General features: G+C 48.1%; 1 protein-coding gene across 5 annotated transcripts; it reads left to right on the top strand.

Moving 5' to 3' along the window:
• The first annotated feature begins 32712 nt into the window (after positions 1–32712).
• Positions 32713–120618, top strand: TMCC1 (transmembrane and coiled-coil domain family 1). Of its 5 annotated transcripts, XM_074151462.1 has the most exons (7): positions 32713–32804; positions 36422–36668; positions 50166–50222; positions 53352–53596; positions 109254–110188; positions 116719–116854; positions 119349–120618. In XM_074151462.1, exons 4-7 carry the CDS (start codon positions 53393–53395, stop codon positions 119661–119663), a joined length of 1590 nt encoding a protein of 529 aa, XP_074007563.1. In that variant the 5' UTR covers positions 32713–32804; positions 36422–36668; positions 50166–50222; positions 53352–53392; the 3' UTR covers positions 119664–120618. The 5 variants fall into 5 exon arrangements, with proteins under 5 accessions (XP_074007563.1, XP_074007558.1, XP_074007560.1 ...); XM_074151457.1 differs by lacking the exons at positions 32713–32804; positions 36422–36668; positions 50166–50222 and adding exons at positions 55575–55583; positions 105066–105119 and having other exon boundaries at positions 53051–53551; XM_074151459.1 differs by lacking the exons at positions 32713–32804; positions 36422–36668; positions 50166–50222 and adding an exon at positions 61410–61412 and having other exon boundaries at positions 53051–53596.
• The last annotated feature ends 16366 nt before the right edge of the window (positions 120619–136984 follow it).

Here is a 136984-nt window from a genome sequence, read left to right on the forward strand (position 1 = left end):
TTCACTTCCAGCAGGGAGTTAGTCATTGGACAAAGCAAATTTACAGCTCGGTTTACTTTGCCAAAATACTGGTTTTAAGCTGGGGTGAGTTTCATGATGGAGCAAGAAGAGACTCAGGGAAGTTTGATTTGGTATGATAGAAATGGTGGACATCCAGCTTCCTTTTAAGAAGTAAGTCTGATTCACAGTGTCAGGTAACTTGCAAAGTCAGTTGGAGGTTTGTAGATAAGAGATCACTGCTTCCCATAGCAATTAAAGGAGTAACATACTAATTTGTTTCCTCTATGCTGTTCCTTTACACTTGCTGCTAGCACATCCTAGTTATGATAGAGAAGCCAATGAGGGTGTGAAAGGGAGCAAATTTGCGTGAGAGAGGAGAGTTGATAAGAGATTGAGTGTTTGGCACAAATTTCAGACAGACAGGACAGCTGAGCGGCTCCTGGGATGTACGTAAAGACACCCAGTGGTCAGAGACCTCGGTGGGAGCACAAATAAGATGGAGCAAAAGCAGAATGAAAAGTTCCAGAACTGGCCCTTGTGGCTGACTGTAGAACATCTTCCTCTTGAAAGTCAGACATTTCTATAGCAGCTTTTAAAATGAAATAATTTTATTTCTTTTTGTTCTTTTCAGATGCTGTAAAAGACAGCTGTCCGTTTGTATAAATGGTTCAGTAGTGACCTCAAGCGTTGCTTTAAGGATGCAGTGCAAATGTGATTTACCTTCCAGTTGTCTGTGTTGGCCTGATAAAGGGACACGGGGCCAGTGGCAGGACCACACCAGCGAGGCAGCTGCATTTGAGCCTTCCCGCGCACGGCCTCCAAGAGCAGTTATTAATGGAGGTGCAGCGTGGAACCAGATGTAGAGAGGGACTTTGAACAGGGATCCGGTGTCACTAACAAGGTCAGTTTCAGGTAACAGGCGTATCAGCTGATGTGATTGAAATAGGTAACAGTTAGTTCCAGTATTGCTCCCTTCCTCTCTGTTGTTGTGCGTGCCTGTGACTATGCATATATATTACGTGTGTGGTTTTTACTAATGAACTGTTCCTGACTTTTTTCTAGTGGGTTTATTGTTCTTATTAGTAGGTCTTAAGACCTACTATTGTCTTAGTAGGTACACAGTTATTTGATCTGCTCATTTTGTGAGGGCTTAAATTTACTCACCATGTGTTATTCTTCTTGCGGTAAGATTAGTCGTTTTTTCTTTAGGTTACAGGTTTGTAAGAGTCCTGTAGCACAGCAGCAGTGAAGATCAGAATCCCATTATGGTAAGCACTATATAGAAGTAAAACTGAAACTGCCCATCCCAAGAGAGTTAGAATGAAGTGTAGGTGTATATACATACACCTACATATACCTACACCTACCATACATATGTGCATACACCTGTAGGTGTATGAAATGACTGAGCAAGTGAGAAGATGGAGTAATCATGTCAGTTGTGTTAGGTGTAAATGTGACATTTCAAGAGTTTTGGTAGCTATAGATCATCACCAAGCTAATCAGGGCTAGGTTACAGTTGGTTTGTAAGCTTTGCTGCAGTGTTTCAAAAGGACTTGGAAGAAGACTAATTTTATCCTGGCAAGGATTTCTTCCCCCTTGTAAGGACAGGCTTATACGAAAGCATTACCAGCAGGATGAAGACAACTGGTGTTTTTGCTCTGCGATTCCAGCATGGACTATTTATGGGAAGGTCTCAGCAAATATTAGTGATGCGGTTTACAGTTTCTGGTACTGTCCATTAGTGCCACTGTGTCTGCAAAGCATGTGGCAAAGATAATAGTTATAGGCTTTTTATTGCTATCTCTTGCACCCATCACTAATGGCACCAGTGAAACTAAAAGCTGTTACTTAAAATCCGAGCCTTCACTGAATTAGAGGTATGTATTAGTGGCTAGAAATCAACTAGGAAACACTACAGCTTGTACTTGGTTAACCGCAGAAGCCACCAGAGATCTGATACAGTGCTGAGATGTGCACATTGCGTAGGACACAACAGGTCAGCAAGTCCCTTCTTTGGGGGGTTGGGTGAATTATCTGTTAATATGAGGGAAGTTCATAGAGACTCAGCTTAGAACTGTTCCCTTGCCCATCATTCATACTCATTTAGATGAAGCTTGATGCACAACAGAGAGATCTGGGGGGAGGAAGAAGATCCCCACAACCAGTTGTTCAAGTAAGGTGATTTTCATATTGTCCTACTAGCTACATAATGACAAAGACCTTTGTGTAATTTGCATCTTTATAACTTTCATAGTCATTGTAATAACAATAGACTTCTCCACTGATGCTTAATGGGTTTGTTTACAAGAGAACATCATGAAGTGAGAATCAGTGGGTATTCAGCTGCCATTTATGGGCAGAGATCACAATTAAAGCTGTTCTACAGGCCAGATATTGGACATCACGCTTTATGGGACAATAAAGGCCTGTGCATGACCGGTGAGGGACATGCTGAGACCAGGAGTACTGTTTGTTTTTACTTGTGGCTTCCTCTTCACCTCTGCCCAGCTCGCACCCTCGGTGCATCCCATGGGAAGTGAGTCAACGAACATGTAGCACTAGAGTTGAAGTTCCTTGAGTCATTGATACCTGCTTCTGCTGAGGAGACTGAGTCACAAGGTCTACGTGCTTCAGACTCTTCTGTCACTCCCTTCACCTGGGCCTTTTAGGTTGAGCTGAATATGAACAAAGATACATTTAAAAGATACATTTACATTTAGGGAATGGTTTGCAGATGCAAACTGCAGCAGCTGGTGTATTTTTACAAGCACCAAGCTGGGAGGCCACATGGTCATTTTGTCAGAATGGAGTCTGGGAACTGGGAGAGCTGTGTTCTATTTCTGTCTCTCCTGTTGAATTGCTCTCTGATCTGAGTGGTGCATTAAGGCAGAAATCCAGAAGTAGTTAAAATCAGAGTCAGACTTTTCATAGATGGTAACCGGAATTAGGTAGACTCCTAATTACCTGAGTTTTGTGTTCCCTGTCTGCAAATAAGCGATAGTGATAACATTACAGTGACTTCTGATGTTTGTGATGTGCTTTGAAAGTCTCAGATGGTGACAAGAGAAGTCAAAAGCATTGTTAATAGTTGGGGTGGTTTTTTTTAGGAAGGAAGTAGAATTCATCGAGCCCAGTGGGCCTGGTGTGCAAATTTAAGTCAAGAAAATGATAAGTTGAAAAATTGTGTTTGATTGGAGCTTCACTCCAGTGAAGCTTTGGTGTGACTGTTTGTGGTATGGACACTTTTCTTGGCCCTTAAACAATGATGTAACATCCTGTTCAATGAGCAATTTCACAGGATTCTTTCTACAAACCACTGATGACTTTTGAATAGGCAGTTTTCTTCTTCACATTCTTTCTTTCCTTGTCTATAGCTGCTATCAGATTTTAAGTGTTCTATGTTGGCTCCTAAATGGTATGATGGAATTCTAGAATGCACTCCTGGAATGGATGGCTGGTGACAGTCTTTGTATCCTCGAATGCAGAAATAACTGTAATGCATCAGTGATTTTCAACTTGTGGTATGAGACAATGCAGGGTTTGGAATGACTTCAAAGGGATGAGTGAAAGGTCATTAATAAAAGCAACCCTTTTGTTAAATTTGCTCTGTGATGACCTATAGGTCATGTAGAAATTGCTTGTAGATCTAGAAACTATAAAAAAGTAAAGCATCTAGAAAAAGTAAAAAAATATTCTTAAAGTCCTTCTTAGACCTGCATTACCATGACTCTGATTCAGAGGCCCACATGGAAGATGCAGATTTAAAACTTTCATAACATCACATTTTTGTAGTTATTATTCAAAAATGCAACCCAACATTTTGACATTTGAAATGACTCATCAAGAACAAGAATCTGGTAGACTTTTTTTGAAATACTTTCTGGAAGATCTCAGCGATAATCTGTGATTATTTCTGAGTCTCCGCTGCTCACGTTGAGTAAGTGAAGCTCAACTCTTCTTGCATGGAGAAATTGCGGAAATGCCAAGGATTGCCTGATGAACAGGTAGTGCCATTGATCACTAGCTGTACTCTGTAAACACTGTACCTTTGTCATTTCAATAACAAATGTTTCTAAGCCCACACCAGAGTAAATCTTATTGACCTTTTACAACTACTTGTGCTTTTATTGAAAAACAGTAGCTCCATCTTCATTAGAATCACTTTCAGTTCTGTAGGGGCCAGTTGTATCAGCACATACTTGCTTAGGCAGAAAAAGGTATGCAGCAGTTTTCTTTACTTGAAGGTACAAAACGCTGGTCAGTACAGCCTGTAACGGGGAACTGAAAAATGCTGCTAAATTGATTTTGAAGTTAAAGATAGTTCAGCTGGAACTGGGTTATATGAAGTGTTTCTCATCTCTAGCTTCTGTCAGTGGTGGTTCAGCTGCTCTTTAACATGGTGCTGTGAAGAGAATCTGGACACTTCGATCCAGCACACTGCCCTGGCCTTACTTGCGTGTGCCTTTGTCCCTCTCTGATGGACAGGGGTGACTCTGACCCAGGCGAGGATGAGACGTTCAGAGAATTCTGCAGAATAAAGAGTTCTGTACATCCCTCACCATTTCTGCTTATGAGCACATCGCCCCAGGTCCAGGCTCTGCCAGGTTTCCCGACAGTAAAAGGTTGTCTAAAGCTTCTGGGTAAAGACTGGCATAGGACCTTGTGTACATGTAAGACCAGAGGTCATCTTGCAGAGAGCTGCTTAAAGGCATTTCTCTCCCCTCTCTAGTGTGAGATGGGTGCCTAGCTTAGAAAAAAAATATGTGTGCAGCAGTCCCAGGAAAAAGTGAAATTCTCCACTTACTTAAACTGCGAAACCCCCAGTGTTGATGACAGACAATGTGGATTTTGCCTTCCAGAAGCAAAACTTAACAACCATCTTACTGGGGGCTAAAAGCTGTCAACTGCTTTTACCCCAGAGAGCAGACTGTAACTTGGTCTTACACAGGGAGTTTCATAGAGCACATATGTAAAAGGATGTCAGATCAAGAGAGAGAGTCTTGCAGTTGGCCCTTTCTGAGCCCTTGGACATGGCAGACTGCTTGGAACTCACGTTATCTCCTCCCAGCCAGACCCAGCACAGCAGCAGAACCAGACGAGCTCTGAGCTGCTGGTGAAGCTGGCTCTGAGTTAGAAACTCCTTTTCCTGCCTTAGATAAAGAAGCCAGTTTTGCCAGTCAAACCAGGTGCAATGTGCTTATCCTATAGTGACCTCAGATTGCAAGGTTATGAAGTCCTCTTACCCCCTGCTAGCTGTAGACCACTTAATTGTAAGCTCAGTGATGTATAGTATTAGGGAGTTTGGGGACCTTATGAGGTAAAACAGTATCTGATTACACAATAAATCATGGCTTATTTGGACTTCTGTTTCAGAATCCTGATTACACGCTGTTATTATTTGGACCTTCCTAGTATAATAATTTATCAGTCTGCAGGGCTGCAACAGTTTTGTTACCACTAAATTCTGGTGTTCAGAGTTCTCAACTGCCTGGCAAATTGATAACATAAAAAGTTAAAAACAAATTATTGACCATGAATTGACAGTTATGCGATGAAATCTTCAAAGGTTTATCTTTCCCGTTTAGACACAACTGAAGTGGCCAGGTTTGCTGGAGTAGTCATTGTCTTGGGCCCTCTTGTCTTTTGAAAATCCGACGACGTACGTGACAGTGGCAGCTCCAGGTATGTCTGACAGCGGTCGCCTCTTTCTGGCTGTGGGAGTGGAGGCAGAGCCCCGCTACAACACGTGAATCAACTGCAGCCCTAACGTAGTACAGGTCTAGAATAAGTCTGTGATTTTAGCAGAATTGAGGTGCTGTCTCCTGGAAACCCAACTGAAGAGATGAAGTTAAATGAGCGATGCCGTATCATCTTATTTGGTATCACTAGAGGTTGCTAAAGGTCTCTGGTTATTTAATGTTTTTCGGCTTCAGAAAACATCTTAATGTCCTTGATCACATCCATGCTTCAAAGGCACTGAGATAAACAAATGACTCATGAAGTGACTGCCTATTATTTTGCTGCGATATGGGGGGAAAAAAATCAAATTAAGTTGATGTCTAGTTTCAAAATAAAAAAAAGGTTCTTTATAGTGGTGCTAAAAAAATAACAGTTTTGTGAAGTTTAGAAGACTCTGAAATAAGTTTCCACACAAAGAAATCTCATTTAAGCATGTTCAGTGGGTGCTACAGCAGTTGGTAAAACCTCTATTTTAAATTAGCACCAGCAATGTTTGATAGCCCAGCAGAACCAAGTTTCTCCCTGTCAAAACTTCATTGATTTCAGGTTCAAGACTGAACCAGGGTTGGGGTAGAGGCAATAATTTTAATGGAGTTGTATTGTGGATGATTTTTTTAAAAAATTAAAATAAAAATTAAATACCACAAGGCTAGAAGTCTAGGGGTTTTGAGGGTTTTTTTGCTTATGAATAGGAAATAGTCTGTTGATTGTTTCTGGTCCAGTCTGGAGTAAATTTTCTGTCTGGTAGACCACAGTATCTCGTCTCCTCTGTTCAGTGGCATTTCTTTCCGGGATTGGGTCTGTGGCGGCTGTGGCAGCTGACAGAGCTAGCGAGGGACTTCTCAGGGACTGAACTTGCCTGTGCTGCTGTGCTGCTCAGAGCTCACTGAAGCAAATGGGACCTGTATTCATTACATCATCTTTAGCTGGTATAAATCAGTATTGTCCTTGTATTATTAAATTTTCAGCAGCCAGATGTTGCTGTAAATTTTCCATCCAGATGTGCTTTTCATTCCTGGGGAGCTGTTTCGTTTTATGAATTTTTTTTCAAATCTCCTTTAAGCAACACAAGCCATAGGTTGTAACAGGGCTGAATTGCCATTGACCCGAATATTTCAGCTGCTCCTGTGGGTCTGGTATCATTTAATATCAGAAAGAGCAGTAAAATAACATGAGATTGTGAGAACTGCAATAAAAGAGAAGTTGAGCAATTACCTTTGGGGCTGTATTAGAAATGAAATGCATGATCCCAAATAAACATCGCAAGATACAGCTGTGCTCTTTTGAGTGCCATCAAAGCTCCTCCCAGCCATGACTCCCCCCTTTCTCTGCCTTTCTCTTATCTCCTCCTGCTTCCCTTTTTCCTCCTCCTGCATTCCAGCTCTGAAGTCAAACTCTGGCTGAAAAGACAACACTAGTCAGCCATGTGGCAATAAGATACCACAGTGCTCAGATTCTAATTTCAATTTTCTGTTAGAGCTCTAGAGCATTTCTTTGTTCAGGGAAAGATGAACATAGTAAGAAGTGTTTTGCTTTGAGGAATCAGATTAAATAAAACTAAACTTTTGATTGAAGTTTCAGGAAGATTGAAATCTAGAGTGATGAAAATTTAGCCATTTCAGCTCAGAAAACCCCAGGAAATCCTTCAGCGTTCACTGTAGGACCTGACCGTACTGACATTGCAGGGAAATTATCAGTTTCTGGTCCATAGCTGTGCTTCTTAGCCTTCAGTCACTCAAGACACTCCTTTGGGTATCTCAGAAGTGTTCAAATGGGGACAAAAAGTGCAAGAAAAGCTTGAAAATGCAGAAATATGAAGAGTCTTTCTTTGATGCACAGAGTTGCTGGCAGAAGCTGCGTAGCACATGTACTAAGTTAGCTGCATTTTTTTCCTTCAGAAGTAAATACTGGGAGTAACCAGCGCTAGAAGTTAGGCTGGGTGTCTTTTAGCAGTGTTTCGTGGGCTGATCCTTCTCCTTGTCACACTCACTCTAGAGCACCAGGAGAGGCACTGGTGTAAAACAGTGCAGTAGGCAAACCAGACCCTTGGGGCACACGGAGCCCATTGAGCAGCCCTTTGTCAGGACTTCCTCAGGCAGTGCGAGTTCTGCCCAGTCTGAGGCCAGGATCAGACCCGTAAGTCAGTTGAAACAAATTACACTGGTTAATGATGATGCTGTTTGTCCAGCGTCAGCCAGCAGCGTCCCTTTGTCTCTATTACTCTATTGCAGCAAAATAGGAGTAACATCTTTTATTCGTATAGTTCACTTCCAACTCAAGCTAGAGGGTTTATTTCCTGCCTGTGGAATACAGCAGTTGCTTATCTGAAATCTGATAGAACTACAAAATATTAACTTCTAATATCCTGTGAGCATTTGTATGAAGTGAGTAATTGCTACAAGTCATTAATCAGCCTGGAAAGAGTCCTTGTGCTAGTTGTTTTTGCTTTCCCCATTGCCATAATCAGTTTCCTCCTCATTGCTTGATAATTTGGGTTCTCTGGAGTTTCAGCAGCAACAATCTCAGACAGATGTAAGTAGGAAACTCAGCTGTTGCAAACAAACCTGTACCTGCTAGGATTTACTACTTTTTACTACTGCTATTTACTACTTTACAAGCAATGACACAACAGCCTAGCTTCCAGTCTCTCTGGATGCTCCTAAAGCACACGCGATTCTATGACTCTATGAACACATAAAGACGTCCCTGGCGTCGCCCTCTTTGCTGTCTGCACCAGCTGAGAGTAATTCTCTTCCCTTCCAGCTGCTCTGACCATCGCAGGCCCAGCGACTGCCTGCTTGAGCTCCAGCCAGCTGGAAAAGACCACGTGGGTTCTGGTTTTACTCCTTGATGACTTTCTCAAAAAACAAAACCATGTAAAGATTATTCTCGCAAATTATTCACCTTACAAGAAAAGCCTGGTTCTAATTCAGTCAAAACAGGAGCATGCAGAATGGCCATCAGGTCACATTTATCAGGCAAGACCATTAACAGGCATTAAAAACTAATTATTAAGTTCATCCAAATAGTAATAATTAAATTTGAATCAAACTGTGAGCAATTAATAAAACGTAAAATAATTAAAATGGCTGTTAAATGTGAATTTAACCACACATTTAAAAGATGTTTCTCAGGTTGCTGCTAAAAGGACATTCAACCACGCTACATTCTTAATGAGCGTGTGCAATGTTACAGGGTTCTCGTTACCCGGCTCAGGGATTTAGCAATCCTCGGGGTTAAACCGTAATGCAGCTCCTGTCTGGCAGAAGAGTCAAACTGCGTGTCCGTTCACATGGGCTCAACCTGAGACTTGTAAATGTGTATTTAATATTTAATCACTCAGCGTTTAGCACAACATACCACTTAAAGTCCTCCCAATTTAAATATATTTAGCACAGTTTTGGGAATACTAAAACACTTTGCAATGATTTACAGTTCATAATTTCAAAATCTCAAAATACTTCCCAAACGTGTAACCATACATGGAAGTTAAGGATTAATACTTGGCTCACAAGGGATAGGCCATTAGAATTTCACAGGGATGTGATTGTAGGGTAAGGGTTAGACTCTCAGTACCAAGGTACTGACCTACATGTGACATTTTCCACAGAGCAAAGAGTAGTGGCACAGTCACATACAGCCGGAGCTGTTTCACCATCGTACGTGTTCTAGCACTCCAGTTGTAACAGTAGTGTGAAAAGCATGGCCTGTCTGGAACCTGTCTAGAACAGAGCAATTTTTCAGTGTCACCTTTATAATTCTGGTAAAAGTCATTTGAATGAGCCACATTCTGTCACCTTGTCTTGTCTGAAAGCATGGTCCTGTTACCAAAGGAGGAATCTGTCAGAAACATTGCGATCTCCTTGAAATTTCAACTATATGCTGGGATATGGAGACTCCAAATTGTAATATGATAACAGAATCACAGGCTGGTTGAGGTTGGAAGGAACCTCTGGAAGTCATCTGGTCCAACCCCCTACTCAGGGATGGCCACCTAAAACCAGCTGCCCAGGACTGCGTCCAGGCAACTTTTGAATATCTCCAAGGATGGAGACTCCACAACCTCCCTGGGCACCCTGTGCCAGTTCAGTCACCCCCAGAGTGGAAAAAGTGTTTCCTGGTGTTTGAGGGAACCTCTTGTGTTCCAGTTTGTGCCCATTGCCTCTGGTCCTGTCACTGGGCACCACTGAGAGGAGCCTGTCTCCATCTTCTTTGTACCCCCACTTCAGGTGTTTGTACACATGGATAAGATCCCCCCTGAGCCTTCTCTTCTCCAGGCTGGACAGCCCCAGCTCTCTCAGCCTTTTCTCAGATGTGAGGTGCTCCAGTCCCTTCATCATCTCCACGGCCCTTCGTTGGACCCCCTCCAGTATGTCCATGTCTCTCCTCTCCTGGGGAGACGAGGCTGGACACAGCACTCCAGCTGTGACCTCAGCAGTGGCGAGTAGAGGGGAAGGATCCCCTCCTTCGACTCGCTGGCCACGCTTTACCCAGTGCAGCCCAGGAGATCGTGAGCCTTCATTGTGGCAAGGGGACCTTGGGGCTCATGTTCAGCTTGGTGTCCACCAGGACCCACAGATCATTTTCTGCCAAGCTGAAGAGATACTCCTGTATGTGTAGTAAATCTCTTTGCAGTGCTATGAAATCAGAAAGTCTTTTTGTGCATCACAGTAAACTCCTTAGTTTCCTATTAAGAGAAAAGCATATGCCTGTTAAGTGGAGTGCACTGCTTGCTGTGCAGTGAATCCCTCGCTCCTAACACAAATTGACTCAGTATGTGGTTGAGTTAATTTTAATTCCTGTTTCATACGCAGCTGACTGCAGTCCATGTGCATCTTCAACTCTGTGCTCTCCACGGCTGTTAGAAAGGAGTCTGTGTGCAGCAACAGGCAAAGGATGGAGCAAGAAGCCCACAAAGGTTCAATCAAATAATTGCACATCATCAAATCTGGATATGGAGCTATTTCTCTGAATTGTATATCAGTCTACACATTGAATTTCCATCGTAATTGTCATTGCTCAGGGGACCTTTTTTTCAACACAACAATGTTAATGACAAAGTGCACCAGGCAACTTCTTTGGAAGCACAGCTGGGAACTAACAACCAGTGCTGTTTGGCCTGTAAAACAGACCAGGAGGATATTTAGCCTGCTGACTTGGGATTCAGGGTGTCTTTTGTGGAACCAGAAAACTGACAAGACATGGCATGTGGATGATCAACATAAATCAGAAAAACACGCTAATTTCTACCCCAAGAACGTAGAGGCATGAGAACAGTTCAAAACCCATGAGCCAAGGTCCTGGGCCTGATTTACACGCACAATCTGAGCTTTGGTTCCACCGGTGTACTGTGCATAGAATTACAGTTAATGGGATTTGTCCTGGCTCACCAATATGCCATGAAAGCAAAGCTTTTGAAGTGCATGAGGTTTAGTTAAGAATGAAAACATGTACTAGGAGTGTGTTACCATCAGTCTGTACCCATTCTGTACTTACTCTCACCAGATTTTCTCGGTGTAGAATGCTATTCCTGCTGTAAGCCCAGCTGCCCAGTGTCTGTACCGCACACGGTGGTTGGAAGGTGTGGAGGCAGCGATACACACCATGCGGGCACAGGCCTCTCCCGGCCCTGCAGAGGGAACACATTTCACCGTTGGCTAGTACAGGCTCAAGGAGGACATGGGTGGAGAGCGAAGGGTTATATCCAGCCAGAGAATCAGCAGATGTCCTGGGCTGCATCGATGAGGGAGTGCTGAGCAAAGCCATGAGAATGGAGCCCTGGGGTTATCAGCACTGTAGGACACCAGTACTGTTAGTATTTGTGTGAGTCCAAATATGACTTGGACTTTACCCAGAAAGGATTTACATTTCTCTGTTCTAATGCCAGGTTTTATAAGGCAGCTACTTAAGTGTACACGTGCAAATATGTGTCTCCGATTTCCCCAGGAAACTGATGTCAATGTGCTTCTACTTAACATGTAAATTGGTTAATTGTGTGTGAGATTATGTGCAAATATTACTTGTGCAAGCAATAGAGACAATCGTAAAAGGTGTTTCTTACTGTAATTTTAGGCTAACATCTCATTTTAGTATAATTAGACTATATTTCCAATAACGTGTAGGATTGGCTGAGGATCTGGCTAGTTGGAGTTCCCCATATTTATGGCAGAAGTGTGTTTCTTCTCACTTTTACCATTTTAAACTGCAGTGTTATGAGCTTATTCATAATTTCATTCAGAACTACCTTTCATTTTATTTAATTTAAATAGAGCACAAGCTTTTAAGATGCCTCTAAGAAAAAACCATTTTTTTCTTTGTAACATAGAGCATCTTCATTGACATCCTGACCTTTTCTGCCTGTTCTCTGAAGAATCTCGATTCACATAAAACATGAAAGCAAAAACCAGAGGAAAGCTGCTTTCTTATTATTTCACACATAGGCTGATTTCCAGGCAGTCGTTCCCAGATGCATAATGACTGTTCCATCAGCACACTGTGAGAATCAGAATCATTTATTTGGAGAAGGAGAGCATGTAGCCTAAGTACAAGAAGTGCTATATAAAACCAAATTTTATTGTGCTTTATAAACACTCCTGAATATTCATGACTTTTTAAAAATGGAAAAATAAAAGCTGAGGGCATAAAATTTGAGCTGAAGTGTGGTGAAGAAATCAAGTAGTAGAAGTCCCTCTACTGCAATGGACTAAATTGGACTGAAATTATTTTATTACTCTGACAACAGCTAAATCATCAAAATGTAGTGATGTTTGTTTCCTCAACATCAGTCATTATGACCAGAAGCTGCAGAACAATCTTTTGTTTTGAAAAAAACAAAATAATTTCAAGGTACAGCAACCACTCCTGGCAACAGCTGTGACTTGATTTATAGCAGGCACTGATTTCTGAGTTATTACGTGTGTAAATATTAATAGAATTAATAGAATAGAATTAATAGAATAAATAGAATTAATATTTACTCACAACCCGTCAAACAGGAAAGAGTGGGATGGGGGAGCTGGGACCAGCTGCCTCTTGCAGAAGTAAAATCTTGCTTCTGTCTTCTTCTGAGCTCTTGCTTTAGGGCTCAGGCTTGTATCTTTAGGGTTGTGTGATTGTAGTGACAAGTGACAAGAATCATCTAGGCATGCTAGGGAACATATATGTAGTAAAGAGGTTGGTTCAGTTGTGGACAGCTGTGAGTTACAGCTGATAATATTGAATTTACATAGGGACATCTTGAAATGTGCTCACAAGAGCTTAAGCATTGGGAAAAACCCCAAGGGAATTGTGAACTGAAGAAATGCATTACTTTGGGACAGAGAAATCCTTGAAGCAATGCTGATGTGAGTAGCTGACTTTGGAATCATCATCTGTTCTACACGGGAAGTTGAAGGCAATGGGCCAAGGAGAGCCCCTCGTGCCAGATGCCTGTTGATGTGTGTGACTCAAGGGTAAATGTCCTTTTAACCTATAATTACCTCTATTTCTGTAGACCAACTTCATAGTTGCAGTGGTATTTAGAGGAATGACCAGGAGTAGGCTTCTGTGTGGACAACTTGTCTACAGACTGTACACCAGCCTTCGGCCAGGGACATCAGCGTCGCTGTGTGAAAGCATCAGCCCTGCTCCTGAGTTTCCTGTCTCAGGGAACACGAGCAGCATAGGAACTGTGTCTATACAAATATTGGTTATGAATGGAAAACAACTCTTAACTCTTCTGTCCTGTTCTATTGGGTAGCACACTATGACCATCCTAATGTTCTCTCCTTTGAGGACCTAATTACTTGTGTATAACATATTCATTTGAGAACTTAATTTGCTTTCAGATCCCAGTGATGGGAGCAACATTTCTGAAGGCACCTTCCAGAGAGACTTGTTTCAACCTTCCCAAGATGTTGGCATAATTATGGTTTTTTGCCCATAAAAATGAAAGGGGCAGCTCATCTATGCAGCTATGGTGAAATGTCCATACGTGAGGGCATTTTCTGGGGTGATTCTTCTCCAGGGTCCCTGTAGATGCTTCTAACTGAGCAAAGTGACTGGGCCTGAACTTCTTCATCTCAATTCAGTAGCAATCCTCCTGGTTCTGAGGAGTGTGACAGTTTAGGCTTGACTTGTTCAAACTCTTATTTTTTATTCCCGTAATGTTGACAGAAGCCCTGTAGCCTGTCTAGCAACAGGGACAGAGCACAAATAACAGTTTCTGCTTTTAAAGAGACTCACACATGCAACTAAAGAAAAACAATCAATGACCATTTAGATGTTTCTGACTGAACAACATGTCTTTAAATTAAGTCTCGCTACTCTCCATACAAGACTTGAAAATAAGAACACTCTGACTTCCTAATTTATCCATTAAACAGCAGCAGAAGTTCTCTTGCATTGTTTGGCCAGGTGACAGGCCTGATACTTCCACCAGGGTTCTTTCTCAGGGAAACATTTCTCCTTAGGGTATCTGTCACAGTAAAGAAACTACCTTTAGGGGAGCCTAAGGACTGAGGAGGAAACTAAAATACTCAATTAGTGACCCTGTAATTGAGCAGCAGCTGATGATAATTCTCAGATTATTATCTTGGTTCAAGGAACTCATTAGTTTTACAACTAATTGCTGGTGCAAGGGACAGAGCACAGTCGTACAGCTGGAGGCACAGAGAGGGTAGAATTGGGGCTGCCTGGTTTTAGATCAGCGTCAGCTGGGTGACTGTTAATCATAATCAGATCTAATTGCAAGTAATCACTGAAAAAGACAGTCTCATTCCTCTTTCTTCCTATCCATACCATATCCATACCATATTCTTGCTCGCATAAGTTGTAGGGACTGCTCAGACCCACCTGACGTAATTCAGCGTATCGGTAAGATGGATCAAGAAGGGTGAGAACTTCTTGGCACAGGGGTGGACATTCCCAGGACAAAGACCGAAACGTTTACTCTGCCTTCATCCTGATGTAATGAAACCTGCTTCTTGGTGCAAGTAATTTTAGGATTGCAACAAGTTGTGTTGTTGATCTTTGCTTATTTTATCAAGGGCAGGGGCTACTGTTATCTGGTTATTTAGAAAAGGAAGATCCCAAACATTTCTTTAATTACCACTTGCCAGAGAGAATTCCGGGGCCTCTAGGGCTGCTCTGTGACATTGTTCTTCACAGGATGCTTCCAGGTAGAATTGGAACACAACTCAATTATGTTTAACTATGACAAGGTAGTGAAGTGTGTAGTAAATATTATTGTTTCATTAGCAGCTCTGTGTTTAATTTAGATATGGTTTCTGCACAAATAAGAAAATGCTGCAGTCTTTACTGATAGCAGTACCCCATGTAATAATTACGGTTTGTGCCTGAATTCAGACATTCAGTGTGGGCCCACCCTGCAAAGTGCCAATCCCTGAGGTAGGGAGGGGAAGACAAATGAAAGGGATGTTTTGGGAGCATGCCCCAGAAGGTCTTTAGGTGTTTGGGGCAGAAGGAATTATCTTTTCTGAGTCTCTCTTTGGCGTGGGTGATGGCACCTGCAGGCAGTTTGCAGCTGGATTCTGCCTGCTCTCTCTTCCTCCTCATCCACAGACGATGTGGTGACCAAGCAAGGCCAGTGGCTGCTGAGCCAGAACTCCATGTGGGAAGGAGACAGTTACCTTCCAAACTGCAATGCCTTTGCTTTTTCTGTCCTTAGATAGCTCTGGGAGCTGCCTCTTCTGAGCCGATAAACTCCCTCTTGAAGCTGTTGTATCAGACATCTGAGAACACACCGGTTACCCAAGTGCTGGCTTTTTAGCAATCATTCTTTATCAGAACAAAAATCTGAAGTCTTTTCATGCACTGCTCTTTCTGCTTTGATAACAACACCCCGTTTGCCGTTGTAGGGTGGCTCAAACGAAGAATTTCTGAGAGCACAAAGATTTTTGCATACAGTTTTTATCTTGCAGAAACTAGGCAAAAGCAGCAGCCTAAATCAGGGTAGATCACAATAAAGAGAAAGTATTTGTGATAGGTCACTGCTGCATCCCAACTACTTCAATGCTGACAACTCCAAAGAACTATTCACGTTGCTTTTGGGGATGTTTCTGGCTTCTTGGAGCCTGGTACAACATGAGGAGTGATCTTCACAATAGTTTTTGATTGACCTGGTTGACTTTTAGCCTTCCCTAACATTGACATAGCTCCCTGGAAGTCACCAGCCAGCTACAGGAGGACACATGGTGTGGCTTCTTGTGGCTTGGAAATGATGACCCAGACTGACTGACAGCGTTGTCGTGTGCCACGCTGTTATTTATGTGCAGTAGCCACGCTCCTGTGCGTGGTACCTACATGTAAAATTGTCACTCAGAAAATGTTAGCCATAGCACTTTATACAAGCTTAATTTCCCTCCCGGAGGTAGCTGTGATCGTTGTTTGTATCTAATTTATGTCCCAGTTTACCAGCTTGTTCTTCTCTCAGTCATGGTTCTTGCACACGGAAAGGAAAATGTCAGCTTTGCAGTAACTTCGTTATGTGAAATCCACCACTAAGCAATAAAACAGTACTTTCCGCTTTCTTCTCCAGTGGGTCAAATGCCTGCTTCTTTTAGCTTTTAATTAAAAGTTCCCTTATTAATCAAGCTGTTAATGTGTACTGGTGTTGATAATTGCTGAGCAGAGGATGGTGAGCATAGGAATTCACTTGTGGGTAGGGAGATTACAAAACAATTTGTAGGGATGCCGCTGGCAATCTCAGCACCTCGGAACACACCGCTTGTCATACAGTGCTGTCTTAGACCAGTGGTCCATCAAATCCAATCCCTTGCCTCCAGCCTCGCACAAGGTTTGCTGGTGTACTTTATTTACTCTGTTCAAAAACATTAACGCTCTTCAAAGAAAGGTTGCACAAGAGAGAAACGAGAACAGCCATAGTGGAAATATGTGAGAACATATATTTCCTTCCTGCTTACATGGAATTCTGTAGTCAGCGGACTTCGTAAAAACTCCCCTTCATCCCAATGCCCATCCTCCTGCCCTTTGGCTTCCCTTGAGCATCTGTTGAAACAGATGTCTCTTGGACCATATCCAGCCAGATAAGCAGACTGTGCTCCCAAAGATTGAGCGTATTGCAGAGGTGAACATGCCGTGAATATCCTGGGAGTAGGCTTCTCTCTCCCAGTTTTATCCTATAAGTGATGGTAGTCATCGTGTTGTAATACAGGGAGAGAAGTGACTTCTCAATGGGAAGGAAGATGTAAGTTGGGCTTTATATATCAAAGTCTTACTCCTATAATACTTGGCATACTCACACAATGAAACAGGAAATGGTGGAACTATATGCTGTCCACTTACACAGTGTGGCTTGCATTTTTAGCAGGGCTTCATCCAATCTTTTTCTGCTTGGGTGTCTCATTACAGCTCTGGTTCTGACCTGAAATAAATCATATGCACTAGTATTAAGAATTAAAAGCCTTAAAAAAAAATCTCTTGGACCTGATACTCATTTGAGCCACAAAAGGGGAGCTGCCAAGTTGCTCTCATAAATATCAAAAAGTTAAATCTGGTATGGAAATAAGAGCCGGAGTGATTAAGAATTGATTTGCAAAGCAAGGATTACAAACTTGTTTGTTTTCTCACACCTGCTCTCCACTTCAGCAGCACAATAAAGCAAGGCATATCTGATGCACCTTTCCCCTAATTGGATAATGCACTCAAGGGAATATGATCAACTGAGGCTTTTAAGATCACACCACCATTTGCCCAATTATACCTAATGACAACACATTGTTCTTGCAAAATGCGTCTTTATTCCTTGGTAAGTTACATTTCCTTTCAGCCTTTTACCTATTGATCCAGCCACACCTCATGTAGAACAAACTTATTTGTTGGCAAGTTCTTGTTTATGAGACCAGAAAAATCTTTTATGTCATCTTCTCAATGTCTGAACAAGTCATTGAGAAAAAAAAGCTTGTTGTATGGAGCATGATAAATTTTAGCTGTCTTTGTAAAACGAAGCCATAAACAGAATGTCTGTATGGTTTCGGCTATACAGATAATTCATGTTCTGTGCTCACTATTTCTTCGTGTGCTTGCAGCTTTGATTTCATAAAGCATCTTCAACTATGTGAAGGAGGTGCCTGCATTACGTAGCACGTTTAGAGTAAATGATAGTTTTAATCTTGGACTCCAAGTAGGTATATATTCACTTCATGACAGAAAATGAGATGTTTGTTGAGCAAAGCTGCAGCACTGTGAAGCTTGAGGCATGTTTACTTCACTTCTTTTGTGGGGCTGGAAGGGCTTTAAGGAAGCTGGTGAAATGATGTATCCCTAATTAAAACATTTTTGTGTCTGTCTTCTCTGAGCATTCATGACTACAAGCACAGGCTGATGAGTAAGGGCAGGGTTGGATTCTGATTGCTCTCACAAATTGTCTCCCTAGTTATTTTTATTATTTGTAAGTTGCAACAGAAGAAATACTTTTTTACAAATGCAGAACCATTTTATAACTTCATTGTTCATGCTAGCGCACTACTGTCATTCCACACTTTCTAGCGGGGTTAACCTCAGCCCACTGCTCTGGTCTCCAGACCCTTGCCTAAATGAAAAAAATGCATCCTCGCCTTTTCCAAAAGTAATCCTGATTTTTGCCCAATCTTTGCTGCAATGTAGTTGTGTTGCCAATGGAATAGTTTCATTATTGGCCAGCACAGTACTTCTGTTTTCAGTAGTTGCCCCCATACCCTGCTATGGAATACGAGCATGCCTGTGTCACCCACAAGTTGCCCCTCCTGTCCCTTTTCCCAGCTCTCCCTATGGGATAGCTGGAGCTGGTTCTGTTGGCTTGAGTGATTTTATTAGCTGTCTTCTTCAATTAAATGAACTTCAAGACTGAGCAACACATCCAGCCAGTAGGTCTTTTGGTCAAGTAAGTTGTATCTCAGAGCCAGTACTGGTATAATTGAGATCAGCATCTGGCCTAGTGGGACTTCAGGCTGCTCAGCGAGCTCTGGTGGGACCTGTGTTTGGAGGAGTGAGTAGCTGTTTGGACTGTGCCATGCATGGATTAATTCCTAGCTACTTCACCTCAGGCAGCCCAGCAACACATCACTTTATCAGGCTTGCAGTGTAGGCTGGCATGTGCAAATGTCTCACAAGCCTTGCTCAGGATCCTGTAGGAGCTCATTGACAGAGTGGATTAATGTCAAACAGCAATCCCCTTCAGTCAAAATCCCTCTTTGCTACTTATATACTGAGCTGACAGAAAGAAACAATTAAATTGAAGAAGAGTTATTTTATTTAATGACACTTCATCTCCTCCAGCACAAAGAGAAATTGTAGATTTTATTGCTGCTTTTGGCTTGTAGCTGTGTTTGCACTTTCTCTCTTATTATTACATACGTGGATCTAGAACAAAAGGCCTGATGAACCTAAATTTCTCAGGGTGTGGCCATTAAATAGGTAATCATACACTACCCAGTTTAGTCTTTAAAATTTGCAGTCTCATCATTATTGTTGTCCTTCCTTCCAGAATTACTCCTGAAGTGCTCCCTGTACACTGTTCTTGTAAGAATATTCAATTCTGTTCTCACAAAGGTTGTTACCAGTTCGCTGAGCTGGGGGAGTATGCGCGGGTTTTGTACTTCCCTTGTGAAGCCTGAAAGCACCGAGTCTCTGAGAAAGACGGTGGAGTACACTGTGCTCACCTACTCGAATCCATTTTGTCTCCTCCACAGACTTCATTTTCTGTATGCATCCTCAGGAAGATGGCAAACCTGGCAAGTTTTACTTACATTGAAAAACGGAAACATGTTTTTTCTCTCGCAGTGTGTGAGAACTGGGAGTTTAGCACTCATTGTCACAAAGAGAGAAACTCATTATGGCACCAAATCATTCCTCCCAAGCCATCTGTCTGAGTATTGATCCCTTCTTCCTGAGTAAGTAAACCCTGTGGTTGATCATAATTATTCTGGGACATCTCATTCCAGTGACTGGATCGATAACGTCTTCCAGGGCCTCCTGCTGTGTGTTCTGTCGTGCCTCGGCACCTCGGCATCACCTGCTGCTCATCAGGAGCCCAGAGAAATCATTTGCCGTGGTGGTAAGAATGCTGTCAGCCACTTCACACTCATTTAGGTCTCAGCCGGGAAACAACATGAAGCCTTGGATGTACAGCATTTGCAATGAATGTCAGTATTAACTTCACGCTGCCCCGCACGTCGAGGCTGGCAGATTTCCCCTTGCTGTCACGTCAGGTCAGGCATATTGCCTACACGGTGCTCGTCAGGAAGCTGCCTTTGAGCAGGGACAGGGATAAATATCCAAGCTCCCCTTTTCACCCAGAGGCTCAGAGTAAACCTGTCGGGGAGCAGGGAGGCCAGGGGCGCCGGTGCAGACCCAGGAGTGTCTCCCCATCTGCCTCCCTGCTCCTGACCCTCTCCTGTGCTGCCAGCCCCGTGGCTCCCTTTTGGCCTGCTCATTTTCGTCTGGCTCTTCGTTCTTACAGCTGTTATTTATGCTTTTTTTCTCATCTTTTCTTTGATTATTGGCCTGACTCTAATGTCTTCCCTCACTGTATATTTCTTCAATTGTTTGTGATTCATGTTGTACTCCTGAGTGTCAGGGCCCCACAGGCACTAACAGGCCTCGTTGGCCCGAACAGCCTGACCTGGGCCCTCCGCCCAGCCCCTGCCGATGGCCGGCCGTGCTGGTCAGCTCGGGGGAGCCTGTGTTCCATCAGCCGTGGACCTCCCTCACCCAGACCCCGGCCTGACCAGCTTCGCAGCCGGCCATTCCCCGTGGCCCTGCCAGCAACCCTGGCCCTGGCCCTGGCCCTGGCTCGCAGTCCTGGCCTGGACTTGGACCTGCCTCATCGCTAAAAACAACTGTAATTATATTTCCTTACATCTATTTGATAGTTACACTACAAATCTAGGTTAAGACATCCTTCTTATAAATTCAACCATAGAACATAAAGCCAAGTGGGATTTTTGTGATCCCTTCTTCTTAATTCCTGCATAAAATAGGCCACCTTCATCTTTGATCCAAGTTCTGCAAATGTTGTTACAATACCATGCCTGTTACAAGCTGATGGTTCTTGCATCTAATGTGTAACGCAGGGTATACCTGGCCATTGTGTACCTGTGATAAGGGTATGACAGCTTAGAGAGCTGTTAAAACTCAGGATTTTCCCTGAGGTATCAGGGCAGGTATCAAAATCGCATTCCAGTCACCCCGACAGGCTACTCTCTTGCTGTCACATTTCCGATTACTATGTTCATCTTCCAGTTTTCTTGCTGTGCCCAAAAGGATCATATGAAAAGGAATTTAGGTCTAAGCAGAAAGTGGATTGAGATTCAAAGAGGAAATGCCAAATAACGTACCATTTCTAATTTGCATAACGCAAATATTTGAAAAGTGGGGGAAATACTAAATTAGCAGGAAGTTTACTGGAGGAGTGCAAGATAATGTCAGACTGCAAACAGTGACAATGAACAGTAACTTAGAGAGGCTGGGAGTAGCATATTGATAAGTAAGGATCACCTGGGTAATTAAAGGCAACTTAATTACTTAGTTTTTAAAATCTTATGCCTCCTAGTGTTTCAGGCAGTGTCTTCATGTTTTGACTGCCTTGATGGGATACTCGGATCTCATATTTTTAGAATAGAAAAACCTACTCATAACAGTAAAGTTATGTGACTTGATTTCCCACTTCATCTAACTTGTGCTTTTTCTGAGCCATGTGTAAGCAATTCAGAGGCTGCGGCTCATCTGCCACGGGCAAATAATGAACAGAACACGCAAGGATGTAGCTGCCTTGCATCGGTGTCATTGAGCATCAGCTCAATGACAGGAGAACTTAAAATCAGGCCGTGCACACCAGCAAAGCTTAAAGGGGATGGGAGTTGGTGTAACATAACTGTTCTTACTGACCCGTTTGTGTTGATGTGCGCAGATAGTTTCCACTGAATGCTTTCCATTTAGATTTGATCTTGTTGGGCCCCCTTCAAGTGACAGGGTGTGAGGAGTGGAGAGCTACCCTGGTCCCGGGGGAGAGTGTAGAGCTCTGAGCACGGGCAGGGAAGCGGGTTACCCAGAGAGGCTACAGAGCCATGTGCTGTGCTGGCTGTCCGGTGAGGATGTGCGTTTTCTATAGTTTGTTCCTCTCTCACTGAGAGACCCATGAGGTGTACGTGCTGCAGGACAAACAGACACATGCAGGCTTCCAGCACAGACTGCCCGACCCTGCGCCTTCGCTGCCCAACTCGCTTCACCGTCCTTTGCCCGGCACAAGAGAGCTGGCCCCACAGGGCTTCCTGGCAGGGATGCAGACTTTGCCGCTGAGTTTGATGCGCTTGAACCCGGCTTGCACCCAAGAGCTGCAGCGGGAACGGGAGTCTGATGCAGGGCCTGCATGACAGACGTCTGTGCGGCTCTGCTCCTGCAGGATGTGAGGAAAACTCACCTCTGCCTGGCTTTGCAGCACCAACAGAGACCTCTGGAGCTCTAGCAGTGTACCTTACTGTATTCTGGTTTATGGCAGTTTTTGAAAGAAACTTAAACAAAACTACAAGAAGTTCTCTTAGCTGTATTACAAATGAGTAGTCTTCACATGCTAGCGAAGTACTTGTAATGAACACAGAGCAAAAATGTTAAGGTATACTTTAAAAAAATAGCAAGTGGATTTGTATTACATGACTTACCGGCGAGTCAAGAATTGAGCTTGACTCGATACATTGTTCCCACCCTCTGTTCTTACTATGTTACTTTGCTGCAAGCTTAATTCTACACTGGTTAATGAACTGGAGTGTGTCAAAGGTAATTTTAGGTTAACGCACTGGGATTGAACTGCATATTGCATAGCCTTTGTGCAGCGGTCTGAATAGAAGCCTGTTAAGTGCTCTAAAACTTGGTGCATCCCTAAATGCTGTAAACTGAGCGAGGTTGAAAGTGGGGTGGGCAGCTTTTAAAAAGAGGATTCTGAGCACTTCTTTATTTAGCCTAGAAATGGAACCGTCACGGCCCTTTTTATGCTGTTGGAACAACCAATGGCGTTTCTCTAAAGCCTTTATATGAGGATCTTGACTTTTACTAAAGCAAATTTTGTTATTGCTACTTGGAAACACAGAAAACGGAGTTACAGCAGGGTACCGTGACCTCATTCCTATCTGTAGAATGTAATTTTAGTTCTGGATTAAAATATCCCAAATTCAGCTGTTTCCATCCAGATCGGAACTCTATAACCTGCATTCATCACAAAGTCCGGCATCAGCTGCTCACCTCAGAGCATTTTTCAGTTGACTGATGCTCCACACTTCAGGGCACACGCTGTGCATGGTGCCGTTCTCAGGCCAGTCTCATTCCCGTGTTCTCTCTCATACACACGCTTAAAATGGAAGACAGGAAAAGAAAAAAAAAGGCAGAAAACAAAGACTTCCTGCATTCTTGCATTTCTTTTTTCCCCAGTCCGATTTGTGCTTCTAGGCAGACTGTGAACATTCAGCTCACACAGTACAGCCAAAGCAGAGCCTACACCCAGCAGTCTCTTGAAAATGGAGAGAATATGCTCTATACAAGTCTGTACTTCACAGTCTGTTCCCTGAACCAGCTCATGTGGCCTGAATAACTCAAAGGCCTGCAGTTTCCACATTTCAGCTGTATCCCAGGGGTAGCTGCATTTTAGTGGATAAACAGTTATTAGGTATTTCAGCTGAAGTTTGCAAAGAACTTTGTGAGGGAAAAAATGTGCAGAAGTGTTATTTGTAAATTAATAATAGTCAGGTTTGTTTATTGATTTTTAACTGACCTGAATCTCTCTGTGTTTCCTGAACCCATCTTAGTACTAAACTGCTTTGAATAAACCCCCGTTTTTACTAATCCACCCTTGTCTATGTCTGTGATTCAGCGTTACAAGCTTGGCTCCTTACAGGGCCCGTGAAGTGTGAGGCAGCACTGCCTTACTTTGAGGGAGCTGGGGTTGTTCAGCCTGGAGAAAAGGAGGCTCCGGGGAGACCTCATAGCGGCCTTCCAGTACCTGAGGGGGGCTACAGGAAGGCTGGGGAGGGTCTGTTTACAAAGGCCTGCAGTGACAGGACGAGGGGCAATGGTTTTAAGCTGGAGAAGGGGAGATTTAGATTGGATATTAGGAAAAAATTCTTTACCATGAGGGTGGTGGAACACTGGAACAGGTTGCCCAGGGAGGTGGTTGAGGCCCCTTCCCTTGAGATATTCAAGGTGAAGCTCGACGAGGCCCTGGGCAACCTGGTCTAGTTGGGGGTGTCCCTGCTGACTGCGGGGAGGTCGGACTAGATGACCTTTGGAGGTCCCTTCCGGCCTGGACCAATCTATGAATCTATGAATCTATAATCTATGAAATGCCTGCCCGCTCCTTTCCCTGCGAGAGGGGCACCAGTGGTTACGCAGCCCGAGCCCGAGGCCGTGGTTCGTTCCAGCCAAAGGCCTGGCCCGGGTGAAGCCGTGCGGTGGCCCCGGGGACCTGCTGCCCTCTGCCACGGGCGGCCCCGGGGCGCCACAGCCCGAGCGGGGTGGCTGCAGCAGCACTGGGGACCTGCCCCCGCAGCCGGACTGTGCTCAGGGAGCTGGGCTCTGCCCCGGGCGGGCTGGGGGTCGGTACACAGGTGAGAGCCATACCCCCCCCAGGCGCCTGCCCGGTTCCCAGGCTACGCGGGATGCAGCACGGGGTATACATCTGCGCTCCGGGGCAGTTTCCTGGCACAGCCTGCACTTGCGCAGTGAAGTAAAGCATCCCCTGGGCGCGGGGAGCAGCTCCACCGGCTGTACAGGTGTGACCAGCTCATCGTGGATGTGACTCGCTGGGGCTGAAATATCAAAGGGGCCCTCAGGTTTGTTACGTATTTTAGGAGCACTCACAGAACTTGTTCTGCCTGAATGCCAGCGGTGTGCAGGCCAGGCCAACCTCACAGGGTTTGTGTGTTGCTCCAAGGCTTTCTCACGTGTAGCATCACACCCGAGGACCACACGCTCGCTGGTGGTGCCTCTGCAGCGCTGGTACCATGGGCTGCTCAGCCGGCGGCTGCTGCGTGGTGGTACCTGCGATCCAGCTGCCTGCTCCCGCAGGGCCAGGAGGGCAAGGGAGCTGGTGGCCTGCAGGGCCCAGCGGGGCGGTGGGGAGCTGTGCCCCATGCCCACCTCGCCCCCCAGCCCGGGGGGAAGAGCCGTGGGCCCTCCTGTGCGCAGGACCCCGGGAGGGCCAGAGGGCCGGAGCTGGGCTGGTGGGAGGTAGGCTCCTCTCAGCCCGGTTGCAGTGAGATGACGGGAACAGGCGGTGGCACTGCTGGGTAAAGAAAGTAGATTTCACACGTTCAGTTTGTTATGCTCACCCTCTTCTTACAGCAACGAAGGGAAAAAATACCCAGGGTTTCATTCTGGTTCCCCGAAGACCGTTGGGAATCAGTGGCAATCCATTCATGAAATAAGGAAACGTACAGACGTACCCAGGCAGGTGCCGTTCCCATCAGCTGTGGGGCCCAGGCACGGTCCCTGCTGGGAGCCATGACGCTGAGCATTGTGCTGGACTGAGCCTCAAACTCCCCATATCTGGAAATCTGGGAAACATTCCTCCCCTACCTTCGCAGGTGTAATGCAGTTCCGTTAATAGTGGATGCATCAGCACGGGAAGTGCTGTATTCTAAGTATTCTACAGTGACTTTGTAGAGTTTAGACCTGACTGGATGAAAAAACTTTGAAAAATGAGGTAATCCTGAAACAGGGTAAGAAATGTGTGAACTCCTGAACTGGAAAATGTGGTACTGGCAAATTTGGATCTCTCAGACTGGTTACATTGCTCTGTGCTGGAAAAGATGGCCATGCAGTAGCCGTGTTATTTGCAGGTCGGCTGTCCTTGCCATGTGGGTATCCATGGCAATGGAGAGGCTGCAGGACAGAAGATGGTCACTGTGCACATTGTTCATGGTCCTGGTCATTAGCTGAGAAAGTGCTGTTACATTTAGCAGCTTCCTTACTATGTGCAGAGATTGTGATTGGATACTGACGGGAAAAAGTATAGCACAGGCATTAATTATGCTCAGTTGCTTTTTTTTCAAACTGAAGAGAGCACACAGCAGCCAAACTGGGCATTCCCACCTAAGCAGGCTCCTTTATCTTCTGCCACTGGCTTGCAGGTACAAGGAATTCACAAAGGAGGAGTCCAGGAAGACAGACCTGCCGAGGTGCCAGCACTGCCTCCCGAGCGTGCCAGTCCACACACTGCCATTGCTCCAGAGACTGAAAAACAAGGTGGTGAGTCTTAAAACTAGACAGAGGTTAACAGGCAAAAACCACTCTTGCCCTTTCCTGCGCAGTGCTGGAAGCACGGAGCAGTCTTTCTCTTAGTGCCAGCAGCAGAGCCTTCATCCCAGACAGGAAGTCAGGAAGAGATACAGTCCAGCCCTGCACTGGTCTTTTGGTACCAGGACTGTTACAGGGAAACATTCCCTGAAAGTATGCAAGAGCAATACATTCCTCCATGTATTAGAGGACAGAGAATGTTACTCAATTTCATTGCTTTTTATGATGGGGTATTAATTCCTTCCGAGCATCCCTTCCTTGTTATTGGCCCAATTCCTGGGCTTTCCTCACCTGTTTTCCCACAGAAACAATGCTACCTGCACGCTCCAGAGCTGTTACCCTCTACCAAATGTGTTTTGCTGTTCTCTTTCCTTCCCCATCCCTCGAAAAGCGCCAGCCCTGTTACACACTGCTCCAGCTCTGCTTGTGGGAAGGTGCTGTGGGACATTGGCCGGCCATCCTTGCCTTTGCTAGTCCCTATTTCGTTGGTGTCAATATCTGTGGGAGTCTTGCCTTTACTTTCCTTAGCTACTGAATCTGGAGATGGCCCCAGACAAGGCCTTTTCGGGCAACAAAAGGGCTTTTTTAAATTGATGAGTAGAGCTTGAGGTTTTGCCATTCCAGCATCAGAACTTAGTAATCCTTGTGGTTTCATTTGCAACAGCTACACTGTTTGCTTGATGAGCCTCAGACAGAGAGTGGATCTGTATTTTTAATCATTGATATTAGTGATTTTAATTTCAGTGTAGGAACTTTAGTGTAGGTCCTAATGGCTCACAGGAGGCAGGGCACTTTGAAAATCAAAGTGCATTACTTTTCATCATATTGTTACATTACACTATTATCTAGAGAATGAGGTGAGCCATTCAGGAAACCATTTGTAAAGCTCCTGCCCTGACAATGTTGAGCAGCGCTTAACCAGAGTTAAGGAAAGAGGGTAAGCATGCACATACTCAGAGAAAGATTCCTTTCTCTCCTCCCCTCCCTCATTCCTAGTGATCTGGAAAAGAATGTGATAATGCAGAAATGAACTGTCCTCCTCATTCTGTGGGGACACGAGTGGTTTGAGCCTGATAGTCCATTGGTTTATTGTTGTAATTCCTTTGAAGCCAGAGAAACACACCAGCAGAGAAAGTATCCCAGTAACTCATTGCTCTGTTGGCATCCTCATGAGGAAGGACACAGAATAACTTTCTTGAAAAATTCTGAAATACTCAGCTGGTTGTTTGCTGTCCTCTCTGCTTCTTTGGTGAAAGGCAAATGGATGATACTGTGCACGTTTCTGAGCCACAGGCATCAGTGTTTGTGAAAGACAAACTTTCTTTCAGCTCAATGTCACAGGTTTTAATACAGCATCTCTCTCTACAGAGGGGATGGATCATACCTGTCTGGCTCAAGAGCAAGATATGAGGCTGACTTGTTTGGAAATGCCACATGGAAAAGGCTAAATTTTTATTACTATTTGCATTAATTACTTTTCTTTTATTAACTTCCTTGGCTGGATTGAAGCACTTACAAGAGACAGAGCACTTTGCAAATGGAAGTACTTTATTTTTCATCATATTATTGTATTGCACCATTATCTAGAGAGTAAAGTGCACCCTTCAGGTTATAACAAGCTGTAATTTCATTGAAGGCTCCCTAGGATTTCTGGACCACAAGAGCAAAGCTGCAGCAATTTAGTCACAAGAGCCAGAAAATGAAATTACAACCCCTTTAATACCCAACTGGGGATATGCTTTTGCTCTGATACACCCCAGGTTGGATCGAGTGTTTCTGATATGCTGAAACTGTCCTTTTAAGGACATTTCAAGCTATAGTCTTTACTAGAAAGACTGACCTTCAGGAACCCCAGGTCCCAGAGACCAGGGGGAAAGCCTGGACCAAGGGAGATGTACCCTTGGTGGAAGAGGATCAGGTCAGGGAGTACTTGAGCAAACTGGACCATAAGTCCATGGGCCCTGATAGCAAGCACCCAGGAGTGCTGAGGGAGCTGGCAGATGTCATTGGCCACTCTCAATAACCTTTGATTGATCATGGTGACTGGGAGCAGTGCCCAAAAGCTGGAGGAAAGCAAATGTCACTCCTATCTTCAAGAATTCCTATTTTTCAAGAAGGGCGAGGAGGAGGGCCCAGGCAATGACAGACTGGTCAGTCTTACCTCAGTCCCTGGCAATGTGATGGAGCAGCTAATCCTGGAAACCATTTTCAGACACAATAAGGACAAGAAAATCATCAGGAGTAGTCAGCATGACTTCATCAAGGAGAAGTCATGTTTGACTGCCTTGATAAACTTATACGATGAAATGACTGGCCTGGTAGACAAGGGGAGAGCAGTGGATAGTGTCTACCTGGACTTCAGAAGGGCCTTTGACACCATCTCCTCTAAGATCCTCGTAGACACACTGTAGATGTATGGGCTGGGTAAGCAGTCAGTGATGTGGATTGAAAACTGAGTGAATGGCCGAGCCCAGAAGGTGGTGATCAGCACCAAGATGTCTAGTTGGAGGCCAGTAACTCGCAGTGTATCTGCGGGGTCCTTCTGACCAGCGACTACAGGAACTGTATGGGAAGAGAACTGCTGGCGCCCGGCCCAGGAGCACACCCTGCCAGAGGAAAGATGCTGGGAGCTGGGGTGCCCCCATGCAAGGCGTGGGCAACTGGAGGGCAGCTGTCCCCCAGCTCCCATTGCCCATGGGGCATGGGGCACCAGGATCTTCTCTGGGCCTTGGTCCAGCTTGTCTGGGAGCCACTTGTGGCTGCAGGGACAGATAGCAGCAGACTAAATGGGGCACACTGAGCTCACCCACACTGCAGGGGGATGTGGTCTCAGCTTTGAAATGCTGGGGTCCACCACTCTATGAATCTGGGAGTTAAACTTGAAAACTTGTCCAACTCTGAAGCCAGAAGGTTCACTTCAAGGTGAACAGAAGGTTCACAAGCAGGCCCGTGCTCAGCCTACGTTGAACAGCCTGGCATCCAAACCCTGTAAGGTAACACCTTGCAAAACACTGGACATCGTGATCCATTAAAAAAATCCTTTTTTCTCCTCTCTTTGCCCAGTATCATTCTGAACCCTATCCCCAGCTGTTGGTACATGGCAAAGTAATAATTCCCTCATTGTGAAAGCACTGCAAAACTGAACTGCATCACGTGTATTGGGAGATGTCTGTAATTTAGCCATGTCTTCTGACGCTGTGGAGAAGGAATGAAATTGCCATGTGAATGTAAAGGGAATCAGAGTTTGGGAAGACATCAGTCACAAAACAAACTCATGGTTTGCTGTAAGGCCTCCCTGAGAGCTGATGATAATTTAAAAGCTACATTTATTCCAGGTCAGATCAGTAAAGATTTTTCACAATTCTAACCAGAACTGCCCTCATGAGCTTGTGTTTCTCTCCATAACAAACTCCCAGGGTAGCTCATGTCCTTTATTCACCATTTCTGGCAGTATGGCTGATGCCTGCTGGTGCTTCTGAAATGGTAACCCAGCAGTCAGGCAGGGTTAGTTTCTATAGTGACTGGAGATTAAAGAACTAAACTTTAATCTGAATGTAATTTATCACTCCGTTACATTCAATTCACCTGGTTATTTCACATCTGTCCTCAGTCTGCTACTTGGTTTCCTTCCAGCAACTCCCAATTGAAAGAGCAAAAATTATACAAGACCAGGACCAATAAACCCCCCAACATCTGGAGGTACAATGGTTCACATCTGTAAGGCTGGGGACTCTCCTCTTACTGAAGGCTGGGCTGACAAACCAAGGGTGGCACCATAAGAACTGACTACGGCAGTGTAAGTAAGTGGTGCTTTGAGGAAGGCATAGAAAGGTAGATCTCATCAGTCCACAAGCCGGTGGTGTTTTTTATTCCCTTGCAGGAATCAAAATCAATTGATAGAAGCACAAAGAGACCCTCCCCAGTTTCAGCCCCACACAAGCTCTTTGCTCTGGCGTTTCAGCCCAACTTTCATCCTCCTGTGTTGGATCTAGACCCACGGCCTGTCCCAGGACTTTCCTGTGCAAATGAGCATTAAGAGCTGTGCTTATGCCACCTGCTCAGGAAAATAACTGCTGTGCTTTTTGTGCATTCCCTTTGCCCTGGCACAAGCCACTGTGTTGAACAGAGACCAGCCAGGACCAAAATGTTTTCTCCTGTGTGAGAAGTGAACCGATCTTAAGTTGGCACATTGATCACCTGAAGCTCTCAAGCTCTGTCACAGTGACATCTCAGAGAAGTGTCCAGAGCAGAAGGCTCTGCAGTAAGTGTTGGCTCCTGTCCACAGGTACAGGTAGGTCTGAAGATGTGGATGGTGCGTGCACAGGAACATGGTGCTGCCTGGCTGTCAAAGATACTGAGCCCCTTTGGCTTCAGTTGTCCTGAAAAAACAGAGAAAATGCTACAAAGCTATGAGATAAAAGCCATGCTCTGAATACCTGTTTGTAGATTTGCAGTGTTCTCCTCTTTGAATTAGTGAATACAAAATATTTTTTTAAAATTAATTACAGAGTACAAGATCAAATATGTAGAAATATATTGCAGAAAGTCCTATTAGAAAGTATGTAGAGAAGGAATATAATTAATAAACCAAAACATCAATACCCAGTACCTGCAGAGAGGGGTAACTGTACTCTAATTACTTCCTTGGCTACCTGGTTCATCACCTCTGTGTGTTGTCTAAAGCCACAGATTTCCTGGGAACTTTTGAATCTGACATCTTAATCATGTTGTAATTACTAGACTCCTGTGTTTAAAGCCAAATGTAATGTTGACTGGAGATCTAACACTAACAATTTGTTACTTGGATATTTGTTCTTAATAAATAAAAATGAATTAATAAATATTTTGAATATAAATGCCACCATGTATGCTATTTGTTTACGTTGTCAGCCAGTGAAATTCAGCCGGTCTTGCTGCTTTTGGTCAGTCCCGCTCTCTGTTCTCAGGTGCTGACACGAGATCCCAGCACTTGGTTATTCCGCTTTGAAAAGGGGGAGAGGTGAAAAATTGTTTAAAGAGAAATTTTAAAAGATCTCATACTAGTTCTGCAAGATATTTTTTAGGAGAAGGGGGAAGGAACAGAGTTCCCGTCAGCTTTAAATAAACTGTCCTTGTTTCCTCCAAGTCCTGCAGACCACACAACGCCCGGCCGGACCTGAGGTGACCAACTGTTTGTGCAGAGGCAGCAGCTTATTTGAGCACTGAAGCGTTGGAGAAGGGAGGGGGTAAGGAGGGAGAGGCCCCCGGGAGAGGACACATCGTCACACTCCTCGCTCCTCAGCCGAGCTCTGTGTCAGCGGTGAATATTCGCTTTAGTAGGCAAAGATCCACCAGCTCTTATTTCCTGCCTTTAGGTTCTCCCGGCGTGTCAGGGCCCGTGTCTCTCTCGCGCGCCCCGTGACTGTGACTCCAAGGGGCAGCGCTCGGGTTCCGCGTTCAGGGCTGCCATCCCTGCACACCCAGCGCGTGCGGCCGGGCTCCGCTCCGGGGGACACCAGAGCCTGACCAGGGGGAGGGACGGGGGAAACAGAAAAGAGCTGGGGCTGGTGGGGGAGGGATTTGAGTGGGAAGGATATTGGCTGGTGTTCATTAATTCTTGAGCTTTACATGTAAAAACCATAAGAAGTAATGAGCACTGGTTTGAAATGTCGGGTTGTATAAATTCCAACTTTTTTGGTGGCAAAATACATTAATTGCTTCAGACAAATACAGATCAAGGTGAATTTTTCCATCGAATCAGCTTCCAGAAAGGGTGCAGCCTTCTACAGGCAGCCAAGCAGAGCCCCGCTGGGTACGGCTGCTGTGCCGGGGAAGGGAGACGGTCAGGCCAGCTCCCAGATCCCGGTCTTTGGTGCCGTCTCAGAGCACTTCATCAAACTCACCATTAGATGAAAACAATGGTGCAAAACCAGCAGCAGCTGATCAAGGAGCCCTTCTGAAATACGAACAATACAGCCTGACTGTTCTAGAAGGTTCCGTACGGTCACGGTAACCCCCAGCATCGTTCCATCTGGCAGAAGAGGTCACCAACCAGCCTGCAGCCCGGTCCCGGCCACGGCTCCCTCCCGCAGCCTGCTGTCACACGGGGACCTCGGGGCCTCACCACGCAGCCCCTGCCACCGCTCGGCCAGGGCTAAGGGAGCGATGGAGGCCCGGACCGGGGCAGCGGGAGTGACGGCCACCGAGCGGGCTCAGCCGCGGCGGGGCCGTTCCGCTGAGGCCTCCGTCGGGACAGGGCTGGGAGCGCCGGGCCGGGGGCTCGGGACGAGCTGCGCCTGTGGGAGACGCGACGGGAGAGCGAACAGGGCTGCGCTGGGGGCCGCCACCGGGCCGGCGCTCAGCAGGTACGAGCCACAGAGCTGCGACCGGCGGGCGGGCACCACGCCCGGCCCTGCGGCCTCCGGTCGGCGGGAGCTCCCCGGGCCTCCCCGCCGCGCCCCGTTCGTTGCGGGGCCTCCGGCTGCTGCCGAGGACACAGGAGCCATCGCCGTCTTTCCCGGGGAAGGGCTCGGCGAAGGGGCCGCAGACGGGGCGGGCCGCTGCTACCGGCCGCCTCCTCCCGGCCCGCACGTGACCGCCCGGGGGGGGGCGTGGCCTGTAGGCCCGGGGAGCGGCTGTGCTCTCTCGCCGCGCCCCGCCCCCGCCCGCTGACGTCACCGCTGCGTGCCCCGCCCCTCGAGGTTGCGCGCTGACGTCGCGCGCGGCGGGGGCGAGCGGTGTGGCGGCGCGCGCGGGGATGGAGCTGCCGCCGGCGGCGCAGTCGGGGCGACCCCGCTCGGCCGGTGAGTGACCGCGGGCCGGGCCGGGGGGACCCCGTGGGCCAGGTCGGATCGGGGCCGGGGCTCAGGGGACCCCACCTGGGCCGGGCCGGGCCGGGCCGGGCCGGACCGGGGTCAGGGGGACCTGCCAGGCCGGGCCGGGTCTGAGGAACCCCGCGAGCCGGGGCCGAGGGGAACCCCCCGGGGCGGGCGCGGCGGTCCCGGCTGCACCTATCGCGGGCGGCCTCCCCCGCTTCAAGACCTGTTGTTTGGCTGCGCTTTCGCGCCCCACCCCCGCCCCGTTTTCCTGTGCCCGGTTCGGAGCCCCCGGGCCCCGACGGGCCGGAATGGGCTGACCGGGGCGGCTGGGCCGCGGGGCCCGGGAGCAGGTGGCCCCGGCGGGGGTGGCCGCGGCCCGGCGTCGGGCGGACCCGGCGGCAGGCGCAGGGCCCTGGCGGGCCCCAGCCCTCGGCTGCCACGGGGCCCGGTATTTTCGTGCAGAAACGTCTGGGAAGGCGCTGCCGGTGCGTGGGCTCTTTGTTGTGGAGGAGTCGGCTGTGCCCGACCTCACTGATTTTTAAGATTGCTAAAGTTTGGGTGTGTTCTTCACCTGTTCCTCCCTACTTCAGCTGTCTTTTACGAGATAATTAAGATGCTGATTACTTCGTTGTGCTGACATGCAAGTGAGCTCAAATTTTGCTGTTCTAAAAGCTGGTTTTCAGAGACAGGCCTTTAGAGAACTTCAGAGATGGAGCAGTGGCTTCTGAGCTTTACAGGGCCCCAAAGTCATGAGGCTTCAAACTGAAACTGTTTGTCAGCTTAACCTGTGTGTAACCACTGCTGTCATCGGTGACACCAGGAACCCCTGCGGTGCGTGGCCAACAACGCAGGTGCTGTGGGTTGAGGCATCACTTTCACTGCAGGATTCGATCAGTGAGGAAACTGGAGGAGGCTTCTTGGTGGGCAGAAGGTGTAAAGGCATGAACTGAGGGTATAAAGATCTGAGTGGAAGTGTAGAGGAGGAGGGGAGTAGCGTAACTACCACTGCGTCAGCAACGGAGTCCATCAGCCACAAACCTTAAAATAAAATGTTTCTGCATCGGGGAAGCCCTTCGTAACACGCATCTGGGCTACAGGCGTGGCTGTTGAAGTAGTAAAGCCCTGAACCTGAGCAGGAGGGTCCTCCTGAGCCCGTGGTGCTGTCCTTGCTGTGCACTGCCCGTCCTGTCCTAAGCTAAGCCAAGGTGTTGTGATGGCTTCGCGTTTCCTCAACAGGACAATGCTCCCCTCTCAGGGTAGATTCTTTGTCCATCTGGAAAAACCCGGTGGTGAGGAACCAGCCGGGAGGACGGTTCCTCTCATGGTGCTGGGGACAGTGGGGCCCCCCGGCTTGCGGGACTTGCATGGCTCAGTGACCTCCACAGCCTCGCAGGGTTCCTGTGCCAGACGGACAGTTCATTGGAGGTTTGTATCCGCTGTGTCCAGTTCAGCTGCCTGATAAACCCACGCAGCCCATCTGGAAGCCATTCAAAATATGGGAGCAAACTGAAGATGGGGGAAGATCTACTTTGTAGATTTTGCATTAGAAATAAATTGGGACTTCAGGTTTTCATGCCATTTAAAAAAAAAAAAAAAGATTTTTGCCATTAAAAAGTTCCGCCCCCAGCACCACTATGTACCATATAGAAATTGCTGGGTTTTGTTTTTTAAGCAGGTCTCTGGCATGGTTTGGGCTCTCTCACATCTTATTTAATCATAGCATTTAATAATTTAAAGCTGCATCTAATTCAGGTACAAAATTGACTAATTTTTTATTTTTCAGTGTGTTTAAAGAGGTACTTTCTTTAGGAAATGGTTCTATCTAGCAGGTCAGCCCCTGTTCTGGGCTGGGGAATGGTTTGGTGCCCGTCTGTAAGCTGCCGGTGTTTGCATGGAGCGAGCTGCTGCGGCTCATGCGGGAGTTAGGTGGACCTTGTGTTAGTATCTCGTCCCGTCTTCTGCGAACTGTTTTTGAACCATTCAAAAATAACTGGCGTGATAATATCTTGGGCTGGGTTTCTAGGAATTTTTGCTTAGAGGTCTGGGGGAGGAGTCTTCTCTCTCTACTTGCTTTCCACTTGCCTCAGCCGCAGCTGAGGCTTAGGGAGCTGGAACCACTGAGTTTAAGCTGTTGCACAGGTGAGCTGGCTGAGTGGCTTCCCCTTGATGTACCTGAAGTCTCCTCCTCACCCCTAAAGTAGTGGTGCTCCCTTATGTCTTGTCCTCTAAGACTTTGTGAGAGCAGCTTACTGCAGTGTGCTTGGGTACTGCTTGGCAAGACTTAGAGAAGATGGTACCCTCTTGATGAGGATGTGAGTTCCTTTAGAAGTAATAGGGGACTCAGGTTAACTCTCTAGGGCCGGTGGGAGGGTGGTATTTCAGTATTAACATGAGACTTGTTAAAGTGGTTTGTGGGCAACCAGCTGTAGGTGGCCCTGCCTGAGCAGGGGGCTGGACCGATGACTTCCAGAGGTCCCTGCCAGCCTCAACCACCCTGTGATTCTGTGAACTTGGCACAATGTTTAATAGTGGATAAACCGGCATCTTTGGAAAAAGTGAAGATATGTGAATGAAATGTGAAAGTGACAGGCTAGACATGATCTGTCAGCACTGCTAGAAATTGAGTAGTCTGCTAGGATTTAAATACTTAAAATTAAAATTCTTTAAACTGCTAAACGGTCGAGATGCTGGATGTCATCACAGCACGGTGAGCTGATTCTTTAAGCTTGAATATAAGCTCCAAATTCCTAAAATTGTTGCTCTGGCCAAGCACGTTAGAATGGTCACAGAAGGAAAAGGAAAGAAGGAGGAAACGAGTGATTGTGTGGAGTTAAATGTCTTTTTCACAAGATGAAGTCTCTTCATGCTTTCAGAAGCATTTTATGATAATGTAAAAATAGATGACCTTTTTTATTTGTAAAGAAGAATCCTATTGTTTTACCAAAAATACAAAAAACTTAATAAATAACAAAAACAATAACATTGTGCAGCTTTGATTTGGAACCTAAATCTGACTTGCTGTGTGAAATACAAACACAGAATAGAAGGTTTCTGCCCTGAACAGTTTACATTTTATTAACTTAAATCCAAATTAGATAAGTTAAGAAGTACACCAACACTCCTAAATGTTTATGCCATGCAGGAAGTCCCCTGGGATGTACTTGCATCCGTCCTGTGTTGGACTTCCATCACTCTGTGCTGGTCCTCGTTTTGGCCAGCAGCTTAGTTCTTTATTCTGGCACTGGTCACACAAGCGTTCCTATGTGAAAATCTGCAGTGAACATCCAGGCATCTCACAAGCTGTTTGTCTGAAACAAGGCACCCTGCAGTGTGGTGTTGTGTTGAATGCTTTGTTATGATCAAACATTATCTGAATGCTTAGAGGATTTTCCTCCTTGAGGTAACGTATTGGGGTAACGTACTCAGAATACAAGGTAACTTCAGAGGCTGCTGCTAATTTTTAAATACTTCAAAGCTAGCAGAAACCCAGTATTTCAAGTAAGAGTTACTTCTTTTTTCTGACGAAGACTGAATCTGTGGTGCTGTTTTGTTGCTTATCAGATGTTAATGGTGTTTCTTACTATGGTTGTTAATTTTGGCAGGTCTTTCTCCTCTACAAAGAAGCTTTGTTGCCAAGATTGACTCTGACAATGACCTACACTACTGACTGCAGATGCCTGCAAATGTAGAAGCCAATAAATCGTATCTCCTTCCCTCCCCTGACCTTCCCGTTTCACGTGGAATTTGTACTTCTAAGTATTTTTAATATTAGACCTCTGTTGAAGACATTTGGATTACAACTGTGAGCATACCTATGCAAAGAGACGAGCTAGCCTGAGCAATTTGGAGGTACGTATGCCCACTACGACTTACAACAAATGGGAAGAAAAAGCCATCTTACTGCAGGGCGAAGAGAACTCAAGGCATACATTTTCTAGATTCAGATTGATCTGCACCATTATTCATGGTTTTAGCAATGGAGTGTACATATGCACAGTGAGACTGTAGGAGCACCAGAGTATCCAGCTGGCATTGTATGGAGAGTGAGCTTGTTTGAACCTGCTGTAGGAATATTCAAAAGACTCCTTTTAGAAGAGCAAGTTGCTTGTGCTGTATGACCTGAGCCTTCTCCTCTCACCCTTTCAGTTCTTAAATGCCCCCAAGGTCTGTAGAGGTTTTCTTCTTCCAAGCATGTGACAGACGTGAAGTAGTCACTGAGGTGCACCTGGGAGGTGGTGGTGGTTAGATACAGTGTTCGGATACCTGCCTTGGCTTGGAAAGCATCTTCAATAAGGCTAGAAAAGAAGCAGGTCCGCTTGTCGTCCTATGCACGGGTCACAGCCACCCACCAGGGTTGGGTGGGCTTTGCTTTGTGCCTTTGCAGCTTTGTCCCACCCAGGTAACAGAAGATGCAGAACCTCAGCTGTTTCAGCAGTGCAGAAGTTCACCGACAGCCGTGTTTTACCTTAAGGCTTTTTATCTTGTACTTCCATATTGAATTCTAAACCTGGAATGAGGAAGTCGGCTAACTTCCTCTGTGTGGGCTTAGGAGAGGCCAGTGTGCGCTGATATCATCTGTTGACTCTCCTTTCGTAAACTGCTTGGATGTGGTTATCTTTTCTGTGGTGTAGGTGTTCATGCTGGCGCACCAGGGCAGTGGCAGTCTTATCAATTAATTGTGGGGTACAGCAAAAGGTAGCCAAACCCATCTCTGTCTTCCAGAAGAGACTAATTATTCATTAGTCTTATTTTTTTTAAAGGAAAATTAATGTGAAAATTAACGGGCTGTGTCTGTGATGCTGGTGCAAACACTAACTGGCAGGGGAGTGCTGTGCTGGGAAAGGATCCCTGCCTGCACTCCAGTTGTTCCTCCCGTCACCCCGCTACGAGCAGAGCTGGGATCGGGGAGGGGGGACAGCTCGGGAATTGTCCCTCTTACCAGTGGGCAGAACTTGGCGCAGCAAACGTTAGACAGGTTCCTCAGTCCAACCTAGCCATTGCTGTTTGGCGGTGGTACTATACTAAAATAGCATTGAGCAGAACAGTATGTTTGTTTCCTGTGAGCTGCTTTCATGAAAACCGGAGAAACGCACCAGAGCCTCAGGGGTGAAATGGTTTGCTGAGCTGCCCATCACGATCTTGGTGCGCATTTTAGGGAGTGTACCAGGGACGTGGACTCTGTGACCCAACTAGGTGCCTTTTTTTCAGTTGTATATAAATAAGTTACGGCCTCTGTAATTCCATCAATTAAAACTGGTGCACATTTCCCCAAAAAACTGCCGTTTGTGAAAATTGAACAATTCCTGCAGTAGCTCCAGAAACCTGTAAGAATTCGCAGGTTCTGTGTCCCTGACTGTATATCCCCGAGCAAGGTATTAAGCTTTATTTCTTTACCTGTAAGATGAGATTGACCTGTGTAAAACATTCTGTTTCATGAAAAGCATCATTTCAGTGTTGTCTGCGATAACTTCAGTTTCATTATTCAAACTCACATGACTAAAAGTGAATACTAATGTGCAGAGTGGCAAAGAATTTGAGTATAAGAGTAAGTTTTCTTTTGATGTGAAGAGATGGGCTGAAAGGTGAAATTGTGTACACTGGAGAATGTTGCCCTAAAACTGCCCTACAAGCTGTCTAAAAAGTTTCAAAGAATGTTAAAAGGCACTGGGTGTTGAGACGGATGGGAGTGCCCTTGATTCAACATGTGTGATGGGTTATGATAAGAAGTTTGCAGGTGCCTCCTTACCGTTCCTCCAGAGAGAAATTTGGCAGATTTCAGTATTTTTCAGTTTGGTGTGAGCTGGTTGGTCTCCCTTAACGAATTCCTTAGTGGCCTGTCCTTGTGCTGAAGTTATTGGCTGTTATTTTCCTGGAAGATGGTTGCCACGGTGATTATCCTGTTAGGATATAAATGTGTTTTTCATGATCTCCAGGTATACTAGTTTGGAGCAAAAAGGCCGTAGCCTTTTCTGGGATGGACACAAGTACTGTACCTATAGAGGCTCAGTGCTTGTAAATCACTGCCTATTGCAGAGCTCTGGGTGAGCATCTTATGCTTTAGTAAGATGAGATATCACTGGTCTGTGAGGAGTGTGTCACTGTGAGTCTGAGCCTGAATAATGGTTAAAATTAGAGGAAGGAAAATGAGCGGCTTTTGGTCAGGATCTGTTGTGATGGAACTTACCTGGTTCTGGCCAGCAATGGTTGACTGACTAATGAAGGGAGAGCGTTGATGATGGAAGACAGTCCCTTTGGGGTGTGTGGCACTGCAGTCCTTTGCCACGTCAGCTTTCTGCTGGGATGCCCTCTAGCTCCTTCAGCGTTCCCGTGGGAGCCGGGGTGCTGTTGGTGTTCAGCTCCGGAAAGGCAGGATGTGAGCTGTGGTCCCAGTGGAACCTCACGGTGCTACGGTGTGGGAGCTGCAGCTTGATGCCAAACCCTGTGCTCCCCTCCTCTGGTGCTCCCCCAGAAGCAGGGCTCCATGGTGGGGTTTGCCTCTGTCATTGCTAGGGGAAAGTGCGGGCTGATGTGGCTCAGTGGCCGTTAATTAACATCCCGTTCTTTGCTGGGGAAGAACATGAGCTGGGTATGTGAGCCTTTTCCTAATGGGAAGAGGTTGGTGAGTTCACATCGAGTACCTGAGAGGTTTGGCTGCTCAGTCTGGAGTGTCCTCAGGGAGCGAGGGCTTGTTGCTGGTGGTGGGGATGGAAGACTGGAGCAGCTCCTGCTTCTGCACTGCAGAGCACTTGCCATCCCTGCTGGTCACGCTTTTGCTGGGAATGTTGGTTTTCAGATGGTTTGTTGTGCTGAAAGTGTAAGTTTTGGTTCTGGTTTACCAAAGTCCTTAAAATGCTTCCAGTGCAATTTCAGTTTCTGTGAGAAGAAAAAAATTCAATGTGGTTTTTGGTTTAGTGTTGGTCTAACTCCTTGGTGAGTGTCTCAAGTTTTCACCTCTCAAAAGAGTCTGCTCTGGTTGAGACAGTTTAAGAAAACAGCATTTATTTATTTTTTAAAGCAAAATTAGTGTGTCACATGACATTCACAGAGTCACTTGAAGACATCCAGTGGATTTTAGCATCAGCTTGGATTTAACCCTGCTGCCTGAAAGATGCCTTTTTTTGTGCAAGGTTGTTAAGGAAGTGCTAGAATAGCATGGGTTTTCTGTTCTGTGGTCATGTTATATGAGACTTTGAAAGATAAGCATGTGTTTCAAAAAGAAAAGAACTGTCGCTGTCTCTAACCTTGCTCGGTCGCTTTGAGGATGGCAGTTTAGATTGAGGACATCTGTCACCTGAGCCCCCCCTGTGTAGGCCCCTGGCAAGTATATAGAGCGGCCACCCTGTGTGCGTGCTGGGGGCCCAGCTGGCTGGAAAGAGCTCTGCAGAAAGCGAGTGCTGGTGGACCCCCAAGTTCAACAGTGGTTCTGTAAGGGGCCGTTAACATGGGTCTTGCTTGGTTTTGGCTCTGGTTACAAGCCTGCATCTCCTCAGGGGCAGGAAACCTTCAGCCTTGTTTCAAACAAATCTGCTCCCTTTTTGTGCTGCTTTGGGTAAAGATTTTGTGGATTTTTTTTTTTTCATGTGGACTCAGCCATGAATGTGGGAGGAAACATTCTGATTTTGGCTGAGGCTTTAAATGTATGACTACTTCATTCCCATTGGCAAGCCAGTCGTCAAGCCCAATTTCTTTATACCAAAATCACCGAGTTAACTACTGTCTTTGTGCAGTTGGATGTGGAGGTGGATATTGAAGAGCTGGCACATTTGTGTGTGTGGCTGCTTAGCTGTGCTGTTTGTGCAATTTGCGTGTGTTCTCTCTAAAAAGGCATAATTAGATCTATTAGAAGAAAAGGACTGTAGATGGGCATCAGTATTTTTATTGCATAAGTCTAAAAAGTGTAGGCCTTTACTTCTTTTAAAAGCCTTCTCAAGACCAGTTAGCCAAAGTTGAATGTGTCTGACCTTGCAGTGAAATATTCATTATGTCCCTGCCACGAAAGGTGATTAAAAGTAAGTGTGGAAGAGTGATCATACTTCTGGTATATCAAAATTTGTGCTGAAAAGCTCCCACAGTGGTGCACAAGCAGGGCAGTAACCCCAGCGTGCTTGGGACGGACGTGTGGGTGTTGGATGAGCACAGGGGGATGTCACCGCTCCCGCGTGGCAGCAGCTCATGGACGGCCAGCGCTGGGCTGGTTTCCAGTGCCCGCTGTGGGGCTGAGCCGGGTCCCTTCCTCGGCTGGAGAAGCAGCCAGGCAACGTGTCCATGTACCCCAGGGCAGGTACTCTGACTGCTGGGGCTGCGCTTGGAGGCACCAGGGCTAGCTGGCCACTGCTCCTGCCTGGTAGGTACATAGGTGCTCAGTTACAGTGTTCCTTGTCTCAAGCTGTGCTCGAGCTACCTGACACTTGGAGAAGTGGCTGTAATGAGTCAAGTTAAAGCACATTATACCTGTATCCTGTTGCCCTTGGCAGCTGGTAGCTCAAGGCCCGCTGAGTGCAGGTAAGGAGGTAGTCCACACTGGTGAGTCCTCTCAGCCTCTCTTAGGTGTTGGCTGAGGGACTCCAAGCAGCGTTTGATGGGCAGACTGAACATTGTCTTTGTAGCACTGCAGGGAGGGACTTGCTAGTGCTTAATTAGGAAAAAAAAGAGCCATTTAAACAACCAGCCCCAGATTAAGACCATTACTGTTATACCAATATAGTTTTTAAGAGTTACATTTAATTAAAAGCTCCCTGGACTAGCTCACTTGAAGAAAGATCAGGAAGGACAATTTTCTTCTGAAGAGCAGGGATGAAACTGTCATATCATAAATATGAAAGACAATTTGGAAGTGGTAGAGCAATGTAAGCCATCAGTTTGTGAGTGAGTCCTGTTAACCTCTGGTCAGAATTTGTCTGTCTTGCCTGTTTTGTGTCACATTTAAGCAATTCTAATGCAATGAGCTGCCAGGTTTTGCAGCCTGCAAGCAGGTTTTTCCAATGACAGTGGTCTTCAGCCAGTAGAGCTTTTCAGGCGTCCTTCTCAACAGCATGGAGGGAACCGTCTGTAGAGTGGTTAAGGTACACTGCTTAGAGCAGATCTGGGTGACAGCATGGGGATGAGCATCGGTGTTTTGGATTAGCAGACTTTTCCCCATTTTTGGATCAAATGTAATTTGAGCTAGTCATTGTCAACTGTTTAAGTCAAACTTCTGCTTTGTAACTCATTTGATGCTAAATATCAGTGGAAGGCTTTCATGTACCTAATACCAAGAGCACCGGAGTCGATGGGAAAAGCATTGTGATTTTGCTGCACTGAATGAAAACTTCCTTTGATCTGTCTTTTAGTCTCAGTAAGTTGAGCCAACGCTTCTGAAAGATCAGAGAATTAATACTGGTTTTGAGTCATCAGGGGGAGTATTTTACCACTCTGTGCCAGGTTAGTTCTACTTTCTTCTTTCACAAGTCATTGTAAATATGATACTTTCCAGAATTCAGGGCTAAAAGCACATGTTAAAATCGTATGTAGTGTGGGTTGGTGGTAGGTGATATCTTTCTTTACAAGCCTGTTAATTTAACTTGCTTTAACCCTCTTACAATTCCAAGCCTGGAATAAACCTTTCTTCTGGAGCTAGAGGTGCTAAATCTTGCCAGCTTCTGTGCTGGCATTGTCACAGATGAATCTGCTGGGAGCTAAAATGAGAGGCCATCTCTTTTTTTTTTTTTTTTTTTTTTTTTATGGCTAGCATGCTTAAAAGTCTCTCTGAAATACCTGCAGTGTAACCTTTTGTCTTCCCTTGGAAGTGGAACGAAAATACCTGTATTTCCACTTTGTGGTTCACTTGCTCCTGACATTTGAGTCAGCTTTGACACACTGGAAGCGGCAGCATCTCCTGGCAGACGGCAGTGAGGGTGAGAGCAGCTTTGATATCTTCCTCCCCGCCCCTTCATCTCCTGAAAAGGTCCTGCCAAAATGTTTGGCATGGCCTAGTAATGTTGCATTTTTCCAGAGGCTGGAGAGTCTAATGCAAATGTTAATAATAGCAAAGGTGGAGAGTAGGAGTGCAGCTGACCACAGAAACCCTTGAGATGCTTCAAGGAATTAAACCTGTTCCACTGAAAGGTTTCTTTTAAAGAGGGGGAAGCAAAAAGAAACTGTATTACTCCTTTTCACCTGTGCAGGTGTAGAATTAATTTGATGTTTGAAGGTAGACTTTTATTGCTGTAGCGCTGCTCTGAGCAGGCTCGGCATAGGCTCCTGCCTGTGAAGGAGATGCCTCCAGAGCTGGTCTTAATCATGTTAATGAGGCAGTTGCATCTGCTGCGGTGAAATTGGACATACATGTTGGCAGAACATGCAGAAGTATTTTGCTTTGATTTTCCTGTGATGTTTATAGCATATACTAAGACCTGAATGATTATGTATTGGTACCTCTGCATGGTTCTTAATTTTGGAGAAGTCTTGATCTTTATTTTGTCGCTTTGATTCAGACAACAGTGTAAACTCTGAGTTACTGGGATGTTCGAAGAGGGATGGCAGAGATTTCAAGGGCAATTGCTTGTACTGCAAAACAGTAGAGACATTTCTGAAAACCAGTCACTCAGCTTTAAGCTGTTGCAGTTTCCTAATAAACAAGGAAAATTACCTAATCTTTGATATTTACATCTGTGGTCCTTATACTATGACCTTCCGCCTTTGCAGAAGAACTACTGGTTTTCATATTCACAGCAATCAGTGAGCAGTACTTCTAGGACAGCAATAATTTAGAGGTTGCCCATGGGTGGTAATGAAGATGCTTGATTCTCATGTGGGTGTATTCAGGAAGACGTTTCTTAAAAAGTAATTGGAAGGAGAAAGGGCTGAACAAAGAGATAAGGTCACAGCTCAGGGAAAAAAGGAAAGTTTATGTCCTTTGGAAAAAAGGACAAGCTACTTGGGAAGATTACCAAGGTGTAGTAAAGTTATGCAGGGAAAAGATTAGAAAGGCCAAAGCTCAGCTAGAACTTAACCTGGCCCTGGATGTTAAAAACAATAAAAAGAATTTCTATAAATATATTAATAGCAAGAGGAGGACTCGGGAGAACCTCCACTCTCTCCTGGATATGGGAGGTAACATAGTGACAAAGGATGAGGAGAAGGCTGAGGTACTGAATGCCTTCTTTGCCTCGGTCTTTAGCAGTGGAGTAGGGTGTCCCCCGAGGACCCAGACCCCTGAGCTAGCAGTTAGGGGCGGGGAGCAGGATGAAGCCCCCGTAATTCTAAGGGAGATGGTGAAGGACTTGTTCCAGAACCTCGTCATAAACAAGTCTATGGGCCCAGATGGGATTCACCCGAGGGTTCTGAGGGAGCTGGCAGAAGTGCTTGCAGAGCCACTTTCCATCATCTACCAACAGTCGTGGCAAACTGGGGGGGTCCCAGCCGACTGGCGCCTAGCAAATGGGACGCCCATCCACAAGAAGGGTCGGAAGGATGATCCAGGGAACTACAGGCCTGTCAGTCTGACCTCGGTGCCTGGGAAGGTGATGGAACAGGTCATCCTGAGTGCCATTATGCAACACATGAAGGATGCCCAGGTGATCAGGCCCAGCCAGCACGGGTTCATGAGGGGCAGGTCCTGCTTGACAAACCTGATCTCCTTCTATGACAAAGTGACTCGCTTGGTGGATGAAGGAAAGGCTGTGGATGTTATTTACCTAGACTTTAGCAAGGCCTTTGATACGGTGTCCCACAGTATTCTCCTGGAGAAACTGGATGCTTATGGCTTAGATGGGTATATTCTCCGCTGGGTTAAAAACTGGCTGGAGGGCCGGGCCCAGAGAGTGGTGATGAACGGAGTGAAGTCCAGTTGGCGTCCAGTCACGAGTGGTGTCCCACAGGGCTCGGTACTGGGACCGGTTCTCTTCAACATCTTTATCAATGATCTGGACGAGGGGATCGAATGCACCCTCAGCAAATTTGCAGATGACACCAAGTTGGGTGGGAGTGTTGATCTGCTGGAGGGTAGAGAGGCTTTGCAGAGGGATCTGGACAGGCTGGCTGGATGGGCTGAGACCAACGGGATGAGGTTCAATAAGGCCAAGTGCCGGGTCCTGCACTTGGGTCACAACAATCCCAGGCAGCGCTACAGGCTTGGGGCAGAGTGGCTGGAGAGCTGCCTGGCAGAAAAGGACCTGGGGGTGTTGGTCGACTGTCGGCTGAACATGAGCCAGCAGTGTGCCCAGGTGGCCAAAAAGGCCAACAGCATCCTGGCCTGTATCAAGAACAGTGTGGTGAGTAGGACCCGAGAGGTGATCGTCCCCCTGTACTTGGCACTGGTGAGACCCCACCTCGAGTACTGTGTCCAGTTTTGGGCCCCCTACCACAGGAAAGACATTGAGGTGCTGGAGCAGGTCCAGAGAAGGGCAACGAAGCTGGTGAGGGGTCTGGAGCACAAGTCTTACGAAGAGAGGCTGAGGGAGCTGGGGTTGTTCAGTCTGGGGAAGAGGAGACTGAGGGGAGACCTTATCGCTCTCTACAACTACCTGAAAGGAGGCTGTAGAGAGGCGGGGGTCGGTCTCTTCTCCCAAGTTACAGATGATCGGACAAGGGGTAATGGCCTCAAGTTACGCCAGGGGAAGTTCAGGTGAGATATTAGGAAATATTTCTTTACTGAAAGGGTTATCAGGCGTTGGAATGGGCTGCCCAGGGAGGTGGTTGAGGCACCATCCCTGGAGGTATTCAAGAGAGGAGTTGACATGGTGCTCGGGGATATGGATTAGTGTTGGGTGGTGTGGTGGTGTGTGTGTGGGTTGTGTGTGGTGTGTGTTTTTTTTTTTTTTTTGTTGGACTAGATGATCTTAAAGGGTCCCTTCCAACCTAGGTGATTCTGTGATTCTGTTGCTTGTTAAGAGAGTGTTTGGTATCTGTTTATCTGTGACTTGACTGCAATTTTGTCTTATCTACAGGATTAATATTTGAGCTTTCAGGAAGAAAAACTGTGTGCATTAGTTTTGCTGGTCAGCAGTATTAAATATAAAGCTGTAGGAAGGAACTGTTTCAACAGGATGTGGATCTGAGAAGAGGCTGATGTTGAAAAATCACCTTCTGGTATGTCTGTGAACATGCCACCCTGGCAGAGTACGAGCATGTGAACCATTAATGGATGCAGGGTTGGAAATAGTGAATACGTTTTGGTGTGCCAGAGCATAAAATCTTTGGCTGATGAACCCTCTGAAATGGCCATTGTTATTGTGCATGGGGAAGGCACGGGAAAAGGTGGCCCTCCCTCCTTCCCTCCCCACTTGTGCTCCAGGGAAGATGAGGACAACTCTTAATGCCTTTGAGTGACCTCAGGGTTCTGCTCCCACCCCCTTTTCCTCGTCCCGAACAAGCGAGTGGATGGACTGTGTAGGTCTGGTTTAGGCTCTTGAGGATTCTAGGAGGGGGGTTGTACATTCATGTTTTGTAGGGGCTCAGACATAGTGCCATTTTTGTCCCTGATTATCTTAAAAATCTTGTTAAGTTGCTCCTTGGTGAAGTGTAATTCATACATAAACACATTGCCAGCCTCTCTGTTACTTTATTAACAGTGTGCTGGACCAAGTTTTGGTGTTCTTTGGTGACACAAGTGACCTGTGGTGTATTGTTTAAATTGTGGGACTACGAAATGAAGAATCAATTTATAGTGCGTGTGTCAGTTGACTTAAGTAATCCTTTTACCAGAAGAATAGTGTTGGCTACCTTTATAAAACTAAGCAGCTGGCACTCTAAGCATGAGTTATTCCTAACTGCTATCTCTGCACGTTGCCTTCAAAGGAATCTAAGTGTTTTGCTCCATTATAAAGCTTTTGTTAAAGTACCTTCCCTGCTATTACCCTCAATGTTCTTCCCCTTCTTCAGCCCGCTGGAGGTTCATGTTTTGCATGTGGGCAGGCATTAGGCATGGGGGCTGACTTGCTCAAGACCTGGTAACGCGACCGAGGAGGCTGGTTTCGCCCAGGATGTCCGGTCTCTCAGCTGGTGCTTGAGCCACCACACTGGGGTCCTGCTGCATCGGCAGAACCAGAGGGGGAGTGAGGAGAGCAGAGATGGCACCGTTCAGCTGACTCCTCCTTGACTTCTGGGTAATGCTGGGAATAGGTTGAGGGGTTAGGGAAATCATTAGGCAGAAATCAGTAAAGCCTATTACCCTACTACATTGGGTTTGCCCTGTAATGCTGTCCTTGGCTTAAAAAATAGGCTGTAGGTCTCTTACTTTGCCCAGTGTCCCTTGTTCCTATTAAAGTGGCAGTTTCTCTCCATCCAGTGTGGCCTTTCTTGCTGAACTGAATGGTGCGGATTCCGTCTCCAGAGCACTGTGGATGAATTCAGTGAACTCCTTGGGCATGCCCCCTGCCACTCCTTGGTCTTTCATCAGAAGTAGATGGCTTTGGGCTTCCCTTTCTCTAAAATCTTAGGTGCAGAACCTCAACAGAAGTTTGACTCACTTCACATGTACTTGAAGCGGTTTTTTCCCCCTCATTTCTCAGCTGTGCTATTTAATATGCTGAGTCTCTCTGGTTTTGTCTTTCAGTTTGCTCTTTCAGCCATACTCCATTTCTGCTTTGCATAATGTACTGTCAGTGTCAGGATTGTGGCCGGGTGGGGGGGCTTTATATTTACCTGTATCTTGTCCCTAGTTTTTCTTTTGGACTTCAGTAGAATTCTAGGTGAATTCTTGGGTGGATTTTGGAGTAGGAAGAGGAAGAATTCCGTCTTGAAAACTACAGGTATCCTTTCCATTAAAAATAGTATTGCTTTCTGGTCTTTGTTAAGTTTTTTTCCCTGTATTCTACCGTCTTACCAATGTTGTTTGCATTTAATTATTTCTTGTACGTCTTTTTCTTCCATTCGTGTGCTAGTTCTCCACTCTGGCTTTTTAAAAATTGCTCTGTTAAATTACAATAAGTAAATACACCTGTTTCTCCAGGTATTGGGTGGTCATGCCAAAGCTGTTCTTTTGGATCAAATTATTTACTTTATTACTGTTGTCTTCCTCTTTGAATGTGTTCCAAACCGCAGTCCCCTTGAATTTTACACCCATTCCGGTTTCTCATGAGTTCCTCTTTCTGACGGGATTAGCTGTGAACACCCGGAGCTTTCTCTCCTTATTTGCTCTGCTGCTTGTTGCTGCTGAACAATGATGCTTTTAAAGTATCTTAATCCTCCTGTGGATATGAATCACATGCTAGGGTTCCCAGTTCCCATAGTGTGTGGTTTTCCAGTGTGTGGCTATTGCCTCTCTGGTCTTTCTTGCTAAACTGTTTGCCTTGAAACATAATCCATTTTGGGATAAATTTCTGCAAATTATTTGGGATTTCTCAAACCAACTTGGACTGTTTCTTAATAAAAATCATTCTTTCCCTAAAGCAACTGGAAAAAAAGCAACAAAAAAAAATTCTTTTGCCAAATAGGAGATGCTTCCCATTCTTCCTATCTGAGACCCCTGCTAACTGTGGTTTGCACCTCCATGGTGAGCTATAAAATTGACCTATTTATGGAATAAAAAAAGATGAGGGTTCCTTAGGTAATCGTACTTCAGCGTTAATGTTAAGGGTTTGAGATATATAAATACAGCATAAATAATAGGTATTTGAAATATTCTCAAAAAAAGTCACAATCTTTTCTGTTTTCTTTCATTAAAGTAATTTTTCTTCCCTATTTCTACAGTTCTGTGCTGTTCGTAACAACTACTCCAGTTGCAGATAAGTCAGCTCTGAGCTGGGTTTCAGTGGTAACTTCAGAGTTCATTTATTTACATGGAGCTTCTGACAGAAAATGGGAGATGTGATTTGTGTGTCAGTGAAGGCTGTGATTCGCTAGGGAGAAAATACGAGTAGTTTTCATGGCCTCGCATCTCCCAGCCTGTCTGTGGACACTGGGAAGTGGGTTCTGCAGTGTAAAGGCTGGGAATTGGCTTGAGACAAAAGCATCCCTTGACCTACAGGGTCCTGTCGTGCTGTAAGGCATATCTATGGAGACCTCCCTGGCAGAAGCTCTTACAGTTCTTATAAATAAAAAGAGCAAAAAGATGGGTAGATTGGCTACGAAGTTGTTAGCAGTGCCTCATATGTTCACAATGCTTCATGGATTGTGCCTAGTTCTCCACTCATACTATTGTAGAAATGCAGTTTCTTCTATGTAAAGATCTTCTTCAAAAATACGTTCATTCATTTTTTCTAAGTTCTTCATGTTTGCTTTCATCTCTTTCTTCATATTCTAGCATCCCACTTCAGTGATTCTGATTAATGTTTTCTTTATTTCTGCTGTCTGCTTGGAGGTGGGAATCTGGTGTGTAATAAAACAGTGAAAATGCCCCCGTTGTGCAGTCTTATAGTATTTTCTGGGTGCTAATGTCTTCTGAAGCTTTTACCCCTGTTTGCAAGAACTAGTTGAGTAACTAATCACCTTTGGAAAATCTGGGTGATTTAGTTGTGTTTCAGAGCGGTATGTGAGTGACTAGAGAGATGTGGTCACAGGGTCTGCTTACAGCTGTCCTCTTGTCCTCTGTGGTGTTCTGCTAGCCGGCCTCTGGCCTTAGCTTGCCCTTGTGGCCGACACACTGAGCATCATCAAAGTGCCCTTGAACTACTCTGTCCCCTGCTTTGGGCAAGGAGAGGGAAGCCAGGATGGTGTCCTTGGGCGCCGAGTGCTTTGCCGAGTTTGGACCTACAGCTTGGAATCCCTCTTGCGCGTTGTGTGTGAAGGCTGTGGCTGGGCCCATGGCCACGTCCTCACGTGGACACGTTGGGCCAGTGGGTGGTCTGGTGTGAGGGGAGGGCACAGGGCAGGGGCTATGGCTGTGGAGGACGGGCTGGTGCTGTTGGCAGCCTGGTGAGGTGGCCATTTGCATGGCAGCGGTTTGGCCAAGGGGACGGGGTCCCCGGGGAATGAGCTGGAAGGTGCTCATGTTTCAGGGTGCTCGAGTTCCTGCCTGCTGTTGGGTGAGCTCCAGATAACCGAGAGCAAGCGGTTTGACCTGTGCCCAGGATGTCTGAATGACTAAAGAGGAGGAAATAAAATCTGTGTGCACCAGTCTGACCTTGCAGGCTGCAACCCTGAACCCTGCCTGGGCTTCCAGCGCAGACTGGTGGCCATAAGCCCCAAGAGAAAAAGTTCCTTCACAAGAACTTCTTGATTAACTTTGTCAGCTTCTGCTTTAACTTCAGTTATATTTGTATCACTTCAGTTATTTGAAACAGTTTAAAATAGCCCAGCTTCCAAAGGCACTTACATTTAAATGAAAAATAAAATAAAAATAATTACAAGCTGGAACCATGCTTACTGTTGTTTGTGTACATCTTCCCATTTCCAAGAATTGCATCTCATACCCGATTTCTTTTGCAGTTTTGTTCAGTGGAGGGACTGCTGTATGTCAGCCATGCTAAAGGGCAAGTGATGGAGGCAAGTACTAGTTTATATATATTCATAGTTATCTAATACTGTTTTTGCCAGTTTCTCCTTTTGAACTGTTTTGTTTCCCAGTGCTGCTGTGAAACAATTGCACAAATTAAGGACTATATTAGCATGCTCTGGGATGTAATAATTTTAAAACATCTGCTCGGTGTGACTGTATATGGAATTGTTAATTTTGTCCCTGATGTGCTGTATTCTCGTATGAATAAGAAATGTGTGGTTTTGAACTTCATGCTATAAAGTACTCTATTTTCTCCCTCAAACAGAGTATAAAGGTTGTTAAAGAATGTAAAGGTTGTTATAAGCGGGAAGAAAACAAGCACAAAACTTGAATCCTAATCCAAATAAACGTGCCGATTAATTCTGCCGATTCACGGTGCTTCACATTTATGAGGTGGTTTTTTTTTTTTTCCCCAAAAGTAGATACTAGGACAAATGGTAGTTTTAAGGGTCTTCACACCAGGTACGCAGTTTGAAAAGCCCTTTCAAGCTCACAACAGACTCGCCGTATGGAAATATGACTAGGCAGATGAGCACACTCCCCATAGGAGTCTCTTAAAGATAAGGTCCTAAAGATAAGAGTCAGTGACCAGCCAGTGATAAGAGTCAGAAACCAGCCACAGAATATTTGGGGTAGGAGTGACTCGTCTGTGAGCTAACTTAGACTGATTTGTTTCAGGTTGGTTTGTAAATTGACCTAGGGCTAATTTAAGCAGGTTAACGGTTTCCAGCAGAGAATGCTGGGAGCTCTAGTTAGACTGAAGGGGTGTTTATCAGCATCAGCCATGTGGCCAGTGGTAATTTGGACAGAAAGTGTGCAGGAGATCAAAAATATACTGGTTAGGGAGTATATTGGGCGTCTTTGCTATGAACTACTGTTCCTCAGTGAGTACTGACTGAGGAATGAATACTGAGGGAATTAGCTAAAATGAAAAAGGCAGTTATGGGTCAACTGTCAGGTTTGTATTTTATACGCCAAATAATTTTGGGACTCTTGCTTTTTAGCCAGGGAGGTTTGTTCACTGAACCATTTGGAAAATCTAGTTTTGCCTTTTTTCCCCCGAAACTTAAATTGAGTGGAGACCTGCAGTTCAACTTTCTGGAAAACCTGTTACACGAGAAAAAAAGAAATACTAAGAAAGAGTGAGCTCAGAAGTCAAAGCATAATATTAGTCATTCACTAAAGGTTGGTTGCACAATTTTTTGATTCCACCACACAATTTCTACATGAATATGGATAAATATATTATTCTGGGATGTAGTTTATTACTTTGCATTGAATGTGTTATTGATTAAACTGGCCAATATATTTGGCTTATAAGATGTTCATAGTACTGAGATAAAATCCTGTATGATTCCAATATTTTGCTTTCTGTAAGTACTGAATTTCATCTTGCCTCCAGCTGATAGCAACGACATTTGAGGGGGGGAAAAAAAAAAAGTGTGAGGCAGCTCTTCTGATATTTTTGGATGCCAATTTGGAAAGCGTTTTGGAATATCTGTTTAACCCATTGTGTCAGGTTTCAGATGCACAAAATTGAGAGCACTCTAATTGTAACCTCCATGCATTATGTTTCTGCAGCTGTTTTAAGATAAAAATGATTGCTCTCAAATCCCAAACATATGTTGCACTTCAAATAAAATGGGTTCTTTTTTAAAGTGCAGGCTGCTTTCTGCCAAGATTGAGGTAGACCTCTCTGATCTGGTTTCTGTATAGAAGCCTAATCAAAGCTTTCTCCTGCAAGAAAACAATGCTCAGCTTCCGAGCGTGTGATCTCATGGCGCTGATGTGAAGCTGTCACATAGCGTGTCCGTCTGTCCTTCCCCCGCTGTAGTTCTGCAGGAGCTGTACAGAGCCCATATGTAGGTAGAGCCGCTGTCCTGCCACGCTGCTTGGTGAGCCTCAGCTCTCCCAGAGACGCTGCCTGTCCCTCTGCCACCCACACACGCTGCTGCTCCCGCTTAGATCGGTTGCTTAGTCTACCTTTAAAAAGGCATTTTTGTTTTCCCTGAGAGCTTTGGACAGACTATGCCAATTGAAACCATTGCACTTGCCTGTTCTTGCTTGGAGACAGATTTTCACATCTAGTTTCCAGTGCCATCAGTGGATGTTGGCAGTAATAAGCCATTTCTTACTATTTGGAAATGCATAACTGATTTGGAAATGCTCTGTTTTCTTGCATATATTAAATACTGTGAAGTTAGGCTTTCTGCAGGAAAATCAGGTAGGCAGAGCAGACCTTACTTTTGAAGTACAAATTACCAGGTCCTTGTCGAGGGACAGAATTAATTCTGCCACAGACACTAACATGCTCCTCAAGTTTAACCTCATGTGCCGTTACATACTGTTACGGGCTTGTTCATAATAAACAAAACCCCACTGGTTTCTCCTTGCTTCTCCCCCTTTTGAACAGCTTTTTTACCTTTCTTGCTTTCCTTTCTGCTGGGCTTCTTCCCCCAGGCGATGACTGACTTGTCTCCTACCAGCTTTGGCTTCTGCGTACAGCCTAGGTGCAACTAATGCCTCATGGAGGGATGCTTGGACAACCGATACCTTTTGTTTTGTTAATGGCATGTTTTGCGCGTTGGATTTTTTAACCCACTACTTTCTGCATGGATGTATAATAATGACTCTTTTGTTTAACATTAGATAAGCATGAGATCACCGTGGCACAGCTGCATGTGTAGTCACTCTTGAAGCAATTGCACACCTAATTGGCTGACAATCTTGGCATTTTTAAAACAAACACAAGCCTTTTAAAGAAAGGGGACGCATTTATGTATGAATAGTCACATAAACCTGTTGGGTGTCATCAATGGAGCCCTCTGGCACTGAACAGTTGTGTGATGACCCTGATCCTGGAGGCAAGTCCCAAGATCAAGAGACCAAAAAACAACATGAATCAGAGCAGAAATTGTCCAAAATAACCCATAATGCTTTGGAGAATATTAATGTGATTGGTCAAGGCTTGAAGCACCTTTTCCAGCATCAGCGCAGGAGGTCGTCAGTCTCTCCGCACGATGTGCAGCAAGCTCAGGCTGATCTGGAGCCTGATGTGGATCTGGAAAGCCAAAGCGTCTGTGCTGAAATTGATGGTGTCTCCACCCACCCCACAGCTCTGAACCGGGTGCTCCAGCAGATCAGAGTGCCACCTAAGATGAAGAGAGGGACCAGCCTGCACAGCAGGCGGGGCAAGGCGGACGCCCCAAAGGGGAGCCCGCAGATCAGCAGGAGGTCTGCCCAGGACATTCAATCAGGCCGGCCTAGATCCTCATCGACTACGGATGCGCCCACAAACTTGTCCGTGATGGAGATTGCTTCTTCTATCTACGTAGGTGGAGAGGAGGCCACGGCAGCAGCAGTAAGTTACTCAGATTTATCTTTGGTCTTTATCATCTCCTTGTACGTTTTCTTAAGCCTTTTGAATCTTGTTTTTAAAAGCAAGTTTCTTACAGCAAACGCTAATGCTACTGTGTTCAAAAGCTGCTTCGGTGGTGAAGCAAAGACCTTAAAAGATGCAAGCATTAGTCATTTTCTCACATGGCAGGTGGCTTATTTTATATGTATTTGATGAGCGAAATGAGAGCTGCCTTTGAAACACGTTGGGTTGGTTGGATGGCACACCACCATCAAACACAGGGCCAGAGTAGTCCTCCTTAGCAGCTGTTATCTGGTTCCTGCAACAAAGCCTTGTGTTTACGTACATGGGTTTTTTCTTCCCCTCTAGCTTTATCGTGTATTTTATGAAAGTGAGAGTGAGTGGTGCTGTTGAAAGGCTCTGGGAATGCTGGCTCTAGCCTGTGACTGAACTGCCGTGCCAGGCTGAGTGAATCTGATTCAGATCAGCCGGGCTCCTCTGCTGATTCGGGGTCACTGCTGTCTCCTCTGGTTTGTCTGCCTGCGTGGAGAAAGCATTCACTGAAAGGACGGTCTCTGTTCTGTGGCATGTTCTTGCAAATCTGTGCATATCGGCTTATAGATGATATCAAGAAATAGTGTTTCTCTTACCATCTCTTCTTTCCCAGATCAATACAGTTGAAGCACTCATTTTTTTGAAAAACTAGGTTTCTGATTTAATTTTAGCCATAACCTGTATTTTCCTAAAAATCTTTGCAGGCTTGTTCATTGGAGGGCAAACCCTTTGATAAAGATAGGAATAATTGTGAAACTGATTTCTGGTTCGTATGCTCTTAATTAAAGAGGGTCTGACCATGACTCGTGGACCAAGAGAAACAATCCTGCTAGTGATTGATGCTGTTGAGATAGTGTGGCCCTGAAGCTTCCGTAGATCTTTTGCTGTGAAAATTTGTTCTCACATACTGCAGTTTCTTTGGTGTTGGCTAGATGATGATGGATTGGGGCTGAATAAGATCTCAGTCATCTGGGGGTTGCTTCACCTTTCCTCTGCCGCAGGATTGTTCCCTTGTTGTATGTTGTCTTCCTCTCCTTGAAGCCTACTTTGAAATGCTCCAAGTGAAAAGTGTTTCAGAACGTTCGGCCATATAATATGCTTTCAGTGTATTTCCCTGATAGTCATCTGGAAATTAGCATATCTTGCATTTATAGATGGTAATTACAAAGTATTAGCATAAATTACAGTATCTTTATAAGGCAATGGGTGAAGTCTCCTCTTGGGAGAAGCATTGGAGGAGTCTTCCTGAAGCTGTATCTGAGGTTTTTGTTTCTTACCAACAGTTAAGAGAAGAGAAGTGGTAGTAAAGTAGTTGGGAAAAGCGTACGCTCCCCTGGGATGGGTTAACTTTGCAACTGAGCCGTGCCAGTTCAGGTTTATCTGCTTACTGGCTCTCTTTGCATTGTCAGTGAACTCGTTGATCTTTGTTTCGGGAGAATTTAGGGGAAAGTTGGCAGTTTTCCGGGTTTGTGCCCAAATCCAGCAAGTTAAGTTTAGCAAGTAAAGTCTGGTTCGTTGGTTTAAAACTGTGGTTCTTTTACTTTGTGTATGAACAGCGAGATTGAACAGGCCTGAGAAATTAGGTAAGTAATATGGCAGTGTGGCAAAAGACCTGGAGTGAGCTGTCCTTTCTCCTTTCTGTCACCTGGTCTGACAAAATATTACCACCTTTGCCTAGACCCGTGGTCTCCAAAGTGGGGCGTGCACAACACAGTCCCTTGGAGTGTGGGAAGAAAGTATTTTTTGTACCATTAATAAGTAAAATAATTATTGAAATTATGTCTTTTTATCTTTCTTTGCCATTTTAATTTCAATCTTTGTGTATGTTTTATAATGTACCTAATATATTAGTTCAGTTGTACATGTATATAATTTATAAATGGATGTACATGTGTTGACAGTCCATGCTCAAGTTTTTTACCAGTAGGTGTGTGCAGTCAAAGCTTGGAAATCACTGGCCTGGATGAATTGATCACTGGGCAGGAGTGACTGGAAAAACGAGAACTACTAATCCGGCAGTAACTGCATTCTGCTACATCTGCTGTGTGCGAGAACAAATTTAGGAGTCAGATTTTGGTAGATGTGGCCTTTGATGACTGAGAAGCAGCAACTGTGGCTGTTCTTCCCGCTGACAGCGTCCCATCCTGCGGGGTGGTTCCTGTGAGCGGTGGCTCTTCTGCCCCTACGCCGAGCCGTGGTCTGGGAGGGAGGAGAGCGGCTCCCGGTGCCGTTTGCCGTGCCCGCAGCTGCTGAGCCCGGGGACTTGAGGGAAAAGGACTGTTTGGGCTTTGTCCCCTCCGTGTTGGAGAGAGAAGGGAGGGGGCTGGAGTCTGAAAGAGGAAAACTAAATGTATGTGAAGAAATGCCTTTTTGGGTGGCTAAACTCTCCAGAAACCTCTGTGACCTGTTGTCCCTCTGTGGAGTTTGATGAATTACCAGCTGCTTTTTAATACTTGCGTATTGCAGCGTTTTCCTGGGAGGCGATAAAGGTGCATTCTACTGTCTGAAGCGACATAACCAAGGAAACGCTGCCTTGGTTTTGGTCACTCTTTGGGGAAATACACCTTTGTCTGGTGTCTCATTTGGATATTTTGGTCTGGTGGAGGAGCTTTGTACAGCGTTTATGGTATGCCCCAGCTCACCTCAAAGTTAGGTCTTGCCCAAGAGGGTTTTCCTTTGTGGTAGCAAATTGGTGGGGAGAAAAGGGCAGAGAGTGTGTTCCCGCTGTTCCTTTAGCGTTATTGTAATTTCAGTGTTTGAGTGTTTATGCTTGATTATTGGCATTTGTTAAATATAGCATTCTGCCCAGAGATGCAGCAAAACAGGAACCTTCCTGACTCTGTGGCCTTCGGTGGGCTCAGGGGCCGGGCTGCCCTCAGACCCCCCCCCCGCCTTCTCCGAGTAACCCAACGGCAAAACCCTCGGGTGGGAAAAGCTGCAGTTTGTGTCAGAGATCTGACGTGCCCGAGCGTGGGCAGGGCTGGCTCTGCGCTTATTTACAGATGGCAAATTACAAGATAAATACGGTGTTAAATTCAAGATGCAGTTAGATGACCTGTTGCTTGCCTTTTTCAGCATTTTGCAGTTGTACTTCCAGGTGATGTACATTTTTTTCTCTTATGAGATTGCTTAATCCCGTAGTCTATCTCAAATGTAGTCTTTCCCCAATCCCAGTCCTGCCTGAAACATTGTCACATCCTCAGGGAAGACGGGCATAAATTGTAAATGTGTCTCTAACCAGCTTCAGCTGGGATCAGAGTTGATCAGCCTGGAGGAACATCTGGTTTCTGCCCAAGGACGGTGATACCAAGAGATGCTCTAAATAACCAAGAGGGTTAAAAAAAAATTAGGGGTCAAAAAATGGGAGTCCCTATTCCCACCACCTCGAGAAGAGCTCGAAAGACTGACTTGTGCAGTGTTGCTATGAAATCCGCACAATTTGGGGAGCTGCAATAGTCTCATGAGTGGCCTTTGACTTACCTTGCGTAGGAAAGATGGGGAAAAAATGGAAAATACAAATGGCTGGGGTTTTTTTTCACAAAGAAGGGCAAACTGTTTTCTGTTCTGTGTCCTACAAACAGCACCGTGTGTGTTGCGGTGTTAACACCCTATGGTGCAGTCATTCCAGTCGGAGACACGCTGTCTCAGCCACAGCCTGTGTCTGTAGGTGTTGGGCTTCAAGCGTGTTGATTCCGCTTGAAGTTACGAATTAACGGCAGAGAGGGGGCAGGTGAAGTGCAGATGCTTGTACAGCCCCGAGTAACGTATGACAGCTTGTACTGACTTCACAGTGTAACCATGGAATGCATTTAAAAATCAGCTACATGTAAATTTTAAATCGCTGGTAGGATCAGTAGCAGATGATGATTCAGTGAGATCAGGAGAGCGTGATGCAGCTGTTTGTTAAATCAACCCTATAAAAGACATGGGTGCATTTGGCACGTGAGGAGCCAGCGTGGCATTGTCTGCCACACTCATCATTTTCAACTAAATCAATGAATTGCTAAATTGCTAAAACTATTTGTTCAACAATTTGTATTGCAAAATTAGTCACAACACAGTTCAAATGATGGAGTCAGTAAAGAGGCAAGTAAAATCTGAAATTTTTAGACCAAACTTAAATGCAACAGGTGTGAAGTTAAATGTAAATTCAAACTTTAAGCACTTTAAGTTATGAGACATTTGAATTTTTTTCACATAGTGTTACTTTAACCTTAAATTTTCCTAATTTATTTAGTCTCATTAAGACTAAATTATTTAATGAAGTTTAAGAAATAGAAATAATTTATTTAAAATGTCTGGCAGATAGGATTCACTGATCAGGGTTGAGAGTCCTTTAGACCCCTGGGTTCTACTCAAGTCTGTATTGATTGTGGATACAGCAGACCTTCACTTGATTATTTTTGTTGTTGTTGTTCATTTTTTTCATATTTACTTTCTCAAGACTTTGCCTATTTGTCTCCTTCAGCTCTTCCGAATCTTATCTTTTAAATAAGTTTGGCACTTTTATTCCCCCCCAATAAAACACTACCAATTTCACTTCCTTGATTTTGGTGTTTGCTGATGACAGTGAAGAAACACTGACTCACCTTGCCTCAGAAGGGAGTGTTTCCTTTGAAATTCTTTCAGAATTAAATAAGTCCAACTATAATTAGAAAATATGAGCTACAGCGTTGATCCATCTGTTGTGCACATATGGGCTATACAAACTAGAAGGACAAAGAAACAACATATATGATGGGTAAGTGATTTAATAATGACAAAAACTGCATAACATAGGAGCTGCAGGCAAGCAATGTAATTCTGATTTTTCTGATTCATGTTTTCTGTCATCATATGATCTGCTGGCACCGCCCGCTGTCACGGGGCAACCTGGTTTTGCGTGCAGGAGATGCAAGAGATCTGCCAGCTCTTGGGGAGCTCCTCTGTGCCCCTTGGGTTCTTTGTGACAAACCGCACTTTCCTTTTTGTGCTGTAACCCTCTTACACCCCCCCAGGAGGTTTAGGAGATCAGTCTCCTCAAAAAACTGTTTCCTCAGCCCAAGAGGGGGTTTTGTTTTGTTGCTTTGGATTATTTTTCCCCTCCCCATGTTTTATTTGTGGATGCTGCAAAGTTTTGGAGGTGAGTTTTTGGGGCAAGTTCCCCAGGGAATCGGTCAGGCTGGAGCTGCTCGTGAAGGCAGCAGAGATACCTGCTTGGTGTGATGGTGTCGTTCAGAAGAGGTTCTCTTACCACACCAGCAAACACATAATAGAATCTCTTCTGTGTCTTTGTGTGGCACTAGTTCATGTGAAGAACAGGGTGAAGCCTGGCGGAGCTGCCAGAGTTTACCAAGGGGGCATAGTCCCTTCCAGGTGAAGGTCAGAGCTGGGGTACTATTTGAACTTTGCTTTAAATAGGTGACCTCAGCTCTTGTTTGGTTCTCTGAAATACCAAGTACTGGCTGAGCCCGATGCTGTGAGGCGCTGAGATCCCGTGGGAACTGAGGACACGGAGCACTGTGTGGCGCAAGGGAGAGTGAATTCTTAACCCTCTGCACACAAAATATTTTTAGCTCACAGTATTGTTCCATTCTCTGTTCTCTCAATTTGTTGTTGAAATGGAAGGGCAAAATGTTATCCCGAAACCACAGATTGGATTTGTTCTAACACCTCATTTACATACATTTGCATGTGTAATAATCCTGCTGCTTGTTGTCAGGCTTTGTGTAGAAGCTGAGAAATGAGATTGCCATAGCATGGAAAATAATGTAATAATTAAAGTCTTACCAAGATACTTCACTTGGTCTTGTATTTCAAGCAGTCTAAATTTAAATATTTTTGCATAAATCTTTTTCTGCGGAGACAGCCCACCGGCCTGAGAAATGAGGATCACGGTGGTTTGGAAACGATTGAGCCTGCGTGGGTCTCTTTGTGTTTTACTGTACCTTCAGAGCTTGCTGTGGGGCAGTGAGTTGTGTGTGGAGACATGGACAAACAGAACAATATTCAGGTTCCAGAGATACAGAAGTAGTGGTTCTTTGGTGAGAAGTTGCGTCCCCATGAGCTTTTCCCGGCGCCTGGGGGTGATGATGGTGCCCCAGCACAGCCCCGCAGCCGGCGCCTTCTGGTGAAGGCCGACCTTTGATTTCGTGAGGAGACGGGGGTTTCTGAAGGGCGTCCCGCTCCCCCCTGCGGGCAGGAGAATGTGGAGGAATCAACAGCAAAGGCGAGTGTTACCCTGAAGTCTGACCATAATTCTAGGAGGAGCAGAAGTGCTTCAGGCGCTTCCCAGCAGGAGCTGTGCCCCCTCCAGAGGGTGCCATGGCCGGAGCGGGACTTTCCCTGGGGGCAGGGGAGGAGAGCTCCATGCCCTCTGCCTCCCTGCCTTACTGCCTGTATCCTCCCCTTCGACACCTGAAACATTATTGGTCTGCTATATCTGCATAATAAATATACTTTAACCAGCCCTTTTCTTTAGGTTAGATGACCAGTGTGCAGAGCAGGAGTGTGGCCAACAGCCAGTAGGTAGCGGTGGGGTGTGGGAGGAATAAAGTCAGATTACCTCAAAGAAACAAAGCTATTAAGAGTGTTAAAATAATCGAATGGGGAAAATGGAGGAAATCACCCTCTTTAATTGAAAGAAGAGTAAAAGACCTATCCACTTCTGCTAGGACTGGCATTTGTATAGACTTCCATGCTGCAATAATGAAGCCTTTTGACATTGTTACAGTTTTGTGGTAAAAATACAAAATCAGTCTTACTGAAATAAAAATTGTTACAAATATGCAGCACCTTGTTATGCTTTTTTGATTGTTTTTTTTTTTTTTACTAGGGAGATCCTTACATGGCTTGCTGTCATCTGGAGTTACACACCAGGCATTGCTGTCAGAGCAAGGTGGTGGCGAGGTCAGTTTATTCGTTCAGGGCTCCTATACAGTGAATCGCTCTGGAATATTTGGTGGAAGTCCTTGGCTGACACCTTCTGGTGTCACTAAGAAGGCAAACCGACCTGAATTAATGTAGGATCAAATTGTTCAGTGGATTTGCAGCTTTTTGCCTCCATAGCCCCAAACATTTCCAGGTTGCCATTTGCTTGCCTCAGGGTTACAGGGATGATAGGAAAAGGGGTTTGCTGTCCTGCAGCGAGGTCCCTGTCACCGCTCACTTCACTTCTGCTGTGCCCTGGTGGGACTTCTTCCGATCGTCCTCTTTCCAGTTTTGATGATCAGTTTTCATAAATATTTCAAATATCTTTGGATTTGGTTTAACAGCTTAAATCTGTATTCTGTTACTGTCCACATTTTAAAAAATGACTACAAATGCTTCTGGAATAACTGTCTCCAGTCTTTAGTTTGCAGGCTCCTCATTATTTTCCAGTGATGATGTTGACCCCCTGAGCCATGAGTATCAAAAACCTCCCAGCAGTAAGCTTGCTTTTCTTGCTTACTTCTAATGACTCTTCAAGTAGTCTCACTGCTCTACAGGCTGCGCAGTGACGTAAACAAGGGAGCACATTTAACTGCGCTGCCCTTTCAGTAAACGTAGCAGAGCTGTGGAAGGGCAAATGATTTCCCTTCAATTGTAAATAGTCTTTTACGGCAGTAATTTATTTGCCAGAAACATTTTTCACGAATTCTTTTTTCGGAAATACCATGCAATACATCTGGGACAACCACCTGTGAAAAGATAAAAGGTGGAGGTTTTTTATAATATTAAAACCGTGTGGAAAGTCTACTGTGGCTATGAACAATATGTCTTAGATCTAGAAAAGATCACTGAGGCTGTAATCCATTTCCCAAAAGAGCAAGCATTCTTCTTAACATCATACTGTAATGTTTGCTCTCCCATTCAACTTACAGAGGTGGTAAACATTTTTGAGATTTTTTCATAAGTGATCCTGTGTAAAATATTTTGTAGCTTTGGCTGTAAAGGACTGTTTTCATATTGGAAATAGTATTTGCCATATAAATAGGTCAGGTCACAAGCCCTTCTGGAAACAATATATGTGATTTTACTTCCAGTCCCTGCAGCTGGGTCATGTTAGAACAGCACTGTCTTGGGGAGCTGCTGTACAGGGAGAGCTTCACTCGCTGGGGAGGGCGCAGGGAGGTTCCCCTGTCCCGGCAGCGGCGTGCGGGGACCCCGGGAGCTGGTGTGCGAGGAGCCTTTCAGCACAACAGTCATTTATCCTCGTTCTTAAAACCGGTGCTGCAAACCCCTGGAGCTGCAGATCTGGGCTTGTGCTGAGGGGTGAGCGTCAGGGCTCTGGCCGAGGGACGGGGACACCCCTGTGTCCCCCAGGGAAGCGCAGCCAGGGCTGGTGCTTCCTGCTGGAATAGGGTTGCGTCATTTGCATCTTGAAACGAGATAAGATGCTGGCAGGTCACTGTTCTGGCTTAATTGCAGATTGAGATAGGTCAGGAATAGGCCGAGGGTTGTTTCACAAGGTCAGAAATTAATCTTGAGTTGCTTGATTGCTCTGCAAGACCATGCTGTGCCAGGCACTGCCATTCCCGGCTGGCAGCAGTGACCTTTGTGAAGCTCCAGAGTGGCGTTGGGCTCAAAGTCTTGTTTATGGGCAAAGAGGACACACGTTATGTACGAGGAGAGCCAAGAATTTAATGTTAGTGTAATTGAAACCCTAAGGATCTAATAATTATTAGTCCTGATCTAACTGTTACAGAAATATATATATATATAAAAAAAAGCTGTTAAAACCATTATACACATACTTCTTAGTTTATAACTGCTTTCTTTGGGTTGTGCTCACCTTCCCGCTGCTCCTCTGGGTCCTGCAGTTGGTGATGTGGTTCCAGCCAGGGTGGAGGTGTGCAGGTGTTACCGCAGGTTGTCAGCATCTGGAGGAATTGGGTGTTCAGGCTGATGGTTTCATCTTCCTCACCCTGGGGTGTACTTGGGGTACTTTTTATGTGTTTGCGAACGCACATTTAGACTTTTCTTCATTGGTCTGCAGCTCCGTGTGCATCCAAATTTACTATGTACGGTGCTTTTTCTGTGTATCACGTGCTGTTTCTTCGTTTTCTCTCTAGCCCCCCCCCCAGTTTTCTGCGGCTCCACATCTACATTTCTGTAACTGACCTTTGGCGAGTTGTTCGTAGCTGTGAGGTTTCCAGGGCCAGGTCTGTGAGTGTTATCTAAGATTGTTGTCTTTATTTTGGAAAGTGGCAGCAATTTCTAGTTTTCTTCATAACTTTTTTTCCTCTTCCAGAATTCAGTTCCATGGAGGAGGACAGTAGATCATCTGACAGTTTTAAAGATTCCTTTCAAACCTGTTTTTTGGGAGTTTTTTGCTGAGCATGCTTTTAACTTGGAAGTTTTCCAATCCAACTGATTTTCTTGTCTCTCATTTTCAACTTGCAGTACTTTTCTGTGTGTCTGATTTCAGAAAGATAAGGTTTTTTTTCAGCTGAAAATTGTAGGTGTGATTCCTCTGCACAGTTGTGTTTCCAAAGGCCCGAGACACTCTTCGGTCAGGGAGACTTTGCTTCCCCCAGTGCCCTAGGAGCCTGTATCCGCAGGGATCAGGGAACGTCCTTGCTCTTGACAGGTCAGGGCACCAAAATAAGGAAAAGTCGTGCCCTCTGCAAAGGATGTTTATACATCCAGAAATTTAGTGGCACTGTAATGATAGGTTTTGATAAATATGTATATTTCAGTGTAGTTTGGTGGGGTTTGGACTTTGCTGATGAGAAGTGGAGAGTTGCTGTATTTGAGCAGCAAACTGGTCCTAGCTGGAAACAGAAATATGCTCCCTGGTAAAACTTTCTTTTAACTTGAAGTAATTTTTACTTCCAGTTTAAAAAAAAAAAATATATCTAAGCAGTGCTTAGTACATGTCCCACTTTCTGCCAGCATGCAATGTGTGCAGGACAGACGAGTCCTACCCGGTATAAGGCAGCCTAAAATAAAGCAGCCAAGGAAGCCTGAATTAGCAGTGTTTGGTACTCGGAGTGCAGCAAAGACGTGCTCAAGTTGTGCTGGGGGAGTTAGGATGGATATTAGGAAAAAATTCTTCACCTAAAGGGCTGTCAAGCCTTGGAACAGGCTGCCCAGAGCAATGGTAGTATCACCATCCCTGGAGGTATTTAAAAGACAGGCAGACGTGGTGCTGAGGGACATGGGTTAGTGGTGGGTTTGTCAGTGTTGGGTCAATGGTTGGACTCGACGATGTGCAAGGTCCCTTCCAGCCGGGGCGATTCTGTGATTCTCGTGGCAGCAGCAGCCCCCGTGGCCTGAGAGCCAAGGCGTGGGTAAGGGGAGATCACTGGCTGTGTCTGTGAACGTGCTCGTTCCCCTGGTGCTGTTTGAGGTGTTCTGAGCTGGGGGTGACATCTTTGTGAGAATGTTCCGGTGACCCTGGGGCGAGAAGGGCTTTGCTGGGAGCAGGCGCTGGGGCGGTTTGGTGGCGACGCAGGTACTGGCAGTGCCTCGGTCACCTTACTGCTGGCACCAGGGTGGCACCTGGGGGCCCCCCAGCCAGAGGCGTTTGTGGGGTGCAGAGCGCTCTCCGTCAGCAGAGGGAGCCGTGACCCCTCTGAAAACGGGCACAGAAACAGCTCGTTCCTCTGTCCTGAAGATGGAGTGGTCGGGTGGGAGAGTTACCCTGACACAACGACATCAAATGTTTTCTGGAAAATACAAGTGACTGTGAAAGGAGTTCAATTTAAATAACTCAGAAGAAAAATATTTAAACACCTTTCTTGAATCCTTTGTTTTCCTAAAGCAACTTATACCCTGTTGTATGGAGAAAACTCTAGGCTGATAGTATCAAATTTGCAATGTATAGGTATCTTCTAAAAATACTTTGTTTTATTTTGAAAAATGTGACAAAGCTGTTGGTGACAGGGGGTTGCTCCTGGCACCGCGTGGTACTTGGTCACACTATTGAGGCGGGGAAATTGCTGTTCCTTTCAAGAAACACTGTTGTGATTGGTAAATGATATGGATGCCTGAGCAGGTTTGTTTAGCTGATAAAAATTGTAACCTAAGCTTTTTTTAAGAAAAACCCTCAGGTGCTGCTGTGTGCAGGAGGCTGTCGGAGGTTGTGATGCCATGGGAAGGGCTGGCGCTGGGAAGGGCTGACTGGTGTGGAGACTCCTCACAGCCCGGTGAAGGGTCCGAGTGGGACAGCCCCATGCGCAGAAGCAGCATTTGGTCACTTTGAGTGTGTTTTCTCAATCTGACTGAAATATTTCTGTTGGTTTTGTAATTTTTAAAAATCTCAAGTGGCTAAATGGTTGCTGGATGAGACTGCTCCTTGTGATGAAGAGCCGTGCGTTTGCTGCGGGCGGTCAGAAGCGTTCATGCTGCTGGCCTGACCAAGGCCTTTTTTTCATGTTCTCCTCGGCCAAGTTCCACTGGGGTGTTCCATCCCTGCGGAGCAGATGGAGTTCTGGTCCCACCCGTGCAGGGCTCTGGGGGCTGCGAATGGGCTCACGTCGAAGCAAGGGGAGTGTGAAGGGCTGGTGTGTCCAGATCTTTCACATGACTTCTTTAGTCTGTGGTTTTAGAAGTACTGTACTTCATAGGTAGCTTTGGAAGTGTTAACGTGATGAGAGATTATTCCGAATGGTTAAAGTGTTTTATGTTCCTGAATAGAGAGAGAGTAATTCACCCATTAATCTATTACACAGGCATGAATTGCTGTAGGAAGGTAATACTCACAAAACAAGAGCTACGATAGCGAGAGGGGACTCGGGAAGAAAGATGCGTGTGTCTGTACGCAAGAGCAGGAGCCACTCGTTAACTACGCAGATCATAAATATCAGTGTGGAAATGCTGAGTGTGAGGCCTCGGGTGCAGAGGGAAAGCTGCTGTCATCATTTTTGCCATCTCCCAGTCCCATCTCGGTGTGGTGCGGGGGAGGTTTCAGCCAGCTGGCCCCATTCCCGGGTCCGTAGCCTGTCTCAGCCCTGTGGCTGGCTGGGGAGGGGAGCCTGGGTGGCCATGGAGGCACCATGGGGCTGAGGTGCCGGCTGTTCCTTGGGACTCCTGGCACCGAGCCCTGAGGGTGGGAGGGTGGCTGCCCAGAGCCATGCGTATCTGCTGTCAGACAGCCTGGAAACGGGGAGGTGTCCATGGAGCGGGTGAGGTGGCAGGACCAGACGCCCGGCATGTCCCACGCTGCTCTGCCAACTGTCCGGCTGTCACTGGGGTCCCAAACGAAACACCCAAATCCTTGGTGTGTCTTTGAATGCACAATGGACACCAGGAGAGGACGGAGAGCGAGCTCTCTGGAGAAGCTGTTTTCAGCCATGGGAGGGTGTTGTCATGGGGGTGTGGACAAGCCTGGTGGTCTCAGCAACAGAAGGTGTGTGGCAGCTCTCCAGGCACAGAGATTGTTCACGATGGTATAGGTTTGCTGCAGGAGGAACTGAACAGTGTGCACAAGGCTCCTGAATACAGTCCACCTGCAGAACAAGAAGTCCTGACCTCGTTCAGAGAGGAGAATGATGCGGAATCCCCTGACCATCTGGTTGTGTGCACGAGGAGGTTTTTCTAGTGTCTCCGTCCCATCAGTTTCCTTTGCTGTTGGCTCTCCATGGTCAGTATAAAACTGAGGCCTGGTAACTGAGTAATGTACTGTCTGTGTATTTCCAAGAAAAGTGAACATTTTGAAAAGGAATCCAAGTTCTGGCAGGGAGCACTTCCTCTGCACGGAACACATTTCTGCATTTTTGAAACCTCTGAGTTACCACTGACAGAGCAGAAAGCTGCTAAACAATGCTATTGTATAGCCACTGGGGTTTTCAGTGCTGAAGTATGCATCTATAGATGTTACTTTTGGATGACAGTTATAAAATAAACACCCCTGTTTAATCTTTCCATAACTTTCCCATCAAGGTCTATTTAGAGAATCTCACTGACCCTTCTCATAACCCTTTGTGGCCCAACCGCAAATGTCTCCTCTATCTCCAGCCTCCAAGTCATTTGATGACTTTAGAAATAGGCTAAAAATGTTTTTCCTTAACAAGGCAAATATTCTGGCCTAAGTCACCTTCATTTTTCTACAAGGCTATGCAACCGTGCAGGGCAGTGGAGTGTACTTGGGCAGTACATGCCGTAGGGAGTGATTTCATATGGAGTCAGTGCGCAACCGACTTCCAGCAGCCGGGTGCAGGACACAGCCATGGCATGCCATGGGATCCAAGTCCCTTGATTGTCGTAGCTGGAGCATGCCATGGGATCCAGGTCCCTTGGTTTATCGTAGCTGGAACATGCCGTGGGATCCTTTTGGCCATTGTGGGAGGGCTTCCTTCCCCAAAGTCAGAGGAGGTGCAGGTGGACAGTGCTGGATAACCCAGCCTTACCCCGATACAGAGTCCAAACTCAGCTGGGACGTGCTCTGGCCCCAAGAGCTTGGAGCTGTTCGATGCCAGTAGTTTTGTTCGTAGACTCTAGTTATTCAGAAAATATTTTCCTGTGTAGGTAAGTCCATGTACTTGAAGGGATCGATGCTGTAGCTATTTAAATGTAATGCAAAAAGGAGGTCTCCCTTTTGGATTCATGTTGCAGTTGTATTGTAGAAATTGAACATGATTCAATATGAGATCTCGTAATCAATGCTGAGGATGCAGACAAACAGTACTCAGGTACGTGGGTCCCCAGTCATTTAACAGTGGGTGGATAAATTAGCAGAAAGGACACAAAAGCACATAGCTTTGGAGGTGTTCAGCATCAAACCAGACATTTCCTGACTAGCAGCTGTTCTGAAGCAGCTGGAGCCTCCTTTGCATGTAGGGTATGTCGTCAGTCTTGAGTTTAACATGTGGTGAAGTTAAGATCTTGCCCATTTGCCTTCTCTGTCAGCCCGGAGTACGAGGTGTTGCTCGGGATGTCGGGTTCTGCTTTTGCTCAGGTGAGCAATCTCCCTGTCTTGTGAGCACACAGTGCAAGCCACTTCTCCGGTGGCAGTCAGTCATCTGGTGCCTTTCTGTAGTTTTCCACTGTACGCCCAGAAAACTTCCAGCACGTTCCTGTGGGAGAATACTGTGGTGGGTCTGCTGGCTGCAGCCTGCGATGCTCAGAGAGATGCCACCAGGCCCTGGCTGCGCGCAGCACGTGTCATTCCCCGGTCAGACGTGTGTGGATTCACATCACAGGTACGCGGGCTCTGCTCACCCCAGGTCTGTGTCCTGCCGACCCACTCTGCAACACTGATGCCGTTGTGCAGTTTTTCTATTTTTTTTTTTCTTGCAATATCAAATCCTTTTAAATTTCGTGCTGCTTTAAAGTTTCAGGATGTGCCTGACGTGAAAGGAAACGCAGCAAATCACTGCCCGATGTATTGATTTTATTTGCCTTTTTAAGACTAAAAATACTCGCACATTCATTAAAGTAACTTTCTTGTGGCTGAGCATGAAAACGTCTTGGTTTGTGTTGGTCTGCAAAACACGGATTGTAGATGTAGTCAGCACAAAGGAATACTGTAGTTCCAGGTTAGCACTACATTCCCGGAGCATTCTGGTGGTGGCTCTGGTGGTGGTCCAGGATGCGCTTTGTGGGTAAGGAGTGACAGTTGTGAGTGCGGCTGCCATCCCAAGGAGACCTTTTGATCTAATTCCATGTTCTTTGAGTTGCGTAATGACAGCCTATTTAAGGTTTAAGTTTTACTAGTAAATCAGGCTGTGTAGTTGGCACTGGATAACTGCTGCTGTTGTAGATGATGGGAGCAAATGAGCTGAACGCTGTTTGAACAGTAAGCTTTTGTTTAATTAGACTTGGAATATGAAATCTGTCATGGCGGGTTGTTAGCTTAATCTCTGCCATCCGACAACACCATCTGTACTGGTGACATGTCTTCTTTGGATGTCCTAAGTCAACTAACATATATATGGGGAGGAATAATTTATGTGGTTTTAAAACTGACACAAAAAAAAGAAGCATTCAAGTAGAGGAAAAGTTTCAATACTCGTATGAACAAATTCCTGTGTTTTCTGTAGTGAAAAATATTTGTCTACATACTATGAGCAAGGCATGCCCATAACTTTGTCTCCAACATGAAAGAAATTTCTGAATAGCATTTCAAATGCACTGAGGTGTGGTTTCTTTTTCATTTCATTTTGAATAATTGCTTTTGAAAAACTGGAATTGAAGTCTTTATCCATCATGTTAAAATGTCAATCTAATACTAAGGCAACTCCACGGTGTCTGTGGCCGATGTTGTGGGTACTGGGCGAAAAGGCAGGCACAATGTTTTTTGCATCCTCGAGAAAAATCTGGCCTCTACTGGTAGTGTTTTTGTTCAGACAATGTATTTTTTAGGCTTTTTGTCATTAAGGACTGTCAAGCAGTACAAAACCAAAAGGCTGTAAGGAACTAGCTGTCAGAAAGGTGAGTGTGCTCCTTAGAAATGTCATTTTTTTTTTTTCCTACAGTGTCCGGGACGAGGTGCGTGCTCACCATTTAACAACTCGAGCACAAGTTTTTACACCTCGTTGTCTTCCAAGCCAGGCAGAACTCAGCTGGTGGGCTGTTCCCATGGGGTATTCACCAGATGGGAGTCACCTTAGCTGTGAAACTCAAACTTGCTGTTGAACCTGCCTGTAAAGATAAACAGGGGCTGAGGGCCATGAAGGTCATCCACCTGCAGAACAAGGACGCCTGAAGTCAGTCACTGCATTCTATTAGTATGAACAAAAGTCTAAGACACAGAGAAGTGCTGTAGGAGTTGCACCTGGTGTTGATGAAGCCTCTTGGCCAGCTTGAGCCTTTCGCGTGGCACGTGGTCATTTCTACAAAAGTTTTGTATCTTCTTGTGTGGCGACTGAAGGGCAGACGAACCTTGCTTTCAGACCTTGGTTGTGGGTGTTACAGCAGGAGACACCCTTCTCCAGGCGGGAGGGGGAAAATGTATTCTGGGAGGGCAGTTTTACAGCAGGGTACTGTGGGATGGGATCTGGTGCTCTAAACTCCAAACCCTTTTCCTTGTGAGATGGATGCTTCCAGCACAGGCCATGGACCTGAATTCAGGCCTTCCCCTGAATCTGCCCAATTTTCCATCCATAAAATGGGGCTATTAGAGGCATTTGAGAATTCTGCACCTGAAAGTGACGTTTTACTGGAATTCCCAAACAGTTTGCATTTGCAAAGTTTCATGCTTGCTGAATTCAGGACGATGCTTTGGAAACAGCCTCCTCGCTTCTTTCAAACAGAATTGTAGAAAAATTTCCCACAATCTTCATGTGCCTGACTCTCTGGATTGCACCTAAATTCAGATATAATGCATGTGTAATGGCTTGTATGCCATTTTTTGTGTGTGTGTGTAAGAGGAGGAATGGAGAATGCATGATAGTCTTTAAACTTATTTATTTATTTATTTATTGTATATAAAATGAAGTAGCACTCCCGTTGGGTTTAATTTTGTATGTCTTCAAAGTATCAGTATTTCTGATTAAATTGTACTTGATGTTTTCACTTTAAGTGTTGCCATACTGCTTCGGTGGATGCTGGTGGGAAAGCTCCTGCTGTGAGAGCATTCCCGAAAGGATCGGGGTGAGGGGAGAGCTTTGTGTAGGAGGGTCATGGGGGATATTTTGGCATCTGGAGCAGGAGTGGGCAGTGTTTTTAAGTTGGAGGAATAGAAAGAAATGAGAGCAGAATCGCTGGCAGGAGGCAGTTACAAAAGGGCTTGGAAATAAAATCCTAAGAAATCCAAACTGAAAATGCTGAGGCAGGACTACGTGAGAAACGACATACTTCCAGAGATTTTGAGCTCCTCATTGTGTTGGGGTTTTCGGTTTCCCTCCTCCTTTTCTGAGCATCCTGGCAGGTGCCCGAGCCAATTCATTGAGACCTGGACCCGCCTGAACGGCACAAACTGGAAATGCACGCGTCCTTGCGGCTGCTTTCCTGCAGCCCCAGGGGCGGATCAAGCCCCAGGTGCTGTCACAGGCGGGGGCGACCCGGGAGGAGCCCGGCCCCGGGGCGGCTCTTGGCCGCCGCGTCTCTGGCCGCGGGGCTGCGGCTCGGTTCTGCCGCGCAGACACGGACCGGGGCCGGACCCCGCCCGAGGAGGGGCGGGCACCCGGAGCGGCCCGAGGAGGGGACGGGGGGAGCCCTTCGCGGGGGTACCGGGCCGCCCCGCGCCGGGCGGGCCCGCCCCTTCCCCGGGGCCGCGCTCGGCGGGGCGCGGCCGGGGCGGGGGCAGCCTCCCGCCGGCCCCCCGCGGGGACGGGCCTTCCCGGCTGCCGCTCGGGGGGCGGGCGGGTGCCGGTGCCGGTGCCGTGCCCGCGTCCCCTCCCCTCCCGGGGCTCCCGGAGGAGGAGCGGCGTGCGGGGTCGGTCCCCCGGGATGCGCCGCCGCTGACCGCCCTCCGCCCCGCGCCCTGCCCGGGGGCCGCGGCGGACCATGGTGCAGCGCTTCAGCCTCCGCCGGCAGCTCTCCAAGGTGGGTCCCGCAACGCCCCCCGCCCGGGCGCGGCTCCGCTTTTGTTCTCGCCCGGCGGAGACACAAAGGGCTCTGCTCGCGGCGCGTTTCGGGGTCCCGCGGCGCGCTGCCCGCTCGCAGGGACCGGTTCGGCTCCTGCGGCGCCGCGATGGCCCGTGGGCTCGGGCGGGATGCGGGTCCCTGACCGGGTGTAGTCTGGGGAGCCGAGGAAGGGGCGTGTGAGAAGGGGGCACATAAGGGCCAGCCGTGCCGGTGCGCGGGCGCGGGGGACGGTCGCCGAAACGTGTGCTTTGTCCCGCTGGAAGGGCTTCGGCCGGCGGGAGCGGGAGTTGTCCCGGGGAGACACCCGCGGGGGGCAGGAGCAGAGCTGGGCTCCGCGCCTCCAGCGCCGGCCGCTGGCACCGGGCTGAGAACAAAGGAGTTGCTGCGAACAGGTTCTGCTGCGCGGTAATTACAAGTGTGCTAATTCTTGTCAAGAAGCTGCTTGAGAGGAGAGAACGGTTAATCCGTGTGGTCTTGCAGGTTTGTCACTGGATCAATCCAGTGCTTGTAGTTTGAAAAACATCTGGAAAAAACCAATCCTTGAATAAAAGCGAGGCTGGATAGTGCACTGCAGGTAAGAACACTCGTACAGAGCTGCCGGCACAGCCCTGCTCTCGCATCCAACCCTTCCCCATGAGCAGGCTTGGCTCTGGACGTAGGAATTACACTATTAATTGGATGCCTAAATGGCAAGCTGAATATTCACTTTACATTAAGCTCTTCCTCCCTCCCCCCCCCAATGTGTGTGTTTGTAAAGATTTTTAAATGCATTCATCAAAACGTTAAAATGCAGTTATCAGCATTTAAAATAGGTCAGAATTCGCATCCTGCAGACTGTCTTGGGAAAAGCTATGGCTTTGCAATAAGTTGATGTCTTTTCTTATTCATTTGTGGTTTTTTTGAGTATCTCCTAATCTTAAAGAAATTGATGTGGCCATTTTTAGGGAGTGGGAAAAAGTGAAACTTGCATCTTTTCGAGATTTCCCTTGTTCCATGTCAAGAGCTGTGCCTGCGAGCAGTAGGAGTCTCCACAGGCGCCACAAGAGTTCAATCTTCCCCTCAAAAGAGACTTGATTGAGTTAGTAATGAACTCCATATCTAAATTCTGTTTATATGGGGCAGCCAAAACAGCTTTAAATGAACTCCTTTGGATAACTCCATTTTAATTCTTGCTTATTAAGGTGGGCAGGGTGATTTCGAAAAACGTTTACACTGACTTTTTACTATAGGAGAACTGTTTCCAATTTGTTTTCCTAGCTCTCTCTCCATTTTTGTGCTGACACAATTGTGTCTTGCGCTGAATTAGCTCTGGCTGTGTCAAGCCTACTTTAAACAATTTTCTATCCTTGACAGCTGCTTAACTTCTTTGTTTTAATTGTAAAAGATGCACAACGTTTACAGTATGAGGAACTGAAGGAAAAAAGGAGAGCTTGGTCTGTATTTACCAAAATAAAAAGTGTAGTAGTATGAAGGAACAACCAAAGCGGATTGTGTTTATCCGGGTTTGGGTGTAGGATGAGACCTTCCTCTCCCGGTCTCCTCACTGCTCTTTAGGGTGGGATTGGGAAGCCCCTTTGTGTCGGAGTCTTTGCGGGGAGGAGCAGCACGTGGTGTTATAAAGCACTCTGTCATCTGCTGGGGGGAAACTATAGGAAAAAGATGGATTTTTGCTGATATATTTATCAGCCAAAACGTAATGACTGCCAGACTATATGAAATAAAGCAGTACTTCATGAATATTTCTTGCTATTACTGTTTCTTTCTCTTAATATTTCTAAAGATCTTGATTCTTTTAAGGTTGCTGACTTAGGCTTCGAAGTTGGCAAATGTCTGTGTGGGACCAGGAGCACTGACTCCCAGGATGGGTGCACTTCTTGGGTGAAATAGGACCTCATTAAACGGTGTGCCTGTGTTACGCAGCTGCAAGGTCAAAATTCCAACTTCTAACCGTATTTAGCGGTGGAGGCTTCAAATAGAATGTGACTGCTGATTTGAGAGCTACAAACTGAAAAATGCTGCCACCAGTATAAAACTTGAGCAGAGAAAATGTAGGACTACATGTAGGAAGGAAAAATATGGCTTCGCTTGGCCTCAAATGGCTGGTTTCCCTTCCGGCATGGCTGTTCGCACCGCCTGGCTTTGATCAAATCCTTTAAGCTCTCCCAGTCTCTGTCTTCCTTCTACAAATGGGGTTAATGCCTTGCTCTGATTTACATAATGGCTATCAAATTTTGAGATACTGTTCTGGGGAGAGCTGTGTAAGCACTTAACCCTGTACTAACGTAGGAAATGTTTGTGTCTGATAACCCCTGTGTGTCAGGGGTTTCTCAAAGTTTTACACAGACTTATCTTCAAGTGTTACTTCTTATTTCACATATACCAAAGCAGTATTTGGTATTTGTGGGATACTGCTTGGATTCTGCATTAGTTTGACCGCTTAAATGTCTCTAACTCTTAAAAATTTGAGTCGTAAATTACTGCGCCTTTATTGTTAAGACTTAAAGGCAAAATACTTGGTGGCTTTTGGATTGGTTCAACAAAGGTCTTCCCCAGGCCACACTCAGATTGTTCACTTTGTTCCCCCCCCTTTTTTTTTCTCCCTCTTCCCTAAGTATCCAAAGTGTTTTCTAAGTATTTTTGTTCAAACCACTCTCCATCTTGTACTGTTTGGAAATCCTTGGAGGGCCCGCGAGGACTGTCACCCAGGACCTCCAGAAGTGCTGTTGCTGCTGGGTTACATTTAGCTGGGAGTTCCCTCACTCTTGGAGTCACAGTACAAAATTGTGTCCAGCTTTTACCTGGCTTGACTTTGTCCAGATGTTTTAGCTGGTTTTATGAAAGTAAAATAATAGAGATAAATTGAACCGTATTTGAGGAAGTTTTCTAAGTTAAAATGCATACCCTTTCTTTCAAAGGTTCTGCTCTCCCAGAAGAGATCAGGTCAGCCAAGTGGTGCTTTCATATGTGGCTGAAGTTTTGACTAGAAAAGGCCAGGTTCATTTTAAAGAAAGAAAAGGCCAAAAAAAGTGGGTTTTTTGTGAACCGCAGCGATACTCAGTTCATTTAACCAGCACGTTAAATATTGAAAAGTTCACACTGTACTATTTTGCTCGTAAGTACTACCTGAGTTTATTAGCCCCTGAACTGTCTCTGCGTTGTCACTAATGCATCTCACTGTGTTTCTCATCATGTTATTTAGTTCTGAAACTGTTTCTGCAGGATTCTTTGTAAGGTTTACTGGGCAAAAGGCTTGTGTAAACACAGCTGAGAGGCGGTGGGATGTCAGTAAGTCCCCAAGCCTTGCTGGCCATGCTGGGGTTGAATGAGTGAGTACTGGCAATGATTAAAATATCATGAATTTTCTAGGCAAGATGAGTCCCTCAAGAAGGGAATGTGCTTCCACTGCATCATCTTGCTCGAAGGAACGTGTGGGAAAATGTTGCAGAGATATCACTTTTGTCTTGCAAAAGAAAAATGAGCTCCTGGCGCTCTGTTTTAAGGAGTAGGAATAACAGGTTTCCTGAGGAGTTTGTCCTGTCTCGGTGTAACAGCTTCATGAATGCCATGAGAGTGAGAAGGAAAATAGACTTGGAGCATCTTCCCACAGTGATAGTTGACAGGGTATGTGAGCCTACACCAGCAGAGATATTAGAGGTAGGACCAGGGACTTCTCTTTAGGAAAAGACGTTACTAATAATGCAGAGAATTGCCCCTGTACCTGCCAGCTGGGGTCTGGTGAATGGCACAGGATGGCTCATTGCCAAATAGACTTAGGATGTTAAAGGATGTAAACACAAACTACAGGTGGAATGCAGCTTACATAAATGCATCTTCCCTTTTAATAATGAAATTCCACAGCTCGTGGCAGTTTGCAGAATATCATCATACTTTATAATAGGTGCTTACATGGAACTGGATAGCAATAACAATTGGAATTTCCTACCAGCAGTGATCAAAGGGGGCATTACAAGTGTTGGCATCTTTACTCTGAATTTGTTTCCTTGAGGGGTCCTTCGTAGAGATTTTGTCTTGTGTCTGTTTGCCCTTCTCCCCTCAGTTCCCTGTGAGAAACCAGACGGATTCTTCCTCCTTCGTGGGGCTGGTGCCCCCACTCGGCTTTGCTCCCCACAAGTCTTCCAGGGGCCTAAAAACAGTCTCCCTGCAAAATTCACAAGAGGAAATCAGGGTTAATCCCATCAAATAACGCAGTCCATACTGAAGTTAAGTAAATTTTAAGTCAGTGGAAGTTTTTGTTAGTATACAATAAATGAGGTTGTATGTGCAGTTCAGACTACTCCTTTCAGGGACAGGGTGTCTGAATAGCCCGTCTTCTGAAGACTGAAATTAATTCATTTGAGAATGTAGTCTAAGTTGAAGGACGCTTTGATAGATGTTGACAGGAAAACCAGAGGAGCAGGTGTTGTTTGGTTTGGGTTTTTTTAACTTAAGATGCAGTTTGGGTACCACTGAGATCAACTGGTATTAATTTGAATTAGGAATTCAGCTTAGAAAGCCTTCCCTTCTGAAACTGAGGTGCACATACTTCAGTTCTGAGCTTTGAGGCTATTTGAAATAGACAGGAAAAAATTGCTAAGGAAATGAAGCAAGGTTCTAATCCTTCAAATAATTGCTATGAACATTGTAGTGTGCGCTAAAAGAGAGAATTGTATTTAGATTTGAAATCAGAGTATTGAACTGTTTCAGCAACACCTAAGTGCTATCATTTGCCTTTTTTGATAGGGCATTGAGAGGGCACACGCCTGGCAAGAATGGAGCCTGAGATCACGGGAATGCAAACTGTAAAGTACTACTACAAGGGGATTTTTTGTTGTTTTTTTCTTGAGTGCTGTTGGTAAACATTCAACTGTAGAAAAATATTTTCTCCCTGTTCTCTGCATACACGGTCATTATAGTTAACTCTCAGCAGCCCAGGAGCACTGACGTCGCATTTGGAAAATGTGTAACGAGTAAAAGTTTCAGTTCTAGGATCACTAACTACTCCCAAAGAACACGAAGTGTGAAGGAGTGCTTAAATCAGCATGGGATGTGATGTGATTTATGATGTTAGCACGGCCTTTCTGCAGGGGTGCGTGCCGTGGGGTGTGCCGGGACCCCCTGTCCGCCCCGTCGGCGTGGAAGGACCAAGGCATCCTCTCGGTGGGGAACAAAAGCATACAGGGAAAGAAGTATTTCTGTCGTCAGAGATAAATCGCATCAGCCTGGTGACATTGGCAAGGGGACAGCGGGAGCAGAGGAAATGATGAGGGGCGAGGTGTCCTCGGGAGCTGGGTGGGGAAGCGTCTGAGGTCCGAGTGCGGAGCCACTGCCCACAGGTCCCCAGTGTTCGGGACCGACCTCCCTAACAACCTCTCCCTTGAAATACGCTTTTAGTTGGTGTGTGTGCTTTCTTTCAGTGAAATGTAGGTTCCTTTTCTCTTTATGCTAAAGACCACTCCCACCACCCACCCAAAAATAAAAGAGGAGAGCAGAGGCATCCTCTGCTTTTTCTGCTCAGTGCATTAATTTCAGTAGGAGTCGGGCATATCTTGGGATCAGGGCCATTAATCTCAACAGTAACAGTGTATGGCAGAGGCGGGGAGACTCGGTCCTGGGACTGAGTAGGGAAATTATGTCTTAGTCATAGTTATTATGAGGCAGGATAAAGTGCTATAAATTTAAATACTTGTCAGATTTTGAGCTATTCTTGCATTTGTTTGGTGCTTTCAATATTAGTGTTCTGAATAAAATAGTTCCTTAATTAAAGTAATGTATTGCCAATACTCTGGTAACCTGGTCTGTTCCATCCTTCAGTCTTGTCACTGGGTTACATATGAGTTCATTTAATTTGGAATTAGATTTTTTTTTCCTAAAATGCTGTTTAATACCAGATACAGAAGTTCAGGGGTATGCTGTACCCTCCATAGATAATGTAAAATTATCCTTTTTGTACCATAACTGAGCTGAAAAGAAAACAGTGTTTGTGCATAGACTGCCAGACATAAATGGTTGCGTAAGATATGAGATCTTAAGCACTCAAACTGAGACATGTCAAAAATTAGACAGTCCACTGAGCAGGTAGAAAAGGTTGTGGATTATCCAAACAATTTAGCTAATCAGGAGTGAGTGAAGAATTTCTCACTGGACAAATGAAAGCCTTTATGCGCGGTCTTTCACCTTTGCTTGTCAAGCGAGGGAGATGTCCCAGCCTACACATCGCTGCTGCTGCGGCGGAAGCCCCTGGATCCCCGCTGTACGAGGGGATGCAGCTCTTGTTGAACACGTGTTCACGCTACAAGAGGAGGCTGTTCCAGCCACTCCTGCCATTACATACTGTCCTGTCTCTCGCTAACGTCCCTCAGACACCTTCTGTAGCCAGCAGATAGGTGTTCTCTGTCTCTATCGTAGGTTCGAGCAGCTGGCACGTTACTCAGCTGGATGCTGTTTCTTGTTCCCTTTGACGTAGCTCATCTAGCCATCCAGGTCTGACTACCGAAACCGCTACCAAAGACATTTGAGCCTTTTACACAAAATTAAAGAATTAAAAAATAATAATAAGCTGGATGAAAAATGCCTTCTGGTTCTGTAGTATCGTTCAAGCCATTTTCTTCTAGCATTTTAATAGTAAGCAGTACACGTTCGAAAGACTGTTGTAACTATGTTTTGTTGCTGGGCCTGAAGTGTCGAAGCTTGGAATGCTTTCTTGACACTCGAGAAATGCATCAACTTAAACTTTGCTTTTTTGATATTTTTCATAAGTGGCTATATAAGTATTAGCCCGGTGAATCGGTGCTCCCTGTGCCAGCTTCAGTGTCTGGATTGTGAACAGAAACCCCGTGGTGGGTACCAGGAGTCGGTACCAAACCAGCAGCTCCCCGGTAGCTGGGGGGGAAGTTTCATCTGCAGAGCCCTGATGGGGGCCTGGGAAAGGAGAGGTGGGGGAACTGGGGGGGTGTCACCGTTGGTGGAGAACTTCTCACCACCGAGGTGATCCTGCAGTGACAACACTGGCCGACTCCTTGCTCAGGCCATGATTGCAGTCCAGGGCTGCACCTGGTGTAGCCAAGGCTCGGTATGAAACCAGATGTGGAAGGAATTCCAAGGTTTCTTAATCGTTTTTGGGTCTGTGGTATCTTGCAGACTTCAGAGGCAGCTCATCGCTTAGATTGGGAGTTTAACCTGTGTCATACACAGACTATCCCAGTATGTTGCAACCACACACAGCCTCTAGGCAGTCTAATTAAAGCTCTGGCATTCATTAAGAGAAAACCCTAGGCATTATTTACCAAGATTAGATTAGTATGGGGTTTGAAAAAAATGTGTGATAACTTGCAATACTGAATGTAACAGTTGTCTACCAGAATTCCACACATTTCTCTTAAATCCAGATACTATACAGAATAAAATCCCTGCAAGAAGATGGATTTTTCACATATTAATGGAGGGTCAACTTCTTTTCATAAACGGTTATTTTTTTCCATAAAAGGTAGATGCCAGGGGTTCGTTAGGTCCAGAGATGGAGCGCTTGCAGAGCACAGCTCCACGGCCTGGTGCAGGTTGGAGCTGTGGTGGTACTCGTTTGCCGGGCAGACAGTTGAGAAGAGGTGGCCTGTGGCCAGCTAGCGTCACTGCAGAGCCTTCGTGAGAGCCCGTATGAAGCCCTCGACACCCTGCCTAAGGGTGGGATCTCCAGGAAGAGCAATTATGTATTTCTGTTACTAAACATCACTTTTGAAAAGTATGGCAGTCCCTCAGACAAGGTGGCACCCCGGGTACTCTGGTGCAGGAGCCGTGAGCCGTGTGTGATCCGGTGTGGCCCCCGTGGGCAGGGCTCGGTGGCCCAGGCTGCGAGCGTGGCCATCCCGCATCCCCAGGACTTCCACAGGGTGCTCGGTGTCCGGGGGCAGTGGGCACAGGATCATTAACGCCAACAGTTCCTCCCGGCTGTTGGTTTCTTTTCACAGTAACAATTGCAGCCTTGCTTGTAGTTAACAAGCCCTTCGTGGCTGATCTTTCACATCCTTGAAATCAAAAAGGAGGCTGTTGCTGTTGTTAGCAAATGCCTCTTTAAAAGCCAAATGAAAAGTTCAAATATCCAGAGTCAGGGAGCGGTATTTGAAGTGAATTGGATTGAAACTGGCCCTTGCCGCAGAGCAGCGGTGCCCTCGGTGCCCGCCGAGCGGTGCCGGGTTCTGTGTGGGACGCCACCCCCGCCGAGGCACCACGGACCCGGTCTTCAAGGGAGAGAATGAGAATAGGGGTTAAAACTGCCACATAACAGCCTCCGCAAAGGAAAGCGGTTGGGTTTCAGGCTCACTGACAGTGGCTCCACAATAGCCAGGTTTGGAGGAGGAGCATAAAACCATCTGTTCCGGGAAATGCAAAAAAAAAAAAGATGAAACTGATTTTTAAATGTACGCTTCTCTATATAAGCATTTAATAAAGAAATAACAGTGGGGCACATTGTGTCTTGGAGATCGAATGATGAATAGAAGCAATGTGGTATCGTGCTTTGTCTGCAGATTACTCGGTTGCCATCGCTTCTCATCCGTTAGCCCAGCGCGGGTGAGAGCCCTGCCGGGCTGCCTGTGCCTGGGGCGCTCCGGGAGCTGCTTCCCAGAGGAAGGTACCACCCTAGGTACAGAGTGCTCGGTGCTCCCTGTGCAACCCAGTAGCCTGTTGTCTTGAAGAACTGTTGGGGACTGTTAACACCTGACTGGTCTATGGTGTTGTTAGAAACGGTGTTTGCCATTAATTGCCCCGGACAGATTGTCTCAGATGTACCTGTGGGTGCTGCAGTTGCTCTTCTAATTGTCGTGAGTAAATACGGTCTGCTGTTGCTTGGGTTTTCCCTTTTCCTTCCAAATAATTAGATGGATAGATGGATTTTACAAAAGCAGGTTAATTCGTGATTGCTTAAAATTTCTGTCCAGATACACCAATACTTTCTAAATCCAGAAACGAGTGACTTTCTGGAGAGGGGGAGCGTGGGTCTGTCACACGGATGAGTTTCACACTTCAGTCAGTCCCTTTTCCCCCGGACACCCCCGTCTCCTCCTCCCTCTCTGCTTTCCCTGGAACTGTGGGACTCTTCATGCAACGCAGGGCTCCTCTTGCAATTTAGCATATTAATCAGTTAAAAATCCCCAGTAGAAGCAGGTGTTGCACACCTTTTATGCCTGTTTCCCCCATGGTGGTGGGGCTTGTTGCGGGCGGCTCCCCTGGGGTCTGACTGTGCAGCACCTGCGCTGGAGCAGAGGGAACGGTGAATTACTGCCTCCTCCTGCAGTCAGGTGGGGGGAGAGGAAATGCTGCTCTCTTCAGCATTAGAAGCTTTAACCCAGTTTCTTGCTGTGAGGTACCAATTCTTATTAGGGTGTTTTCTTATAAATGTACGTAGAATACAGTGATCCTTCAGATCCATGCAGTTTCCTAAAGAAAAGATTTTAAAACTTTTTAAACTCTCATTTTAAAGCTAGAAAGAAAACTTCCTGTATGTTTTGACAGTTTATAATCCTTAAGAGGTAATATTGTATTGAGACTGTTATTCTGTGCTGTATCAGGCATCCTGACTGGATCTCTTATCATTCAAGCAGTTGCTGAAAAATCACAAATGTTTTTACCCGTCAGGTCACGTACTCGGCACGGGCCCGGTTCCCAGGGGCCTCTGTTGCAACCTGGGTGCTGCTTAGACTTGTATGAAAAAGGTATGAAAAGGTATTAGAAACCAGAGAGATCGTCCAGCACCATAAGCTGATTTGGTTTACGTGGAAATGGAAAATTAAATACATTAAGCATGTTTAATCGGATGCATCTAATGAAGATGCAGAGTGGCTAATACTCTCTGTGCCTGGTAGTTTCCTGTGTGTATATTTCTCTGCTGTTTTGACTTGGAAGCTGACAGAGGCTTTTCCCTTTGTTTTTCTTGGTGATACTTTTGGAAATCTTAATTTCAGTAAGGAGTTCTGTGGGTATTCTTAGTGATCAGAAGCCCTGTAGAAGAAACCACCCTGGCCTCCCCGAGAAATGGCTTGATGAAGAGCTCAGTAGGCATCTAGCAGAAATATGCCACGGACAGACACGACGTAGTCAGGTATGATGTCTGCCAATGGGAACAAACCCATTCGAATCTCCTGAGAGACCCCAGCTCCCCTGGGACTGCCCCAGGGGTGTTGCAGTAGGTCGGTGATCAGAGTCTTTGGGCAGTCACAGGTTCAATTGAAGCTATGAGCTGTAGAACTGCAGCTCGCGGGCTCTGTACCTCTCCCTCTTACTGGCCTCGAGCAGGTGGCTTGGAGTTGTTGGGCTTCTGGTTTGCCCCCTCCAAGCCCGCTATGCCGCGTGGTGGGAGAGGTGCGTTGCCCTGTGCTGCCCCTCTCCTCCAGCCCGGAGTCTCCCGATCAGCCGCGCTTGTTTGCTCACACGCCGGGAATCGCAAGCTCCGAGCTCCGGTAGCTCCAGCTCAGAAGGCTTTGTATTCGTAACATTTAGACAAGTATCTGCCCCCCTTCCCATTTCCAAGGGTAAAGAAAAAGAATTACTTGACATTTTGTGTTCAACTGCTTTTGTGCAGCGGTACCGTGACTGTTAAACACGTATTCTCCAGTGTTCTTTGTCTATACCTTCTTTGCCAGTAACTTCTAAAGCAGCCTTATCTTTGAAGGGAATATTTATACGAAGTGACGGCTGAATGACTGCCTGCTGTGACCCACAAACAGGCAAATCCACTCCAGAGCGGCTCTTTGCGTTAATGCAGCCACCTGAAGCAGCCCACACCTCTGAAACGGAAAAGGACTTACACGGGTCGCCCGTGATCCCTGTCTGCACTGTGGGAGCACAGCTACATGCAGATATGGGACTTTTTCTTTTCTGCCTTTTAATCTATAAATAACATCAAAGTGTTTTTTTTAGCAGGGAAGAATGAGGCCAGGGCACGCACCTATGCGCTGACAGCTACACTCGCTATTGCAGCTTCAGGAAAACGCCTTGCGGCGTTAGTATGTCTGACTGCTGGGTAAGGTCAGTGGTGTTCCTCCTGCTCTGCCGTTTGTCTCACCCTGTTTCTCCCTCTCTCTCTCTGCTGAAAGTTAGTTGTGGTTGGACATACCCTGTTTAAAAACAAAACAGGAAATGTAGTTGGAAGGGGAGAAATAATAACGGGCTTAAGGGCTGAAAGCACATCGATTTTTAATGTAACCAAATGCACACTTGGGCCCGTTTTTGATGAATCTTGACACTCAGAATTAGCAAATCATAAATTTCAAGGATCATCCTCTTTGTCTTTTGCTCCATTGGCAGGCACTGCCCTGCCATTGCCTTTCTCCAGAAATCCTGCTCTTACAGGTTCATGCTGCAAATAATTTTCTGTGGTGTTTGGTTCTCTTTGCTGTTTTGAGGAGTGACCTCCGTCTGTCAGCTTGCACCAGAAGAACACACTTCACACGTGGTGAAGTAGCTGTTTGCAGCCGTTTATTGGAAGGGGTCCTGTCCCTGCTGCCACGGTCTGCCTGCGCTGGGGATCCTCCATGGGCTGCAGTGTCATTTCCCCAGCAGCTGAGCTGGAAACATCGCCTCCCTCACACCTCGGTCACTGCAAAACGCTGGATGAGTGCCTGAGAGACTAAACAAGGACTCTTAATTATCAGCCACAATTGTCTGCTCTTGTATCTTTGGCGGCAGTCTCCTTCCCTTCGCTCCCTGTTGGGGTTCTTCTCCGGAGCTGTTGGGCACAGCCGCCTTCCAGAGGAGCAGTTACCTGCCCAGATGAGCCTCCCAAGGTGTTTTGGAGTGATGTAGTTAGTTACTTTTCTTCATCTTCTCCAGCCCAAACACCCTTCTTGCCTTCTCTCTCCCGTAGCAGTATTTCGAGCTATGGTTTCTTTTCTGATGCTGTTTGGTCACATATTCCAGGTATTATTTAACAGAGCCTTGTGCCTTGTACACAGCTATTTCACCCCCTGGTTAAGTGGGGGGGACCCAACCCAAACCTTCAGTTTTGTCAGTTTCTTATTTGTCGGTAATAAAGCTTATCTTAAATGTTTAAAGAGAGAGATTTTAAAATTGGAAAGTTCAAAATTAGACTCATTAGAACTGGTTAGTACTGTCTGCTGGTCTGGTGTCCACTGGCAGAAGGGGTTCTTCGGTTTCGTAAGACTGTTTCCTTCACAGTTAATCATGCTCTGTCGACATTAATTCTGTGAGGTTGGTGTAATTCATTATTGATAAGTGATGACCTGGTGGCTGGATTCATTTGCCAGTAGATCCGAAATTATGTATACTGACGAATTTAAAACGCATCCCAAAAGTTGAGGAATCACAGAATCTCTGAAGGTGGAAGGGACTTCTGGAGATTTAGTCCAATGCCGGTGCCCAGGGCCGGGGCTTCTAAAACCACGTCCTGGGCTTCAGCTGACCCCGGGGATGGAGTCTGGGCAACCTACTGCAGGGCTTGATCACCCTTGCAGTAAAAGAATTACGTGTGTGGGGTTTTTTTGTTTAGGGTGTTTTTTTGTTAATGTTTAAGGCGCCTCCCATGCATCCTTCATAACTTCACCGTGAACAGCTTCAGCACAGACAAATCGTCAAAGATTTGCTGTCCTTTCAGGGCACAAACTTTCTTTGAAAATTGCAGTTGATTTAAGGCTGTGACCCAGGAGTCCCACTGCACTGAGGCTTTGAGGGGCAGAATTTTGATGGTAAGGGGTTGTAAGGAAGATGCAGAGCCCTTTGTGCCCTCACAGACTGAAAGTGGTTATGAGGAGGGGGGCAGGAGGGAATGCTTCACGTGAAGGACGTGGCTGTGCGCCGCCGTGCCTCCGGAGAGCTGTGTGAGAGTGAACAGCCCTTCGTACTTGGTGTAGCGTGTCCCAGAGAGTGTGTGAAAGAAGGCGGTTTTCTGAAGTTTCTCTAAGTAGAGATGAAACACAAAGATTTGAAAAGAAAAACTAGATTCTGTGAGATGCAAGCAGTTTGTGCAACGCGCAGGGTCTGTGTTTCCGTCAGCACTGCATTTTACATGGAGTTCTTTTCAAACCATACGTATACTTTTTAAAAAACTCTCACTGTGGACCAGCCACTCGCTGTCACTCTGTCCAGCCCGTGTTTCAGGTTGCTGAGGATTACCAGTCTCCAGTTTCTTTGGCTTCCTTCTCAGTAAACCTGATTTCTGGATTAAATGACCGCTCTGTTACCGGAGGTAATTACCTGAAAGATTAAATGGCCTGTGTGTAGAGAGTGGTGCTGATGTCTTGGCAGCTGTGGCAGTGTTTCAGCTGGAGGCTTGCTGCACACTACTATAAGCCTTATTTCTATTAGTTTCATTGCTGAAAAATTAGCAAACAGTATTTATATCGCATTTTATAGAAGGGGCAGTAAATTGCATTAGATACTTTGTTATACCATGGAGAAGCAACACTTAATTATTCAAGTGGCTCAGTGGGTATTTTGACTGAAACCCCATCTGCCAATGCAGAAATTGGTTCTATTTTTAACAACGTGAGACACTCTTCTGCAATTATTCAGCAGAGTTGCTTCTGAGAGGGTGTTTTCATGCACTACTTTTGACTGTCTCCTGGGTGAGGTCTGTGTGTGATCTTCTCCGCATATTCTTTGCTGTCGCACAACAAAGCTGAGCTGTCTTCAGCTAATCAATGGTAGTTTTCATTAAAAATGTGTGGAAAAACTCCAGTCAGGAGGCAGAAAACAACTAGGTGCTTTCAGAGAAGTTTTGGAGAGAGCTCTGGGTGGGCTTTGCTGCGTGCCTTCAGCTGTCCTCCTGCCCTGCCACACGCTCCTCCGGGCAAGCTGGGCTAATGAGCAGAGCTGGGCTAACGAGCGGAGCTGCGCGGGGCTATCGGGGTGACGGTGCCGCAGGGACGGCGAGGGCCACGGTGAGCGGGACGGTGTCGGGGGCCGGGGCCCCGAGGGGACGTGCACCCTCTGCTGGGGAAGAAGCCTTTGCCATTGGATTGCCGGGCTAATGATTAAATGTATAAAGGTAATGGCGGCTGAAGAATTTCTCTATGGGCGAATTGCCATACAACAAGTTCTGCCGTGGCGGCAGTTGGGGTCGGTGTGTTTGAGCTCTGCTCCCGCATGGCTGTGCCGAGAGCGTTGGTGCTCAGCGGGGCCTGGCAGGGCACGGGCCGGTGGCTGCCGTCCCCACCGGGCTGGTGGCTTGGCACCTGTGTGGGCTGGTTGTGACCCAGGTGGGACCTCGTTACCCCTCTGGGCAGCCATCGATGCTAACGAGTAGGCAGAGCCTGCACAGTTAATTGGGAGTAGGAGTGAATTGATGTGTTATTGGAACGGATGCGTTATTATAGTCAGACCTAGAAACGTGCCAACCTGAGTTAGACCAAAGCTTCCTTACTTAATTGTTGCAAATTTTTTAGAACATGCTTTAAGTTGACCCAGACTGAGACATCTGAAATTTTCTAATGTTTCCTTAAAAAAAAGAAAAAAGAGGTGGGCGCAAGAAAGGACTCGCTTTCCGAATGTTCAGCAGTATAAAAGCTTAAACCACTGTGAGGGAAAGGAATAATACGATAATTCTGGAGCATTACAGGATTATTGACAATCCCTCCGCTACCGCGGCTCCTGCAGAGGCTCGCTCTCGGGATGGGTTTGGAGCGGGCCGGGGCTCAGGCTGCCGTACCCCTGCTGGGCAAGGAGACGGGGCACGGTTCCCTGTGAAAACTGGTCATGGTGACTGATCAGTTGGTGGGGACTGCTCTGGGAACAAAAGGTGTTCTCACTGGATAAACTTGAAGTGCGTTTATTTCCCAAAGCCGCAATCCCAAGGGAGGTCGCGGTTAAGCCAGGAGCCGAGCGGTGAGGGCAGTGGCAGGAGCAGCACACCACTGGTCATTTTTAAGCCCATCTTTGGTCGTTATCAGTTTTTATAAATATTTCTGCGGTCCCTTCACCTTTTTCACTTCCCGGTGTGTGAGCGAGGCCTTTGCTGGCCGGGCCGTGGAGCAGGACGGGGTGGGAACGGCTGCCGACCCGCGCTGGGGCTGGGTCCCGGTGGTCCAGCCGCCCTTGGGGCCACTCCTGGCAGAACCTGAACCAGGGTCCTCATAAACTTGTCAGACCGGCACTGAGCAGATAGCGATTGCAAATCCAGAGAATGTACTAATGTAGATGATCCGTGTTTGTGACCTGAAAACCTGTGAGGGAAGTACATGGTGTGGTGTCTCTTAGACTTAGCACCCACCTCTGCTTTCCGTGAATGAGAATGGTGCAGACAGCCAGGCTGATTAGCAATTACCAGAACACAATCCATGTGAAAACATGTCTGCTGAATAAATTAATACCTTTTAAAAGTAACTTTCTTTTTAAGGATAGCTCTGTTACGAATAGGAGGCGAACACAGTTGTCTGCCTGCGGAGCACTCAGCAGTGAAGGAACTTCTCTCACTTCTCCTTCCCTGGAAGAATACGTTGTCCCCCAGCGGTTCCGCAGATCGTACAGGGCACTGGCTATGCTTGGCCAAGGCACGAAACAAGCCCGCTTCTGGACGTGTTTTCCCTGAGGGCTCATTCGCACGTCGGACTGCTCAGGGTCTGTGGGTTTCTGCTGGAGGAGGAGGGCGGGAGGAAGGCTTCTGCTTCCCAGAAGGACCCCACTCTCCAACCCGACAGGGAGAGACAGATCAGAAGCGCTTTGCTTTTCTCGGGCCACCCTCAGTGTGGGTGGGCACCGCGGGGACACGGGCGGGTGAGAGGTGTCCCCTGTGCCTCCCCTGGGACGCTGCGGTGCCCGGGGCTGCCGCGGGGCAGGTCTGGAGCGTGTCTGCAGTTGACTTGTCCTGGGAGCCTGAGCAGCCTCCCGGGGCAGGTTACAGGGGAAGAGGCTTTGCGGTTACGCCTTGCCCGGGGCTCTGGAAGAGGCATAACGTGTGTCGTTCACCCAGCAGTCTGCCTGGTGGAGGAAAATGAGAGCTGTTTTTCTGTTCCGGACCGTGCCGGGGTTTTATTTTGTTTGTTTTTTAAAATAAACTTCCAAGACCGTGGCCAGCAGATGTATTTTGCTTTTTGGTTTTACTGTTCTCCAGCAAACAAGGCTCTCGCTTCAGCCGCGTTGCTGGCGGGGTGAGCGGTGCCGTATTTTTAGCAGAGGGTAGCTCTGCCGCAGCGCGCTCCCGCCTGGCTCGCTCAGAGCCACAGTTGTTTCTCAAACATGCGTTCGGGGCTCCTGCCAAGACACCCAGGGTGCTCCTGCCTCCTATCACAAGGTCCTGCTTTGTCGGGGCAGACCCAGCCTGCCCGGGCTGGGGACGGTCCCCGCTAACGTGACTCTGGGTACGGCATGTTCGGCCGGCGGGGGCTCGGCCGCGCGTGTCCCAGGCTGCCTGGCTGGCATGGAGGGCTCCCCGCCTGCCGCCCAAACCGTACGTTCTGTGGCTTTCTGCTCTGCGGGAATCGGCGGTGCTGGGGTGGTGCGTGCGGCTGCTTCGCCGGGCAGAGACCAGGGCCACACCGAGTGCCCGGGATCAGCATTTTTGCTGGCTTTTTAACAGCCTGTCTGCGAGCTGCTGCCTGGTGAGGGGGTGAAATCAAGTATCCTCTGCCCGTCCTCTCATGAGGCTGGATTAGATTTCTTTTCTCTGTAGCAAGCAATGTTTGTGGCCCAGCTTGGGCTCAATATTAGAGGAGGGAAAACAAGGAAAACTGCTTGTGCTGCTGAGGTGCTGTTTGTCTTTGAAGTGTTTGATCTGTTCGTGCTTTGGGGGTGAAGATTTTGTGTTGGGACATTCCCTGTGAATGCAAAGAATCTGTGGTTTGAATGGTTTAGTGATTAAAAAAGATTTCCAATACCAGAAGTCTGTGTCTTTTGGGCTTATGGTTAGAGCTTCTCCAGTTACGGTGACTTGTTCCAGGGAGCTTGGAGGTCAGGCTTCCTCATGGTAATCCTCCACAAAGTATTCTGGAATTTGTCCCAAACAGCACAGAATGTAGAGAATTTGTCAGAAGAGGAAATGTGGCTAAGATCAACTGTTAATGATGTTTAGAATCTCTTTAGCATTTAATGATTGTGTTTCATCAGGCCAGTAAGGCAATTCTAGGAAACTCCCTGTTTCTCAAGACAGGAACGCACTTTTTTGAAAGTCCTCCTGTGTATCCTAGTCTATTTCCCAATAGAAATATTTTGTTTGACTCTAAAATTGGGTGCTTTGTTAAGGAAACGGGTGAACCCCATAGCGGTTCCCTTCCCTCAATCGAGAGGGAATTTCGTCCATCCTGGCAGCGTTCGCACTGATTTTATCTCCCCGCTCACGCTGCGGTGCCTGGCTACTGCCTGCTGGTGTGAATGCAGGTTTGCTGGCAGAGGGTCTGCTTTGGGATCAGTGGTGGGGACCCCTCTCGAGGTCCAGCGGGTCCCCCCGGGGCTGGGGGGCTCCCAGGATCTGGGGGAGCGGGTGCGAGTCCCTGGTGCTCCGTGGGGACAGCGGGAGAATGACACACTGTGCTCGGCCGCACACGCTCGATCCCAGAGGACAGAGCTGCATTGTTGGGACAAAGAAAAGTGAAAATACTAAAGCATTCAAACTATTTTCTTTTTATTTGGGGAGCCTTTTTCTTTTGTGGAGCTGTGCTAAGGGCCAGACCAGCGTGTAGAGGCACTGAGAGGTGAGCTGAGAGTAGGGAGAAAATCTTGGCTTGTGTGGTTTTGCTTTTTTGCAACTTACATGGAAGGGGTTTTATATTTTGATATGAGACATTATCAAAGCTAGGCTAAGATGCCTGGAGAGATAGTACAAAAGATAAGTGATGATTGATCTATTTAAAAGGAGAAAATATTTTTAGTCAATCTGTTTTCAGCTTTTTTTGTGGTACGTATTCCATTTCAATGACTAATACTTTGGGTTTTAAAAATTCAGCTTTCTTGTGCTGTCAGTTTAGCTGTGAGTATCTGGGTCTTCAGTACCTCTCCAGCAAAGATCAGATTTTCTGCTATTCGTGTTCCTGCAGTTTAAGGAAATGTGGGTTAAAGGGAAGAGTTTTTGTAGTGGAAAGGACATGTTATGTGTGTTCTTTTATAAGCTGTCAATGGAAAAAATAGCACAAGGCTACATGGTAAAAACTTTTTTGTAGGTTGTCTGCAAGGAAGAGTCATGTGATTGTTGTTGAAAACAATTTGGAGTTGTGGGGTTTCTTTTTTTGTAAAACAGATTAGTGCGTGTTTGGGTTTTTCCGGGTTGTTTGTTTTCTTGTGGTTTTCTTTTTCTTTCTTTGTTTGGTTTTTTTTTTAATACTGCTTTGACATTCTGCTTTCACCAAGGCCACCAAGAAGTATTGACCCAGAACAGTGACTTGTTGTTCAGGATGATTTGTCATTGCTAGTCAGGATGCTGCAGCTTCCTCACATTAACCAAGCTATTAAATTAGCAGGATATTATCAATTGCAAACTTCATTGTTATCATTAGCCCAGAGAAGATAGCTGTTAAAACAGCCAGGGCAAACAGCGGTTCATTATTTTACAGGACTAGGGTCATACCCTGAACAATTCATTCACTGGTCAGATTGCCTGGTGCTGTGAGACATCTCCAGAGATGATCATAAGCCAAATGAAAATGAAATCTTAAAAAAAACCCCACAACCCAAACAAACAAACAAACACCACAACAGTCTAAAAACAATGAGAGGGCAGCAGGGAAAAGGGAGGTTCCAGAGACAGAAAAGCCCTAATAAACACACCTTCCCAGTGGGGGCTGAAGTTTGCGAGAAAAGAACTGAAATTAGCCCGAAGCGGGGTGCCTGGGGTGCCTGGCCATGGTATTTCCCATGATGTTTGGCTGAAAGAGGGCAGGTAGAGGTGCTCTCAAGGCTGACAGTAGGTAAGAGAGCTGCTGGGAGAAGAACCTTGTCTGAAAGGACAGGCGTAGGACAACACATTGGTAAGGTGTCCAAACAGTATTAAAAGATTTTTAATCAAATAAAGAGAAATGTAGAAGCAAATGCTTCCTGCTTTATCAAGAACTCGATTCCAAACCCAGCATCAATTTAGCCATTTCTTCGCCATCAGTAACACGTCCGTTTGGATTTAAGGTCACCATGGACGAGTGTTTGCTTGGAAAGGAAGGGGGTGCTGATTTGGGGAACACCATTGGAGAAGACAATTATAGCCTGAAAATACTCAGACACAAATGTGTTTCTGTGATAGCCAACGGCCTCTGTAGTCTGAGGAAGGGGCAGAATTTCCTGCTCTCTGTTGGTGGGATGAGCTTGAACACATCCTGAGAGCGTTTGATCTTCGCTGGGCGCTCTGCCCACCTACAGCCCTCTGGTGTGTTGTTTCCTAAGCTTCTGGGGAGCATCACCCTGGGCAAAGATTATCAGAGCTCGTGACTTTTGGATTGATCAGTCAACATTGTCGCTCAAATTACTATTTTGTTCTTTAGAGAAAGGAATAAATAGGGATTGTTGTGTGCCAGCCACAGACTTCGGCAGCCTCTCGCACATCGAGGCAGAGCACAGAAACAGAATCCTTATTTTGGTCAATACTCGCTCTGAAACCTGCAAGAGCAACAGCATTTTCTTTTGTCTGAATTCCTCCCTGTAATCAGTGGCCCTCTTCATAGTTTGCATTCTTGTCTCAGTTTTGTATTCTGGAATAAAGGAGCCTTCTCTACGATGTATTCACATTTTATTTACAGCTCGTGGGGAATCTGCTTTCCTCCACACCCAGCCTGTTGTGACATTGTTAATTCTAACTATGTAAGAGTTTACTTCATAAATCATATTACACAAATCTGATAGATGGGCTTACAGAATTTTATGTGCTCTGTCAGCGAGTTTTGTTGGCTTTTCTGGGTTTAGGATTTTTGTAGAAGTTCTGCAAGTTCCAAATACAGCTTCAAATTTTCAGTTATACAGTGACTTTTCATCTGCTTTCGTGGCAGAAGCGCGTTCCGAAGCAAACAGCAAAGCACACTGCTGTCCAGAGGAGGTACAGCTGGAAATGACCGTGGACATGAAGCTCCTTTAGAAATCAAGGAGCGTGTTCTGAGATTATCTTTCACTTTGGAGCTGAGAGGAGAGCTATCAAATTCATTGTGTCCAAGCATTTCAGTGAATGTAAGCCCTTGGATATATTATTGAGGGAACGAACCAGCCTGGGTCGGCTGAGCAGCAGTAGCCCATCACGTCGTGTTCTTATTGCACGCTTCAAGCTCATTGTAAGGCAGGAACAGGATCTTAAATCGTGATCTATAGACTTTAGGATCAGGCAAATGCATCCTGCCTCGCAATTGCAGTGGCTGAGACAACTAATGTTCTAAAATGCTGTGATTTTAACCCACGGCAGCTCAGTGTGTCAGTATGGGCTTTTTGATGACGCTTCAAGGAAAGTCAGGTCACCGAATGGTCAAAACTAAACCACCAAGACAGGTGCTGAAAGATGAGAAGATGCTTTTTTTGAGATCTTTTTTTGTTGTTCTTTTTTTCCCCTTAGTATTTTAATAAGAAGAAAGTTTGAGAGGGTAAAGTTTGGTAGTTCAAAAATCTTTAACAATGTGACAACCAGAAATAATCAATTTGATACATAGATATCCAAACTGAAAAAGCTGACAAGAGAAATTTTGTTTAAAGGAAATGAAAGCAATTTCAACCACAACTGCTTGCCTTTCCAAGTTGTTGTTGGGGTAAACAGCGTTAAGACTAAAAGAAATGTTTTTTTGGGGGGTGAGTGCGTTCTGTATCAGGCTTGTATCAGACGCTGTGATGATGTTCCTGCCAGCAGCATTGAGAAATGAAACAAGGAGCCTACTTGGAAAATTTCCATTTCATCACTATGCAGTTTTTAGGTTGCAGCTTTATTGGTAACCTTAATCCTTTACGCAGACTGGGCATTTTGCCTTGACTGTGGTTTCTGCTGAACCAGAGTGATGTTGCATAGTATGCTAAAAGTCTTTATTTTGTATTCTACCATGTCAGGAAGAAGGAAGATGGTTTTTTATATGCAGATCTCTAACAGGTTACCCAATTCACTGCTTATTGGGGAAAAAAAAAGACTAAAACCTTTTAAAGACTACCACTCATTTACTAATCAGGTGTATTAAATCTTGGGCTGTGTTTAAAATTGGAACTGGACTATGAATGCTCAGATTTTGCATTTGGTGCCATTTGAGGGGACCCGGAGCTGTCACAGAACGAGTGACACTGTCAGGATGCCATCAGGAGAAGGCGACCTTTTCTAAATGGACATCATTTTAACCATGTATGCAAACAGGCAGCAACCAGACTGCTTCATCGCTAGTGTGGGAAGGCTGATGCGATGCAGCAGTAATCAGGAGAACGCCCTTGGAAACTGTGCTTGGTGTCCGTAGCCTCCTAAAGGATGCTCTGCCCGTGCCTACACAAGCTCACTCTCCAGCCCAGTTCATGGAGCCATCTGCTGGCTAATAACAGCTCGGCTGTGGGTCAGCTTTTGGTGGTACTTGAGGTTTGAGCTGCATCCTCGCAGCCTGCCGTGGTCCTGCCCCGATGGTCCGAGTGCAGGGATTGTGCATACACCGGCTCTGAAACCACGCTCCACGTCAGGGCTGCGGGGTGCAGCGTGCGTGGACGGACCCCCTCTCTCTCGTTATTAAGTGCTAGTAGAAACACATAGAATAGTTCTGGAAAGGTGTGTGGGGAAAGGAAGGGCTGTTTTTCTTATGGTGATTAAAACCAGGGCAAAAAACTGCAAACAGTAGCAAGTAAAGCAAGACCTATACGGAGCATCCTTTGAGCAAAATCTAAAAAAGGCAAATATAGTCAACGCTAACTTTATCCCAGTGGGTATGTGCAGAGGAGGGGGACTCCAGTTCTGTGCAGTGACTTTGAAGTCTAGGAGCTTAAATTAGGAGGTAAACGTTAAATAATGCATTAGCTTAAAGTGCTTCTGATCCAAATGGTACCTTATACCATTAGGTTATTGCAGCTTTTATAACCACACACCGTTTTGTAATCTGCCCGTGCCAGCCAGAAGGCTGCGGTGCGTTAGCCCTTGTCCCCGGGCAGTGAGGATGGGGACGGGCTCTCCCTGTCGGTGCTGGGGGTTAACATCGCTGTGATTAGGTCTGTGAAGAAACTTACTAATCACCACATAATTAACCAGAAAGCCTTAGGCAAGATGCCTGGTATCACTGAGATTATTGATCCAGGAGTAGTGTTTGGTTATTAACTCTTCACTGGCTGTGTACAGTTCTAGGTGATAAAGGCAAATCTTGGGCCTTTGAATTTTCACTAATATGTGTTCATTTTTTTCTTTTTCAGGCTTTGTAGTAGCAAGTTGTTTAACTTTTCCACCCATTTACTCAAGCCAAATACTGTAAATTAAATAACTATGTAGATACTCTTACATCCTGTTAGTATGCATTGGTAAGTTCAGAGGATGTAAATCTCATTACTGAGTGTTGCTCTTTCTAGGAGTTCTGTGGAAGTTTAGCAAAATTGTGAATTCAAAGTTAACTACAACCAACTTCCGTATCTGCACAAAACTTGAAAGTGAACATCCAGTTCTTAGCTTTTAAATATTTAATATCACATATTGCAGGAACAGATGCAAAGATTCAAGTAGGTATTTAAATAAAATTATTTTCAAACTCCATTAGTTCCTCCCACTACTTGCCAAAGTCTGATTTCATGGTCCTCCATCTGCGTTGAAGACAGCAAGACCTCCTACCAAGAGACATCCTTGTTCAGCTTGAAGTGCTTATAAGGTTGTCAGCAGCTGCAAAATGGGCACAAAACCTGGGCTGAAATGGCTTATTGGATTGTATATTCAGCATTAATTGTCAGTAATTGGCTTTCTGAGATTTTTACCTGAAGGCTTAGTGCTTTACCAGCTGTGAAGAGAAATAGTAGGTAATATGGCCCATTTTAAACCTTCATCACAAACTGTTATTGTGTTGTGTCTTTTTACACTGAAGATATCTTTTATTTGTCCGATAAATATTTTGAAGTCAGTGGTTTTTAAGGGGGATCCTCCTTGTCCTGAAAGCAGTAGTAGCAGCTTTTTAAAAGTTAGGGAGAAAGGTTTCCTTTCCTGAGAGAGAATACCTGTTTGTGGGTCCAGAAGTTTTGCTGAGCACAAGAAGTGAGGTCTCTGTCTCTTTCCTGTTTTTCTTTCCTCTCCTGTATTTTATCAAGCTGATACTTCCAGCGTGGCTGAAATCCCATCACCCCAAGTACATGGAAAAGTGTTCTCAGAGAACTAGGACCATCAGATAGGCAGTGATGTGACCCTGGTCGCTGGTGGCCATCGCAGGAGCTGTAGGACAGGAAAACTTCTCTGTGCATCGTGGTGTCTGCAGCACTTCCCAAATGGAGCTGGAACATGGCAAAGAGATGAGCCGTGTGCCTGTTGCTGCTCCTGGAGTTAAGGATCCTATTTACCCTGACATAGAAAAAGCCACAAAACTGACTGTTCTTCAGGAATGAGCTAATGAAGAGTGAAGGAGGAGGATGGGTTTTGTTGATGGGTTCAAGCAGCACATTGCAGTGTTAGTACCAGGTGCGAGATGGCTTCTGAAGACCCGCATTTCCAGGGAGCCCGTGTTTTGGTACAGGAGTTAATCTGCTTGAGCATCTCCCTGCCTACTGTCTGTCGAGAGTCCTTTGGAGCCGAAGCAATCTTTAAATACACTGTGAAGCAGGTGTTTTGTACACCTTATATAAAAATACGGTCATTTTTCTAGGGGGGATTTCCTAGTTTAGTTAGAAGAAAGCTGAGCCTGTTACGTTTCAAGCAGATCAGGAGCATTATGAATTCTTTGGACTTTAGAAAGAATGTTTTCTTTCTGAAGTCCTGAAAATGAGCTGACTGATGTTGGGTGCGCAGTCCCGGTTGAACTCTGGCAATGTTCACTGATTTTGATGAGCTTTGGTTTCAGTCCGTGCACTCCATGCGCAGTGGCTGACACATACCTCGTTAGCTGAACTGGCAGAAAAACCACACTAGACAATATAGATTATTAATTTGAAAACTGAGACATTTGCAATAATTCTACTATTTTACAATTGCAAGTGGATAAAACTAATGTATGCACTGTACAACTCATGTGCATTCTGATAAGTACTCTTATTATGTTTAGCTTGGACATGAAAAAGTATTTACAATGTACAACCACAAATTTAGTCAGGCACAAACAGTACATGATGAAGAAATTGATTTAACTCAAAAAGCCATCACTCCTGTGAGTGTCAGGAGTTAAGGAAATGAAAACCCCGACGTAGACATCCATGCATCAGCTGCTGGATGCAATACTTGTTTAACATGTTCCTGCCAAGGAATTCCTCCTGTCGTAAGTTGTAATAATCAACTGTCCCTTTGCCTTTCCCCTTCCTCCCCTCTCCTCACATACGCACTCGTGTGTGCACACGTCCCTTCCATCACCGCTGTGCATATGTATGTACACACACACAGTGTGTGTCGGTTCCGCCTGTGCCATGTTCCCCGTGTGTTGTCTCCTCCGGGGCCCGCTTTCCCCCCTCAGCCACACTGGCACTTTTATCCTGCAGCCGTGTGATTCCACGGTCCTTGGAGGGGAGGGCTGAACCTGCATCAGCCACATGTAAACAGCTGATTAACACTTACATTTAGAAGAGATTCTCCATTTGAAGTTTTAGTCTTAAAATTACTGGGAGTGACATAGTGATGGAAGCAGGTTCCTCAGCTGGCTTTTTATAATGAACATTCAGGATTCCACTTCCACATTTAGAGGTGGAAATTTTTCCCTGATGTAACTGACTTAAAGTTTTCCCTCTTTATAACTACACTTGGAAGTGTGAAAAATTTCCAGACGTGTAAAGACACGGAAGTTGCATTGCAGAAGTCCTTGCACACCTGGACGCTGATGAGTTTGTCTTGGTCTAACCCATTTTTCGTAAGACCTGTCTATAGGTGCAGTTTTGCTCGAGTGCGTTTGCCCTGCGCTTGTGTCTGTGCGTGGCGTTGGAAGGGTCCCTCCCCGGGGAGGGTCTCCCAGCCTGGTCTGACCTTTGTGGTTGGGTCTGCCTGCATGTGATGCAGAAGAAGAGATTAAATCATTTGGGCGGGAGAGAAGGCCGAGTCTGATTTTTTTGATTTCTTTTTTCCCATCTATTATGTTTGTCACGGGATGTCTCTAGATGTCTCATCTGATATTTGTAATTTGATGTGCTGATACCAAGTGCTTGCATTTACCACCATGTAATTTGGCTGACAGCACTCGCTTGGCTTTCCGGCCCTCCTCCCTCTTACCTGCCACCCCTCCCTTGGAGAACCTGATTCAGAAGGTTCAAAGCAGATCTTGATTTCATGAGCCTCGCAGTTTTCCTGTGCCCAGAGAGAGCGGAGAGGGCTGATACTCCAACTTAATTCTCCTTCTGTTGAAGCGCTGTGTGCAAGTGCCAGGTTGGCCTCTTGGTAACCCTTCCCCAACCACTGAGAAGCAGGACCTGTACAAGTACAAAGCCTGTGTCTGAACAGGTAACCAAAGCCAGGACCTTAATTAATGACTAGTTTCAATACTGGGTTAAAAAAACAACCCTACATTTGCTTTGCGACAGATTACTGAAGGTTCTGGTTTGCACTTGGTGAATTCAGAGCCTTCCTTTCTTTCTCCGAATATTCCTGTCTGATCGTATGTGTTAAAGGGAGTGATCCCATTTCTGCTGCCGAGGGCTGTGCCAGGGTGGGCTCTGACAAGGACGTGGGTTTGGCACCAGCAGGCAGGGTCTGGGCTGGTGCTTTTCCCCCGCGGTGCCAGTCGTACGCGCTGTCCCCGTGCCTTTGCCTGCCGCGGGCTCGAAGGCCAGCCACGGGGTTCAGAAATACAGACCAGGAGGCTTTACCAACAGCAACGTCCCGAGCGTGACAGGACAGAGTTGTATCATGTTTATCACAGAAACCAGCAAGCTGTGAATCTGATTTTTCTCTGCCGCGTGCCCGCAGCACCGTGGGCCCCAGCTCGATGAACGGCAGCCGCAGGCACCGCTGGCACCTGGGGGGGGGGCTGGCGTTCCGCCGCGCTCCGGCGCCTGGGGCCCGTGGAGGCAGGTCCCGGGGGTGGCAGGGTCCCGGGTGCCCCCGCGGTCCTCAGCCCTCTGCTCCTTGTGCCTGTTGGGGACTTGGAGACAAATCAAGGGTGTCCTGCTGTGGTGCTGGCCCGGTTTCCTGCTGGTAATTATAGTCTGCCTTCTAGACTCCGCTGCCGTTTCAGGTTCAGGGCTTTGTGTTCTGGAACTGTTAGCTTTTCGTGTCCTCCTTTCCCAGTTTCACTGGTGCCGGGTGCCGGCACTGCTCAGTTGATGCTGTGAAGACCTTGCCAGCGCCGGCTTCTCTGCCATGGGATGGATGTGCACCTCGGGTGTGCAACAACTGCATCTCCCTGCGGGAAATACCCGGGATGAGGGAGAGGGCACGGAGGTCGCCTTTTCTTCACAGACTAAGCACCACGTTAGGGAATGGCTCGGTGAAGGAATGATCACAACTCAGTTCTTGAATTTTCCATTCACTCTATCACTTCATATTTTGCATTACTTTATAGAATCATAGAATCATTCAGGTTGGAAAAGACCCTTGGGATCATCGAGTCCAACCATCTACCCTACTCTACAAAGTTTTTCCCTACACCATATCCCCCAACACCACATCTAAACGACTCTTAAACTCATCCAAGGATGGTGACTCAGCCACCTCCCTGGGCAGCCTGTTCCAGTGTCTGATCACTCTTACTGTGAAGAATTTCTTCCTAATGTCCAGTCTAAACCTACCCTGTTGCAGCTTGAAGCCATTCCCTCTTGTTCTATCGCTATTTGCTTGTGAGAAGAGACCAGCACCAGCCTCTCTAGTGTCCTTTCAAGTAGTTGTAGAGAGTGATGAGGTCTCCCCTCAGCCTCCTCTTCCTCATACTAAACAGTCCCAGCTCCTTCAACCGCTCTTCATAGGATTTGTTTTCCAGGCCCTTCACCAGCTTCGTTGCCCTCCTCTGCACTCGCTCCAGCACCTCGACATCTCTCTTGGATTGAGGTGCCCAAAACTGGGCAATATTGGGCAGCATTCAGATTTCCACAGATATATGGGTCTAGCCTCTACGGTATTTTTTCCCTAAACTTCTTGGTTTTAAGGGGTGTTGGAAAGAGTTCTCATCTTGTTGTAGGGGTCATATGAGCATCTAATCTCCATAAGTTTTTAAGCTGCATCAAAGCTCATTTGGCCCCATGCCGCCCCCCGCCTCCTCTCTCTGGTTTTACCGAGTAACTCCAGGAAGGACAGGCTGCAGAGTGCGGACGCGCGGCCGGTCGCTGCGTGGCCCTTGCTGCTGATGCAGCGGGGACCCGCTGGCGGTGGCCGAGGGACGGTGTGGGTGCCAGCTGCCCTGTCCCTCCCCGCCGGGCTCAGGGCTGTCTCCCTTAGTGAGGCTGCTCCTGTCCTTGGCTGGGACACCTGGGACCGACTGTGTCCCCCGGCCTGGCTTCTGCCGTGGTGGCCGCTGGCTCCAGCGGCACAAGGTGTCGTGAGGACGGGGTCCGGCAGCAGCGTGCTGAGGGGCTCGCACCCGCTCGCCGTGGGGCTGCAGCTTGCCAGGGCGGTTTGAACTCCCTCTGCAGGGAAGAGTCGCTGTCGGTGCTCTCTTTGCGATGTTTCCCTTTCTCTGCGGGTGCGGAAGTCTCTGTTAACAGCATGGGACATCGGCGCTGCCCTTTGGGAGTGTAACAAAGCCTGCTGAGGAGAAGATGCCTTCCTCTTCCAAGGGGAGGGGAAGAGATGCCTCTTAATGGAGGTGATACTCAGCCTGGTAGGTTGGGTTTGGGTTTGGGTTTATTGCTCTGTAAAGCTCCTGAAGGCTGTATGATTATATTAAGTAGAATAATGAGCATATTTTCATGGATTTCCATGGATTTGTTTGTTGTGTTACATGGTGAAATGATCTGTCAGAATAGTAGTAGAATTCCTGTGGATTTGGGTAGGTTGTACCCAACACAAACTGATTCCTAAATGAGGCCAATGACATTCTGTGGAAGAAATTTCCCCAGCCTTCCCTTTGACCTCTGTTAGATGGGGTCTGCTACCATTAACAGATAAAAGGTCTTAGAAATCCAGAGGTTTCCAGTATAGATACTCTCTCTTGCCATTGGAATATGCCGTAAGAATGTAAGGCAGTTCCTTGAAAAAGTGAATCGTAACTCTTTTTTTTTTTTTTTAAATTTGTTGTCGTTGTGTTCATGTTAGATTGCGATGCCAGATCTGGTGTGTGCCCTGAACTTCCTCAAGTGCAGAAATGGTCTCAGTTTCTGTATTTAGCCTGGACAGTCATTTCTAGCGGAGATTTCTCCCCAGGCTCTTGCGACAGAGTGGATGGATGGATGGATGGATGGATGGATGGATGGATGCCTTTGGCCTGTCCCTGCCGGTCGGGCGCAGCCGAGGGGGCAGGAGGTGCCTGGCAGATGCACAGCGTTGGGCAACGCGGGGCTGAGCCTTCCCCTGTCCCGGGCAAAGCGCTGGTTTCAGGGATTTTGCAGATGTGGGGTGGGATCCTCCTTTGGTACAGGTCAGCGACTAGTACCAGCATTTTTTTTTTTAAAAGCCTTCTTTACAGCAGCTTTGCTGGATTGAATCCTGTGTGCCGTTTGTTAGAGCAGTGCTCTCGTGGTCAGAGAATCTCAATATCTAATATAAGATCAATATCTAATATCTATATTTAGATAATCTAATTGGATTACCTAAATAAACTAATATAAGGTAATCAATTTTTAGAGAGCCTCTTTGTTCTTAGTAATATTTTTCTTCCACATTGCACATGTTCTGAGTCAGTGATTTTTCTCCTCTGTTACACTGGTGAAATTTATATTTTATGAACTAACATTTTAGTGCAGAATTTCTTCACGTTACCTGTACATTACTGCAAGTTAAGAGAACGATTTTTAAAAAAAACCCCAAACCTACCAAACCCAACCACTCTAATGTCTGTTGGAGCCCTAAGAGTCGCCTGGCTCAAGGGGACAGAGAGAGAACGTGGACAGTGATGAGCTGTGTCCCTGCTGCACGGCTGGCGCAGCAGGACACCCCTAAAACCTGCTTTCCATCTGTCATTTTTGGCAGTTTCTGGCACTTTAGCCTTGGGAGCACCTGGCATACTCGGAGTTAACGGTTCTGAAGATCTCAAACTTGGGTTATATCTGGCTTGGCTTTGTGTGGTGTGTCTGCGCCTAGATGAGTAACAGATGGTGTCTGTGCAGAGGGGAGCTGCGCGTGGGAGCGGGGGGTGCCCGCGGGGCGAGGGGTGGCTTCCGCAGAGGAGCCTGCGGGAGCGGGGCCCGCTGGCTGTGTGTCACAGGGTCACACGCCGGGCCTTTGCTTTGCGTCTTCTCAACGTGGCAGGAAAACACCTTTTCTTCATCGAGGAGGCCGAGGGCAGTGGCTACGGGGTGATGGGGTTCTCCTGACCGCTGTGGTTAGGGTGCTGTTACGGGCTCTGTTTTGTGCTCGAGTCCTCCTGTGACAATTACATTCTAATTAGTGTTTCGGCCTTCTAGGAGATCACATTAATCTTCTGAAAATTGTATTTAGTGATTATTAAACAGCAGCGTTTCAGTGGTGCTATGCAGAGAGCATACAGTTTATCAGTGGATTTACATCCTGCTGTGCATCCTTGAATCTCCATTCTCGGTTCTGGGTGACCCTCGCTGCCCAGCGCGTTGTTTGGCTGTGCTGAGGAGTGCCCGTGTCACCCCGGTCCCATCCACCCCCCCCGGCCCGCTGCCCGTCACCCTCCTGGCCGAAACCTGTGGTTTACAGGCAGGGGCACACCTGGCCGGGGCAGGGGGGCAGCTCCCGCTGGGCAGTGTCACACACGTTGTCACACGCGGTGTCACACGCAGGGTCACATGCAGGGTCTGTCACATGCAGGGTCTGTCACACTCGGTGTCACAATGTCACACGCAGGGTCTCTCACACACGGTGTCACACTCGGGGTGTCACACGCAGGGTTTGTCACACGCGGTGTCACACTCAGGGGTGTCACACACAGGGTCTGTCACACGCAGGGATGTCACACGCAGGGTCTGTCACACGCAGTGTCACACTCAGGGGTGTCACACGCAGGGTCTGTCACACTCAGGGGTGTCACACACAGGGTCTGTCACACGCAGGGATGTCACACGCAGGGTCTGTCACACGCAGTGTCACACTCAGGGGTGTCACACTCAGGGGTGTCACACGCAGGGATGTCACACGCAGGGTCTGTCACACGCGGTGTCACACTCAGGGATGTCACACTCGGGGTGTCACACGCAGGGTCTGTCATACGCAGCCGCAGACCGGCGGCCGGGCATCTCCCGCCGGGCAGCCCCGTCCCGGTCCCGGTCCCGGTCCCGGTCCCGGTCCCGCCCCCTCCGGAGCGGGCCCATCCCTCGCTCCCGCTGCCGCCGGGCAGGGCCATGCCGGCGGGGGCGGCGGCGCGGGCGGGCGGCCCCCGGGGCCGGGTGGGAGGGACCGGCGGCGGCCGCCCCGCCCGTGTCGGGCCCCGCGTCTGCCCGCGGGCGGGCGGGGATGTTGATGTGGTGCTGCTGTACCTGCGTCTGCTGCGAGAGGGACCTGTGCGAGCCCGCCAAGGTGAGGGGCTGCCCCTGTCCCCTGCCCTGCCACCGGCCCCGGAGACGCTGCATCTTCCCCGGGCCCCGCTGCCGAGTCCCCGGGCTTGTTCCTTATGTAGCTTTCCCTGGCTTCGGAGGCTGGGGAGCGTGAGGAGGGCCCCCGTCTGAGTGAGTGTTGCATCTATAAACGAGAGAAACGTGGTGCTGCTGTCGGGGGTTTCGGTTTGGGCTGGTCGGGGCTTGGCTGGCGTGATACAGTGAGTGATGAACGAAGGGGGTGGTAAATGCAGCTCCACGTCAGAGACGTTTGGATTTGTAGCTGTCTAAATGTGACCTCTTGTTTTGCTGTTTTAGCTCTGCAAAACGTATTTTCGGGAAGTAGTAAACAAACTGCAGAATCATTTTGCCTCCAGGTGAAAGAAGAGTGAGAGCGTACGGCTTCCCACGGAGCCGGTGACCTTCAGAAATGAATAAGTGCTTTTCCTTGGTTTCGTTTGGCTGTGTAGTTCGGCATCGCCCTTTCACGGGTCAGAGTTAACAGTGAGCCATATCCCCCACCCCCACCCCCTTTAATAAATACCAAAGAGAGACAGTAGGGGCTTTGGCACCCTGAGCTCCGGTGCAAAATAGAAGATATTTCCCGTTGAGCTGTTGCAGTGAGCTCTCTGGTGCATTGTAGCTCCAGTGTTTGGAGAAAAAAGAAATACGGGATCCAGACCTTTTTTTGCTGTTTGCCTTTGCCGTAGATGAACGTTTGCCTGGGATTTGTTATCATCTGCAGAAGACAGGGCTGAGAAATTGCGTAGTATTACTGCCGTGTTTGGAGCATGTATGTCTAATCACGTTTATTTAATAGACTCATTATTTTCCTTCAGGAAGATCTGGGTGTCCTGTACTGGGACGCGTGCTCTTTCTCACTGCATCCATCACTCTCCATAACAGCGGTGACACACAGGTGGCTGTTGGGAACGGCTCTCTTAGAGATGCGGGGCTGAAGTGGCACAGAGCGCCGAGGTAGAGGGCAGTGAGGAAGGAGGGGGTTATTTATATCCCACATCTGAGGTCGATAGATCTGCATACTTTGCATCTTGGCAGGTGTAACATCAGGCCATCACTGCTGGCGAGCTGGAGGAGAACTAGCGGGAATGGGATGCCGTGTTCTGTGCTCTCTACATCAGGTCTCTGTTCTGCTCGCAGGGTGGCTGCGCTCTTCACGCTGAGCTGTGGAGATGCTGCTGCAGTAAGATCTGTCTCTAGCTGGAGTTCTAGAGGAGCCTTCTCACTTTTCACAAGCATACTGACAGCAGCATAGCGATTTCGGTATTCGGTTAATCCCGTGTTTGTGTGGATTCCTAGAGGAGTGCCCGTTGCCTTCCTCTGCTGGGTGTTCGTCACCCCTGAGCGCACCGTCCTCTGATGTCTCACGGCTTAGTGGTTTCTGAAGGTACGTGCTGTGTGTGTGTGGCCCGGGACCCTGCTCCCCCTGCTCCCTCACAAGCTCAGTTTGCCACCTCGGGCTCTCTCCTGGATTTAATTGGTGCCAGTGTGGCAGCATGTGGAGCTAAACAACAAGCCACCTGTGAAGAGGAAAGGCATCTCTGAAGCCAGCTCTATTGCCTGGCTCTCTGGCCAGTGCAGTATTAGCTGATGTGCCGTGTGTGTTACATTAGAAAGGCTTTAAATCAGGGAACAGTAAGTTAAGAAATGCTGTACAGGAATGACAAAGAAATACGTTCACAGGAAACATGAATTCTGCTGGTTTTAAATATTTATCATTTCATATTAACTGTTGATTGGATCAACTCTGAAGTTCTGCTTCCGGGATGAATTTTGGTTACAGTCAGTCACACTCCGTGTTGTACCTGCAAGAAATACTACAACTAAAAATAAATAAAAATAAGTGAAGTAAGTGTAGAAGTGCAGTAGTTGTGCTTGTGTACAGGAGCCCTTTAGACTAAATACTTGGAGATGAGTTGCCTGTTAAGCTTCAACAGAGGAAAATCTCCCGAAAAGAGGGGAAATCCTTGCTCTCACATGTGGCTGTTTTGTGTGGAGATGTTTGTTCTCCCAGACCCAGTTTGCTCCATTGTTTTGCAAGTCAAATTTAACTCGCAATCTGAAAATTAAACTGTGTTCCTTACAAATTAATATGTAAGATGCAATAATATTCTATACTTATTGGACAGCAGCTTGAAGCACAAAAAAACCCCCAAGCTGCTCTCTGGGAAGTGTTAAAAATAATTTTGTCTCTAAGGTAATGAGATGTGATTCAGACATACTGGGAAAATCAAAATGAGGGGTTTTTTTAAACAAAAACAAACCCAAAAAACCACGAACACAAAAAGACGCTGTCATTTTACATTGTCACTTTCTGATAAAAGCTTGTATAAACTTGTTTCCAGATCCACCCTCTCCTCCCAGTTCCTAGACTTAATTTTTGTTCAGCTTTACCTCATTTCCTATCCTTATTATTGTAACTTCTGGCCTGATTGGCAGTCCTCCCTTGATTAAAAATCTGCAGCTGCTAAAATAAACATCCGTGAACGTTATTTTGGCCATATCTTTTGCTGTGTCATCCTTTTTCACCTCAAAAATCAAGTTCCTGCAAGCTCTTGCGTATAGTTCAGTTCTTTCCTATTTTTCCATTCAGATTGTTTTATTCATTCCCTTGGACATTCCTCACCCATGATGTGGGTGTTAGTGCCCTGGTTATTCAACCAGCAGTGCTGATTTTCTTCTCAACTTCTCTGTGGCTTTGGAAAACCATCAGTGAATTGGATCAAGCTCTTGGCCATCGCACTGTGGTGGCAGAGGCTGTCCCGGGGCTCCTGGTGTGGCGGGTGACAGATGCCATGTGCGGTTCTTTCAGATACAGCAAGTTGGTCCTCGCGTGGCAGCAGCATCTTCCACCGCCCCCCTGCCATGGCCGAAGCTGAAATGCTGGTCTCCTTTGGGGATTTCTGCCGCTGAGAGATACGGGGAAAATGCAGCTGGTTGCTTTGTAGCTAAACTCGGTGTTTGTAAAATCTGTGTCTGCCTCGAAGCAGCACGCGAAGTCACATCTCCACGTCACACTGAGTGAGGTGACAGGGCGGTGGGAGAGTCCCGCCGCAGATGGCTTTACCCAGCACCAGGACTGCGGGAGAGGGTTGGGATGTGCCCCTCAGCCACAGCATGGTGCGTCTTCCCTTTGGCACCGGCACCAGCTTGAGCAGCCCCAGGTCCCTTCCCCCTGTGATGTCCCTGCAAGCCCTGCTGACACCCAGCGTGTGGGGCCTCCTGGTGAACCAGGTCTGGGGTTTATTCACAATAAACACATCCCCAAGTCCCATGTGGCTGGGCTGTTCCTCCTGCGGCCGGTCCCCGGGCTCTCTCCCACCTCAGCCCGCGGGGAGGTCCCTGCTGTGCCAGCCCCCAGCCGGGCGGGAGCTGCCTCGCGTGTCACCCACCAAAGGAAGGGAACGCTCAGCGCGTGGGTGAGACACCGCTCTGCTGGGGTTCTGTCCCCCGTCAGGGGTCTGTGCCTCCCCGTCCCGCAGCGTGGGGACACTCCCAGCGGGGCTGCTGGGACCACGCTCTGGCTCAGTGGACGTGCCACGTGCCATAGTCACCGTCACTCACGGTGGTTTAACTGCTGTGAGGAAGGTATCACCCCATTTCCTCTTGGTGTCACCAGTGGTGGTTCCTTGCTCCGGCTGTGATCTCAGGGAGGCAAAGGGACTGTATTGGAATTTTTTCTTGTACTTTTTTCAGGGTCATTTTTCATTTTTGTTTTCCCTTGGTGGGTTTTTTTCCATAACCAGGATGATCTTCCTGCCATTTTGAGGGTTAATTGCCTACAGGCAAAGACTGTTTATCTCTTTTAGAAACCCAAATTATAACCTAACCCATGAGCTCTACTGTGAAAAGCAGGCACCAGGACTTCCTTGAGCTGTCCCTCTGTTTGTGTGCTGCCCTGAGCCAGTTCTGGCTCTGGTTTGGGTTCGGGAGCCTGATGGGGACAGCTCGGAGCAGTTGCTGGCAGTGATGACCCCAGCGTCCGTGGGTAGGTGGACGGAATCCGTTAAAATGCAAAGCTGCTGAAGATCGACTCGGGCGATAACGTTTTGCAGGACAGTGTGTCACGAGGAGTCACACCGGATCCATTCTCTGTTTTTCTGCTGTACCTCCTCGGCAGTGAAGCTGAGGCCTGTGCTCGGGAGCTCGTGTTTGCGCTGGGCGCTGCTGGGGGCGGGCGGGCGGTGGGTCCTGAGATGTCAGCTGGGTTTCTAGGGGTGGTCCAGGCCAGCAGTGTCTGGATCTTCTGTCTGTGTTCAATCGAGGTGAATAAACAGAAATCTTCCCCCTTACAGGACTTGCAGCGATACAGACGTGCAGTTTGAAATAAATAGTGAGCCCAAGAGTCGGTGCTGTCAAACGTGTGGCGTCTTGCAGCAGACGGACGGAAGGGTTAGAGCTCCAAAGGTTTATTACAGAGATATCCACAAATGTAATGTGTGGATGTGGAGCCGCCGTTTTCAAAAACCACCTGGACGTGGTCCTGGACAGGTGACCCTTGGTGGCCCTGCCTGAGCAGGGGACTGGACCAGTGACCTCCAGAGGTCCTTGCCAGCCTCAACCGGTCTGTGATTCTGTAACATCCTTTAAAAAGCAAAGCCTTAGAAAAAGCGCTCCCAACTGTAGGTCATAAATAGCTTATTGCATCACCCGGGTGGGTCAGGCAGAGTAATTTGTATTCCTTTTTTTGTTTGCTTTATTTTGCAATATGGTATGTTTTTATCGGGTCCAGCAGGGATGCTGCGCGCTGTCTGCGCGCGGGACAGTTGGGTTGACATCACCCTGACTCAGATGTTAAAAGGATCTCGTGCTGCAGGTGTCACACAGGGAGGTGACTTCGGCTGTCCATTGCGTTTAATTGAATATGTTGAAGGTACCTCACAGTAATTTGTGGTGTTTAAAGATCTCCCCATTGCACCTCACCAGGATTCTGTGCATGGCTTTGTGCAAAGGTGCATTTAGAGGGTTTAATGCGGATCTGTAACGATACTGAGGCCTATGGGCTCAGTACATTTCTTGCACTGTACAAATACTGAAGTAGAGAGAAATTAGGAGAAAAGGCAGGGTCAAATGAGAAATTACAGTGTAACGACAAGCCACTGAGGTTGACAGCCCTGTCCCTGTGTTAAGAGCTGTGGTTTTCCCACAGCCATAGGTTGTCAGGCTCTCGGTTTCATACCTCTTAAAAAGACAGCTCTTTTGAAGTGCAGGACTTGTGGAACCTGTGCGAATTTGGGGGTGTCACTAATCCAGTGGAAGGTACAGTAGCATCCAAAAGATTAATTCTGCTTCATGTGACACATGGTTTGTTGAAGAGATGTTTGTGTACTTCTCTACAGATGCCTTCCCCATTTCTTGAATCTAAAGGGGCTTGATCCTGGACATTGTCAAGATAATACTTTCTCTAAATCTTCTCCTCAGTGCACTTTGCCATCTTTGCTTTTAGAAGGAAAAATAATACCCAGTATTCCACATTGACAAATACACAGGAATGAGTCCATTGGAAACATGAGAATTTACCAACCTTCTTTTTGGGCTGTGTGTTGCTGAAAAGATACATAGGAAAACTTGTACAGGAGGGAAAGCCTGATGGTGTTCAAAGTGCAAGGAATTTGGTCGGATCTTGAGGGGCAGAAAGCAGAAGGTCCTGACCTGATTCCGTTCCACCCGTGGCACAACGCCGAGGTGGTTTTCAGTGCAGGTCCAGCCCTTCTGGGCTGGGTCAATAGACTGGAAAATCGTATTGCAGGGGAGATTGACTAATTGAATTGTGATCCCTATTTTTATACAAACATTGACCATTACAATATTTCAATTACCAGCATCTTTTCAGGACAGATTGCCAGTCATCTTAAATCAATAATATGGCACCAGCAATTCCCGGTGTTCTGAGGGACCTGGTTTGTGCTGAGTCTTCCTTTTCCAGAGCCTCATCGACAGGGAGAAAGCGCTTAAATTATCTCAGTTCTGTTCCAGAATAGCACTTTGTACAGCTGTTTGCCTTTTAATTGGAAAAAAACCCTTCTTGTTATTCCAGAATAATATCCACACGCCTGGTAATTATACAGTAATAATCCCAGCGTGATGTATTCTCCTGTAGCTGCTCTGGGTTGTTGTCTGTCACAGGCGCAGGGGGATAGCTGGGTGCGAGAGAGACCCTCAGCGTAAGGCTGTGTGCGGGCAGGAGCCGTGCTGGCCCCGCTGGGTGTCAGCGGTGCGGCGTTAAATCACGGATGGAGAGCATCGGCACTAGAGACAGGGATTAACTCTAATAGCGTTTTGGGGTCTGTAAAGTATATATTCGCGAGACGAACACGGAAGCGTGTCCAGCGTGAGGGGTGTGCGCCGTGGGGGCCGCTCTCCCGGGCGGGCGCGTTGGGACGCGTTTGCGGGGGGGCAGGCAGCTCGCGCGGGGCTGGCGTTGCAGGGCTTGGAAACGACTACAGCAGGGGCTCTGGGCTGGCTTTTGAAACGTCCGCGGGAGCGGTACCGAGCGGCGTCTTCGGACGCTGCCGGGCGGGGCGGCCGGTCCCTGCCCGGCTCCCGCTGCCCCGTCCCGCCGCCGCTGCGGGGCCCGCGGCCGCGCGCTCCCTCCCACGGCCGGGCGGGGCGTGGCCGCCGCGGGGCGTGGCCGGGGGCGTGGCCGGGCGCACACCCGCCCCCCGCGAGGCCGCCGCGGGGCGTGGCCGGGGGTGTGGCCGGGCCCAGGTGGGGCGCGGTGGCGGCGGCGGGGCCATGCGGGCGGCGGGGCCGGAGCCGGAGCCATGCACTGGGAGCGGGCGCTGCTGCTGCGCCGGGCCAAGGTACCGCGGGGCGGGGGAGGGAGGCGGGTGCTCCCCGGGCCGGGGACCCCCGCGGCACCGGAGCGGGCGGGGGCGGGGCGTGCGGCCGTGCCGCCGGGCCCGTCCCGTCCCGTCCCGTCCCGCCGCCGGCCGCGGTGCGGACCTCAGTGGGCGTTCGCGCGGCTCGTTCCTGCTGAAATGGCGTTTTACTGTTCTTGGGCTAAAAACGGGGTTTGTGCTTCGGCAGCCGGTGCCCCCTACGGCACCGCCGGGCGGCCGAGAGCTCCCGGTGAGTTTCATTATCCCTTGCTTTGGTACGAGCAGGCGGAGCACTGGGAGTAACTCGGTTCCTGTGTACTTGGTCTGTGCGGCTTCTGCTCGTTCCCAGTTGCCTTCTGCTCGTTCCCAGTTGCCTTCTGCTCCTCCCACTCGCCAGCTGATGGAGCTACTGGCCTTACACCAACGCTTCTGAGAGCTCAGCCTGTCCAGCCTGGGTGCCCTCTCTTGCTTCGTGCTTGAGTTTTTGGCTGTTTGTGGCCATTAAGTTGGCTTAAGTATGAGGGGTTTTGGTTTTTTCTCAGCTTTTACTAGATGTCTGTAGAGCACATGGAGCTCGGTAGATTGGTACCGTGCCCTGGCCAGCTGCAAAGAGGTGCGTTTTTGCAGAATTACATCCACTTGTTGAGTTGGCTGGCACAAGGAAGGAAAGGTTTTGTGTTAGTGAAACTGGTGATTGGCACTCAACGTTTCTCTCTCTCCCTGCCCAGATCGAGCGGTTGGAAGTCAGCAGCCTCGCGCAGACCTCCAGTGCAGTGGCCTCCAGCACTGATGGCAGCATCAATGCGGACTCTGTTGATGGGACCCCAGATCCTCAGCGGACAAAAGTGGCTATCACACACCTGCAACAGAAGATACTGAAGTTGACCGAGCAGATCAAAATCGAACAAACGGCCCGCGATGACAACGTGGCAGAGTACCTGAAACTGGCCAACAACGCAGACAAGCAGCAGAGCGCCCGCATTAAGCAAGTGTTTGAGAAGAAAAATCAAAAGTCAGCCCAGACCATCTTGCAGCTACAGAAGAAACTAGAACATTACCATCGAAAGCTGCGAGAGATCGAGCAGAATGGGATCCCTCGGCAGCCGAAGGATGTCTTCAGGGATATGCACCAGGGTTTGAAAGATGTTGGAGCAAAAGTCACTGGCTTCAGTGAGGGAGTAGTCGACAGCGTCAAAGGTGGGCTTTCCAGTTTCTCCCAAGCCACGCACTCGGCAGCAGGAGCTGTGGTTTCCAAACCCCGGGAGATTGCCTCCCTCATAAGGAACAAGTTTGGGAGCGCAGACAACATTGCTAATCTGAAAGACTCCTTAGAAGAAGGCCAGGAAGATGGGACGGGAGGCAAGGCTCTAGGTGTTATTCAGAACTTTCAGTCGAGCCCAAAATATGGCAGTGAAGAGGATTGCTCCAGTGCCACGTCGGGCTCAGTGGGAGCCAACAGCACAACAGGGGGCCCTGTGGGAGCTTCCAGCTCCAAAACAAACACTCTGGATATGCAGAGCTCAGGGTTTGATGCAATACTGCATGAGATTCAAGAAATTCGAGAGACACAGGCAAGACTGGAAGAATCATTTGAGGACCTTAAGGTTCGCTATCAGAGGGATTACTCATTAATAATGCAGACGCTGCAGGAGGAGCGGTACAGGTACGTACTTCTGTACTTTGTTTCGGAATTCGGTACTGTGAGCTGCAGAGCAGAGTCCTGGGCAGCACGACTCATCGGGCTGTTCCCACAGCCTGATTCAGATGGGGAGTCCTGCAGTCTTCTCAGGATTTTGTAAATACTGTTATCTTGCTGCTCATCTCCCTTTCTGTACAAGAAAGAAATAGCAAGGAAAAACGTTTATTTCACGGTGTTTCCAAGATAAAAAGTCACACCAAAGAGGTTTAGAAAGGTGTCCCAAAAGACCAGGAGCACACTGATGCAGTTATTATTATCCAGACAGTGCTTTGCCCTCAAAAATCCTGCAAAAGTCTGGGTCAAGGTGAGAGACAGGGCACCAGATGTGGACAGTATCCTGACCCTGCCTTCTCCAGCACTCGGACCCATGTCTGCCAGAGAAAGAGGTATCCAGCTTTCTCAGGGCTCTCCATAAAGACATGGTCTTGCCCCTGTGCCAAAACTAGGATATTCCATTCCCTTTCCTGCTCAGCCCCACAGTGACAGGGTTCAATGAAATGAAGTTAAATTAAATGTCAAATATTGGCAGTGCCCTTGTCATGGAGGTCCTGTGGCTCCGGAATTGGTTAGCCCATGTTTCCATCAGCTTTCCTGGAAGGAGCGGAAGGGCAGGAGTCGCTGCAGTGCTGCCAGCCCCTGCTCAGGCCACAGGGGAGAGGTGACAGCAGGGTATGGCAGCCACCTCCTCGCACCACCCTAGGGAAAGCAACCATGGAGAGGTGCTGAGGGAACCTTCCCTGCAAGAGAGCTCCCAGCAGCCTGTCCTGTCCAGCAGAGTGTCTCGTGTCCCGTCACACGCTGGGAGTAAGGGCTCATCCCCCGGCTCCGGAGGGAAGAGCTACCAGAGCCCTGCTGCAGCCGTTCAGGGCACGGCAGTCTAAATGAAACTCTTAAACTCTGCTTTTTTAACTTTAAATAGCAAATGCAAGGGGCCCAACTCCTCATTCTGATGGAGGACAGCAGGCTTTTGTAGTGAGGCTGCTTCTGGCCTTGGTCACATCGGCCGTGCTATGAAGCACAACCTGGGGCTCGGGGGACCTGCTGGCGTGGGACAGGCTGGCTGAGGACAGCATGACGTGCAGGTGCCTGACAGCTCTTCAGACATGCTGGTGCCAGATCATTGGGAAAACATTTGGAAAGGCTTAGCCTGCTAGGATCTTGTAGAGACAGCTTTCTGTGAGCTTTGCAGAGCTTGGGCAGACAAAGCCAGCGCCGCTCTCTAGCCCTGCTTTGCAGCAATCAGCGGTTTGGCTGAAACCGGCGCCCAGCGCAGCAACTTTGGTTCCTGGTGCCTCATTGTCATGAATTCTCATAACGAAGCGATGCGGAGTCCGGCCTTCCGCTCCCCAGCAGAGAGGGCTCCCGTTGTCCACGGCTGTGTGGGTTGTTGTTCCACAGGCACAGCAGCAGCCATTCACGGTGGAACGCCGTATGCAAGCACAGCACAGCTGACGGAGCGCCCTCAAAGTACAATAGAAGACCACGGGGACTGATGGATGCTGTCGGCTAAACTGGCTGGTTGTCCCCTGGAACCGTTCAGCAAGGCTCACGTAGCTGCCCCGGAGGGTGCAGTGTGAGGTCCGGTCTGTCGGGTGCCGTTAAACCATCCCGAGTGCTCCCCTGAGCGGGGCCCGGAGCCTGGCCACTCACCACGGCAGCGAAGAGCTGCCGGGGGAGCCTGTATTTGGCTGATAAGTGCTTAAAAAGATAGTAATTTAGACCTGCCATTTGGAATGTTGATGCAAACTAATTAAAGGTGTGCCCTTTGCAGAGGAGCGGTTACACCACGGCGAGTGCTCGTCTCTGTAGTGTCCGGGGTGAGTGGGTGACTGCTCTGTCTGCAGGGAGCTCGGGGGTTAATCACAGGTTAATGCCTTACTGTACAAGTCTAGACTCTTGTGGGATAGCTTCTGCATTTTAAAATGTCGTGAAGATAAAAGCCAGCATCACCCCAAGATCGGGAAGGTTACGTGATGTGTCCGAGGGCAGAGAGGAGCTGCTGCCTTGGCAGAGAGGGCTGTCACCTCTTCCTCCGGCTGGGAGCCCCTCTCCTTCTTCTGCTCTTCAGGAAAAAGATGGGAATGGAGGTTGTGGTTTGAAGCTGGGAGTCTGGGGATTCAGATTAATCATAACTGGCTTTAAAAGCTATAAATACCGCATAACTTTGCTCTATTTCTGGGAAGCTTTCAAAAACAAGCACTGAGTTCACTTAGAGCTTAAAATATGAGGTATTTTGGAGAAGCCTTTGCTTGTAGGGCGACAGTGAGTGTGTCTATTGTACCTGGAAGCTGGAACAAAGCAGGTGACGTGACATTTTCTCACCCATCTTTGCCCCTTTCCTCTTTCTTGGATGTTCTCCTGTTTTGCAGATTCTGATCTTTTTTCCTTGCGCCTTTGCCCAGTTTATCAGCCGTGGCTTGTCTCGCAGGTTCTCCATCACCTCCTCCATCTCCTCCCTTCCTCTCCCTGCGTCCAGACCTTGCCCATCCATCCCCATAGCTGCCAGGCTGCGGGGCCGGGACCGGCTGGTGCGGTCGCTCCGGTCCTGCCGCCCGCTGCGGGTGCCGGTGTGGGTGCTGCCCTGCCCGCTGGCAGCACGTGCCGGCCGGGCCCCGCTCCGCGCCGCCGGGGCTGACTCATCCAGGAAGGAGGATTCTGGCGGCGCCTTGGCCTCATTGTGTTTCTGCCGCACCGGGAGCGGGCGCCCAAATAGCCTCTGCTTATCTCATCGGCTGGAAGGTGGCGGTTGTTTACTGATAGGAGCCGGGACTTTCTGTGCTATCAAGACTGAAATAAAGTTCCTGCTGAGTATTTTCATCTTGCGTGTCCCTTTAGGAACCTGTTTGTATGTGGTGAAATCATGAGCTCACATATTTGGCGTGTGGCCAGTCTGAGGCTTTGGGTTTCTTCCCGAGCCCGGCATCCTTGGAAAGGGCATTCAGGTCTCCCGTGCTCCCCTCAGGAGAAATCCGTCGGCCAAAACGCTGGTGCTTTCATTTACCTGATTTTTGCTGGAGTCTTGGACTCCAGTCTGTTCTCAGGATTGATTTTAAACCAGACCAAACGCACTAAATCTGTGAGGTCTGAGGGGTTGCAGAGGCTCTTCTGGAGCGGGGGGTGGTCAGTCGGCCCCTCGCCCGGCCGTGGGAGCGCAGGAACCTCCCGCAAACCTCTGTCTCCGGAGCTGGGGGCTGGGCTCAACGCGGGAGTGAGCTCCGTCCCTCCGCTGTCGTCCGGACAGGAGCAAATAGATAACTGCTTTTAGCTATTGCTCTGCCACTGAAAGCACTGTGTTCAGTAGCGTAAGAATGAAGATCAGATGGATTTTGTATGACATAGCTATAAAAAAGGTCCGTCTTGAGAGGTGCTTGAAGAGAGGTATTAAATTCCCTTCACCCTGTGCTGTGAAGGTAATTTCAGCGTCAGTTTGGTCGGAGGTTCTTTACTTGGCAGAGCACTTACTGAGTGCAGATAAAATATCTTTATCATCGTGTCTCTCCCTTACGCAGGCTGTATGAGCCGTGAATTTTGCAGCTGTTACTCCAAAATGCCTTAAAGCTCTTAAAAAACATGAGATGGTTGTAACTGTGTTTTTTAGCCTTTTTAAAATCGGTTCCCTGATTCCCAAACAGCGAGCCCCAGAAAAGGTGTGGAATCTGAACCGGCTTCTTTCAGTGAGCTGTTCCCGTATCCCCTGCTCCAGCCGCGCTCCCCAGCAGCGTCCCGGCCCTTCTCGGAACGGCTCTGATCCGGAGATGCTCCTGGCAGTTGGCGCTAGTCTTACAGAAAACTTGCTGTGCTGGAGCTTGTTAATCTACAGACTAGTAATTTTAAAGGGAAATTTCACATTTTAGCTAGTGAAAAAAATAATTCTTGGACTCTGATGAGGTGTTTTCTGTACCTGAAATAAAGAGGGGTTTGATCACGGAAGGCAGCGCTGCCTTCACAGGCGAGTTGAGGGTCTGTTGCGCAGTCTCTGGCACTCGCACGTTAGAGAGGGAGGTGTGAGTATAATCTTAGCCCTTTTATTTTTGTAGCACCTCTGGGTTAAATGTGAACCATCCCTCGGCAGGAAAACCCTGGCTTCGGGCCCTCCTCGTCACATGAACCCCTCTTAGCTCTTCAGATTTGAACACCAGTAGGAAACAGCAGGAAAAAAACCCATTTTCTAAATTGTAGATAGTGGCTCAAGGGGTGAAAAGGCAATGAATGGAGGAAGTGTAATTTCATAAATAAGTCTGGGTAGGTTGGGGTTTTTCTGTTTGGTGGTTTGTTTTTTTTTAAATAACCCAATTCCAGCTGTTGCCTGATGCACCAGTCTGTGAAAGCGTGGGTGATGCTTGGGTGCAGCCTGCAGGAGCCCCGGGGAGGAGCGGGAGAGGGGGCTGGTTGGGGAACGGGTCATCGGGGCAGGGAGGTCGGAGCCAGCCCTTGCTAATCGTGTTACACTTAAACTCTTAACTATACGGGTTTGCAGGGTTTCCTTATGTTTCCTGCAGATTGAGGTAGATTTGAAGTTATTAAAATACAATTGTTTCTTGTTGGAGAACAGGATTTAAGCTGCCTGGCAACAGCTGGTTTATGAAGGGCGTTTATGTGGGAGGAGGTTAAAAGACATAATCATGATATTTTCAGAAATGCTACGTCCCTTTTTGTGTAACAAACCCACTGGAGAATTTTGTAATATATTAACAAACTGAGTATGTTTCAAGTAATTTATGCTGCCTTTGGGACTTAGAGCGGGTTTAGTTGGGATTTCTTGGTTGTCGGCAAGTTGGGTTTTTTTTTTGAAGTTGGGTGGGAACAAATGGCAATATTAATTATCTGGGCTCCTTCTTCATTAGCCCGACTTCACACGGCTGTTCCCTTGTCTGCAGCTGGTTGTTCCTGGGAAACCAGTTCTCTCCTGGGTCCTGCCCCGGTGCCACGGCCCTTGTGGCAGCTCCGGTGGCCCCAGTCTCACTGCTGGTCGACCACACATTTCATGGTTGGAAACTGTCGTGCTGCGTCTGGCTGCCTCTTAGTGTAAAGCAATACTGCGTTGGGAATGTAAATGAAAATTCTCTTCAGACTTTTCAATTAAAACAAAACCCCAGCACTGTTTGTAAAGGCTAGATTGTGCCTACAGATTCTGAATATTTAGCTTGTGAAGCACCAAAAATCTTGAAAAAAAAAAAAAAAACCGGGAGCGGGATTTTTGTCTTAGTTTTTCAGAACTTGTGAAATTCTTTGTTCTAGATAAATATTGTTTATTCATTTTATGCATATGTGTGTGTATAAATTAAATGCAGATGGAGTCAGAGGGGAACTGCAATTAAAACAAGGCATTATCTCTGTGCTTAATTCCTCAGAAATTTCTCAGTTGTTAGTACCAAGGGTCAGATGATAAGAGCTGTACGCTAAGCTTTTTCCGTGCTGTTAGGATGGGAAGGCAGACGGTGGAAATCAGAGCAGGAACACCCCAAAGGCCCCAAACCTCAGCAGCTCCCAAACTTTGGTTGCCATCAGCCCTCACTCAATGACCTGGGAATACGAAGCCAGCGGCAGGCGGGGGGAGGAAGAGGATGGTGTGGACGGTGCCCAGCTCCCACTCCCCAGCCTTGAGCAGGGGCCGAGCTCCCTCTGTGCATTTACCTTTTGGAAGTAAAACAAATACTCGCCAGGTTTTAAAAGGGTATTGAAACGTGAGTTGCTTGGAAATTTGGGCTTGAAATTCAAAAAAATGTAGTGCCTACATACAAATGCAAGGTATCCCTAATGTATTTTGAAAGTGCTAAAATAACATTATGGAGCAAAGTAACGTATGGAACATTGAAGTAAACTTAAAACCCCCTCAATAAGAAACAAACCCCTATCTCTCAGAATTGTTGTAACTCAGTTTTTGGGGCCGCCTCTTTCTCAGGACTGCTCCCAGGCCATTCCCAGTAGCAAACTGAAAAATAAGCCTGCAGGTTAATGATTCATGTGCCTTCCTTATAAATAATGTGATGACCTTTGCTAGTTAAGCTGAATCATTCATGAGAGAGAAAGAAAAAATAAGTCAAAGATACCCATGTGAGCTCACATGTGAAGATCAGACAGGACCATCACGTTCTCTGAGGCATCGGTCGTGTTTGAGTGCTGTGTCATTTTTATGCCAGTTACTGTTCCCAGTGTAGGTGAAAATGCTTAAGAGCTTATGGTATTAGAAGGGAACTGTTTGGTTTAAACAAAAATTTGGGGAATAACTTACTGTATCCTAATTCTGTCCTTGATTTCTTGCGTCACTGGACGGTTGTCATTTAACTGCTCTGGGTGTTTTTCCCCAGACCAGAAACCTGGTGGGAAGGATTTCCTCAGTTCCCAGGGAGGGCCCACTGTAACGCCCACTTCTGTAGTGAGGGAGGTAGACACACTGGTGTTCAGTGAAAAGTCTGTGATGTTCACTGCTCGCTTGTCACCGGGGTGATGTTGCCATCCTGTTAAAGCTGCTGTACCATGTGTGTCGTTTCTAGATGCGAGAGACTGGAAGAGCAGCTGAACGACCTGACTGAGCTCCACCAGAACGAGATCCTCAATTTAAAGCAGGAGTTGGCCAGCATGGAGGAGAAAATCGCCTACCAGTCTTACGAGCGAGCACGGGACATCCAGGTGGGTGACACAGCCAGGGACGCTCCAGCCCTGACTGGAGCCCACCCACTCTTCCCACAGCTCATTTGCTTTGGAAGCGCTCCCGTGGTTCCGCATCCGGTTTTGATCCGTGTAGCTTTATCGCTAAACTGCGTGTTGAGGAATGCTGGAGGGGCCGTTGTTCCATCTGTGTCCCTCCAGGTCACCACCAAGCAGGTTCCTCTCCAGGGGGAGCCCCCGCTTGCTCCGGAGCAGAGCGTGCGGTCGGTTGTAGCCAAGTGGGAACCTGCATCCACCTTTTGTGCGGGGTTTTGTAGGGAATTTGAAACTAATGGGCCCAGACCTGAACGCTTTTTTTGCAGCGTCGTCCCCAGTAAACTGACCCAAGGGTGTGTTTCTGCGGCACTAATTTTAGAGCAATGATCACATATGTCTAAGGAAAAATGGCTTTGTGTATCCACTGTCAGGAAACAAGTCTTCCTCTTGGTTTTGCCCAAATAAGGAGGTATTTTTAAGTGAGAAGTTTCTTTCAGTATGTGAAAGACCAAAGCTATGGAAACAGACTATGGAGTTGGAGGCCCTTCCCCAGAGCGAAAGACCTGGGAAATGATCCGAGCAGCCGCCAAACCTTGTAAAGAAAGGCCTGTTCTGAAAGAGATCTATCGTGCGTTTTAGGTCCTTGTGCTGGTTTTAGCAGGCATCTCGCCTTCGATCACCGACGTGGGATATTGATAGTGTGAGCAGAGAACCGTAGGTCAAAGTTCTGCCTGTTTCTGCCCCCGAGGAGCCTCGGGTGGGTGATTTCCCCGTGGCCGTGGATCGGCCGCGGATGGTCCCGGACGTGGCTGGGGGGCCGAGTGCTTTGCCCCGGGCTCCCATGGCCCCAGCTGAGAGGAGCCCGCACGTGTCACTGACCTCCACGGGCATAATGCAATGGCAGAGAAATGTGGCAGGTGACAGTGGCCTTTAAGCTGAGGTTAAAATAAATCAGTGCCTGTGGAGAGCGATGCTGTGGCCTCCAACAGAGTGAACGGGGGGCTTTCCCTTGGGGGGAGGTGACAATACTCGGGTCTCGCTGTCCTCTAGTTTGACAGGGCAGGAAGGAGTAAGGTTGAAAACTTAAACTGAAATGGGGATTTCTCAATAGCTTTATTTAATCTTCATTTTATGATTCAGTGCTTTTAGTGTAAACTTGCAAATTGGGACAGCCTGTTCCTCAGCGTTGCTGGGGTGAAGGTGGGTGTTAGGTTTTCCCGCGTGGAGCACCAGAGCAGAGCACGGGCTGATGCTGCAGCGGAGCCGTGACGGAGCTGAGCCTGCGGGACGGCGTCCCGGGTCCTGTTTGGGTGATCAGCCAGAGACGGCCGCTTGCGCACGCTGGAGGTGGACCTGAAGTTGGCCTTTAGGTCTGAGAAAAGCAACTCTGAGGGAGGATTAATGGAACAATTGTAACTCTATATCTCCAACAGCAGAAGGGTCTTGTTCCATTACTTGCCTAAAAGCCCCCCTCCTGTTCCCTAGCCCACCGTGGTGTGTCACCAGTGTTCTGCCGCGGGTTGGGTTGGTCCATTTGAAGTTCAGCATGGTGAAAAGGTCCAGAACCAATCACCCCCAGGTCAGCAGTGCTTTAGAGATGTTTTGTACAGCGTGGTCTTCTCCTTCCACGTACTTCTGCTTTGCTCCTTCCTAGAGGCAGTTTCATAAGTCTTGTGCTTCTTACCTTTCTCCTGGACATTTCCTTTCTCCAACCCTTGCGGTGCCACAGCTCGCCGCAGTCTGGAGGAGGAGATGCCGTCGGGGCAGTCCCAGCCCTGGTGCTCCTCAGACTGTCCCCTGAGCTCGTGCAGTCACTGACCCAGCAGGATGTGGCCCAGCCTTTTTCATTAGTTATTTTTGTTGACTTAGTTTTCTGCCAGGTTGACTAGAGAATTGAATGGGTTAGGCAAGCACAAGCCACTGCAAGGAAGGTGATGGAAATGGGAAGCTCTGGGAATGCCCTGGAAGAGGAGGAGGAGGAGGAGGGGTGCCGGCTGGACACAGCACCTCTGCCCCTCAGTGGTCTCTTGGCAGCAGAGCTGAGATGAGCGGCTCAGTCTCTCTGGACAGAGCAGGGCTCTCTGGTTGCTGCTGCCGGCGTCCTGCTCCCTGCGGGTCCGGCTGCGCGGAGGGCGTGTGGCCAGGTCCCGGGTGACCCCGTGCGGGGACAGCAGCTGGCCATGCAGGGTGGCAGCCTGTGTGTTACAAAGCCTGGCTTGTGACAGCCCGTCACCTCTCTGTCCAGCCTCTCCAGTGCAGGCGAGACGAGGCGGTGTGTCACTAATGGCAGTACCTCATTAAGGAGGGGCTCCTCGCCCTCAGCCACGTGGGATGGCGCAGCTTCCTCTGCTCCGGCTGCGGGTGTGATGGGGGCAGTGACTCACGTCCCGCGGGAGCCGTGTGAGGCACCAGGAGGGTGGCCCTGCTCAGGTAAGAGCCGTGGGGCGCTGGCGACCCAGCGGTGTGTTCTCGCCCGCAGGAGGCTCTGGAGGCTTGCCAGACCCGCATCTCCAAGATGGAGCTGCAGCAGCAGCAGCAGCAGGTGGTGCAGCTGGAGGGGCTGGAGAACGCCACGGCCAGGAACCTGCTGGGGAAGTTCATCAACATCCTCCTGGCCGTCATGGCTGTCCTCCTCGTCTTCGTCTCCACCGTGGCCAACTGCGTCGTGCCCCTCATGAAGACTCGCAATAGGACGTTCAGCACTTTATTTATAGTGGTTTTCATTGCCTTTTTGTGGAAGCACTGGGACGCCATCACCGGCTACTTGGAACGGTTCTTGTCCCCCCCCAGATGATGGCGGCAGGACCCGGCTGCGTCGCCCTCCTCCCAGCGCTCTTGGCGAGCAAGCGTGGCAAAGATTAGTCAGCAACTACTCCGCTGAAGTTTTAAAGTGTCCGAGTGAATTTGTTTACATTTAGAATAACATTTTTTCTCTGCGAGATGCATTGCAATAGTATTTTTTAGATTTTATTCAAGAACTCTTTTTGGCGAGAATCCTGGATAATTTTTATGTAGCATGGTTCTCTTTGGATGCAAATCTTAAGATTCTTTAAAGTGTACAAAAGAAATAAATAAAATACAGAAATTTGGAGCATACCAATGGGCAATTTAAATTGTGGCTTGAACTACTGTACTAAACCTGTCGGGAAGAAGAGATGTGGTTAGCTTCAGACGAGCGCAGCTCAGTCTGGTGCACAGCCTTGAGTGATGGTACCGCAGCAAACTCGTAACACTAAACTTTTACTGTGAAGTCTGCTCACATTCCATGTCCAAACGTATGCGCTCAGAGCGGGTTCTTTCCTTAACACGAGAAAAGCAGCAACGTGGATCTCTCTCCCAGCTCAGTGTCTGGGGTCACCGTTTGTGCTCACCTGACTTACAGGAACTTTCTGGAAGGCTGGCTAACTTTGCAGAGCGTATGAAGTGGAAGCCTCATGCCATACACAGAAACTGCACAGTCGTGCTACAGTATTTTGAAGTAGTCCTTGAAATACTTACCTTTAAGCAGAAGCCCTTGGTCGCACTTTTAAGGTTTTTTTTATATATGTATATTCACAGATTTAAAAAAAATCCAAACAGCATACTTGAAGAGTGTAATACTCAAACTCTCAGTGCTTCCTTATTGTTTCTAATAGGATTTTTTATTATAATTATTATTATTATTATTGGGGTTTTTTTTGGAAGGGGTTGGGAGGGTCATTACGTTGTTTTTTTTTTCCTTTTAAATAAAGAAGTGATGTTTTTAAATGAAGAAATGCGTGAATAATTGTGAGCCGTCTTGTCCTGAAACAGTTTTGAGGAGGGCAGAGAGCAGTTTCTAGTGCCAGCCTGTCCGGAGCGCAGCGCTATTCACACGCCATTGATCTGTCCTCCTGAGCGTTCAGATGCAGCATCGTGAAAACCTCTCTCTTCTCCACACGTTTTTGTCCTGCAGGGCTTTTTTTTTTTTTTTTTTTCTTTCTCCAGATGTGAAGGAGAGTAGTTTTATATTCCTCATTTCCACATCATCTCTCATTCCTGGCCTCAGGATAAGAACAAGGAATTTATCTTCATCCCTTCCTAGGGAAAAGACAGGTTCTTTTAAGGAAAGAAATACTGAATCAACAGTCCACTTAAAAGAGTGGTTGTCTCAGAAATATCTCTGATTTAATTTTTTAAATAAATCCCCGAAAAGTGAAACCAAAGCTTTCCTCCTGTCAGGCTCTGGTAGGATCGTTGCGTGTCTGTAGAGATCTTTGTGTGCTGTGCCACAGAGAGCATCCTTCTCTTCAGCCCGGGGCAAGCACTTGGTGTTGGTACCTTCATGGATCTCCAAAGGAAATGTCAGCTTCAAACGTAACTCTCGAGTCCTGGCAACGGGCTGTTGCTGGGACCTGTTGATGCTGGCGTCTGCCTTCGCTCTGTGCTGGTTTTTAACTGGTGTCCCTTTTGCTGGAACAAAGCCAAGATTCAATTTCCCTCTCCGTGAAATCCAGAACAACTCCAGGATTCTCTTTCAAAACCATTTATGGTGTTTAGTTAGATCTTACTGTTTTCCTTCCTTCCAGGCTTAAGTTCCCTCTAGGTACCAAGTGTTGCCCAAGTGACCTGAACCAGTCAAAATTGTACATAGACATGTATGGAACATCATATATAGATATATAGAGATATATACACGCAGAGAGAGAGAGCCCTGGGACTTTTTGCTATGATGCAAATTCTGGGTTCTGAGAAATTTCCTCAAACCAGATTAACAGCCCTGAGGGTCCTCTGATTTCCAGTGGAGACAAGCCCCCCCCCCCCCCCATCCAGCCATCCCGTTTCCTTGGAGGATTCGGTTTATGTTTCCAATGGCCCCAGGAATCTCAGGTACCCCCTCCCCGGGGATCCCCGCGCACCCCTCTCTGCCACCATGTGCACTAATTGCTCCTGTCCTACTTAAAACACAAATTGCCAATTGCAACTGACTCAAGCCAAAAATAACCATGCTTCCCACGGAGCTGCAGACAGCAGAGGTTGCATAAACATTCCCTCCCTCCCCGAGCTTCTAGCGCCAGCCAAACCCCCTTCTGTTCATCCCCCTTCTCTGGCTGATTCACGTCGCGTGGGGAACCATCGTCTTCCCACTGCGAAGCTTTTGTCAGGAGCAAAGGTGTGAACAACAGTAAGAACTGATTTGACCCGTAATTGAAAAGCTTTGTTGCCTTTATTTCTGAAACCTGGCCTTTGCACCTCTTGTTTTTCTCAGTTTTGATCCCACTAGAGTTGCTCATGGTAGGTGTTTGTGTGGTCAAGGCAGGAAGGAGTTGGAGGCCAATGGATCTGGACACTGGGTGCCACTCGTCCGTAGTATCTGAAGGAAGTTTGTCCCTCCTCTTCTTTGCATCCTAATTTCATTTAGTGTCTCCGCTCTGAGTTGTCTTCAGTAAATAATTGCTAATTTGCCAGAAGGCGCAGGCTTAATAGAAACTTATCACCTCAAAACTGTTTGGTGAAGGCCATGTACATATGGTTCTGGACAATGTCTGTCTGTCTGTCTGTCTCTTTCTCTCTCGACAGTTCCTTCCATTCCAGAGAGTTGTCTGCAGTAATGCCATATATGATGCTGCATCCACTTCTCATATCCTAACAACTGCCGCGTGTTTTGCCTTTTGCATTAGCAGAGCGTTTTGGGGTTCTCCTCCCTCTTCAGTTGGAAGGTCTGTGATGATTTCTGATAGCGTAACGATGATTATATTGTTGGAAATGTGATTCTAGCTTTAAAGCTCCCTTCCCTTGTAAGTGGTTGTGTTTGCTTTCTTGATGAGGCGTTTCTGGATGACGCGTAGAAGACAGTTTCTGCCATGGATGTGAGTGTGCGTGTGAGTACCTTTATTAGCCTTCCCATGGATGTGCACTTCATCTCTGAGTTGCAGAATGTTCCCCAAAACATTTCATATTCAGAGTTGAAAGGATTCTGAAATTGCTTAGATACGTTTAGCGCATACCGACTTGGCATATAAAAAGGGAAGAATGTAACGGACTGCGTTAGTTCAAAAAGCAGCAGCTCTTCATTGAGATTCTGTAGTTCAAATGAATTCTGTAGTTCAAATGTTCCCCCATTTGCTTTCGCAACATAAAGAAAGAAAATCTTGATGCAAAAAAAAATACCATTTTAAATTTTATAAAGTTCTCTTTTCTGTCAGCCTCATTAGTTTAGTTTAATGATACTGAGCATGCTCACAGCAGTTATCTCATTGGTTTATTCCAGTCCCGTGAATTCTTAGGGTCTGATCAGATGAAATGTTGAGTTCTGTACGTGTTGCACTGGGACAGAGAAGCACTGTCTTTCAGCTTTGAAAATATGCATTTTTTTTTAATTAAAAAAGCAGCATTATAACAAAAGAAGCCAAGCTACAAAGGGGTTCAAGATTGGGTAGTTTTGCCGGTTTTTAAGTGAATTCTGAATGTGGCTAAAGAGTTAAAAACCCTGTGTGTCTGTGTTGTGTATGCCAGGTGGTCTAGTTGTAGGCAATTGACTTAGCTGTAAGTGTGTTTTAAAAGTGTAAAAATAAACAGAAAAACTCACTTGCACGGGTTGAAAAGTACAGAAATGACACTTGTGAACGTAACACTGTAGTTTATAGATCTTAAGCTGCTAATTGTTGAGAGAGATTTACATTTGTCTTGTCTGATTGTTGCAGATTTATCTGTGACACTTTTACTGTATATAAAAAACTTTAAATAAAGACCTCAGCTATTAACACTGGCCTAATTTGGATGTTTCCAAAGGGACGGGGCGGGGGGTCAGGGAGAAAAAGAGGGTGGGTTAAAACTCTGCTGAGCCTAAAATTGGAGCAAGTTCCCCATGGATCCGACCATCAAACTCCATCCTGCAATCAGCCGCGCAGCACCTGGGCTCGGCCAGGATGAATTGGCTGCTCTGCGGGCAGGGGGAGGAAGAGCAGCACCTTCTTCCTCACCCGGCTCCTTCCTGCAGCCCGGGACACCCCCCCAACGGGAGGGGGGTACAAGTAGATGAGATGCCCAAGAGGTGTCTGTCTCTGAAGAACCGGGAGTTGGTCTGTGTTTTCCTCTTCTGAGCAGGTCTGTGACTGGGCTGCCCCGGTGGGGACGGGGCAGGTGCTGGATCTCGCTCCTTTGGACTTCCTCCTCCCTGGGATTGCGGGGTTATCTCTGCGCTGAGCAAAGCACAGTGCCATTCCAGCCTCACCTGTGTTTCTCAGGTGGATCTCGTGATGGAGCAGCTCCAGGTCCCGGCTCGGCTCTGACAAGGAAGAATTCGGCTGGTGGTGGGACAGCATCCACTGACCGAAAGCCCAGTCCCGCGGGGGAAAGGCTGGAGCCTGTGTGATGTCAGTTGGGCCACCGCTCTAAACATAAGTATTTTATGTACCAGGTTTCATAGATGAATTTCTGAATTCTCTAGTATTTGTACAAGCTGGAAGTGAGCAGATACCTCACCGATGATCCTCTTGGGTTTTGGTCATGAGGCCTCAGGAACGCAGAACCCAGAAGGGAATGGCAACAACTTTTTAAGGGGAGGAGACTGAGTCGTTTTCTCTGTTTTTAGGAAAAGATGCAAGTGCTGTAAAACTAGCACAAGATAAACAAGCAAAAGCAGCTGTTTGCAGCAATTTTTCTCCATAGTCTCTCCAGAACCAGAATGGAAATTCCAGCAGATTTTGGATGAAGCAAGTGCATGGGCTGCTTTTGCTAGAGCTGTCTGGCTCACGACAGGAGGTGGGTGCTGGCTCTGAAGTTTAACGTTTCTGCATTCTTTTGGGGCAGTCGCCCCCCGGTGCTGATTGGGCTCGCTGTGGTTCTTGAATGTGGCTCAGGATCAACAGGGGCCACGATGACCGAGCGTGCAAGCAGCGGCCTCCTACTCCCACGTCAACAGTTTTAATCCCATCATTTACAGGATTAGGAGTCGTTACTCGGCTGGTCTGTGGGAAGTGGTTTGATAGCTCCACCCAGGTCCTGGGGACAAACAGGGATGTGGCAAGGGCATGGTTATGCTGGGTTGCTACAGTGGAGGTGAAGAATTGGCTGCTCTTTCTCACTGGAGCCGTCATTTTTCCAGGTCAAATCGAGACACGTTGATGTGTTGACCATGGAAGTTGGGTAAACAGTTCCCTGCCGCAGGACATCTGCCTTCAAGTTGTTTCTTAACAAGCACTAAATCCACTTTCTGCTTTCAAAGACACTGTTGGTCAGTGGTTTGTTGGCCTCAGTGGAGCCTCCCCCTGCTGACGGGGACTCGGCAGAAATGGGACGTGGGTTCTCAGCTGCCTGAGTCGGCTTGAAATGGAACATCCCTGGGCGAACCAGCCCTGCCCAGCGGCTCATTTCCCAGCCGGGTCCCCGCTGAATTTAGGACTAAGAGTCACCACGTAGGTGTGCTCGGCCTTCGCACCATCCTTGTGCCAGCCCCGGGCAAAGGGGCACAGCAGGGACTGCTGCCCGAGGGGACACGCGGGGCCGGGATGGGACGCGGTGGTGTGTTTCCAGCCCCTCTCCTGGCGCAGGGTTTCCCGCAGCCCGGCCTGGCAGCTGATTCTCAACGTGCCCTGCAATCAGCAGGTCTGAAGGGGCTCCAAAGTTCCTCCGCTACACACACAACAGCACTCCAGTCCTGCAGAGGCCGACTGTGGGGTACCTGCAGGGACAGCCCCGAGGGCATCCCTGTCTCGTTTCATTGTTTGAAGAAAACTTTTACAGAAATTTTGTTTCCAGCCGGTTTGGGCACCGCTGCCGCGGGGCGCATCGCCCACAGATCTGCAGCCCCTTGATGCCACACAAGCGCTGGGTCAGGACAACCCCCGCTCACCCTGGGCCTTGCTGAAAATGTCACCTGGGCGGAGGCCGCTGATCGGGGGTGGGGGCGGATCGGGGGGAGCACCACGGTTTTCCCGGAAAAGGGGCTGTGCGCCGGGAGCAGGGCTCATCCTCGGCTGGGCGCTCCCCGAGCGGCGAGCGGGGTGTTTGGGGAATGGACGTCCTGCCTACGCGGGGAGGGATCCCGAGAAGGGAACGGGGGTCACACGGGAGCGAGTCACGTCCAACTGGTGGAAACCACCTCCGCGGAAACAGCATCCTCCTGCTCGCCCCGGGGCGGCCGCCATCCCCGGCGGGAGAGGCCGAGCCCGAGCCCCCGCAGCCGGTCCGGGGGCGGCTGGGCCGAGCCTGCGGAGCCCCGCGGGGGAACGAACTGCGGGAGCCCCGGCCTCTCCCGGGAAGTCGGGGACGGGGACCGGGGCGGAGCGGGGCCCTCCCGGGGCACGGAGCGGCCGAAGGCCCTTGGCGGGTCAGGCCCGGGGACGCGGTATGAGCCGCTCTCGCCCGAATCGTTTTAATTACCGGGGATTAACTAAAAAACGTTAATGGTTCTAATCTAATTTACGATAATCTAAAGAACGCAAGACCCATCTCCAGCAAAAACCCTCACCGAAGGGCTCCCGCGGGACCGGCAGCGGGACCGCCCGCTCGCTCCCGCCGGGACACCCCCCCCGCCCGGGGCCGCCGCCATCGGGACCGTCCGCTCGCTCCCGCCGGGACACACCCCCCCCCGTCCGGGGCCGCCGCCGGAACCCCCCGCTCGGGCGGCTCCGGGAACCCCGCCCGCTCCCGCCGGGACCGCGGACCCGGGCCCGCTCCGGGACGCGCCCCCAGCGCCCCGCGGCTCCTCCGGGCCCCGCCCCCGGCGCGCCCCGCCCGGTCTCTGCCGCCCCCTGGCGGCGGGAGCTGGGACCGCCCGCGCGCCACCCGCGGTCTCTGCCGCCCCCTGGCGGCCGCGCGGCGCCGCAGCCCCGGGCCCGATCCCGGCCCGGCCCCGCATCAGTCCCCGGCCCGGCCCCGGGGCCACCGGCCGGCGGCCGCCGTCTGCTCCCAGAGACGCGGCCGTGCCCCCCGCCGCCGCCCCGCTTGGCGCGGGAGGGGCCGCGCATGCGGCGGTGCCGCCTGTGCGAGACCGTGCGGACGGAGGGGGAGCCCCCCCGAGGGGTTTCCCGCTCTGCCGGGCCAGCGGCGACCAGAAACACGAGGGTCGGGAGCCACCTCCCCCATCCGGCCAGATTCTGCCCCGGGCCGTGGGAGCGAGGCGGGGGGGGGGCGGTGGGTCTGGGCTGGGGCCTGGAACAGCCCGGGCCGGCGGCGGAACACCGAGCCCGGGCCGGCGCTGGCCGTTGCCGGGGGAGCAGGCCAGAGCGGCCACCTGGGCTGGGAGCCTCTGAGCAGCCCTGCCGGGGGCCCGAGGAGGGCAGGGACCCCCGGGGCTGGTCTGGCCGGCTGTGCCTGCAGGGCCCCCCAGCTCCGTCCTGGCACCCCCCCCCGTGCTGCCGGGCTGCCTCCGCCTGACAGCTGCAGGAGGATGCCCGGCGGGATGGGGGACGGCCACCGGGAGCAGCCCTGGGCACTCACACAGCCCCGCTCGCCCCACCTGCGGGCAGAGCCAGCGTGGTCCCCGGCACACCCGTCTTGGATGGTTTGTCACTGCTGTTTCCCCCTCCTCAGAGCAGCACTGGGGAGTGCAAGGTGACATGGGGACCGTGACCCGCTCGGTGACACAAACACCTTTCCGTTGCTGCCGTGCGCTCCGGAGGATCCCTGCCGTACAAACACCCCAGCCCCCCGCTCTGCCGCTGGGCCACAGCCAACAAGGGCAGCACATCAGAGCCCCCAAGCTGCCCCTACTGAGCTGCCCCCTCTCCCCCATGGCTCGGTGTCACTGCAGAGGTGACACAGAGGTTATAATGGCTGGAATCCGCTCCTGCCTCCGCCTTGGCCCAGGTGAGGATCAGCCTCTCCCTGCTCAGGCTGGGCTGTGCCTCTCCATCCTGCACTGGCCCGCACAGCATCCCGTCCTGTCCCCGGCTGCGCAGGAAGGGACTGTGCGGCCACAGGCTGTGGCTCCTCAACACATCATTGCCCTGGCCCTGGAGGGAGCAATTCCCAGGCATAATTGTTTACAGCACACGTTGATGGCTCTCAAACCAGCTTTCACATCAGGCTGAGTGCTCTGCTGCTGTCGTGCTAAGCACGGCTGGGTCCGTGATTACAGTGAGAATCGGTCATTTGTCTGATCTGGAGCTTTTCTCTCCTCGAAGTGTGGCTGGACTCTACGAAGCTTTGCCGGCACACTCCTCCCTGCTTCCTCCACCCTCACTAGCCTGCCGACAGGCTCTGTTGGGCACGCAGCTCTGACCCGCGCCACTGCCCCCCTTGTTCCTGTCTGTGGTGTGGGGTGCGTTTGCTGGCCCTCCAGGCTTGATGTCTCTGCTGGCTCCTGGCCAACACCTTGTCCTGTTTGCTGGCCTGCCCAGCAGCGGAGGGGAGCCATGCTGACCAAGGCTCCCCAAGGGCTGCCTCAGCCCTGCTCCGGTGGGGCTGTGTCCAGCAGCAGAGATCACACACAAAGGCGCCTTTTCTCTGGTGCAGGGTAGGCTCCTCTTAAAGAAAGAAGGGAAAAAAATCATATGATATTTGGAGGTTCTCTGGGGACAGGACAGAGAGAGCACAGGAACAACGGCCACATTGATCAACTCCCCGTTTCCTGATGCCGGCTGGGGAAGGAGGAACCTCTGCAGTGGCAGCGCTGCAGAGCGGCGGGCACTGGAGGTGGCAGCCAGGCCGGCTCCATGGGGAGGTGGCCCACGGGGCACGCAGGCACACGGCAGAGCTGGCAGGGACGAGCCACCTGCTCCCCCAGGGCGAGATAAGCCTGCAGAGGTTCAGCCTGGAGACTCTCTCCTGTTAGCAAAATGCCCTTCGTCTTCCTGCCATGCCCCCTCCCAAGCACTGCTTACAGCTGGCACCTTTGCCAAGTGCTAATAGCGTGGTTAATTACTGCGGTTAATTACTGAGGGCAGGGTGTGGACACAGCAAGCACTGGGAGGGCACGGTGTGCAGAGTGAGGCTTGCCCATGGTGTGGGAACAGGGCTGGTAAAAGCAGGGCGCTGACTGGGAAATGTCCTTTAACTGGGCTGCTAAAAATCCTTCCCCCTCGCTCCACCAGCAAAAGGAAATCTGAGGCTCCGCTGCCCCGGGCACTCTTTTGTTTTGCTCTCACACGGACGGTCGCAGGAGCTGCCCACGGAGCCCTGCACAAGCATTCGCCAACTCAAAAAGTGAGTCAGCTGGGATGTCCCGTCTGACCCCCAAACAGCTCAGGTCCTTCTGTGGGGCTGCGTGGGGACAGCCCAGCCCCACAGCAGAAATCCTGTGAGCATAGGCTCGAGCCTGGGGCCGAGACTCAGTGGCTCTGGGGACAGTGGCTTGCAGCAGGGCTGGGCGCTGGCAGCTCTCACCAAGTGCCGTGTGGGTGAAGCCGTTCCTGCCGTGGGCGCTCGCGGGGAGGCCGGGAGCCAGCTGCTGGGCTGTGCTGATACGGGGGGGGCTCTGCTTTTCCTCTGCGCTGTGCTGGCTGATAAGCAGAAAGCGTATGAAGAGCAGAGGGAATGATGGACTTAGCCAGTCTCTCAGTCTCCGTTATGGAAACACAGGCAAGGCACGGTTTATAGGTCAAGATAATAGCTCTTGCTAGGCTAACCTAAACATGTTGTACACACAGCTGTAGCAGGGAGCAGCAGTGATAATGGCAGCAAAGTCGATAGATTGCTACTATCTGGGTTACAAAAGAGCTTTTATTTAATTATGCTCAATTCGCTTCCTCTGCCTCTGGATTCCTCCACTGACAGCGCAGGGCTCGCTGGTGCCTGTGCCCGGAGGCAGCAGCAGGCAGCGAGGCAGCGGGTGCCGGCGCCCCCGGGACCTGCCCTGATGCTGCTCGGGGTGGTGGGAGCAGCCTCACGCAGGTGCTGAGCCCGGGCTCGGTGCAGCGGTGCCGTAGCTTCCGGGGGGCTGCGTGTGGGTGAAGCCCACGCCCCTCCGGCTGGCTTGGCTTGAGCCCCGCATGGATTCTGTTGCGGCTGCGGCACCTGGCAGAGCTGGCACGCACTCTGCCGCCTGCTATTTTTAAGACTTCCCTTTGAGGGGCAGCTGCCGTCCCCACGGATCTCGTCAGGGTGATGGTGAGGCTCAGCTGGTGGGAGAATGCTGCCCCCCCCCTCTGGAACAGAAGCATCCAGAAGAGTCCAGGGACAGCCAAGGCCAGCCGGGGCCATGAAGGTCCTCCCAGCTGCACCATCCACAACACAAGGCTTCACACTGGAGTTTCCCTTTGCTCAGGCATCTCCCCACAATGACACCAGGGACAGGGCAGGAGGAGGTCCATCCAGGATGCCCACATGTAGCCAGAGAGCCAGTGGCCCTGCTGAGGCCCCTGGCGCTGTGTTGGCCACTGGAAGCTCATGGACCCAGTAGGGGAGAGGGGATACAGTGCTGGTCCCCCCGAGTGCCTCCCCCCAGTGACACCAGCTGGGGCCACATCCAGGCTCAAGGTGCAGACTGAGGACCAGCCTGGGTGGCCCCAGGCTTGCTGCTCACCCCACTAGTGGCAGCACTCGAGGCCCCACTGGATGAGCCCCAGTTTTGCTCCTGGAGGCTGGAGGTCTGGTGCTGGTGCCAGGGTTCTCACCCTGTGGGCGCGAGCTTTGGGCAGGGAACGGGGGCAGAGGAGAGCAGGAACGAACTGTTTTTTCTTGCCACACTTCCCGTTTCCGCCACTTGTGGCCATCCCTGCAGTCCAAAGCCAGATCACAGCTTTTAAAGGTACTGTTTTTGCTTCTCTGTTAGCACGCTTCAGCTCTGACTCACTTCCTTTCCCACCGCCGCTCGCCCTTGGCAAATGCTGAAGGAGGTCCCTCTGTGAGCTCCCGACCAGGAGGCCGGCGGAGCAGCTCCTGGCACACTTTGGTCTGTTCCCTTCAGTGACCCGCCAGGTCACGGACACGCAGGCTGGGGTTCGGGATATACCTGTGCTCCCCTAAGCCTTGCTCCCCACCCATGTGCTTCTGAGGAGGAGCAAACCAACACTAATCAGTGCTCATTTGTTTACTTTTGTTGCTGGCTTTCAGCTTCTGGGCTCTCACCCAGGATGTTTGGGTTTTTGTCTGGAGCATCTGGAAACCCTGAGAATTTCGGACAGTGCAGGTAGTTGTCACAGAATACAGGTGATCCACCCCTGACCTTTTGGAGAGGGAGGATCTGGAGAGGGCTGAAGTTTTTCACCAAGGAAGCTTCTAACAGACACTTGAAGCTCTGGCTAAGGATGCATTAATCAACCTTCAGGGACTCCTGGCAGAGCAGCCCTCCTCTAGCCAGCCACAGGGAGGTGGAATTATATCCCCAAGCTCACCGATGGCACGAGTGGAAAGTCTGGGGAAGGTGGTGGGAAGCTGGGCTGCTCCTGCATGAGCAGGAGGTACCGAAGGTCTCGCAGCATGCCCGCTGCTGGGCACTCCTCCTGCTCCTCGGTGAGCACGGGCTGCCCCAATGCCTCCTGCTACATCCCTCTGGTGTGGTGACAGACAGGGTCCCCACTCCCCCAAGGGGCCACACCAGTCTCCAGCCACTGCCTAAAGTCTCCTGGGGAGTTGGGAGAGGTTTTGAAGCAACCAGCGGCCCCCGGTGTGTCCCCTCTGCCCTGCAAGCTGCAGGTGGGGGCAGAGCCCAGTTTTTGTCATGCTCAGAAAAAAATCGCATGAAGCCTGGCTGCTTTTCCACCTTGATTTACTATCAGCTTTGACAAGCCCTGTCTCTTGGCTCCTCCGATACTGCCAGCCGTGTCTAATGCTGTTGATTTGATAATATATCTAATCTGGCTTTCTTGAAAACGCCCGGTATCTCAGAGCTGCTGTTCTCCTACTTGAACCATCTTCTTTCCTTGCCTTCTCTCTATCTTTCCCAGCTGGGGCCAATCTGTCTGGGAAATAGTCCAATTTGCTTCCATCTGATGGGAGCGGATCCCAGCTCCATTCCCTTCATCTACTCTGGAGTCAAAATCAGCCTAGGTCATTATTTTGAAATCCTTCATTTTCTCCCTCTGCATTTTTGCTGCTGCTTTTCTCCCTCAGCAGAGGCACTGGTGAAAATACCTCTAAATATGTCCTCCTTCAGGGTTTTCAGAGAGCAACCACCACCCACTTGGCACAACATGGACGTTTGAGGTCTGGACAAGATATTCCCCAATTTTTAGACACTCCCATGGTCTGTGGAGGAGCACCAGTGTCCTGTGTTAGATACAACTCAAACTAGTGGGTCTGGGCCAGGCCTAAATCCCACTGCAGGCATCCCCAGAAGGCTGGGGGCACCTGAGGTGCTTGGAGCCCCTCGAGCCTGGTGTGCAGCACTCTGAAAGTAACGAAGTTTTTCCTCATGTTGAGATGGAATTTCCTGTGTTCCAGTTTGTACCTGTTGCCCCTTGTCCTGTCACTGGGCACCACTGAGAAGATTCTGGCCCGGTCCTCTTGCCTCCCGCCCTTTAGATATTGCTCGGCATTGATGAGATCCCCTCTCAGTCTTCTCTCCTCCAGGCTGAATAGACCTGGGTGTCCCAGCCTTTTCTCATCAGAGAGATGCTCCAGTCCCTCGTCATCTTTGCAGCCTCTGCTGGACTCTCTGCAGTAGTTCCCTGTCCTTCTTGAACCAGGGAGCCCAGAACTGGACACAGTGCCTCAGAAGTGGCCTCACCAGGGCAGAGTAGAAGGGGAGGATGACATCCCTCAACCTGTGGCCATAGTCTTTTTAATGGACCCAAGGACATGATTTGCCTTCTTGGCCACAGGGGCAGATTGCTGGCTTGCGGGCAACTTGTTGTCCAACAGGACTCACAGGTACTTCTCTGCAGAGCTGCCCTCCAGCAGGTCAGCCCCCAACCTCTCCGTCAGGGCTTGCTGGACGGGACAAGGAAGGGCCTGTCCGGTCTCACTGTCGTGCTGGGTGCAGATGTGGTGCCATCACCAACAGGCCTTAACGGCCCTGAGCAGCCCCACCTGGAGCCTCCACCCACACCCTGGCCAGGGCCCAGGAGCTCATTTAAGCCCAGGGCTGGGCTCTCAGGGCTGGCTAGGGCTATGCTGTGGGTGCGGCTCTCCAGACCTGTCTCTGGCCTGGCCTTCTGGGTGGGCTGTAGGCACCTCATCTCCTGCACAGGCCCACTGATGGCATGTCTCCTGGATGGGCTTTGGACCTATGCTGTAGCCTGATCTCTGGTCCTATCTTCTTCTGCCCTAGATGGGCCCTGGGCCTGCTGCATTGCTTGCCTTGCCTGGGGCTGTTGATGGAGCCTGTCACCAGCCCTGCCCGCCATGGTCAGACCTGCAGGGCTGTGCCCTGTCTGCGTGGGCTCTGCTGTGCCGGGGCCACCCTCGCTGCTCCCCAGCGCTCAGCATGGGGAGACGGCAGTGTGGAGCCTGTGGGCAGGCTGTGGAGGAGCTGGATGGATCCTGCAGAGCTGCTGGGAGCTGCAGGTGAGTGCTGCGTGAGCACAGGGGACACTGCCAGGACACCCTTCTCTTGCTGGGGGGTCCTCCAGTACTACCACCACGGTTGTGCTGGCCACCCATCTCTGCCACCCTGGGGAACTGAAACTGGTGAAGTCTCTGAGGAAGTGACTCAGGGTTTCCAGAGCATTGCTGGCCACCATGAAGTGGCACAGGAGGCCCTGTGGGCACAGCTTGGGGTGGCCCTTCTGCAGGTCCCTGCCATCAGAGCTGTGCCCCTGAACAACCCTCATCTGGGGGTCATCTGGGGAAGGAGGCTTCCAGCCCCCTCATCTGGGCGCAGGAGGGACAGTGGGGAGGCCAGGCTGGCCCCTGCTTTGGGCACTGCCTTCAGAGTGATCTCACAGGGTGTAGATCATAACATTCCCCTCGAGTGCTGGGGTCTCTGTGCTCTGGCTGCTGTGCTGCCCACCGGGGACAGGCTGGCACATCAGAAATGGTCACCAAGCCTTTTCTGACTTGATGGTGGTGAAAAGAGAATCGCCGCTCAATTCTCTAGTTTATGGATCCACCAAGGTAATTAACAGTGATTGATAAGCCACTGCCAGAATGAACCATACTGTGGGTTTATCTGTATAATCCCTGGTTGTGTGTTTAAAGACCGATAGGAGAGCCAAAAAAGAAAAGATCCAGACAAAAAGATAAGGCTGAAGATATATGGTGATGTCTTGGAAATTTAATTTAGCAGGGAAAATATCCCTTTTAAAACTGCGTTATTAACTGCTGTCAAGTGACAGCCATTTGGCCTTCACGTGCTGTAGATGAATTCAGCCAAGTTGTATCAGACCTCTCTGGAAAGCACGGTGTATGCCACTAACCAGGCTTCTTCCCTGGCGCTCGGGGTGCATAAAATCTGCATGATTGCTTTGCGATGGGGCTTGTCAACAGAGACTGCAGCTGGGTTATGAATCACTTTAATTTGTCATGTGAGCTGGTTTCACACCAATATCTCTGGAGGGAAAATGCTGGAAAGTTGGGGGAGGGAGGAGTGGGGATGTCAGACGCAACCTCCCTGCCCTGGTTCTTGATGGAAATGTTTCTCCTTCTCCACCAGTTAATGACTAATCCTAATTTAATAGAATGGAGTGAAGTGGCCAACATAAAATGTGTGTGTTTTGTTTTCACATCTAAGTCTAACATGGCCACAAGTCATAGTCTGAAATGATTGGGGGTGTTATCAGTCACACAATCTGACGTTTTGCCAAAAGGTCTCTTTTGTCTCTTCTGAGTGTGAAAAAAAAAAAAAAAAAGGGATGCTATTTCTTGTGTTCTGTAAAGAAAAATGTGGGTTGCAGAGTCTTAAGGAGCCATTAGATGAAGGAAACCAAAGAAGGAAAGAAAAACCAAGACTTCTTGCTTCCCATAATCGCACAAATACTGGACCTCTAGGGACACTTAATGGAAAACATTTTAGGAAGCACCTGAAAAACTGCCATGGAAATTTCCCAGCCCAGCCATCATATTGTCTCCTGCATCCTTTACTGGGATAGTATTGAGAAAAATCAAAGCATGAGGTCATAATTTGATTTTCTTCTTTATTTTGTATTTATTTATTCAGTTGCCATTAATAACAATAAAAATGAAATTATCCACCCCTCACTCTGAGTTCCCTTGATGCTTAGTTAAAGTACACAATTATGCAAAAAAGGCAGACTCCCACTGCACGTTATCCCAAGTGGCTAAAGCATAAACCAAACATAAGCCCCTCCACAGAGACAAATTACTCACCCATCAAAAGAATTACTCACTGTGGACAAGTACACTTTTACAAGGTTGATTTTTAAGTGTGCAGATGAATGTTACAGCTGGTAAGAATTCATTAGTCAATGAATCTGCAGCAAAGGAAATGATAAGGAGGAGACACAGATTTGTTTTTCCAAAGTGGAAAGGGTCTTGTACTGTGCTGCTCGAAAATGAAATGCCCTTTTCCTTTCTGAAATTGGGAAGGTATTTGATTGCATGTTCAACTTTAAGCTTACAATTAGCTGTCCTGAAATTAAAAGAATTATTTGTTTTCTGCAGTAAAGCTGCATCTTGCAAAGGCGACTGCTCCCTACGAGAGGGGCAATGAGTGCGAAGGTATAACACAAATGTCTTTTTCTAACAGTCTCCTTCAACACTGCTGTTTCTCTCCTGGTGTGTACGAAGCCAGCGAGCTGTAGGGCCACCTTGCAGTCTGTCTGGCTTGTGGCTCTGTTGGCGTTTGCCCACATCAGGGCTGATGAACATGCTGCAGAAAACTGTCCCCTCCCGGTCCTGTGCAGCGAGCCCAGCCCTTCAGCTCTTCCCAATGAATTACTGATCTGGCCTTGCAACAAGCAGCTCCACAGCAGCCTTACTGCAATCCTGGTAAACAACATATGTGAGGATGAGCTGGTGAAGCTGCTGTAAAGGCATTTGCTGCTCTCAAATCTCGGCTCCTGCGTCGTGCAGGGACCTGCTGTTACAGCAAGCAGAGCTCACCTGCCCACAGCACCGACAGGGAGGCTAAAACTCAGCGTGTGTGGTGACTGCAGAGCACGGCTGAGACCCTCAGGATGAGGATGATCAGGTGGGCATCTGGCTGTGTGCCTCAGGCTGCCTGTTTTCTGGCTAGCAGAGACCAACTTCCTCAGTTACTTGGTATTTCCGAAATCCATTCATTCTTCAGTTCCTTCTTCTGATGCTTCCCTCCTCCCTGCCTCCACAGTCTGTGTCCACGGAGGATATGCACATGAAAGGAGGGAAGAACTGGCCCCTTTGGGAGGAAGCAGACTTTGGCATTTTTTGGCTGATTCTGGAACAAAAAGCTCCAGCCAGGAGCTGTTCTGATTAGGTCTTAGTGTAAAACAGATGCAAAGTTTCATGCAACAAGTGAAGTGGCAAAGGGAAATGGATATATTTTTACATGCTGTCTTTCTCCATCTCTTGCATGGGATCAGAGCTATTGGATCTGGAGGTGATTAAGTGTGAGACCCCAGCACAATAACAAAAGTATGGGCCACCAGTTTCTTAATGATTGTCTGGGAGCCGGAGTGCAATGTTCATTTGAAATACAGGCCACAAACAAGCTCTTCCCATTTTTTACCCCTCACTACTTTCTATCTTACAAAGAATGAAAGAAAACCAGGTTTTCTAACAGTGCCAGATCTGGAGGCAAGAGATACCTTTACATTCAAAACCTTGCATGAATGTCCAGCTGCAAGAGTTTCCAAGCAAGGCAAAAGCTAGTGAGTGAAAGAAGTTGGACAATTACACTCATTTGTCTGCCTTGTTTTCATTGAAATAATTCAGGCAAGGCCAACTGTGTTACTTGGATTCTCTAAGGTATAATTTAGGCATGAGATGTTTACAATCAACTCTCATTTGCATCAACCAGGAGGAAAACATGGGAGCTGTTGGATATTTCAACCGATGGGTTAATTATGAGTTTACTCACTAATATTTATTCATCCTTCTGGATGTGAACGGCCACTGGGCCAGATCCTGCCACTCTCGCTACTGTGCTCGCCCCGTGGGTTCCACGCAGGCGAGAGGAGCACAGGACAGGGCCCTGTGAGGGCTGTTCCCGTTTTGCTAAGGAGAATTGGTGCCAGAGATGGGCGAATGACTGAAAGCCCTAGAAATGTTAGATCTGCTGGGAACAACGTGCCCTTCCTTTTTGCAGTCCCATGAATGAGCTTAAACAAAGACGCTGTTTGCTATGGACCACGCTCTCTCTGATTGTTGAACTGCTTAGCAAATAGCTTGGTA

Source organism: Numenius arquata, chromosome 8, assembly GCF_964106895.1.
Source record: "Numenius arquata chromosome 8, bNumArq3.hap1.1, whole genome shotgun sequence".
NCBI lineage: Eukaryota > Metazoa > Chordata > Aves > Charadriiformes > Scolopacidae > Numenius > Numenius arquata.

Bases quoted from the DNA above. Each gene is read 5' to 3' on its own strand.
- TMCC1 (XM_074151457.1), top strand. From the start codon at position 53,051: ATGGAGCCCTCTGGCACTGAACAGTTGTGTGATGACCCTGATCCTGGA. The intron at 110,189-116,718 runs GTACGTACTTCT...TGTCGTTTCTAG, and splicing joins CTGCAGGAGGAGCGGTACAG to ATGCGAGAGACTGGAAGAGC. The intron at 116,855-119,348 runs GTGGGTGACACA...TCTCGCCCGCAG, and splicing joins AGCGAGCACGGGACATCCAG to GAGGCTCTGGAGGCTTGCCA.